Below are 144179 nucleotides of genomic sequence, written 5' to 3' on the forward strand. Positions count from 1 at the left end.
CAGCTTCTTTCTGTATCTGCTGCTGTTGAGTATTTGAAGAACATGTGTTGTCAGTTTGATGAAGACGTTTTCTTACTTTGTGTTTTCTTGAGTTGCAGTGGGTCGAGCTCTCTCTGCCAGCGTAAAATGCTGAGGTCAAACAAATGAAACTACAGAGTTACAACTTTTTATTGATATTGTTGTTCCAGGAAATTACATTTTATTAATGCATTTTGGTTCTGACCCTCCACATCATTTGAACCTGGTTCAGTTGATTCCTAATGTTTGTTATACCATGTTACTCCTGGAGGTACAAAGAACACTTTTAACAGTTTTATGTGTTTAGTGAAGCTTGAAACTGCCTCAACTGTCATTCATCAGTTATTATAATGAGCTAAATATTAACATAGCCTCAACAAAGTCCTCTCAGTCTCTGATAAACAAATATTTCTACTGTTATCTCATTGTAATAAAAGACATGACATGATTCAGTCAAGAGGTCACATTGCTGTGTGTCTTTATAATAATAGTTTTATAATCTTACAACCAATCACATCAACTTATTATGTGACATATGCTTACATTAGCTTAATTTTCAAACATTTAGCTACAAATCAACTATTTAGTTAAGAACATTTAAAACAAACAAACAAAAAAAAAAACAGACGAAAATGTTTCCAGGGGACCCCAAAAAGTGAGATGAAGACTCTGAATGAATGTGTCAGTGTTACTAATGTGTGTGTTGTCATATTAGTTGAAGTTGCAGTCAAGATGTTAGAGTGAAAAATTAAGAACAAACAAAGAAAAGAAAACTCTAAAAGTCATAAAGCTTTGAAGAAAAAGAGCGAAGGTAAGGTAAGAGAGAAGGTAAAAAGAACACTTTTAACAGTTGTATGTGTTTAGTGAAGCTTGAAACTGCACCGACTGTCATTCATCAGCTATTATAATGAGTTAAATATTAACCGCAGCCTCAACAATGTCCTCTCAGTCTCCAATAAACAAATATTTTTACTGTCATCTCACAGTAATAAAATACATCACATGATTCAGTCAAGAGGTCACATTGCTGTGTGTCTTAATAATAATAGTTCTTAGGACCAATCACAGCAACAAATTATGTGACATATGCTTTTGAGAAATGTTTTAAATGCTGTTAACTTTTCATCTTTTAAAGTTATTTCACTATCAACATCTTTTACGGCAGATGCAACAGCAGAATCTAAACCTCTCACTTCTCAGACAGCAGCCATTTTGTTGTAACATTTGGTTCAACTCCATGCTGCTCAGATAAAGTGTATGACTACTGTTACTCTTCTGTCTATCATTACATGAAGCCCCACCCAAATGATTTGATTGGCCCTGCAGATTGTTGTGATAAGTTAACCTAAATACCATTATAACTTTTGTAAGTTATTACACAAATAAACACGAACAACTTGTATTGAAAACATGTGCCTGATAAGTATAGTAAACTTGTGTAGTGTAGACCAAAAATGTGAAAGGGAAAAGTAATACAAAGAATATTAAGAAAGGCATAAACAGTCATTCATCAGTTATTATATTTGAAATAAAAATGAAACTCAGTTACTACAAATAAGTAAATGTGAATATATTTTAACACAGTGATCAACAACATATCAGTGATAAAGGAAGCTAAACAGACACAGGAAAGAGCTCCACCTAAAGAAAGTGATGAAACATCAAGGGAACGACTATTAAACATGTCAAAGTAGCAGCCATAATGTTTGACTGACAGCTGATCTCTGTGCAGAAACACCACAACAATGAACTCTCAGCAACAAACATGGAGAGAAAACAAGTTGATGAAGAGAAACACAGAATTTAACTCTCTGCTCCTGAAGTTACCTCTGTCTACTTCACTTTAATCAACTCAGCACTCGATCGAGAACCTATCCTAACTCCAGCATAGAGCGGCTGAGTGAATGTGGTCTGGACTCTGTGGAGGAGAGTCATGGTTTCAGAGACGCTGTAGAAGGACAGAATACCTGCTCTGTGATCCAGGTACACTCCTACTCTGGAGGAACAAGGACCTGAGATAGGAGTTTGGATGTTGTTGGACACAAATGTAGAACTGTTTAGGAAATAATATAATGTCCAGGATTTGTCATTATGTCCAAATCTACTTTCATTCCCTGCTCTGCTGATATTCTTGTATGTGACTGCTACACCAACTCCTCCTAATACTCCTCCTCCACTCCACTCCACCTCCCAGTAAGAACGTCCAGTCAGACTCTCTCTACTCAGGACCTGCAACCAATCAGTGAATCTGTCTGGATGATCAAAACAAGACTGTTGTTTTTTCACTAATCTTACTTTTCTGTTATCCCCAGACAGTACCAGATCTCTGTGTGCTGTGTTTGGATCCAGTGTGATTTTACATGAATACTTTAAGAATTCATCTCTGGTCTTTGGCTCTGGTCGTGGAGGTAAAACATCCACTTCAGTCACTGTCAGTGAGATGTTTCTCCTTGTCTCTCTCAGAGTGTCCTGTAGTTTCTTTCTGAGCTCTGTCACAGCTGGTTTCACGTCCTCAAAGTTCCTCAGAGGACGAATCTTGATGCTGGATGAGTGTGTAGGTTGACTGTGTCGTGGCAGTGAGGGGTAGTTGTGTAGAAACTGGTTGTGATCCTCTGTGTCTGAGAGCTGCTTCAGCTCAGCGTCTTCCCTCTTCAGCTTAGTGATCTCATGCTCCAGCTTCTCCTGAACCTCTTTGACACGACTCTCTTCAGTTCCCTGCTGGGATCTGACCTGCTGCTCCACATCAGAGCTTGTTTCCTGGATGAGACGGATCATCTCAGTGAAGATCTCCTGACTGTCCTCCACTGTTTTATCAGCAGAGTGAGCGATGGCCTTCAGCTGCTGTTGAAGCAGCGTCACATCTTTCTCTTTGTCCTGGATCATCTTCTGGATGTTATGTCGTCTAACCTCCACCTTTTTCTGTTTCTTAATCCTTTCTGCTGCAGCTGAGACTGTGTTGTGGCCTTTATGTTCATCCACAGAGCAGAGATGACAGATACTCTGCTGATCAGTACGACAGAACATCTTCATCACCTCACCATGATGAGAGCAGATGTTCTCCAGGAGCTCCTTGGAGGGATCCACCAGTTTGTGTTGTTTAAATGCAGGTGACTTATAGTGAGGTTGAAGGTGTTTCTCACAGTAAGATGCCAGACAGAATAAACAGGACTTGAAGGCTTTCACTTTTCTTCCAGTGCAGACATCACAGGCCACATCTTCAGGTCCAGCATAGCAGTGATCAGCAGGAGCAGCTTGGAGTCCAGTCTTCTTCAGCTGCTCCACTAAAACTGCTAACATGGTGTTTTTCACCAGGACAGGCCTCGTTGTGAAGAGTTGTCTGCAGTCAGGACATCTGTGGATTTTCTTCTTGTCCTCTTCATCAAAGTGGCCTTTAATACAGTTCATGCAGTAGCTGTGTCCACAGGGAATAGTCACCGGATCCTTCAGTAGATCCAGACAGATGGAACAAGAAAAGGTTTCTTGATCCAGCTCAACTCCTTTCTCCGCCATGTCAGCTCTCAGTGTCAGTGACTCCGTTAGTTCCTCTTTCTTAGAAATGAAACTAGTTTGAGCTCTGATCTAAACGTCATGTGTTTGTGCAGTGAGTCAGCTCTTACACTTCACCACATGTTGTGCAGATCTAAAGGGGAGGGAACCAGGAAATACGTGGACAGAGTGGAGCTGCTGTGTGTGAGAGCATGAAGTAGAATGAGGGTGTTCAGACTCCGGTCAGGAATTCTTCTTTGAGCCTGTGTTCAGAGATTGTGTTTCCAGTTTCCTCTTCTCTAATAATGTTATAATCTCGCATGGAAAATAATAATAAAAAAAAAATTAAATGCTTTAGTCAGAGAGTGCACTTATAGGCACATAATAATATATCCATGTTCATAAGTTTACAGAATTTGTAAAAATGTGTACCTTTCTTTAATAAAAACATGAGTGATCACTCAAAACTAATTTATTTTAAAATAAATGGGATTCAAACTAAACAAGGCATCTAACAAAGAAAGCACAATCATTAAGTAAAGCGTAACTAGAGAAAACCAACAAACTGAGATGGTCCCTGTTCAAACGTTTGCATACCCTCAGTTCTTAATACTGTGTATCTCCACCTTAAGCATCAATGACAGCTTGTAGTCTTTTGTGATAGTTGTGGATGAGGCCCTTTATTTTCTCAGATGGTAAAGCTATCCATTCATCTTGGCAAAAAGCTTCCAGGTCCTGTCAGTTCTGGGGCCGTCCTGCATGAAATGCATGTTTGAGATCTCCCCAACGTGGCTCAATGATACTGAGGTCAGGAGACTGATATCTGCTCCAGAACCTTCACTTTCTTCTGCTGTAGCCAGAGACAGGTCGACTTTAAGTTTTGGGTCACTGTCATGTTGGGAAGTCCAAGTGGAGCTTCTGGGCTGATGAGTTCAAATTGTCCTCCAGTGTTTTCTGTTAACATGCTCCAGCTCCATGCTTCTCAGTAGGCATGGTGTAGGCATTGTTCCCTCCTCTTTAAACTAACATTTCTTGTCTTGAACATAAAGTTCAATCTTAGTCTCATCACTCCAAATGATTTTGTTCCTTGAAGCTTTGAGGCCTGTCCAGGTGCTGTTTAACATATTGTTAGGGAGCTGTTTAGTGTCACTGGCGTAATAATGGCTTTCTTCTGGCAACTCGACCATGCAGTACAACAAACCACGCCACTTTTCTGTAGAGAAGCCTGTATGTCAGCTGAAGTTATTTGTGTTTTTTTTTTTTTCTTTGCATACCAAACTATTTTTCTGGCACTAGAAGCTGAAATCTTTGTTGGTCTACCTGACTGTGTCTTGGTATCAACAGAACCCCCTGACTTTACATGTCTTCATTAGAGTTTGAACACAATACTGACCGGCATTCTCTACTGTTTGGATGTCTTTTTATGTCCTTTTCCTGCTTTATAAGGTTCAACTACTCTCTCTCACACAGTCCGTTGACAGTTCTTTTGCTTTCCCCGTAGCTCAGAATCCACAAAGTCAGTGCAGCACTAGATGAAATGTTCAGGGAGTCTGTCAAGAGCCCAGAGAGTCAATGACATTTTATACACAGACACTAATTACATGCAAACAGGTGACAGGTGTGAACAGTTACCCTCAATAGTCACTGAAACCTGCTTGTGTCCATATTGTCAGGACAAAACTTTTGATTAGGGCCGACTGGATGGTTCGACTTGTCATTATGATTTAAAAAGAGCAAATACAACTGCATGATAAGAAATAAATTCACATGACCACTAAAAACTTATGAACACAACTGTGTACAGTATACATAATATCCCTTTAACTACCACAACATGATAAAAGCAATGGAAACTTTATTTGTTTGCATTTCTTATTCCCTTGGGTGAGTGACCACAGTCAATGACTGTTTTTTTTTTCAACACACCCTGTGGTTTTATATTGACCTTGATCAAACGTTTGAGATGTCACTTAAAGGAACAGTACGTCATTTTATACAAATACCACAAAAGTAGAAAAAAATCCAATACAAGAAATAAATAAAAGAAAGAAAGAAACAACAAAAACTAGATTGAATAGACTTTGTTTAAACAGTGAAACAATGAAACATTGAAACAACCTCAACACATCTCATCTGTGTGACTGTGCAACAACACAAATGCTTGTTTAACCATTAGATCCACATTAGCTCTGGTGATATGCTACAAAGCATTCCTGGTTTGTGTTCAAACACAGGACAACATTGCATTTCTGACATTTCCACATTGACACATACTCATCTCCATATGGCTTCAGACAATGGACTAGTCTCTATACTTGTTCTGCTAGATCTTAGTGCTGCATTTGACACTACTGATCATAATATTTTACTGCAGACTTCAAAGTGAGATCAAGATTAAAGGAACCGCATCAGACTGGTTTGAATCCTATCTGTCAGACAGATTCCAATTTGTCCATGTCAACAATGATTCTTCTACTTATGCAAAAATAAGTAATGGAGTTCCTAAGGGTTCTGTGCTAGGACCAATACTGTTCACATTATACATGTTTCCCTTAGGCAATATTTTTTGAAAACACGGCATAAACTGCCATTGCTATGCAGACGACACCCAGCTATATTTATCCATGAAACCAGATGAAACAAATCAGCTGGTTAAACTCCAAGCATGCCTTAAAAACATAAAGGCTTGGATGGCCTGTATTTTCCTACTCTTAAACTCAGACAAAACAGAAGTCATTGTATTTGGCTCTAAACATCGCAGAGATTCATTATTTAATCACGTGGTTTCTTTGTATGGCAAAACCTTGGTGTTATATTTGATGAGGATATGTCCTTTAATTCACACATAAAGCAAGTAACCAGGACTGCCTTCTTTCACCTGCATAGTAACGTCAAAATTAGGAACATCCTGTCTCAGAGTGATGCTGAAAAACTACTTCATGCTATTGTGTCTTCCAGGCTGGATTATTGTCATTCATTACCATCTGGTTGTCCAAATAGCTCTTTAAAAAGCCTCCAACTGATTCAAATTTCCTGACAAGAGTATTGTCAGGAATTAGCAAGAGAGATCATATTACTCCAGTTTTAGCTTCTCTTCACTGACTGCCTTTAAAAATCTAGAATAGAATTTAAAATCCTCCTCTGTACATACAAGGCCCTTAAAAGCCTCAATGTAACAGATCATTCAAACAGATCACTTTGATCTCAAAGTGCAGGCCTACGTGCGATTCCTAGAATTTCAAAAAGTAGAATGGGAGGTTGCGCTTTCAACTATCAGGATCTCCTGTAGAACCAGATCTCAGTTTGGGTTCAGGAGGCAGACACAATCTCTAAATATTGGGCATTGACATTTAGAGCTCAGAGAAGTTTACATAGTCATGGAAATAAAAGTCATCATGAGCAGTGATATCATTCACAGCTAAACAGACACAGGAAAGAGCACCACCTAAAGAAAGTGATGAAACATCAAGAGGACAACTATTAAACATGTCAAGGTAGCAGCCATAATGTTTGACTGACAGCTCATCTCTGTGCAGAAACACCACAACAATGAACTCAATAAAACACATGCACATAAAGAAAACACAATGCAAGCAGAACAGACAACAACAGAAATGTTTCCAATGGATCCCAAAAAGTGATAAGACTCAGAATAAATGTTTCAATAAATTTTTAATAATTACCGGCCTGTATCCAACTTACCATTTTTAAGTAAAATTTTAGAAAAACAGTTTTTTGACCAAGTAAATGATTTTTTAAAGACAAACAACATTTATGAGAGGCATCAGTCTGGTTTTAGGATGAACCACAGTACTGAGACAGCCCTTTTAAAGATTTTAAATGATATCAGGTTCAACTTGGATATACATAAACTCACAGTCTGGATACATGTTCCTCAGGAACCCATGTGATCAAGTGTGGGGTTCCCTAGGGGTCAATTTTAGGTCCAATTCTTTTTAATCTTTACATAATTCCCCTCGGGGATGTCATCAGGAGGCAAGACATCAGCTTTCATAGTTATGCTGACGATACACAACTGTACATTACCGTGTCTCCTGATGACACAGGGCCTATTGATGCCCTTTTTAACTGCATTTTAGATATAAAGTAATGGATGGCAGCGAATTTCCTTCAGCTCAGCCAGGACAAAACAGAGGTTTTAGTCATTGGTCCTGAAGGCCAGAGAGAGAAACTTTTAACAAAATTACAAGATTTTAAACCATCTCAAACTGTAAAAAACCTGGGTGTGATTTTGACTCTGAGCTGAGTTTTATCCCACATATCAAAAACATAACAAAGATTGTTTTTTTCCATCTTAAGAATATAGCCAGAGTCTGCCCATTTCTCTCTCAAGCCAGCACGGAGGTACTGATGCATGCTTTTATCTCTTGTCGTTTAGATTACTGTAATGCCCTGTTCTCTGGTTCTTCCAAAAAAAGTATCTCTAATCTCCAGCTAGAATTCAGCCGCACGAGTGCTGATGAGGACCAGAGGGCGGGAGCACATTACATCGGTTTTAAAATCGCTGCACTGGCTTCCCGTGCGCTTCAGGATTGATTTCAAGGTATTTTTTACTGGTTTTTAAGTGTCTTAACAGTCTTGGGCCCTCTTATTTATCTGACTTTCTTTTACCATATCAACCGTCACGGACCATGAGGTCTTCCGGCACTGGCCTTATAACCATACCAAAAGTTAGATCCAAAACACATGGGGAGGCGGCTTTTAGTTATTATTGCCCCTGATTGTGGAACAGCCTGCCGGAGAACCTCAGGGCCGCAGAGACTGTTGATGTTTTTAAAAAGAGGCTCAAGACCCACCTTTTCAATCAGACTTTTAATTGATTTCATTGATTTCCTTTGTTCCTTTTAATCAGACTTTTTATCATTTTTTCCTATTTCTATTTTAATTATATGCATTAACTACATGTTTTTATGTTACGAGCTGAAAGCATTTTATCTATGTATATTGTTCATTTTTATCCTATTTTACAGTTTTAGTTTTAGTCCCTCAGTTTTTAGCATTTTAGTTTTTAGCAGTTTTTATCAGACTTTTTATCTTTTTTTTTTAATTATATGCTTTAACTACATGTTTTAATTTTACGAGCTGAAAGCATTTTATCTATATTGTTCATTTTTATCCTATTTTACAGTTTTAGTTTTAGTCCCTCAGTTTTTAGCATTTTAGTTTTTAGCAGTTTTTATCAGACTTTTTATCTTTTTTTTTAATTATATGCTTTAACTACATGTTTTAATTTTACGAGCTGAAAGCATTTTATCTATATTGTTCATTTTTTTCCTATTTTACAGTTTTAGTCCCTCAGTTTTGAGCTCCAGTGTCTCCTCATGGGGGCCCACCACACTGGGAGTTGCTGCTGGTCTACTGACGGGGCTGCTGCCCTGTGGGCGGCTCTAGCCCTGGTGGCTGGAGGGGCTCTGCACCTTGGTGTGGGGCCTCCTGTCTGCCCGGGTCGGGGCTGTCTCTATGGCGGCGCTCCCTGTAGTCGTGGGCTGGAGGCCCTCTCGGTGTGGTCGGCCCTCAGATGTGACTTTCTCCTTGCTCCAGGTCTCGATGCCCGGCCATGTCTCTCTCTAGCGTGTACAGTGGGTGTGAGCCTGTGTGTGTGTTTGTGTGTGTGTGTGGGTGTGTGTGTGTCTCTCTGTGCTTTTACGGGGGTGGGAGGGCTGGGTTTTGTCCTTGCTGTTTTTAGCCTCTGTGAGGCACTTTGTATTGCTTTTAAAGTATGAAAAGTGCCATATCAATAAATTCTGATTTGATTTGATTTGATATTATTAATATGTGTGTGTTGTCAGATTAGATGAATTTACAGGGTAATAAATAGCAAAACAATTATAAGGACTAATGCAGTCAAGATGGGAACGTCAGCAACTGCAAAACTCCTAAAGCTTTGAAGAGCAAAAGCATACTAACAGGTTCATCACTGTTAGAACAAGCTTGCAGCTTGTTTTTGTATCTGCCGCTGTTGTGAGTATTTGAAGAACATGTGCTGTCAGATTGATGAAGACGTTTTCTTACTTTGTGTTTTCTTGAGTTGCAGTGGGTCGAGCTACTGTAAAATGCTGAGGTCAAACAAATGAAATTACAGTGAAATTACATTTTATTAACGCATTTTGGTTCTGACCCTCCAAAACTTAATGAATCATAAAACTGACTCAATAGTCATTCATCAGTTAATACATAAGAGATGAAAATTAACCTCAGTTACTACAAATATATGTGAATATATTTTAACGGAGTGATCAACAACATATCAGTGATAAAGGAAGGTCTGCTGATTCCGCTGCTATGAAGTGGAAGAGAAACAACAAGACACAAATACATCAATACAAATATTCAGCAGACATTTAGAGCTCAGAGAAGTTTACATTGTCATGGAAATAAAAGTCATCAAGAGCAGTGATATCCTCCACAGCTAAACAGACACAGGAAAGAGCTCCACCTAAAGAAAGTGATGAAACATCAAGAGAACAACTATTACAGCGGGATTGCTGTTTTTGTGAATGAGAGATGGTGCAACCCTGCTCATTTGACTGTGAAGGAGCGTGTCTGTACGCCGGACATTGAACTTTTAGCTGTGGGAATGCGTCCATATTATTTACCGAGGGAATTCACGTCTGTCATCTTTGTGGGAGTTTACATCCCTCCCTCAGCGGACAAGGCAGCAGCGAGTGACACCATCCACGCCACTGTTGCCAGGCAACAGTCCAAACACCCGGAGGCCCTCGTTGTCATTTCTGGGGATTTTAACCACATCACCTTGGACACTGTTTTACCCACTTTCCACCAGTTTGTTCATTGTGCGACCCGGGAAAATAGAACTCTGGACCTACTGTATGCTAATTCAAAGGATGCATACAGTGCCACTGCCCTGCCCCCACTGGGACGGTCTGATCACAACTTGGTGTTGTTAACACCTGAGTATGTCCCTGCAGCGAAGAGACAGCCTGTCTCCACGAGGACAGTTAGGAGGTGGAGTGAGGAGGCTAGCGACGCTCTGCAGGACTGCTTTGATACCACCAACTGGGACGTGCTCTGCCAGCCCCATGGGAATGACATTGACAGCATGACAGACTGCATCACGGACTATATTAACTTCTGTGAGGATACAGTAATCCCTACAAGGACTGTCCGCTGTTATCCTAACAACAAGCCCTGGATCACCAGCCAGCTGAAGGATCTGCTGAACAAGAAGAAGCAGGCCTTCAGATCTGGAGATAAGGACGAGTTGAAGAGGATACAGTGGCAACTCAAGGTCCAGCTGAAGGAGTGTAAGGACGCCTACAGGAGGAAGTTGGAGGTCAAGCTCCAGCAGAACAACACCCGGGACGTGTGGAGGGGCATGAAGCTGATCACTGGCTTCAACATCAAAGCCAAACAACAGGACGGTGGCCCAGACAGAGCCAACGAGCTTAATGTCTTCTTCAATAGATTCACCACTGGACCCCCTGCTGGCCCTCCACCCCCCACCACTCCAGTCTTTACACCCCCCCAGACGGCCAATCAACAACTCACCACTGATCCCTTCCTGCCTATCACCTCTGCTCTCCCCCCTACTCCCACCCCCACTGAGAAGACCAGCCCTATGACTGTGACGCCTGGCCAGGTGAGAAGACAGCTGGAGAGAGTCAAACAAGGCAAGACAGCAGGCCCCGATCGTGTCAACCCCCGGGTCCTGAGGACTTGTGCTTCACAGCTGTCTGGCATCCTGCACTTCATCTTCAACCTGAGTCTGAAGCTGGAAAGGATACCGGTGCTGTGGAAAACATCCTGCATAGTGCCGGTGCCCAAGAAGCCCATCCCATCTGGCCTCAACGACTTCAGACCGGTTGCACTGACGTCACATGTCATGAAGGTCCTGGAGAGACTCGTCCTGGCTCAGCTGAGACCCCTGGTGACCCCTGTCTTGGACCCTCTTCAGTTTGCGTATCAGCCTCATGTTGGTGTGGATGATGCTGTCATCTACCTGCTGCACCGTGCTCACTCTCACCTGGATGGTGGAAAGGGCTCTGTGAGGATCATGTTCTTTGATTTCTCCAGTGCTTTTAACACCATTCAGCCCTTTCTGATGAGTGAGAAGCTGCTCAGGATGGGTGTCAGCTCTTCCATTGTTTCCTGGATTACTGATTACTTGTCTGACAGGCCCCAGTTTGTGCGGCTGGGGGGCTCCCTGTCTGATACTGTTGTCAGTAATGTGGGGGCACCACAGGGGACTGTCCTGTCTCCATTTCTGTTCACTCTCTACACCTCTGATTTCCAGTACAGCTCTGGGTCCTGCCACCTGCAGAAGTTCTCTGATGACTCTGCAGTGGTTGGGTGTATTAGAGATGGACGGGAGGTGGAGTACAGGACACTGATCGCAGACTTTGTGGAGTGGTCCCAGACAAACCACCTACTCCTGAATGTGGACAAGACCAAGGAGCTGGTCATTGACTTCAGGAAGAAGAGGACACCAGTGGAGCCCATCTCCATCCAGGGTCTGGAGGTGGAAGTAGTGGACCATTATAAGTACCTGGGAGTCCACATGAACAGCAGACTGGACTGGAGGGACAACAGTGATGCTGTGTACAAGAAAGGACTGAGTAGACTCTACTTCCTGAGGAAGCTTAGGTCTTTTAACGTGTGCAGCAAGTTGCTGGAGATGTTCTACCAGTCTGTTGTTGAGAGTGCCCTGTACTTTGCTGTGGTTTGTTGGGGGAGCAGCACCAGCAAAAAGGACATAAGTAGGATCGACAAATTGATCCGAAAGGCTGGTCATGTGATTGGCAGTAAGTTGGAGACGTTTGTCTCAGTGAGGGACAGGAGGACACTGGACAAACTGCTCTCCATCATGGACAATCCGTCACATCCACTACACCAGACAATAGAGGGGCAGCGGAGCTCATTCTCCAACAGGCTGATCCAGCTCCGCTCCCACACTGAACGCTACAGGACTACTTTCATACCATTCTCTGTCCAGTTGTACAACAACTCACCTTTCTGTGACAGATAACTCATTGTTATTAATGTTAATGGATACTACTGCACCTTACACCTTACCCTGTATATATAATTTATATTTATATTCTTCCATTTCTTGTACATTTGTTCATATTCTAATATGATAATTTGTACATTTTGGCTTATACTATTTCTATTTTATGTTACTAGATCTTATTCTACTTATTTTTTATTTCTATTTTATTTAACTTAATCTTTTCTTTTTATCTGAGGTTCTTAAGAGTGTGTTTTTTATGACAACTAAGCTACTGTAACCAAGCAATTTCCCTTGTGGATCAATAAAGTTTATCTAAGTCTAAGTCTAAGTCTATTAAACATGTCAAGGTAGCAGCCATAATGTTTGACTGACAGCTGATCTCTGTGCAGAAACACCACAACAATGAACTCTCAGCAACAAACATGGAGAGAAAACAAGTTGATGAAGAGAAACACGGAAGTTAACTCTCTGCTCCTGAAGTTACCTCTGTCTACTTCACTTTAATCAACTTAGCACTGGATTCCCAAACATAAAGTCCAGCATAGAGTGGCTGAGTGAATGTGGTCTGGACTCTGTGGACGAGAGTCATTGTTTCAGAGACGCTGTAGAAAGACAGAATACCTGCTCTGTGATCCAGGTACACTCCTACTCTGGAGGAACGAGGACCTGAGTACAGAGCTTGGATGTTGTTGTTCACAAATGTAGAACTGTCTATGGAACAATATAATGCCCAAGATTTGTCATCATGCCCAAATCCACTTGCATTCCCTGATCTGTTGATATTCTTGTATGTGACTGCTACACCAACTCCTCCTCCACTCCTCTCCACCTCCCAGTAACAACGTCCAGTCAGACTCTCTCTACTCAGGACCTGACGACAATTAGTGAATCTCTCTGGATGATCAGGATAAGACTGTATTTTTTTCATCGACGTTACTTTTCTGCTCCTCTCAGACAGTACCAGACGTTTGTGCACTGTGTTTGGATCCAGTGTGATTTCCCATGAATACTTTAAGAATTCATCTCTGGTCTTTGGCTCAGGTTGTGGCAGTAAAACATCCACTTCAGTCACTGTCATATAGATGTTTGTCTTTGTCTCTCTCAGGATATCCTGTAGTTTATTTCTGAGCTCTGTCACAGCTGCTTTCACATCCTCAAAGTTCCTCAGAGGACAGATATTGATGCTGGATGAGTGTGTAGATAAACTGAGTGGTGGCAGTGAGAAGTAGTTTTGTAGAAACTGGTTGTGATCCTCTGTGTCTGAGAGCTGCTTCAGCTCAGCATCTTCTCTCTTCAGCTCAGTGATCTCCTGCTCCAGCTTCTCCTGAACCTCTTTGACACGACTCTCCTCAGTTTCCTGTTGTGATCTGACCTGCTGCTTCATATCAGAGCTTCTTTCCTGGATGAGACGGATCATCTCAGTGAAGATCTCCTGACTGTCCTTCACTGTTTTATCAGCAGAGTGAGCGATGGCCTTCAGCTCCTGTTGAAGCAGCTTCACATCTTTCTCTTTGCCCTGGATCATCTTCTGGATGTTTTTTCGTCTCACCTCCAACTTTCCCTGTCTCTCAGTCCTTTCTGCTTCAGCTGAGACTGTGTCGTGGCCTTTATGTTCCTCCACAGAGCAAAGATAACAGATACTCTGCTGATCAGTACGACAGAACATCTTCATCACCTCACCATGACGAGAGCAGATGTTCTCCTGGAGCTTCTTGGAGGGCTCTACCAACTTGTGTTTCTTTAATGGAGCTGCATCATAATGAGGTTGAAGGTGTTTCTCACAGTAAGATGCCAGACAGAATAAACAGGACTTGAAGGCTTTCACTTTTCTTCCAGTGCAGACATCACAGGCCACATCTTCAGGTCCAGCATAGCAGTGATCAGCAGGAGCAGCTTGGAGTCCAGTCTTCTTCAGCTGCTCCATTAAAACTGCTAACATGGTGTTTTTCACCAGGACAGGCCTCGATCTGAAGAGTTGTCTGCACTGAGGACATCTGTGGATTTTCTTCTTGTCCTCTTCATCAAAGTGTCTTTTAATACAGTTCATGCAGTAGCTGTGTCCACAGGGAATACTCACCGGATCCTTCATTAGATCCAGACAGATGGAACAAGAAAAGGTTTCTCGAACCAGCTCAACTCCTTTCTCTGCCATCCCTCCTCTCACTGTCAGTGACTGACAGCTTGTGTTCTTTGAAGACTTTACAGTTGAGCAATGTGTTTTTGTGGAGGAACTGTGAGGCGTCACCACACTCCTATTCTTGGAAGAGGAGGGACCTGAAAGAATCTGACTATTAAAACATAAAACAATAAAAAAAATCACCCTACAGACATAAAAACTGTACAAAGTACAAATCAGTAGAGAGTTAAAGCTCTAAACATTTTCCTTCTTACCATTTGGGCCAGTTTTATATCAAACATATAAAAGAAATCAGGAGCAGGATAACAATCCCTTTTGAACTATTTCTAAATATAACTGAATTGTAAAGTGTTTGCTGACATGATTACATATGAGTTCATTATTAACCTGAGTCCTCTCAGTCTCTGATAAACACGTTTCTGCTGTCGTCTCATTGTAATAAAAGTGATCACATGATTAAATCAGGAGGTCACACTGTACATTGCTGTGTGTCTTTACAATAATGGTTATGATAAGCCTGCAACTATTCGGAACAACAAATTAGGTAATATATGCTTCTTGAGAAATGCATTAAATGCTGTTAACTTTTCATCTTTCTAAGTTATTTCACTGCTATTTACATTGTTAGTGCAACAGCAGTTTGTTGCAACATTTTGTTCCTGACAGTAGTACAAACCTGACTTTAGATCTTTGCAAAACTAGAGAAGAGACTGAGATAATGTGAAACCTCAGCTCAGAAGGAAGGAATTTCTAGTGAATAGAAGGAGAGTAGTTTCCAAGTTAAAATCGGTTGTTTTCAAGACGCAAATTGTGTTTATTGCTGTGTAACTTGTTAAGCTGAATAAATTTGCTTCTTCACTTCTGAACCACACTGTTCCAGTGTCCTTTCTACAGGAGAGATTTAGAATCTCCAGACAATACAAGCTTAAAATTTCACAGGTCTTTTTTCCACAAATCTGCTTACTAAGCTAAATTTGGCGAGCCAGCCAGGAGGTGAAAGGGCAAAGGCCCAACAACAGCTTCAACTTCGGTAGAATCTGACTGAAACTGACTAAGGTAAGCAGAGCCTTTTTTTATCTACAAATTTGAATCTGAGTACAAGAATTCTGCCTAGGTGATGTGCTGGAATGACCATCTGTCCTACATTACCTACATTAAAAGTAATTGAGAAGTATCATCGCTAAATATGTACCAATGTGATTTGTAAGACTGAGTGCGTATGTTAAAACTGAGATTTATGCGGGTGTGTGTAATATTGTTGCATGCACCTTAGGGATGTTCAGCTGAATCTGTTTGAAATAGGTTCATAGTGGTTTTGACTTATTATATTTCAAAAAATCTTATGTCTGCACAACTTGGCTCATATTGGCCTGAAAGAGTTTAGGAGCTTAAATTGTTGAGCCACCATACAAAAAGTCAGCATTGTTTTTTTTCTTGTTGTTGTTGTTTTTGCATTATTAGGGCTATGTACATTTTTGAGATGTGCATTCCTACTCTAGATGTAGATTGTGAATCTGTGGTCTGGTTTTCCTTTCCAGCAAACTGGGCCCCACAACTTTTTGAGGGTTGGAATCTGTTAAGACTTTGTTTTGGAGTAAAGGTTACAGTTAGGTGAGGGTTACGGTAAGGGGCTAAGTAATGTATTATGTTAATGTAATGTCCTCACAAAGATAGAAACACATGTTGGTGTGTATGTGTGTGTGTGTGTTTTGCTCTTCCACCCGCGGTCTGCTGGTCCAGATGGCGGCCGACTCTTTGTGGTCAACAGAGGAGCATCACTGGCAGGAAGGAGGCGGTTGCCATGGTGAATGTGACGTCTAATTCACATTCAGTCAGTTTGACTCGAGTGTCTGATCTAAACTCGACTCTCACGTCCTTCTTCTGCCTCCACGTCCAGTTCATGATCATTTGCCGTTGATGCAGCCGGTCGATGGCGCCTGAACAGAGGGTTTTATTTAGCTGGGAATAAATGGCTTGATCCAGGCTCTCAAGCTGTGGGCTAATAATCGGAGCTCAGCTGTGATGCCACGGTCTCTCTGAGGATGCAAGTCAGCCAGTCGTGGCAGTGGCCCCATGGAGCCGGAGAATGGAGGAAATCTAAGGGATGTAAAGTTTGTCCTGAGAGTGGCGCCCATCATAAATTCATGTCTATGTTGAGATGGCAGCAGATCTCGTCAAAACATCTCAACCTTAATGAACTTCACAGGGAGGTCTGAAGTGAGGATTTAGAATCACTGCTAAAAACAAATTACCTTTCTTTTGACATTTGAGGCCGAAAATGTTTAATTTGATTAATCTCTTCCACCTCGTCTCTCCTTCCAATGTGTACTGTAAACACGTATATGGGGCATGGGCCATCCAGTCACTTATCTGTATCCGTCCATATTTAGCAGCCAGGAAGAGACACCTAAAATTGTACCACGCTGGCAAAGGGAGGAATGTTCAGCAAAGGTCAATGGTAGAAACTGAAATCTACAAATTACAAGAAAAACCCATAAAAAAATTAAAAAATGTAAAAAAAAAATAAAACATGTTGTTTGCACTGTTTCTTCAGAATCAGAATCACACTATTGATCAAGAGCATTACATCTTTAGTAATGTGAAGCTCCTTTTCATCACTAAAAATGTTTTGATGTACACACGTACAGTTGAAACCAGATGTTTACATACACTGTGTTAAAACTTTTTTCCTCACTGTTTGAACTTAAATCAGACTAAACCTCTCCCTTTTTAGGTCAGTTAGGATTACCAAAATTATTGCTATTTGCTAAATGCCACAATAATGAGAGAGACAATTTCTTAGAGAATTTTTTATTACTTTCTTGAAAGTCAGAAGTTTACATACATTTCCTTAGTATTTGGTAGCATTGCTTTTAAACTGTATGACTTGGGTCAAAGGTTTTGGGTATCCTTCTACAAGCTTCTCACAATAGTCTGCTGGAATTCTGGTCCATTCCTCCTGACAGAACTTGTGTAACTGAGTCAGGGTTGTAGGCCATCTCGCTCGCACACGCCTTTTCAGATCTGCCCACAAATTTTCTATGGGATAGAGATTGGGGCTTTGTGATGGCCTCTCCAAAACGTTGATTTTGTTCCTTAAGCCACTTTGTAACTACTTTGGCAGTATACTTAGGGTCATTGTCCATTTGGAAGACCCATTTGCATCCAAGCTTTAACTTCCTGGCTGATGTCTTGAGATGTTGCTTCAATATTTCCACATAATGTTCTTTCCTCATGATGCCGTCTATTTTATGAAGTGCACTAGTTCCTCCTGCTGCAAAGCAGCCCCACAACATGATGCTACCACCCCCATACTTCACAGTTGGGATGGTGTTCTCAGGCTTACAAGCTTCCCCCTTTTTCCTCCAAATGTAACGATGGTCATTATGGCCGAACAGTTCCACTTTAGTTTCATCAGATCACGGGACATGTCTCCAGAAATTAAGGTCTTTGTCCCTGTGTGCAATTGCAAACTGTAATCTGGCTTTTTTTATGTTGCTTTTGGAGTAATGGCTTCTTCCTCTCTGAGTGGCCTTTCAGTCCATACTCGGTACAGGACTCGTTTCACTGCGGAGAATGGCACTCTCTTACCAGCTTTAGCCATCATCTTGACAAGGTCTTTAGCTTTTGTTCTGGGGTTGATTCACACGTTTCAGACCAAAACACGTTCATCTCTGGGACATAGAACCCGTCTCCTTCCTGAGCGGTATGATGGCTGGACATTCCCATGGTGTCTATACTTGAGTATAATTGTTTGAACAGATGAACGTGGCACCTTCAAGCATCTGGAAATTGTATCCAAGGATGAATCAGAGTTGTGGAGCTCCACAGTTCTCTTCCTGATATCTTGGCTGACTTCTTTTGATTTTCCCATGATGTCAAACAAGGAAGCAGTGTGTTTGAGGTGTAGCCTTAAAATACATCCACAGGTGTGCCTCCAATTAACTCAGATGTTGTCTGTTAACCTATCAGAAGCTTCCAAAGCCATTACATCATCATCAGAGATTTCCTTCATTGTTTAAAGACATAGTAATCTTTGTGTATGTAAACTTCTGACTTTGAAGAAAGTAATAACAAATTCTCTAAGAAATTCTCTCTCATTATTGTGGCATTTAGCAAATAGAAATAATTTTGGTAATAACTAACTGACCTAAAACAGGAGAGGTTTAGTCTGATTTAATTTCAGACAGCGAGGAAAAAATGTTTGTGTCTTTTAAAAAGACTGTAAACTGGTGAAGAAGGTGGAGCATTTAGCAGCTAAAGGAGATGGTGACGACCAAAGTGGAGTTAAAGGGAGAGGGATGAATATGAATAATTATGTTTCTCCTTCTCTGTTACATTAGTGAATAAGGGACAATTTGACACAACTTTGACAAAATATAAACATACAATATAATTTATCTTCACTCTTAAAGGCCATGTACATCATGTTTAGTATTTGTTGGAAGATCCTAGCCTGGAGAAGTCAGACTCGGTTCTTATCTTATCTCCATCTGGATTTTATTGTGAGGCGTGTTTCAACTGATACAGGGAAATAAAATACCTCTGCATCAAACAGATAGTCCTTCGACCAATCTGAACTAATTTAACCCCGTGTATGACTACCGTCACTGTTCTGTCCATCACCACACAGCATGATCAGTCCTTCAACTTTCTGCATACATTTTGTGGGCGGGAGGAACTTGTTCTGGCTTCCAGGCCAGAAAGATCCAGGTTTGTCATAAAATAAGTTCTTACAAAATGTTTACATCATGTTACAATAATAAAATTGCAGATTAAGATTAAAAGAGTCCTTCTCTTCCACTGAACTCTAATTTGTTTTGTTGACTCATCCATCCACCCCAAACTCCTCCCATCAGTCTCAGTGACCTATATACTCTATAAATAATACATCAAAACAGTATTTGCAGATCCATCTATCTCATCACCACACCTCCACTGCCGACACCCTGACCTCTGATCTCTGTAAATAATTAATAAAAACAATGCTAGTTTGGTGCCTTTAAGATACAACGCCGGTTCTCTCATCTGATCATGAAACTACTGTTGTATAAAACTAATTTATATTTATATTAATTTTGCCTGAGACACTTTAATTCAGATCCAGAATGATGCAAACACAAACACAAATCAGTGACTCCAGACCAAGTCTCCACCACAAACCCTTTTCTCAGATTTTAATTTGTGTATTTTTCTGACTGGCTTCCTCTGAGCATCTCATTAAACTGGTTTCCACCTCCACCAGTCTGAACGTCTTCTGATGTTTCAGCTTCACCCTGAGCTGAGCTCAGATTGGCCAGAATGAATCACCTGTTTGAGTGTGCGGGCCTTTAAGCAGATCAGCGTCAGTGTTGGTTTGTTTTTTTGTTTTTGTTTTTATTGTCGTTCTCAGAAATACCACAGACCTGTCTTCATCTGCCAGCAAACACGCTCACGCATTCACTTACAGTACAGTCACACTGAAGCCTCGACGTGCCGTCATCACCATGGCAACCCCATTCTCCACATCTCTGCCTCTTCCCTGTTGCTTCCTCCTCCTCCTTCATGTCTAACAGAAAATCTATACGGGGGAGGGAAACGAGACCAACAATCAATTTCTCCTGAATGTGTTTGTGTTTGACCAGATGCTGCAGAGTCGTTCATTCTTGATTCTCTGATTTATTTTCCACTGGTGACGTCTCTGTCTTGGAGCATTTGGAGCTGCTTTGTGCGACAGTGAAGTGACAATAAATCAGACGTGTGACTTTCCCAGTCAGTGTGCTGTGGCTCCTTTAATCCACCTGTTTGCCTGCAGCGCTCTGTGGCTGTGCAGATAATAGGAGTAGCTTTAGCAACGTAGCATCAGCCGCCTGTGCACATCCATGAGTCACACACTGTTGTTCAAATACTCTAAATAATAGATTCACATTCATGCTGCTCTGCTGAATGTGAAGGCAGCTGATTGTAAATATTTGCAAAGGGTAAATTAAAGCTACAACGCGGGACATTCATTTAAATCCAAATAAAAATCTAATCAGCTGCAGGTTTGTTTGATTTTTCTATCATCTCTGTGTTTTCTAGGGTACCTGAGTTTATATTCTGAAGATCCTAATAGGTCAACAGAACACTGTGAAAAGAAATTCACTTCCCTCTTGAGTCATTAAGGACAAAAATTCTGCTATAAAAACTCAACTTTTTTCTGCATAAATCTCTTAAACCACTTCAGCACTTTGCAAAACTGCCAAAAATTTTAACCCTTTAAATGCCAGTTTGATTATCTAAAGTCACTGATGTTTCTTTATGAAAAAAACATAAAAAAAAATAATTTTATTTTCCATAAAACTAATGTTGGCAGTCTGGGACATTTATTTATTTATTTTTCAAATCAGTCTTGGATATGACCAAGATTATCTAAAATATTGACTTGATTGCATTATTATTTTTTGTAGCATCAGATTTAAAATTTTGTACAAAAGTGTCCCATTGACTTCCATTAAAACCACATTTTTAATATCTTTAGCCATGACACAATAAAATCATTAATTCCACAATGTTAGGGTTTCATTTTTGAGAATAATAGTCAAATTTGTCATTTTTAATAAAATCATCCATTTCCCCGTTAAAGGGCAGAAGCATAAAATGTTAATTCATTAGTTTTTGGGCTGTGTTACTGAGCTTAGCAGGGGATTTTAAGGCGTGTTCCTTGGTGTGTACACTGGTTCTCAGAAAGCAACATCGCTGGTTCTTGTGGTCTGAAGAAATGAAATAAGGTTTGATAAGACCAGATGTCAGTGGGGAAATGTGCAGCTTTTGCAGCAGCAGACAGTTTAAAGACACTAACATGAAACCTAAATGCACACTGGATGTTTTTACTACACACACATCTCCATTCTAACTCAGTTTTGTTGTGGTGTGGTCATTTATAATCTCTCCAGTTGTTCTCAGCTCAGCCCTAAAGTTCAGAAACGAGGTGGACGGTCACAGAGAATGGAATAACTCAGGATCCTGACCAGCTGTCTACTGCCACCAAGTGGATGCTCCTGCAAACTGCAAGATGCAAAAAAAACTCCACCTCCAGTCAGAGTCCAGCTCCCTCTGTATGCATGAACACAAAGAAAACAGTCCAAGTGTTTTTTCCTCACCCCACAAAGCATCTCTGTTGTCTCAGTAATAAACCAGGTGTGCTACCTTCTTAAAACACACCACTACTTTTTTTTTTTTCAGTAACATTTGGGATGACGTGAAATAAAGATTTAAACTGGGGAAGTCTTGATTGGAACTAAACCACTGAAAATACATTGCAAGCAGCATTTTGGGACCAGATTTAGGAGGTGAACCAGGTGTGCATTACTGCTTGTGTTGATCAGGAGGCACCGAAATCACATGATGAGATGAGAAGCAAAAAAAGGAGCTACATCCATGAAGAGAGTTGGAATAAAAACTCGTAGTGCTTTAAAGGCAAAGTGGGGAAAAAAGTACGGGAATGACAAGACTGACAAATATGACTCGTGCAAAAAGTCCAAAACCTTCTAAAAGAGGTAAATAATGTACACTTTAAGTCATAAAGTAGATTAAACACGTTGGTTCTGGTTTCAAAAAAAGGTCTAAAATGATTTATATTCCAGTAAAAGCTCTTTTTTGCCTTGTCACACAAAGAAACTCCAGACAGACAGACAGACAGGTGATGTCTCTAAAGGCAGAAAACCAGTCAAATGAAATGAGTTGGAATAAATACTGAAGCGGCTGACGAGCAAATAGAGACCAGGTGAGTGTTCCTGCTCCAGCACGGCCTCCTCCCACCTGGCTGGGAGGTTTTCTAGATTATTCTGACGATGGTTCGTTTTTTGACACTTAGAGTCAGTGGAGCCTCTTCCTGTGAGCGAGCAGACATTTGTTTTGTCTTTGCTCATATATCATGTTTCATATTGGTGGCGTGTCTGCAGCAGAGCAGGACGGATACAGACAATCAACCATGGGCTCGGCTCAGAGTCCAGATGGTCTGGATTCATCCCCAGCTCCTTGGCTTCATGCTTGTCTGACCATGTGATTCATCAAAACCTTTATCAGGATGAAGAAGAAGAGAAGAGAGTTCTTCTTCCTCTGGAGCAAGAACAAACCTGTCAGTATCAGCATGAAGTACATCAGACTGTGCCATGACAAACTCCTCCGACTTCTTTATTATTAGTTTACATTAAAAAAAAACACTTTCTAAGGCACTGACCTTGTCTTGATAAAATAGGGTCTTTGTTGGGGACTATTTTCTGTGGCGGATTAATGGATTCATCCACATTTGGGGATTAAGAGTAAAGTCACCCTAAAACTGCACTTCCTCTAATGTCCACTAGAGGACAGAGTTAGAGGACAGAGTCCATGGACCTCTGTGTTTAAATGTGAAATAAACACGTTGACAGACCAGTAAAAAACTGTTGTGCACAGTTAAGGGCATGGCCACTTCAGGCAGGTGGACGCTAGCTGTCTTTAGCCTCAGCTCCAGCTCTTTGACTCTGTTTGAGTTAAAGTGGACTCAGGCAAAGATGGAGACGACCAGAGACGAGAGTGCTGAGCTTCACAACTGCTTCTCAGTCTTCATCCTGCTGCAGTAACTGGTTTTATAACGAGGGAGGCTTTTACCTGACCTCACCTGACCTCATCTGTCTGATTTTTCTTGCAGAGAAAGATTATAGTCAACATGTCTAATGTTGAACACATTCCATTATCAGTCTGTGTCTCAGATCCACTCTGATCTTCAGGAGCTTTAAACGTTTCTTTCTAAATGTAAAGCTGACGGTCTGATGAATGTCATAAATAAATAAATAAATCAAAGCAGACACGTGGCTTGTATAAAAAATTAGACCCCTTTTTATTGTGTTCTCATATATAAAAGAAATACAAAAAAGAAACATCGACACCGGGTGAGGGTCAGAGCGGGACGGGGTTCCAGGGGTTTGGGCGAGGACGGGTCGGCGGCCGGGCGACGTAAAAAGGGGAAACGACGGGGAGGAGCATCAGACAGTCAGAGGGGACCGGACATCGACGGGACGAGGGAGGATGAAAACAGAACGCAGTGGCCCCGTCCAGATCCCTCCCTCCTTCCCTCCCTCCCTCCCCCACCGTCACCTCCTAGTTCAACAAACATTCATCCAAAGCAAGAGACGTTCAGGAGGCAGAAGTAATCTCACTGGTTGAGTTAAACCACAGCGGGAGGAGCCAGAGGGGGTTGGAGCAAACTGGTGACCCTGGAAAAGAAGTGGTGACTTCATTCATTCATACACGACATTCATGGTGTTGAAGGATCAGCTCCTGTCCCAGGTCGTCATCGTGACTCGTCCCAGACACTCCACCGTCTCCTGGTTTGTGGCTCAGAGACTCTCTGGAGGTTCCTGGTAAACAAAGCTTCTGTTTACATTCGGTGTAAATGCACTGCGTGTTTCCTGGAGGTCGAACAAACCGGCCGAGAGCTTCTTCCTTCCTCGTAAAACATTTACAAAATCAACATTTGAAAGCTGCATTTTTTATTTTTTTATATATATATTTATATATATCCATGGATACTTGTCTTCAGTCTTCTTCCTCAGCTTTGGGGGCGATGCACTCACATCTGAGAGCAAATAAAACGGGAACCACGCCATAAAACATTGCTTCATAGTTTTCTTTTCTTTTTTTTTCCTTCCCAAAATCTACAGTGGATCTCTTTGAGGCTTGAACATGATTCTCTGTGTTGCACGTTACTAAACGTAGACGCCCCTGTCGAGGCGAGGAGTCGACACTCAGAGTGTTGGATGAAGGAGAAACCAGCAGGTGAGAAGACCTGAGAAACTCTGATCTTACAGGACGTACAACGACGCGGTGCTCGACTGAGTTTTGGGCTCTGATCCACTCAGACTCAGCTGGACGACCAACATCCTTTAGGAAGGTGGTCATAATGTTTTGGCTCATCAGTGCATGTGCACCTGTGTAGATTCTGGTTATGACTGTAAGATAAACTCAGGCTACAGGAGTTCTGGGCCCCGAAGCGTGGTCCAGACTTAGCTCTGTACCGAGGTTTGGTCCAGATTACAGCTAACGGCTAACGTTAGCTAGCATGCTACCATGGACAGATGCTAAAACTGACTCAGCTCCAGTCCTGAATGAACCCAGTTAGCCTTGTGCTTTCATTTGTGTCGCTACAAAATTCTTTTCCTATAAATTCTACAGCTTCTTCCTCTTTTAGTTTGACTGACACACCGCCACCTAGTGGACCGGAGTATAGAGCGGCGGATTTTGTTTACATCTGACTCCCTTTGAGATCATGTGAGATGGTGCATTGAAAGCTCTCTGAAATTAAATCCAGAAGTGTGTGAGTTTAGAGAGAAGAAGCATATCTGAAGTTTGACCAGATTTTTAAAAGCTCCTGTAGTCTGAGTGTTTTCTTCTCTTTCACTCGTCTTCATCACCCACTCTTAGAAAAAAATAAGATGAAACCAAAACAACTGGACTGGTAGAGTTTACTGAAGACGTTTCATTCATGTCTTCATTTCTAAACGACCGGTGGGAAGAAGAAACGTGGATGAAACATCTTTAAGAAACCCTCCAAGTCCAGCTGCTCTTGTTTGAGCTCGTTGGATAAACCGTGACCTGGACGACTAAGAACCTTCACAGACATCCTCTCAGCCTGTTCAACCCTGACTCAGCTGTTATTAAAAGAGCTGGCACCTGCAACAAAATCATTTCCTGTCCGTTAACTTTCACAAGTTGCAAAAACAAAGGACAGATGAACACGTCAGAGCTCCAACATCTCCTTAAAACCAGACCTGGTAGTACCTCAGCCCTCCTCCATCTTATTCACACCATTATCCTCCTCTTGCTGTTAAGCCTGCCTACAAACTTCTCACTGATTGGTTGTTTTTTTTCATGAAACATGAAACCTGCTGACAAAAACAGAGATATGTGACATTTTAGTGAGCCAGCGCCGGCGCTTCCAGGAAGGAGAAGCTAAACTCCTGCAGAAGTTTAGTTGGAAAACGTTTAGCTTCACCGACGGAGGTTTAACTCAACCACTGGGACTGTTTCTGCCTCCGAGACATCGGCGCTGCTTCTTCAGGACAGCTCAGTCTTATCAGCTGCTTCAGCGTGATGGCCCCCTCCCACCTCGGAGCCGCCGGGCGCTAACAACGTCCTCCGGTTGTAGTGGTGGTGGCCCTTCATGATGCCCGAGTTGTTGTTCTCGTTGAGGATCTGCTTTTGCTTCTGCCGGTTGAGCGACTGCACCAGGCCGAGCACCACGGCGGCCAGCGAGTACTCGCCGGTGATCTTGCGCGGCTGCATGATGAGCGGGTTGGGCTGCACCCGGCCCAGCAGGAAGTGCGTTCGGATCTTGCCCTCCTGCTCGCTGATGCCCTTCACGTAGATCTCGCCGCGGTACTCGAAGGCGAAGCCGCGCTCCTTCAGGATCAGGTAGGTGTCCTCGGGCACCTGGATCTTCCCGCTCACACCGGTGCTGTCCATGCGGCTGGCCAGGTTCACCGTCTTCCCCCAGATGTCGTACTGCGGCTTCTTGGCGCCGATCACGCCTGCCACCACTGAGCCGTGAGCCATACCTGCCAAAGACACACAGGGGATCAGCTGTTGGGGCAGATGAAGGATGCTCCATCTTTATTTGTGAAGATATTTCATCTGCTCTAAAGTCTGTCACACTTGGAGCATGAAGACGAGACGGAGAATGAATCTAAAAATGATTCTCACATATATTCTGGTACAAGGTTTGGATTCTTGTTATGACATGTGAGTACTACACAGCCTTTACAGTCTGTGACGCCGTGACGTTACATTTCTGGGGTGGTGAAGGTCATAAATTAAGCTGGAGCAGTTGTGTAAATGTAAGAACTTAGACTACATGATGAGCCCTTACCGATCCTCAGCTCAAAGTTGTTGAAGGAGTGCTTGTTGATCTCCTGGATGCTCTCTTTGAGGGCGATGGCGAAGTCTGCCAGCGCACACAGGTGACGCCATTTATCTTCACACTGCTGTGGGAGTCAGAGCACAAGAGTCTGAGTCAGCTGACGTCAGGACCAGCGGGAGATGAAACTGACAGGTGTCACGTAAAGAAGCAGAGGCATCCTACTTTTACTGGAGCCTTTCCTAATGTCTTTCTAGATCTGTTGAGTATGTTTTATTTAGGATATGTGTAATTTCTTCCTTAAAGAAGCTGGATTCCGTCTATAACAGCTCCGTAACTGCTGGCCTCAGAGTCTCCCTGTCACCAACACCAGGTCAGAGTGAGACGGTTTGGTTTATTTAGCCTGATTAAACTTCTACATGACACAGTAGATAAGAGGATTTTAACAGTTAGTGAGCAGACAGCGATGACAGTGAAAGAAAAACAAAACAGAAAGCTGAAACAAGGAGAACTGGTTGTCCACCTGAAACTCACATTGCTAGGGTCTTTTAATGACCACATGACCACTAGCTGGAAAGCTAAGACGCGAGGAATAGCTACTATAAGCTGGGACACTAAGAGGCTAGGAAGAGCTACTATTAGCAGGGACGTTAGGATACCATAAAGAGCTTCATTTAGCTACAATTTTCTGGCAGGCTAAGAAGAGTTACTATTTGCTAGGAAGAGCTACTATGAGCAAGGAGGCTAGGAAGACCTACTAGTAGCCAGGAGGCTAGGAAGAACTACTATTAGCTGAGATGCTAGGAAGCTAGGGAGACGTACTATTAGCCTGGAGGCTAGGATGAGCCACTATTAGCTGGGAAGCTTGGAAGAGCTACTATTAGCAGGGGCGTTAGGATACCATACAGAGCTTCTATTAGCTGGGAGGCTAGGGAGCTAAGAAGGGCTACTATTTGCTGGCAGTCTAAGAAGAGTTACTATTAGCTGGGAGATTAGGATATTAGGAAGAGCTACTATTAGGTGGGATGGTAGGAAGCTATGAAGACCTACCAGCAGCCGGGAGGCTAGGAAGAACTACTATTAGCTAGGACGCTAGGAAGTAGGAAGAGCTGCTATTAGCAGAGAGGCAAACAGTTTCAACTTCTCTCCATGCTACCTGATATATTTAGTAAACCAAACCAAATTTGTGGCTATAGCAGCATTTACAGTTTCTAACCTACAAGCCTTACTTCTGTGTTTGATACAGATATTACCACGTTGCCTCACCTGTTTCTCAGGTGATAGACCAGAGACGGCCATGTAGGTGCTGCCTATCGTCTTGATCTTCTCGATGTCCTGAAAGCGGTCCTCACCCAGCAACTGTGAAAATACAGAAACAATGTGAACATGTTTTTTGGTTCCAATCTCTTTCCAGAGTTTATTTCTGAAAACATCCAGAACGAAACGAATCTAACATGGTGGTAACCTCATCTTCTGCCATCACTTTATGATCGTAATTAAAGTCCTGAGTTTTGTAAGACTGTTTTTTTTTTCCTCAATGATCGTGACACATTTTTTTAACAGTAGTAGTCGTGTATTAATGAACTCCTTTGTGTCTCTGATCTCGTCTGCTGCTGAAGTGAAGAACCGCTGCCTCTCTGGAGACGAGTTCCCTGATGGAGAACAGAGAGGTCTGCTTCCAGTTTTGAGGGGAAAGTGTTGGAAAGTTTGTGGAGAGGCCCGAGGCGGCAGAGAGCACAGCTTATTAAGACACTTTGACATTTTCTGTCAAAACAAAACTTTCAGTTCAGTTTCGGAGACTCGATCGGGACTTGAGTCTGTCCACGGGGAAATAAAGTGAACATGAGTGTTAGGGAAACCTCAGCATGAGACGTTCACTCCTTCAGAATCTGAAGAACTCAGAAATCAGTATTTCTGGTTGAATCTATTAAACTTTACAGCTCAGATATCTCTTCTACTTTAACTAAGCCAGCTTCAAAATCTCATTTTTTCTGAAGTTACTGTCATGCACCTTCGTTGGACAAGATGAATGATGTCTGATCTTTTTCCAGCACCTGCGTTCATCTCAGCAGTGCACTTCATCAAGTAATGTCCACACTTTGTGTAAATGAATGAGCCGGCCCTCGTGCCTGGTGTTCCTGTCTTTGCATTAATCAGTTCTAAAGAGACGTTCTAATCCAACATGGGAAGGCGGCGGCGTACGTGTTTAAAAGTTAGTCTGAAGTGGAAGAAGGCGGCTCACCTCGTCAAAGTCAGCAATGATTTCGTTGAGGAGCCTCAGACACTCGACGCCCTGGTTATTCATCTCAGTCTGGGAGTAGAAGTCTGCAAAGCCCGGGATGGAGGCGAACATCACGCCCACGGCGTCGTACGACTGAGAGTACAGCTCCTGTTGAGGACACGCAAGGTGTTTATGTGACTCGTTGTTTGTGAAATGCAAAATTAAGATTTAAGATTATACACAACCAGCCACAACATTATGACCACTGACAGGAGAAGTGAATAACATTGACCATCTTGTGACAAAAAAACATGAAGAACAGCACAAGGTGTTGACCTGGCCTCCAAATTCACTAGATCCCAAACTGATCTAGTATCTGTGGGATGATCCACAGAGGCCCCTCCCCTCAAAGGCCCCCCACTAACAACATCCACAGGACACCCTCAGAAGATCCATGTCCATTCTCTCCATTCTTTTTGTTTTTGAGGTTGAATACTAAAGTCGTCTGGACAGATGAAAGTGTAAACGTCTGTTCTGCCACATTCAGTTCAAGCCTCTTTCAAACTGTTTGATATTTGCTGCAGGAAAAATATAAGTTCTTGCATCTGAACTGTACTACACTGTCTCCACCACTGGAGGGCAATGTTGACACGTGACCAAGCAGCAGCGCAGCAGGCCAGTTGACATCCAGCAGCAGGTCTCCTCATGCTAATGTCACATGCAGTCATTCATTGAGTCACTACAGGAATATCTCCACCACCAAGTTCAACAGTTCAACTTAATAATTAAGGAGAAGTTGTTGTGTTTCGTTTTTCTTTGCTCGACTTCAAAGTGTAATTACTCAATACAGTAAAAAATAAAGACTTTACTGTGACATTCTTTACATTAAAGCCGGAATCCACCTGAGACACATGCAGACGACTGATTCTTTTATTTCTGAATGGACTTTTTTTTTTATATAAATACATTCTTCTCCTTGTGTCTATTCCCTGCAGGACTTGGATCAGTTTGCTTCACCGAGTCTGGTTTTCCTCTGCACAGATCCACGGCTACATTTGCAGGAGCATCACTTCAGCTCGACACTTAACCGACAGAAGAACAGGAGACTTCAGGTGAATGCTACTGACATGCTGCCGCAGAGTCTTTGAGCAAGGCACTGGAACCTTTGCAAAGACACAAGCTCAGCTTTCTGTCACCGATTTGACTGATTCCACAAATGATCCGAGCCAAACTGTCCTAATGGATGCATTTTTAATCGTGTCCTTTTTTAATTAGGAACAGGCACTCGAGCACGCTAATATCTGCTCTCCCCTCCTGACACATTCATAATTCATCAACCTTTGTTTGCGGCAGAAGATCGGAGGATTCGATAACGGAGGACAGGGACAGACTGAGACTACACGCCGGTTTGACTCCAGCTGTCGTCTCTGTTGACCAACACCGTTAGAAATAAAACACACGATGGACATTTAAACGCATTCATCTGTCACCTTAATTGTTGGCAGCCCATTAGAGATGTTCACTAAGTTCTCAGCCGTCCTTTAAACTTGACTTTATTAACAAATATATCTCATTAAATCTTTTTCGCTCTCCCTAGTTTTATCTACACCTCAACATCTGAATGGATTTGGACCAGAATTTGGTAAAGATCTGGATTGGTTGAGGGCGTCACAGTGGTAAAGATTTAAATGAATGCAGAGCAACTCCATCGAAGGGAAATTAAACTGAAGGAAACAAGCAGCAGAAGTAAGACAAACGAAAAGAGAAACTCTGTAAAGTTGGTCTGAGTCACCGCTGCAACCGAGAGACAAATCAATGTGTTCTCTGCTGCCGACTGACAACGTGTTATTAAAATCAAATCAAATGCACAACCAAAAAAAAAGAAAAAAGAGGGGGAGTCTCCAGCTCGACAAAGCTTTTCCGGCTGGATGAACCGCCCAACCAAGTCTCCCTGTAGAGTCTTTGAAAAGCAATTACGCTGAATTACTTTTCTTTGCAGGCTGGAAAAGAAAAAAAAGAAAAAAAAGGTCAAAGAGCGAGAGTGTAACGAACGTAGGGGACTAAATATGAAGCTGGTTTTATGTAGATCTACAGCTCTAAAAGATCTGCATGAAAATCCAGGTGTGAACACTGATCTGGTCTCTAGAGTCCAGGTTAAACAGGTCCAGGTGTGAACACTGAGCTGGTCTCTAGAGTCCAGGTTAAACAGGTTCAGGTGTGAACACTGATCTGGTCTCTAGAGTCCAGGTTAGAGTCCAGATGTGAACACTGATCTGGTCTCTAGAGCCCAGGTTAGAGTCCAGGTGTGAACACTGATCTGGTCTCTAGAGTCCAGGTTAGAGTCCAGGTGTGAACACTGATCTGGTCTCTAGAGCCCAGGTTAGAGTCCAGGTGTGAACACTGATCTGGTCTCTTGAGTCCAGGTTAGAGTCCAGGTGTGAACACTGATCTGGTGTCAGTCCACATGTGGAGGTGGTCTGGGACACATGTGACCTCCTTCCTTTGGTAGTGTGAACACACAATGAGTCCTGGGTCACATTAAAGACCACCTACTCAACAGGGCTGATCTGTGGAAGAGGAGTTTAACTCATTCATTCAACCACTATTAGAAATGATCACATGAATCAGTGATGTCTGTTCATTAGTAATGAGAGCCTTTTAAAAGATTCTGGTCTTGGAGCTGAGAACCAAACTAAACTAGAAACTAATCTGAACTGATGGTTCTGATCCAGCGGTAGGTAGAGATCCATTAGAGACAGCAGCTGGTACAATATTCTACTGACCACATGATGGCGCTGCTGATTTACAGACACACAAACTGAGATCAGATCTCAAGTGCTGGCTGGGGACGCATGTGGAGACACATTTATATTAAGACCAGGCGGAGGGGACAGGGACTTAGAGATGGACTCTTGTGATTGGATGTTAACGTGAGGGTCTGAACGGGGACCTCTGAAACATTGACACATCACTGGGTTTGTTGCAGACCTCGTTGTCCCGGTCCTTCTCCAGGAAGTGTCGGGCCACGTGGCTGGGCAGGATGTTCCTCAGCATGTTCTCGTTGTGTTCTCGCAGCTCTTTCATCTCGTTGATCTCCTCTTTGGCCTGGACCCGCCACAGAAAGTCCAGCCGTGCCGTGTACTCCAGCTGAAGACAGAAAAAAATAAAAATGTTTGACAATAAAAAGGAGAGAACAGCATACGTTCCTCTGTACCCTTTTCTATTTCAATTCATGATCCGTAACTCTACAAGTATACACTGTATGTTCGGTGTGATCATTACATTGAGTAATTCCATTGGGCTAATTGATAAATCGTCTATATAATAATAAGTTTGGATGTTTGCATTAAAGATTAAACTGAACTCTGTGATTCTACTGAGTCAGACGTCAACCAGAAAATCAACTTATCTGGTCGCCCAATACTTTCCAAACAAGTGACCTCTAGCTACTGTCCCGGCTCGTGGTTAAAGGAGGAGCTTGGGTTAGGACGGCTGGACAAACATCTACTACTAGTTGGTGTTGGTTTCTTCACATTATAACTAAAATCTTTCCCGAAATTATCAAAGCTGTTACACAAACGTGACCACACCTCAACAACAGAGAACACATGTCTATGAATAAACATGGCTTGCTGCAGGTATGAGGACGAATGAGGAGGAGGAGGAGGAGGAGGAGGAGGAGATCTTTGAGGAGCCAAATGAGAGCAACCGAGAAGCACTGTAGTTATTCAACATGTGAGATCTCTGTATTTCTTTTTCATGACGGCCTCACGTCCAGCCCTGAAGGAGCAGATAAGTTGAAAGCGTGAGAGTAGCTCTAAATAAATGATAAACAGCAAAGTTTTCTTGGAGAAATATTTTCTTCTCTGAAGTCCACAAGTCTTTGAACAAAGCTGGTTCTCATCCTGAGCCTGACGCACTACAGCCGAACAGCGTCTTCATTTTCTCCAAACTGTTGGTGCTACGAAGACGATCACTTCTCAAACTTTCTGGACAGGCCCAAGCTAAAGTTAATTACTTAATTTCTTAAAAACGAAACCAAAGCTCAGGCCATAATCTGTTGTTAATATCATTTAGATGATGGAAAAGCAGAGCCACAGTCCTGGAACAAGCGGCTAAATTAAAAAAAAAAAAAAAAATGAAATAATCCGTTAAAGCCCGGATCAATTATGTAACACAAAGAGAGGGCGATCAATCTGAGGCGTAGAAAAAAAAAAGAAAAGCATTCTAATAAGCAACACAAATTGCTTTTTTGAATGAACAATTAATGGAACAGTCATTTGAATACATTAGAGCCAAACAAAAGTCAGTACCATTTAGTTTGTACATGCAGAAGAAAGGAGGAGGAGGAAAAAAAAAAAACAGCCCCGATATTGAAAATTAATTTGGAGGCCAGGCAGATAAGCCTCAGAGGATTTGAGCGACTCTCTGCAGCGTTTGGCGGAAACAGTTTCGTGATTAATCGTGGTATCAATTAGTCACTTAATCACATGAGTGACTACAAAAACTTCAATCTCATTTTCTGTTTTTCTAATTAAGAATGGCTGCAGGGCCTGTTTGATGGCGGGATAATGAGACGGTGGCCGGTGAAAGAACGGGTGGCTCAGTCGTTTAACCCTCAGACACGTACAGGAAAAATACTCCTATGGGTGCTATGTGTTGAAGGGAGGGGAGGCCTCTGTGGATCATCAACCAGATACTTGATCAGTTTGGGATCTAGTGAATTTGGAGGCCAGGTCAACACCTTGTGCTGTTCTTCATGTTTTTTTTTTAGTTGTTCCTAAAGTGTTTATGTGTGTGTCTGTGTCAGGCTGCATCCTGCTGGGGATGGCTGCTGCCATCAAGGAGTGTCATTGCTATGGGGTGGGGGTGTCTGGTCTGGTCTAGGTGGGTGCTACATGTCTAAGTAACATCCACACCAATGAATGCCAGGTCCAGAAGTTTCCCAGCAGAACACTGAACTGTCACAAGATGGTTGATGTTATTCACTTCTCCTGGTCATAATGTTGCGGCTGATTGGTGTATATTTAGTTTAAGTCATGGATGGCGACCATCTTCTACAGTTTCTTTCATTAGGAACTGATTCTGCTCCTGCTAAGATCTCCTGGGCCAATCAGAACATTTTGGGGGCGGGGCTTAATGCAGCTTTAATGCTGTGGCTGATCGGTGTATATTAAAAATGCAGCGGTTAAACAGATGACCCATTTTCGACTCTGACCCCCTGAAGAGAAGTCGTTCGGATCCAATTAAACGACGCTCCAAACGATCGATTCGTTTAACTACTGCCACTTGATTAAATTGTTCGATCTCTTCTTGTGTCTCTGCAGCCGTTAGACAACGTCAGTGATGAATATACGCAGCCTTAAAATGATTCAACAGAAAACTGGCGTGTCAAAAAAGAAAACTAGAAAAAAATAAAATAAAAATAAAGCCTAATCATTTCAAAATAAGAGCCCTGTCTGCAGCTATGTAATGAAAAGCTTGGTAATGTAATTACTGCACTGACAGGAAGCAGCACTCATGAGCAACAAGCTCATCTGGCTTCAGTGATCCTTCGCCATTAGTTTATTATGTGAAAGGCCTCGGGCTTGGCTTCCTCTGCTGCTTCTGCAGACACAAAAATCTACTTCATACAGAAACTCAGTGGAGCTACCTCCTGGAAAGAGCTCGCTCTCACCTGGAGGGGGCTGGGAGAATCATGTTCTTTGATTTATCCAGTGATTTCAACACCATCCACCCTGTAATACTGAGGAGAGGACCACCACCTCACATCCTGGATAGTGGACTACCTGCAATGTTCTGCTGGGAAACAGCCACAACATTATGACCACTGACAGGAGAAGTAAATAACATCGACCATCTTGTGATAATTTAACGTTCTGCTGGGAAACTTCAAGTATCAAGTATCTGTGGGATGATCCACAGTGGCCCCTCCCCTCAAAGCCCCCCTCACTAACAACATTGTGTTGCCAGACACCACAGGACACCCTCAGAAGGCCCATGTCCATTCTCTGATGAGGAAGGTGGTCGTAATGTTATGGCCGATTGGTGTATACCCACTGTTGTATTTAATGCTCTATTTTTTACCTCCTCTGTGTACTCTCCTTTAAACTGTCTGCTGCTGCAACACTTCAAATCCCCCACAGTGGGATAAATAAAGGATCATCTTATCTCATTAATTAGAGCTCAATGCACAATAACAGAGTCAAAGTGAAGCATCTCCCTTCTCTAATATTATATTTTGTGCTCTTGTCGCTTCGACTTAATAAAAAGTAAACATGAATGTTTTTGCTGCAGAGACATCATAAAAACTCCATTGTGATGAAAAGAGGCTGTGAAGAAGAAGAAGAAGAAGAGTGGAGTAGTCGCCTCCATCTTTCTGCTCTAACAGGCTCTTGTCTGCACTAATTAATGTATAAACAGCTTCCGTGTTCACACATGTTCTTAACAATGAGCAGTGAGTTCTCATCGACAAAGAATCAAAAGGCCTTGTTCTACCAGAATCCAAAAGACGCTTCGTTGTTGTTTAAGTACAGTCGTATATTGGTTTGGTTGGGTTTCTGTTGGATCTTTGCTCCAGACAAACTCGATTACAGGTCACATTTTAAGTATTGAAAATGAAGTTTCACTATATTTTGGTCATGATTCAGAATAAAGTCAATGCAAACCTTAAAGTTATAAATTCTAATAATTCAGCTGTGGTGCTGCTAAAATAACGACCACTAGGGGCAGCAACAGAAAAAGTCACATTCCACTAATTGTTCGTCCAAAGCCAGGAAATTTTTTCATGGAAAGCGTTTTGGGAGGTTTTCGTCCCTTTCAACCACAGACTGTAAAAAAAAATGGACGCCATGACAGCTCCAAAGCTCCCCCTGGTGGCTGGCTGCAGTACAGGCCATATAAGCGCCGCCCCATCCATGTTAGTGAACGGGACTTGGGCCATGCTAAAACACTTCAAGGATGGTTTCTGTCAGTTTAGGTAGATCTTTGTATCTTCTAAGTTTTTTGACGCTATGATAACAGGAAGTGACATCACGATGACTGACAGTTGCCGTTGACAATCACTAAATGAGGTGTTCCTTTGTAACTGGTGGAAGTAGAGCAGAGCGCAGTGCTAACCAATCACAAATGAGTCTAGAGGAAGTGTTTCCTCTGAAGTGTATTACAGTAAATAACCGTGATATAAAGAGAGTTTTGCGGAAGAACGGTGCTGCAACGTAACGCCTGCTGTGAGCCTGAGAAATAAAACGTTTTTGCTGCACTTTAAAATAAATCCCGACCCCCCCGCCCCCCCCGCTGACACTCGCTCTTTCCCACTCGGCCTGATGCGTCTCACACAAGCAGCCTTTCAGAGCGGTGATGGTTACGCGCCTCACGCTGTGCGCCGTCATTGTCTCTGCTTTGCCAAACAAGCGCTCGAATTGACCCGGAGCAGAATCAATATGCCGTTGGATGACTTCAAATACGGCTGCTGTCTACTTTCATGAGGCCACAAAAGGCCTTCAATTACGGGCCGTCTCCGACCGACGGCCGGCTGCTGGGCGGCGCGATCAAAGGTTGCCATAGAGAGAGCATGAAAGCAGCGCAGATGGGGGGGCACCAGTTTCCTTCAGGCCGCCATCTTTATAAAAATGGCTTGTATAATGTATCAGATGTGTAAACAAAGTGGCTTGTTTCTGTTTTGTTTGGCGTCTGCAGAGCGATCAGGTCACATGCCGCACCGCAGCCTTCCTTCTGAAGGCTTCAAGACAAAAAAATAAAAAGGTTGATTTATTAAAACAGGCGTAGGGATCTGTGCCTTCTTCTAATCTTGAAGATCTGAAGAAGTGCCGATACAATGAGTGTGCCTGACATTTACTTTGAGGGCTATCACTCAACACACTCAGATATAAATCACATCAGGTATTTTTTCTGCTCAACGTCACAAAGTCCTTTGCCTTCAAATGTCACCGTGTTCAAGTTTAAGGCCCAGCTGCTATTTCATCTCTTCGTAGCCGACACTTGCAGGCTCTTGTTGCCTAGGTAACCCTCCCATATCCCAGCCCTAATTGTTTAAGCAGAACGTAACGCAGAGGTGGTTCTACAAAAGAACGGTTAAAGAAGAACACGATGAATGTTTAGGAACGGCCAAGTCAAAGTCCTGACCTTAATCCAATAGAAATGTTGTGGAAGGACCTGAAGCAAGCAGTTGATGTGAGGAAACCCACCAACATCTCAGAACTGAAGTGGTTCTGTTCTGAGGAATGGGCTAAAATTCCTCCAAGCTGCTGTAGACCACTGATCAGCAGTTACCAGAAACATTTAGTTACAGGGAGGTCACAGCAGATACTGGAAACAAGGAGACAATGATATGAACACATGCACCAGTATAATATTTCTATTTCATGTGTTTGATTGAGTTCTCTTTGTCTACTTACAAGACTTGTTTTGAGTCGCGACACTCAAGTCACCAGTTAACAAATGTTTCTGAGAGAGACTCATATTCACAAAAGCCGTTCTCAAAACATCAAGACTGAGATACAACTGGATACCGTCAGCAGCTCCTCGTCCAGCCCACTGATCTGTGATCAGCATTGTTTTCTCTCTGTGGTCTGGAACCGGCTAACGTCATTAAAAATAAACCAGGAATTAAATTCAGGTTCCTCGCTCTGTGTCATTTCAGTCGATTCGCCGCAGCAATATGCTCTTCTCCTGTTTGGAAAGAACAGCTTTTAAAGCTCTACGTGGGTCTGATGTTTGATTTATAAGACAACAGGAGGCTTTGTGGTCCCGTCCCACTCTTGCAGAAACTCTGTGGCCCTGACAGCAACAAAAGCAAATGGTCCACAGTCTCTCAGTCCTTGCTCTTTTTTGGACTTTCTGACTCAAGGTATCTGGTCATCTGTGTGGAGAAGAACCAGGTTTATTTAGAGCTGAACACAATGATCTGTGGACCAGCGAGACCTGGAACAGCGGTCACCATGCAGACTACTTCCTGGACCAGAGAGACCTGGACCAGCGGTCACCATGCAGACTACTTCCTGGACCAGAGAGACCTGGACCAGCGGTCACCATGGAGACTACTTCCTGGACCAGAGAGAGACCTGGACCAGTGGTCACCACGGAGACTACTTCCTGGACCAGAGAGAGACCTGGACCAGTGGAGTCACCATGGAGACTACTTCCTGGACCAGAGAGACCTGGACCAGTGGTCACCATGGAGACTACTTCCTGGACCAGAGAGACCTGGACCAGTGGTCACCATGGAGACTACTTCCTGGACCAGAGAGAACATAGACTGTATATAAATATGGACAAACTCTCCACTTCCTTGCGTTGGCCGAACTGACACTATTTTCCCGGGGATACGGGCGGCGGCATCTTCCGAGTTTGAAGCCAGAGTCTGATCAGTATAGTCACTTCCTGTTTCTGTAGCGTCAAATAACAAACTTGAAAGAAACTTATCCAAAAAATTGACACTTGAACATTCATCAACATTATATTAACCACCTAAGTGTCTTAGTTTGGCTCAAGTCCCGCCCACTAACATTGAGGGGGTGGAGCTTATGACCTATACTGCAGCCAGCCACCAGGGGGAGCTCTTCTTGCTTTGGCATCACGTCCATCTTTATACTGCCTATGGGAGAGACCTGGAAACTCCACATGTATGTATGTAGGCTACTTCCTGGTTCAGTTTTACTATTTTTTAAATAACGTTAGTAGAAAGAAAGTTAAGTCTAATGTTAACCTTATATTGTTTTGTTTTAGACTACAAAAATAAAAATAAAAATGTCTGGTTTTAAAAGCTTTAAAAGCTTTAAAATGCACAGACCCTTGTAGAGAGTCTTTAAGATATCTCATCCACGTCTACATACAAGGATATGAAAATACGGGCTAGATATAAAATGTATAAACATCAGATAGAGTACTTTCAGGTGTAAAATAAATGAATGAATAACTGTGATACAGTCCCATGTGTTATGTAGCAGACGGCTGCAGGTCGGGGCCACAGATCAAGTCAGTAACAGACAGACTGAGTGTCCTACTGAAGCACCACGGGTTAAAATGCTACAGATCTACATCCAGACACATCCGGCACGGCGCCACCTGAGTCCGACCAGTGACCGAAACCTAAAACCTCAGCGGGCGGAGCAGCTGCAGCTGTGCTCACAGCTGGTGGCTACATGCTGCCAGAGATCAGACGAAGCTCCTCTTTCTTTCCACGGGATCTGCAGCGTTAGCCTCAAAAACCAAAACACACACCGAAGGTGATCAGAGGGGAATCAAATCTGACAGCACGGCGACACAGAACGGTTCTAGAGCAGTGAGTGAAATAATAAAAAGCCACCTGATGGACTAACGTTTGAACACCTTCTGACCTGCAGCCGTCTGTTCGTCTTCTTTGGTTATTTCTACTTCAGGTTAGCGCTAATTAGACGGTCGCATAGCAACAAGAGTGATGCTAGGTTCCTGTGGAACTCCTGATCCCTCCATTATTATCTTCTAACAAGAACAATGCAGACTTGTCCCTTCTCTAAGTTGTGGTTTCTGTGGAACTTAAAGGTTCCTTTAAACAGCTGATATCAGAGAGAGCTGGATGATTAATGAATGAAGGGACTTGATCCGACACCCTGACGGCTTTTTACTCAACAGGTGAGGTGGTCTAGTTCTTACCTGCTGCCCGTGGTAGAACACAGCGAGGAGGAACATGGCCATCAGGAGCAAAGACGTCTCCTTGGTTCCCAGGAAGTTCCTGATGGAGCGAGAGAAGAAGAAGAAGAAGAAGAAGAAGAAGAAATGACTTCACTGACACTGAATAACGTGACTTTATGGTAGAAGTTCTTCTTCTGGAGGAGGGAACATGGAGGGGGGAGGTCTCTCTTACCCCGTCTCCCTTTCTCTCTCTCCCTGCCTCCCTCTTTCTCTCATCCTGTTTCTCTCTCTGTCACCCCATCTCTCCCTCTCTCTCTTCCTGTTGCAGTATTCTCGTACTTTTAAATTCACGTTCAAATTTAAAGATTCTAAAACAAAGCTTTATTTGTGCAGCTTATAAACTTAAGTTTCGGTTCTGGAAACGGTTCCTCGAACATGATCCAGCGACAGCTACTGTGCAGAGGAAATGAATCTTTCAGTGAGCTGAATTCTTCCTGGGACGACGAAGACATCACTGATTTGTCCTAAAACTCTGAATAAACTAATCATCTGGTGTTTAAAATGAATCAGAGCTCACGTTGAGGTATTTGTCCAGCCGGAGAAAAAGATTTAAAAAAGAGAATAAAAAAAGATTCATTAATGCAACTTGAACAAAAGAAGAAGAAGAAGTGAATTAATAACAGCTTCATCTGTTGCCGTGGACACGTCTGTAGTTGTTGATCTTTCCTCTCGTTTCCCAGAATGCCTCAGACATTAATCTGCTTCCCGTCAGCTCCCTGCGGAGATCCTCCGGATGGAAACCTCTACTCCGAGGGTTGTTCTTTATGTTACGCTTATTTTCGTACATTGTCGCTGTAAAAGTCACCGTGCTGTCAAACAGAAGATGAGCTTTCTCACATCTGCCACATCTGTGTCCAGAGAAGAAAGGTCAGCGTGGCTCCTCTGTGTGTTTACTGATGTACCTGCCTTCACCTTATCTACTGCACATGTTCATTTGAACCTCGTCCAGTCATGTTCATTAACATTAGAGATTAATCTGAGAGTCTGAGAGTCTGACACCACCCCCATACTCACTCTGTGTTGTGGTGGACGGTGTCGTAGCGAACAAACAGCGATGTGTAGAACGCTTCGGTGAGCAGCGAGTAGACGGCGATCATCACCAGCAGCACCGCCAGCTTCAGCACAGAGTTGAGCCGCAGGAACACGGCACACGTCACCATCGCCAGGACGCCGGTGAACACGAAGTACTGGAAAACAAAAACACGAAGAGACGGTCAACTGGTCTCATCTACTACTTTTATTCCTTCATATTCTTCCTATCTCTTTACTTCTGTCTTTCCTTCCTTCCTACATTTCTCCTTCCTTCCTTCCTTCCTTCCTTCCTTCTTTCTTTCCCTCCTTTCTTCCTTTCTTCCTTCGTCTTTGCATCCTTCCTTCCTTCCTTTCTTTCCTTCCTTCCTTCCTTCCATCCTTGCTTCTTTCTTTCCTTCCTTTCGCATTCCCTTCCCTCCTTTCTTCCTTCCCTTCTTCCTTCCTCTTTGCATCCTTCCTTCCTTCCATACTTGCTTCTTTCTTTTCTTCCTCCCCTTCCTCCTTCCTTCCTTCCTTCCTTCCTTGTTTCTTTCTTTCCTTCCTTTCTCATTTCCTTCCCTCCTTTCTTCCTTCCTTCCTTCCTCTTCTTTTCTTCCCATTTCTTCCTTTCTTCCTTCCCTTCATTCTTTCCTTCCTTCCTTCCATTCTTCCTTCCTTGTTTCTTTCTTTCCTTCCTCCCCTTCCTCCTTCCATCCTTTCTTCCTTCCTTCCTTCCTCTTCCTTCCTTCCCATTTCTTCCTTTCTTCCTTCCCTTCATTCCTTCCTTCCTTCCTTGCATCTGTCTTCCTTCCTTCTTTCCTTCCTTTCCTCCTTCCTTCTTTCCTTCCCTCCTTCCTTCCTTCCTTCCTATTTCTTCCTTTCCTCGTTCCCTTCCTTCCTTCCTTCCTTCCTTCCTTCCTTCTTTCCTTCCCTCCTTCCTTCCTTCTTTCCTTCCTTCCTTCTTTCCTTCCCTCCTCCTTCCTTCTTTCCTTCTTTCCTTCCCTCCTTCCTTCCTCTTCCTTCCTTCCTATTTCTTCCTTTCCTCGTTCCTTTCCTCCCTTCCCTCCTCCCTTCCTCTTCCTCCCGTCCTTCCTTCCTTCCTTCCTTCCTTCCCTCCTTAAATAAATCAGATCTTAACATGTGAGAGTCTTTCCATCTGGTTCCAACATCTGGATCATGTCTCCAAGTCAACCAGCAGCTGTTGATGGTTCTGATCCAGTGGTAGGTAGAGATCCATTAGAGACATCAGCTGCTACAATATTCTACTGACCACATGATGGCGCTGCTGATTTACAGACACACAAACTGAGATCAGATCTCAAGTGCTGGCTGGGGACGCATGTGGAGACACATTTATATTAAGACCAGGTGGAGACACAGGGACCTGTTGACACCTGGTCAGGTCTGATGTTAATTCGAGGTCTGAAGTGTATTTTATAGCCGTATTTGAGTGTTTCACTGTTTAATTTCCATAATGTTTGGTAACTAAAAATAAACTCTACATTCTACGTTCCCCGTAATGAAGCCCAGGAGCATCTTATTCCTCTTTGCCCGGTTAATTTGTTGACTTTCACAGCATCTTTACTAAATCATCTGGTTCCTGCAGACATTACACAACCATTATCAGCAGCTAAGCAGCAATAAACCAAGACTAGATGCTGACCTTTATGTGTAAAACACTAAATTAAACACCTGACAACACACAGCACCCGACACTTTTTCTTCCCCTAATCTTTTGTCCCAGTCTAGTTTTGTCCCGTCTTAAAAAAGGAAAACCAATCACTCTTCTAAAAACAGCTCTTATTTGCACACGCGAGCTTTCCCAACCCTCAGGAAAGAAGAAGTATGTTCTCGCAGCGTTACGTGACTCAACCCGAGCTCGCAGCTCTAAAGATGTGGCTCTCTTATTGAATCCATCAATCAGCTGCACATTGTGTGAGCAAAAGAACATAATGGATATTTCCTCTGCGCCGTTCTGACGGCTCCATCCGTCGCTGTTGTCTGAGGCGAGACCTCCCTCTGGGTGTGAGCAGATGTTGGGGATGTTTAATTCATCATGTTGTCGCGCGAGTGCAAAAAAACAGATGTAGACCCGACTGCAAGCTTCACTCAGACCCCTCGGAGAGCCAGTACCTCTGGGTAGAAGCAGATGTCGGGGATGGAGGTCGACTCGTTGTACGTCTGGTTCCTGAAGGTGCTGGACTTGTCGAAGTCGCACCACAGCTGTGGGAGACCAACAGGGAGGATTATAGTCGCTGTAGAGCAGGATCAGCTCATGTACACATTTTCATCAAGACTTTAATCTCTCGAGACGAAGGTCAGTTTCACGGCACGAAAACTGCAATTTATCTTTAAGTTCTAAAGATCTCCACGAAGGATTTTCTCTCAACCATTCAACAGGATGGGTTTACATAATTTAGCTGCTTTAGCTTTTTTCTTTTTGGGTTTGTATTCTTATAAATCTGCCTCCATGAACTCCATGAATGTGTTTAAACTGTAACAGCATTTTTCTGGCATTGCTCATCTGTAAAAACTCAAGTTTGATCTGGAGTCTCTCTGTTGGGAACCGACTATGCTCCTGCAAAAACTGTAGGTGGGGAGCCTCTAGTGGACATTAGAGGAAATGCACTCTCATTTTTTCAGCATCTACACCGATCAGGCATAACATTATGACCACCTTCCAAATATTGTGTAGGTCTCCCTTGTGGTGACTCATCAGAGAATGGACATGGGCCTTCTGAGGGTGTCCTGTGGTGTCTGGCAACAGGATGTTGTTAGTGGGGGAGGGGCCTTTGAGGGGAGGGGCCTCTGTGGATCATCCCACAGATACTTGATCAGTTTGGGATCTAGTGAATTTGGAGGCCAGGTCAACCCCTTGTGCTGTTTTTTTTTTAGTTGTTCCTAAAGTGTTTTTGTCACAACATGGTCAATGTTATTCGCTTCTCCTGTCAGTGGTCATAATGTTGTGGCTCATCAGTGTAGTTTAAGTCATGGATGACGACAACCTCAGTCAAAATTCATTCCAAAATGTATTCAGTGAAGTATTAGGAATCCAGGAAGTCAGACCTGCTTCTACAATTTTTTCATTGGGAACTGATTCTGTTCCTGCAAAGGTCTGCTGGGCCAATCAGATCATTTGGGGGGCGGGGCTTAATGTGGTGATGGGCAGGAGAGTAACAGTAGTCGTCTGAGAGCTGGGGACCTGGATTAGTTTACAACTAAATGTCTCTGATTGGTTTTATTTGTCTGTATCCGTTGAAACCTTCCACATAAAGAAGTTTTATTAGACTCGTTTTCAGCAGCCAACTCAGACGCCTCCTGAAAATAAAACAGCCCAAAATGAACTTGATGTCAGTCCTGTGCACATTTAAATTCAGGCCTTTCCTCTTTCAGGGTGAAGGTTGCTCTGTTTTACTTTGATTAACTTGTCCTAAAGCCTCGGGGTTGCTTAATGAGTTCCACTAGAAGCAATCAGAGACCCTGCAGCGCTGAAGGCTAATGAGCAGCTTGTTTCAGTTGCTATAGTTTTGATTTGTGTCTTTAAAGAACAGAGCTACACCGAGGTCGACGAAGGCGTCTTTAACAACTTTTTAAACGAAGTTCTAATAAAAGTTGCCGCAGCACGATCGTCATTAAAAGCCCGTAAAAGTTGACTCACTATGTTGATCATCGCCGCCAGGAAGTTGATGAGGATGGAGACGAAGATGATGACGTTTCTGGCCGCGTAGGTCTCGTTGATCCAGCAGCAGGCTTTCCTCAGGACCAGAGGCAGACACTTGTAGTCCTCCGCCGTCGTAACCAGGACCAGGCAGGAGTGGAGGACGATGAGGACAGAGAACTGGATCACCATGGTTACCATTCTGTGAAAAGAGAGGCGGTTGATATCAAGAGATCTGGAAATGACTCTGCAGCTAATCCTTAATCATGAAGAAGACCCCGTTGACGACTGGAGCTATTTACAGACAGAGGACATGGAGAGAAAACAAAGTCACACTTGTCTCAACTTTTTTAGTTTTGTTCATTTACTTCCAGATCAGTTTTGATTAGTAATTTTCTATGACTTCCAAAAAATTAATTTGTGCTTTTCTGCTTTGAACAAATTCTACTATAACTACATTTTTATGGACAGTGCATTTCTTTTCAAGTTTTCAAGGTTTTCAAGTTTGCTTTTAAAACCAGAAACGAAAACTGGAAATACTGTTTTTAATTTTTAAATCCATATTTTATTTTTATTTTCTAAAACAAAAAAAGAGGAACGGGATTTTAAAAAAATCAGCTGTATTCTCCTTGACTGAACCAGGAAGTAGTCTCAATGGTGACCACTGGTCCAGGAAGTAGTCTCCACGGTGACCACTGGTCCAGGTCTCTCTGGTCCAGAAAATAGACTCTACTGGTCCAGGTCTCTCTGGTCCAGGAAGTAGACTCTACTGGTCCAGGTTTCTCTGGTCCAGGTCTCTCTGGTCCATGGATCATTGTGTTCAGCTCTAAATAAACCTGGTTCTTCTCCAGATTCAGAGATAAATTCAGATGACCAGATACCTTGAGTCAGAAAGTCTAAAATTACATCTGCATATTGTCCCAGAGTCATGTCCATGCTCCGTTTAGACCAACAGGAAAGATCTGACATCAGTGATGGAAACTACTTCTTCTTCTGCAAAACTTTCTGCTTTTCTAAGAATCTAATAACCACTGGTTTCTCCTCTCACTTTCTAGTTTCACAGATTAAAGAACCAAAGGTGAATTGGCTTTTTTTATTTACCTTTTAAATTGAAATTCAAATCAACTCTTATTTATTTCTCTTTTTTTTTTTTATCTTCTACGACTCTAAAACCAGTACGTGGATCGTTTTCTTTTAATCCTGAGAAAAACATTAATGAAACATCCTGGTCATAGAAATTTGATCCGGGAGTGATTTAACAAAAATGAAAAATGAAAAATTTAATTTCAGATTTTACAAAACTACCAACATGACTTTAAGAAAAATGTTGTAGACCGTATACATGTATTTCATAACTAGAGATAGAAGGAATGTTTTGAAAGATCTTGCAAAATATGTCTTGTTTTTTATTTAATTTCTTTTTAGTGGAATGTCCCCTCTGAGGCTCCGTACTAAATATTGTTCAAGAAAAAAATAAAATACAACAAACAGTGTGTTGAGACTGATTAAATTCATAAATCATGGACGATAAAAGAGTTTAATTTGAGAGAACCACGTGAGACAAACACGATGAGACAATACTCACCGACATGTGTTTGATCGTGTGAAAATAAAAGAAAACAGTTTATTTGTGTTTTGTTCCACAGTGTTTTTAGAGACTGACTGAAGAAGAGAGTAGAAGGTAGAGGTGAGTCGCTCTCTTACCTGGCAGAAGGAAGCAGGCTTTGGATGGTCGTGATGAAGATGAGCACGATGAAGGCGCACACCAAGTTGGACTTGAAAACCTCGTCCCTCATCTGGGAGTACTGCACCGTGAGAGGAGGAGGAAGAAGAAGAAGAAGAAGACAGAGGAGGAGGAAGAGGAGGTGAGGTGAGGTGAGGGAAAATGCAAAACAAGTTTCCAGACAAACAGAGAAGAAGAGTATAAACGTTGAAAATGCTCCTCGGACACATGGACGCTCTGCCACAGACGCATGCAACGGTTCAACCACAAGCGTTAGAGAGAGACAGGAGCCGGGGGGTGGGAGGGGGGGTTAGCTGTGGGGTCCTGGGGAAGGTGCAAAGCTGCCAAGCACAACGCTAGCTGTTAGCTGCTAGCTGCTAGCTGTTAGCAGAGTCAGAGACACAAGTGGAGAGCGCTGCATCTAAAGGTGAGAACTGAGAAGCTAAGCTAAGGCTTCATATTGATCCTCCAGTATCAAAGCTAACAACTCCACCACGGCAAACGGCCTTTTGGGTCAATTATTTATTTTAAGTTATTATTTTATTTTCATTAACGTTGACCTGACAGCTGAGGTTAGACATTCAGATTTATCTATGCAGTATTATTTTTAGTCTGTTCTGGGTTTTTGTAACGTTTAACTTTTATTTTGAAAAGCCCCTGGTCTCCATGTCTTGCCGGTTTCCTGGTGTCTCTGGTTTTATTAAATGGTAAATGTCATACTTCCTGTCTTTATCTGTTTTTTTTTTCTTTTATTCCGTCACTTGTCACTGCTCTCACCTGTCTTTATTTTTGTCTGTCCTCCTCCTCCTCCTATTCCTTAGTGTTCACCTGTTTCTTGGTATCCCATCATGCATTGCATCTCTTTGCCTTTATCAAGTCGTCTTTGTTCCTACCTGAATTCTCAGATACTGTTTGCTCTGGTGTTTGCGTCCCTGTTGGATTTGGATTCAGTATGTTTTGGACTTTATTATTATTTTTATTATTAGCAGGTTGTTGTTGTTATAGTTTGATTTCTATCCCTAAACAATGAAACGTTTTGAGCTGCTAGCGCGGTGTTCGCCTAAAGCTCAAAACGTTTCAGCTAAGCTCATTGCCTCCTAGCTGCAGGTCTTTACTAAACACTGACCTTCTCACCAAACTGTAGGAAAGAATCTGCAATAAATCAAAGGATCAAATTTTGAATCAGATTTTAGTTAGAGAGTGTGCAGCCTTCTTTTCTTGGTCTCATATTGTTTATTGAGGGACCTGTCTGCTGTTTGGACGTGAGTCACCAGTCAGTCTGGACAGATGGACGGACGGACGGACGGCACTGACTCATCTTAAATCTTTCCACCCACATGACCCCCGCTGCCCCGTCCTTGCTCTGTCTCTTTCTCAAAGGGTGCTGGGAAATTAGCAAGAGGATGCTTCACGTTTGGTCACAACTTCGGCAAAAAAAATAAATAAATAAATAATTAAAAAGATGAGGGAGGCCAACAGCAAATCACTGCACATTTACTGAAGAGGGTCAAGAGGGGCAAACCCAAGAGAAACAAAACCAAAACGGGATTTAAGACCAAACACAAATGTGGAGAGGTGGCGGGAGAGGGGCCAATATGAGGATCAACTCAAAGGTCAAAGGTGAGTTTGTCCGTGGAACAAAAATAAGGAGAAACGGGAGTAAAAGCTACAGAAGAACACTGCATTCAAAAAAGAAAATACAGAATTTAGTTTAATATGGAAGCAACCTGTTTACAAGATGCTGCTGTAAAGAAACAACCTGGAGGAAAGTTTGTCTGGAGTCTCTCTGTTGGGAACTGATTCTGCTCCAATCAGATCATTTGGGGGCGGGGCTTAGAGTACCAGTAGTCAGTAGTTTTTCTCTTTATTGGTTGAATGACATAATGAAATCCAGATGACGAGATATTCTGATAAGAGCTGAGTCTGACTACACCAGACTAATAAATAAATGCGTTTTCTTGAAAGAAAATAAAGCTTATTAGTTTGACATTAACCCTCTGGAGTCGACGGACAAGGCGGTGCTTCAAAATCACATGACCAAGTTAAGACGACGTAGCAGCAAGACGCCGTCTCACAGAGTCTCCGTAGAGAAAGTGCTGACTTCAAACTGTAGACCGGTTTCTAAATTTTAAAAAATAGTGAGTTTTGAGATTTGAGGAGAGATTTGTGACGTCTAGACGTTAACTTATTGCGACGCCTGATAGTTTTGTAAATGGTTGTACAAAAAATGCCTGATGCACTTCCTTCAGTTTAAGTTGCAAATAACTTTTGCTAAATTTGTACAGGAGCTTTTGAAATTTACAGTTTAGATTTGCATTCAAAGTTATAAAAATGGTTGGTTAAACATGTTTTTCTAGGCTTTTCCTACTCAAATTTTATGTTTTTAGTTTGGTTTTAGGTCCAGTGTGTTAATACAGTATGTCAGAATGAAAAAATAACTGTAAAGTCACACATGTGAGGTTGTGCTGGAAAAGAATGACACGAAACAAGGCGAGGTAAACTGTTTTTAAGATGAAATATAAAGGTAAAAGCCAAAGTAGCCAAAATTATAGGCCAATTATTCTCTAGACCTCAGAGGGTTAAGGCATTAATTCAGGTGGGCGTCCTTGTGTTAGTATGAACTACGTGGTAGATTTTGTAATTTTTGTACAAACCAACACATTCAATTAAAATGTGCTCCTGTTTTTATTGGACTAATGAACTTGGTTCTAAATATTTCAGCAAAATTCGTGAAACATCCTAATTGTGTGATAAGTTATAATAATAAAGTTATAATTTTCATTTTTTTTCTTTAGTGAAAGCAGTGTTAATAAAAGAAAAAATAAAAAAAGTTGAACACGTCAACTTTTTTCCCCACAAGACTGTAAAAGGTCCACGGTGTGGACGGTTGGTCATGAGTAAACTGAAGGGGGTCGTTCATTCTCGGCCTCATCGAAGCAAAAAGTCAAACATGAGTCATGATTGAGTTGGTTTCAAATCTGACTACACCAGTAAGAAAATGGTCATTAAAAAAAACAATAATAATTAAAATAAAAACTATACAAAAAAAGGAGTTAGCATCTACTGTTAGAGATCTGGTTGTTTATTCATGCAAATCTGTACGGAGCCCAAAGTGTGCCACCAAAATAATTCTAAATCTAAATCTAATTAATTAATTATTAACTCATCATAAAGATAAATAAAGATTGCGACTGCATCTCTTTGTTTTTCTCTGGAGACGGATCGATTCACTCATTTAAAGATGTTTTAAACGCCGTATGCATAAATTAAATACCACTAATGCTAATTGCTAATTGCTAATTAACGACGATTTATCTTGTCTTTAAATTGAGAAATTAATGTTAACGACTAATGGAATAACAAATAAAAAATGTAAATCCAGAATTATTGTGGCACACTTTGGACTCCATACGCTGGGAGACCGAATAGAGGAAAATACTGAGCGAAAAGAAAACCCTTTGAGCGCTATATGCATTTTAAATTTTCTGCATTGCTTATTTATATTTATTTTCCCCCACACATTTTACAGCCTCTCATCATCAAAGCTCGTCTGACTCATGTAGATTTACGTATGTCTGCCTTTAGCTTACTCATGATAGGACAGGAAAAAAAGAAAAAAGAAAATCGTTGCTCATAGTTTTTGTCTTCTGAAAAAATCTTCGTCTAAGAATAGATATGAGGAGGGAGAGAAAAGAAAGAAAAAATAAGTAAATAAAAATCAAACATGTATCTGTCTAAAACCCCAGCTACCTTCTGTTCCAGGCTGGAGTCTTTAAACATCAGTGAGAAAGGCTTGATATGCTCTCTTCTCAACTTATCGCCACTCCGTAAGTCGATGGCGCTCTCTATTCGCTTGTTAATTTCCTCAGGACCAGAGTGGACATGCAAAGCTTGTGCGAGATGGTTTGGAAGCAGATTTATCGAATTTCTCGTTAGGGCAGCCAGAGTCTAGAGGGAAAGCACATGCACATAGAATGAACCTGCTTGTCCCCCGTTTGTTTCATTCAAGTTACAAATGAAAAAGAAGAAACAGACACACGGTTACGTTCATTACATACACCAAGTAAAAACTAAAAGAAAGGCAGAAATAAATGGAAAAGGGAAGACCAGACCAGACAGACAGACAGACAGACAGACAGACAGCTCGGAGCAAGTCATGCATCTCCCATTCACTCTCGCAGCGTGTTAATTTTTTTTTTTTTGCGCCGTCCGTGGTGACAAAAGCTGGTAATTGTGTGCACATCATGACAAAGCTGCAGTGATTGGAAGCAGAGGAGAAAGGACTGGGAATGAAAACGGATCGGTGATTAAAAAGCTTTAAACGGAGGACAGGAAACACAGGAGTTCAGTTTGGACAAATGAGGACAAAAACGCACAAAAATGAACCTTCAATGCGTCTCCCTCAGACAAACTGAGAACCTGGCAGGACCACTTCATTACTTCCTTCAACAAAGGCAAACTGAAGGACCCTGAGGAACGCTCTGTTTTAAGGAAGAGTGGTCCATCATGTATAATACATGCATGCATAATAACATCACTGAGGCATTTAGTGCAGACGATTTCCATGAAACTCACATTATACTTAGATCTGAAGGTCAGTCATCCAATTCTTTACTTTCTAAAGTCCCTGGAATTAATGTCTGCAACTATAACTGTTGAATAATAATAAAATAATTATAATAATGCCCTGTATTAATAATAATATCCCCTCTTAACGTAGTGAGGTCCAATGTGAAACTGGAAACTGGTGAAGCCCACTCTGAAATAGTCGACGACTTCAAATTCAACTAATTAAAATTTTGCTCCATGAACAGAATAAAAACCCAAAAACTTCAAGGTAACAGAATCTAATTTGCAAATCTTCCAATCTAGATAAAAAATAAATAAATACATGATGCATAGCTGTGTCTTCAGATAGCAGTGTCAGTCCTTTGAGCTGGACACCATTGATTTTAAGATTAAATTAGTGTTTACTTGTTTTGTGGAGGCTTTAGACTCAGGGACAAACATTACTCCTTAAAGCATTCTGGTGCTTTGTGTGCCCTTCATGAACCTCAATCTCCTCCCTAACGACGTTTAAAGCGCCACGGCGACACTGCACAATGTGTCCTTGTGCTTCTCAGACGTAGGAGACAACAATCTAATGTCCAAAACATAGTAAATATGTGTAGAGCTAAGACTTGCTAAGGTAACTGGAGACTACACTAAAGCATGGATCCAGCATCTGCACCTGAAGGACAAAGGACAGTCCTTCGAGGACAACAACGTCTACGTCTTAACCAGAGAAGACAGGTGGTTTCAAAGGGGGAGGTAAAGGAAGACATCACAGATCAAAATCTGGATCATGTCTCCAAGTCAACAACCAGCTGTTGATGGTTCTGATCCTTCCTTTCTTCCTTCCTTCCTTCCTTTCTTCCTTCCCTTCTTTCCTTCCTTCATTCCTTCCTTGTTTCTTTCTTTCCTTCCTTTCTCATTTCCTTCCCTCCCTTCTTCCTTTCTTCCTTCCTCTTTGCATCCTTCCTTCCTTCCTTCCTTGTTTCTTTCTTTCCTTCCTTTCTCATTTCCTTCCCTCCTTTCTTCCTTCCTCTTCCTTTCTTCCTATTTCTTCCTTTCCTCATTCCCTTCATTGCTTCCTTCCTTGCTTGCATCGTCTTCCTTCCTTCTTTCCCTCCTTCCCTCCTTCCTTCTTTCCTTCCTTCCTTCCTTCCTTCCTTCCTTGAAGGATCCATGATTTCTGGATCATGTCTCCAAGTCAACCAGCAGCTGTTGATGGTTCTGATCCAGCGGTAGGTAGAGATCCATTAGAGACAGCAGCTGCTACAATATTCTACTGACCACATGATGGCGCTGCTGATTTACAGACACACAAACTGAGATCAGATCTCAAGTGCTGGCTGGGGACGCATGTGGAGACACGTTTATATTAAGACCAGGTGGAGACACAGGGACTTAGAGATGGACAGATGTGATTGGATTGGTTGGATGTTACTGCCTCGCCTTGTCTTTTTATCTGTGTCCCCTCCCTCCCTTCTTGTCCCCGGATGTCTTCACCAAGTTACTCTGCCTTCTCCTTCTGTCTCTCCTCGTTCTTTTGTGGTTTCTGGTTTTCACTTGTTGGACAATCATTCATTGGATTGTGCTACTTATTGTGTATCCTGTGTCTTTCATTTCATCTGTGTCCTCCATTTTCCTACTACACCGTGACAGCGGGGTTAGGTTTATGAAGACATTTGGAGGGAAGACCAAAAAGAAGAGAATTACAGCCATCAATGCATGAAGTAATGAAGGCGCAGGCGATTAATGCAGCAGAGGTGGAAGTAAGCTGAACGTCGAGGATGACGCCAATGAAGACTTTGCCAGGGGAACATGATAACAGCCTAAACGTCTTCAAGGAAACTCAGACGAGTCCAGTTGTCTTTGTTTAAGCTTTGTTTTGTGTACATCATCTCCACAGGTTACTTCAACGGACGCTCTGAGTTGATTTTCATAATGTAACGCCTCCGAAGAGGAGCACTGGCGGTAAAAGTGATATAAAGGTCATACGTGAGGATCAGAGGTATTTTCTCAGAGCTACTGACATTAGCGCTCCACCATTACCGGTGAGTCAAAAGTAGCCATATGGCAAATTACCTTTTAGAGTGTCTGAGACCTATGAAGCCGGCAGCCATTATAGTAATTATTAGAGAGATGTGTGATGACGGAGACGTTGAGAGATTCAATAAATCTCTCACTGAGTCTGGTCAATTGAATGTCTCCCGTCATCTCGCTTAATTCAACACATTACCACGGGAAATCCATCACACTCTAATAGATCATTAAAAATTCATAAAGTACAGGTGTGAACGCACCCAGGACACATTTGACTGATCCAATCTCAGACCACATTAGGATTAAAGACTCCAGCTGCTCAACCGGGATGGTCTTTGCCTCGTTCGTTCAGAAGAAAAAATACACAAGCACTATAATAAGTGATGTCTGTTCATTAGTAATGAGAGCCTTTTAAAAGATTCTGGCCTTGGAGCTGAGAACAGAAAACACATCAGCATGTGGTTAATTATTGATGTGAAGTTATTTATTTCCTTTTATTACCAGAGATTACAGTATGTATGGAGCATAGACTGTATATAAATATGGACAATACATCTGCACTTCCTCTCATTGACCAAACTGATGGTATTTTCACACGTGTTGTCGTTTAATTAATACTACGCTCTGCTCTACGTCCACCAGATACAAGGAAAGGTTGGATTATACACTGAACTTATTTATTTATTTATTTTTACAACTCTCCCGGTCCCACTGGATGTTTGGCATGGCACGAGTGGTTGGCATGGCAACTGATGGCCGTCATTATGTCACATCCTGTTTCTATAGAGTCAAATAACTAAAAGGAAAATAATGCAAAAGAATTGACACTTGAACATTCATCAACATTATATTAAACCATCCTTGAAAACAAAATATATATTTCACATGTATTTTAGTTTGGTCCAAGTCCCGCCCACTAACATGGAGGAGGTGGAGCTAATGGCCTATACTGCAGCCAGACACCAGGGGGAGCTCTACTTGATTTGGCTTCACTTTAGAGGAGCAGTTCCACCGTCCATCTTTATACCGTCCATTGTATGGAAGGTTTCAGAGTTATAATCTGAGTTTTGTATATAGATGTAATATAATATGTATTAATAAGAACTTAACATGTGTCACATGACAGACACACAAACAGCGCTGTTCTTGGTTCAGAAACAGCATCTAGAAAGCCATTAGAGACACTCGCTATTTAAAGTACCCTACTACCCCCAAATGATGTTGGTATTTATTTACATACAGTAAAAACTGAGATCAGATCTCAAGTGGAGGCTGGGGACACATTTTAATACCAGGTGATTATAAATGATGGCGGTTTAGAGGGTTTGTCAGTCACAAATCACAGATTCTGAGCCTTGAGACAGGAAAGTGACACAGGAAATAAAATGATCTTAAATAACATCAGCTGCACCTAAAGTTTCTTGTGGAATTTTAAGCAGTAATAAAACATGGATCAACCATAAAACAACATTTACAATATTGAGAAATTAACAAGAATCAGACACAACAGAGCACTGAGACCTGAATGTGTTTTCAGCCATCTTTGTTAACAGCACGCAGTGAAGACGAGCGGACTCAGAATAAAAAAAAAAAACTCTCTTGCATATAAATGAAAACGCATGGCCTACGTGTCAAATGATTAACATATCTGTGGCGGCCGCACTAAATACGCCAGCTTCATTATAACGAGGACAATTGGACGGGCATCCACCACTTCAACTGAACGCGCTCCGAGGGTCAAGTTATGCCGATGACACGTGGACCTTATTATCAAATTGATTCAGAAGAAATCTCAAACTCGCAACCCGGCTCGACCCTGCCGGGAACAAATTCAGATGCACACGGTGGGTTCTGGTGGCAGATGTTGCTCTTAAGCACTAAGCAATGTGAGCTGACGCCACAAGGCTTCCAGCGTTAACGTCAACGCTCCTGAAAATACTAAACGCTCTGATACCATCTGATCTGAAACACTTATTGTAGGCCAGCCTTATTTATCTGTACTTTCCACTTATATTGGAAATCGATTCTGCTATGGATAAAGGAAGATAATGCCACTCCTCTATGGGAGCTTTGTTGCCATAGTGACCACAATTAACAGCAATTTATAGATATTTGCAATACAGGAAAACATCTTCGTTAATTTGACAGTGTTTGTTGGAAATGAAATGAAATTTAGTTCACGTGTTTTATTTTGAAGGTTTCTTCTGTTTTGCTTACTTCCTGTTTCTTGTTTTCTGTCTGATCGTTTCCTCCATCCTCATTGGTGAATTATTTTTATTGTACTCTTCTTGAATTACCCCGCCTCAGCTCTAGCAACTTTTTTGAATTAACACCCATCCTGGGCGATCTGATCACACCTGTCCATCTCTACGTTCCCGTGTTCACACCGGATATTTAAATTCAAATGTGTCTCCACATGCGTCCCCAGCCAGCACTTGAGATCTGATCTCAGTTTGTCTGTCTGTAAATAAGCAGGTCTCTACCTAGCGTTGTTTCAGAACCATGAACAGCTGTTTGTTGACTTGGGGAGAAGGTAAATGCGTCCAGGGTGTGTTCACACCTGGACTTTAAGCTGGATAGTTGAGATTGAACTGCCCTTTAATTACTTTTGAAGTTATTAATGTATGCAGCTTGTCAGTGGTGTGGAGATAAGTTTTTAATATTAACATCCTGATCTTATGATTTCTTTTTGCTTTTTATTAGCTTGTCAATTCAAATAATCTGAAGACACACACAGTTCATTTGCAGATTGAAGGCATTGATAATATTTAAACGTTTACAGCTCTATATTTATATTTGCTGGTGAAGTTTTTGCAGAACATGTTTTGTGAAATGCACGAAGACATTTTCTTTCTTTGCTTGTCTATTTGACACAAGTCCTTCCCTTCTTTCCAGAAGCTCCAAGTATTCAAACCCATTACATTCTGTGCTTTATACTGTCTTTTCCTCTGTAATTCAGCCTGACACCAGGATCTGCACTTCAAAATAAAAGCAAGCCTATGCACCGACACAGCAGGGTAAATAAAGAGACTCCATATCTGAAAGGTGAATCTAATACTTCAAAAGACGACTTTATAACCTCAATAAGACACCTGCCCTCAGCCTCCAGAGAGCAGAGCTGAGCACCCTGATGTTGTGATTGTTTTTGGCGTGCATGTCCCCGAGGGAGGATTACAACCTAAAGGGCACATGCTCGCATCTCTGGCATTTCTCTCCTTTATGCTGTGATGTATCCCGGAGCAGAGCGGGCTGTACGGGGGCAGTGGTATAGTAGTAGTACATATAGGAAACATATGAGTAACAGAACACATTGGTCTGTTGGAAATGCCAACATATGATGCCAGGAAAAGGGCAAGTGGAGGAAGGAGGAAGGACGGGGTGGGGGGGTTGGGGGGTTGGTTTGGGGCAGCGTGAACACTTGTCAGAGGATTTTTATTTATTTTTTTAACGTGCTGGATGTCTCACATGTCTGCTCGTGTGACAGATCAACGGATACTCCGAGGCAGAAAGTGTATTTCACTGCGGCGCGTCTTGTTTGGAAGCGGTGCTCTTCAAAGGATTGAAAGCAGGAGGTTATGTAAACCACAAACACACCAGCTCCGGGGCAAAAGAAGAAAGTGGAACAACGCTGGAGTATGGAGTGAAACGTCTTGACAGCTAGTGGGACAGGCTGGAGGAAACCTGAGAGATACTTAAGTAAGAAGATTGAAAGAGCTGCTGTAAACATTAAGAACAATATCAACCATGTGATCTGATCAACACTGGTTGGTATCCTAATAATCATCAGAGAATGGACATGGGTCTTCTAAGGGTGTCCTGTGGTGGGGCCTTTGAGGGGAGGGGCCTCTGTGGATCATCCCACAGATACTTGATCAGCTTGGGATCTAGTGAATTTGGAGGCCAGGTCAACACTTTGTGCTGTTCTTCATGTTTTTTTTTTAGTTGTTCCTAAAGTGTTTTTGTGGCTGCATCCTGCTGGGGATGGCTGCTGCCATCAAGGAGTGTCATTGCTATGGAGTGGGGTTGCCTCCCACTGTCCAAAGACACCCCGTCTCTCACCCAATGACAGCTGGGACAGGCTCCACCCAACCCGCGACCTTTCGCAGGACAAGCCGTTACAGAAAACTTTCTTTTCTGGTTTTAAACTTGAAATACCGAGTGCAGAGGAGTGAAGCGCCTGTCTCCAGCATTAACTGGATCTTCTGAGGCAACACTCGAGCTCCTTGCAGGTGAAAAGCACCGTGACCGTGCAGTGCATCATGGGAGCCATGCAGGTACACGGTGAAGCATGAAAGCGGTAAAGACAGATTCATTCAGCGGGTCCAGCAGAGACCTCAGAGACCTGGGAGAAGGATTTCAAAGCTTGTCATAGACAACGACCATCCACAGCCTGGGATCCAGCCAGGGGCTCAGACATGTACAGCTGGGAGATGACAGCGATAACGAACCTCGACTTATTCCTGTATTTAAGATCAAAACCTCCTTCACTGCAGTCAAATCAAAACAGTTTCCTGTATAACTAAATAACATGTCCACACTGAATATTTCTCTCTATTTCACTCCCTCCTAATATTCAGCTTTATCATGAAGCCAGTGATGCTGAAAGCTGAATCCAACCAACACGAGTGGAGGGCCGGGGGGTGGGGGGCGCTGGAGGACAGAACACCCACCCCCCCAGAGAGAGAGAGAAGTCGGGTTTAGAGCCTCACCAAGCGACGACATAAAAGACACTTCAAATCTCCTCAGAGGAGCCTTTGATGTGCAAAGAGACGCTCGGTGAATTGTCCTGACAGGATTTTCTTTTTAATTCGCCACAAACAAAGGAAGTGACACTTTAAATAAATAAATAAATAACATTCCTCTGAATTCAAATGTTGCATTTAACGCTATAAGCTGCACAGATGCTGGTACGCACGCACAAGAGGTAGCGCAGAGTTCACCGACGCCTCGTAGCTGCACCAAACGAAACCACGGGGGGAGCAGAGATACGCTTCACGGTGCACGAGGTTCATCAACAGACGGGACAATAAATGTCATTTTTATAAATTAACGGGGTTAATAATCAGGACGGTGTGACAAAAAAACAAACAAACAACCGCCTTTGTGCAGGATAAATTAATAACATCAAACATTTTGTGACAGTTCAGTGTTCTGCTGGGAAACTTCTGGACCTGGCATTCATTGGTGTGGATGTTACTTAGACATGTAGCACCCACCTAGACCAGACCAGGCACCCCCACCCCATAGCAATGACACTCCTTGATGGCAGCAGCCATCCCCAGCAGGATGCAGCCTGACACAGACACACACACAAAAACACTTTAGGAACAACTGAAATAAAAAAAGACGGTGACGTTTATCATCCTGCAGCGGTAGCAGCAGGTCGTAGGGAGTCAACAGTCGGTTGTTTTGTTCTGGTGGAAGAACTCCGAGTTCCAGGCAGGCGCCATGTTTTTGGTGCTGGGCGCTGGCCAGCAGTGCGGGACGCAACAGCTCGTCCCCTCAAATCAATCTCTGGATGCAAATGTGGTCTCAATATGCAGCTTGCCCCCCCCCCCCCTGAGCTGTTATGCATGATGGCATGTCTTTGATTGAGAATCTTCCACGTACAAGACTGTGACTCTGGACCAACGTTTTACTAGAAGAGAGTAAAGAAACCTGATCCTGGATCAGATCTGCTGCACACCACAGACATGGAAATAAAGCAGATATCCTCTTGGTGTTCATTTATTTTGATATACAGACACATGGAAGGATATTAATAGTTTTATTCTACAATAGGTCAGTAGAATATTGTAGCAGCTGCTGTCTCTAATGGATCTCTACCTACCGCTGGATCAGAACCATCAACAGCTGCTTGTTGACTTGGAGACATGATCCAGATGTTGGAACCAGATGGAAAGACTCTCACATGTTAAGATCTGATTTATTTAAGGAAGGAAGGAAGGGAGGAAGCAAGGATGGAAGGAAGAGGAAGGGAGGAAGGGAGGAAGGAAGGGAGGAAGGGAGGAAAGGAGGGAGGTAGGGGGGGAGCAAGGGAGGATGGGAGGAAGGGAGGAAGGGAGGGAAGAAGGAGGAAGGGAGGGAGGAAGGAAGGAAGGAAGGAAAAGAGAAAGGGAGGAAGGGAGGGAGGGAGGAAGGGAGGAAGGAAGGAAGGAAAAGAGAAAGGAAGGAAGGAAGGAAGGAAGGAAGGGAGGAAGGGAGGAAGGAAGGAAGGAAGGGAGGAAGGAAAAGAGAAAGGAAAGAAGGAAGGAAGAAAGGGAGGGAGGAAGGGAGGAAGGAAGGGAGGAAGGGAGGAAGGAAAAGAGAAAGGAAAGAAGGAAGGAAGAAAGGGAGGAAGGAAGGAAGGAAAAGAGAAAGGAAGGAAGGAAGGAAGGAAGGAAGGAAGGAAGGAAGAAAGAAAGGAAGGAAGGAAGGAAAAGAGAAAGGAAGGAAGGGAGGAAGGAAGGAAGGGAGGAAGGGAGGAAGGACGGAAGCAAGGAAAAGAGAAAGGGAGGAAGGAAGGGAGGGAGGAAGGGAGGAAGGAAAAGAGAAAGGAAAGAAGGAAGGGAGGAAGGAAGGAAGGAACCTAGGAAGGAGGAAGAAGTGAAGGATGGAAAGAAGTAACCTAGGAAGGAAGGAAGGAATCTAGGAGGGAAGGAAAAGAGAAAGGAAGGAAGGAAGGAAGGAATCTTCCATCCTCAGAGTAATGTCTCTCCTGAGTTGATTCTAGTTCAGATCAGTTTCTAGTTTAGTTTAGTTCTCAGCTCCAAGACCAGAATCTTTTAAAAGGCTCTCATTACTAATGAACAGACATCACTGATTCATGTGATCATTTCTACTAGTGGTTGAATGAAGGAGTTAAACTCCTCTTCCTCAGATCAGCCCTGTTGAGTAGGTGGTCTTTAATGTGACCCAGGACTCATTGTGTGTTCACACTACCAAAGGAAGGAGGTCACATGTGTCCCAGACCACCTCCACATGTGGACTGACACCAGATCAGTGTTCACACCTGGAACTGTTTAACCTGGACTCTAGAGACCAGATCAGTGTTCACATCTGGACTCTAACTTGGACTCTAGAGACCAGATCAGTGTTCACACCTGGACTCTAACCTGGACTCTAGAGACCAGATCAGTGTTCACACCTGGACTCTAACCTGGACTCTAGAGACCAGATCAGTGTTCACACCTGGACTCTAACCTGGACTCTAGAGACCAGATCAGTGTTCACACCTGGACTCTAACCTGGACTCTAGAGACCAGATCAGTGTTCACACCGTCGATTTGTGGAGACGGACAAATGGAGGAGACACGGGGAGGACGCTTGAACGGACCACGCAATCAGAAGCTCGTCAGTGGCACGTTACTACGGCAACACACTCTCTCCATCCGTCCCAAGGAAAACAAAGTAAAGACAAAACAAAGCAACAACCAACAGGCGAGACAACTGAGGAGATCCCATGCACTGCAATAAATAAAAAAACTAAAACAAAAAACTAGAAAAAGAAAAGAAAGCGCCGTCTTCAGAAACTATCCTGCAGTGAGTCTTATTTTTAAAACCTGATTATTCTACATTTTTCAATTGGTTTGACAAACTTTGAAGATATTCCCTCAAAGAAAACATTGGTTCTCATTCCTAAAATTTGCTTTGAGCTGCAGGACAGGTTTGCTGCAGACAGACGTTCTCTCACCGTGTGATTACAGAGCACATTGACCTGAACCACAGGCTGCGGCGGGCCGGGACTTACGTTCTGCTTCCCCACGATGTTGTCGAAGGGGAGCTCGGGGCTCCAGGAGGCCTCGTTGAAGGTGGCGCTGCTGGCCCGGCGGTCGGCCGAGCTGACCGCCTCCTTCATGATGTCCTCCGGCAGGGTGAGCAGGCTCTCCTCCGGCTGCTTGATCAGGTACGTCTCGATGTTGTGGCGTCGGAGGAAGTCGTTGCGGTCCTTCCCGTGACCCTCCTCCACCTCGTAGTCGCCGTTCAGACAGTCCAACGCAGCTTTGGAGATGTGGATCCTCCTGAAACACATTTTAGTTTATTATTATAACAACAGACGCCACAACAACCACAGTTCCTCTAACTGCCACTAGAGGCTGGCTCCAAAAGTGGATCAATCCCCGTAGATGTCTTCAGGAAACATATGGTTGGTTTATCCATTGTCATTGGACTGGAGTGGTCATTTCTTTAAATCCTGTGAGTGTGTCTCTCCAGACTCATTAAATTCTCAGAGAGCCGTCCTGTTCTGCATCAAAACACCTCTACAGACATTTAATCAGGTTTTCCTTGTAACTTCTCACCTCTCTGTTCTCAGAGTTGAAGGTTTCATATCAAATCGGAACCAGAATCGAACAGAATCCTCCCGAGGGAAGTTCACAAATATCCAGTTGAATCTCACAGAGACAGACTTTGCAGGTTTCCACCCATAAACCCAAAGCAGGTGATTTCAGAGACACGTTCAGCCAATCAGAGAGAGTGCAGGTGTGAAACCCTGTCAGGTCAGGGACTGGATGCAAAGGTCACGTCGACTGAGTTCCAGCACTTATTAGAAGGTGTTTGATGAGCGGGGGGGAGGCCGAACCACCGTGAGGTCTTCAGAATACTGAAGAGAAACTGCAGCTTGGTTTGTCCACAGTATGCAGCTGCAACTATTAAATCCTCTGAAGCCTGAACTATCAACTAATAGTCAAATATAGGTGGTCAAAGGACCTTTAAACAAAATGCAAACATAAATGATTCTTTTGATTTTAGAAAAAAAAATGTTCTGTAAAGTTTACTTTTAAAACCAGAAATCAAAACTGCAAAAACAACTGTTACTTGATTTTCATTTTTAAATCCAAAAACAAAAAGAAAACTAAAAAGAGGAAGATAATATTAGACTTAATTCTTTCTACTAAGGTGATATAATAAAATAAAAGGGCAACAAGTCAAAAAACAGCTGTATTCTTTGTGACTAAAGCAGGAAATAGTTTCCATGGTGACTCCACTGGTCCAGGTCTCTCTGGTCCAGGAAGTAGTCTCCATGGTGACCACTGGTCCAGGTCTCTCTGGTCCAGGAAGTAGTCTCCATGGTGACCACTGGTCCAGGTCTCTCTGGTCCAGGAAGCAGTCTCCATGGTGACCACTGGTCCAGGTCTCTCTGGTCCAGGAAGCAGTCTCCATGGTGACCACTGGTCCAGGTCTCTCTGGTCCAGGACTCACTGGTCCAGGTCTCTCTGGTCCATGGATCATTGTGTTCAGCTCTAAATAAACCTGGTTCTTCTCCAGATTCAGAGATTAATTCAGATGACCAGATACCTTGAGTCAGAAAGTCTAAAATTACATCTGAATATTGTTCCAGAGTCATGTCCATGCTCCGTTTAGACCAACAGAAAAGATCTGACATCAGTGATGGAAACTACTTCTTCTTCTTCTGCTTTTATTTGAATCTAATAACCACTGGTTTCTCCTTTACTTCTCTTTCTGGTTTTATAGATTAAAGGACCAAAGCTAAAACAACAGGATCCTTTTCATGTCCTTTAATTTTGGCCTTTTGGTTGAAACAAACAAAACAGCCTCTGAACATGGACTGAAAAAAGAAAATGTTTGTGTCTCTGAATTTATTCTCTGAATTGTTAAATTGTAGGTTATGATAGTCATTTCACTGTGTTGGCGAAAATTAAGGAAAAGATTACGAAGTGAACATCATCCTAAATTACGGAATTAATGAATGCATAATTTATGATGACAAATTAAAAACTGGAATAGTGGTATCATAAAATGCATTATGTGTATAGTTACACACATTAATATTAATATATTACACAGCTGTTTTTTATCCTTGCTCTGAGATTTATTTCATTTTTATTGATCTTTTTTAGATTTATGATTTATCCTCTTGTAGCTCATGTTTTGGATTGACATTAAAAACCTTGAAGCCCTGAAACCTACAATAACTACTGAGGTGAATGACCATACATACACCTGCTGTTTCACATTTCATCCACAACTTTTCAACTTTTACTATAACACAATGTATAGCATATGCAAGATTCTGGAAAATGGAAAGTGCGTGACAACGGCCACTTTGGAAATGGCTGCCAAAAGCTACTGGCAGTGCATGGATTACTCCACAATGAATACAACAGGTTTTTCGGAGTAAGTATTGATGATGTGGAGCACCCACATCTATCAGATGTGACATATTTGGCGTTGGGCTGTTAAAAGAAAACTAAAAGATACCCCTATATAATCTCTGTAGTTTCCTCACCCTGGGATGCCTCCAGACTCCAGCTTGTTGGCGATGTCGACGTCCCAGGACCAGACATCAAACTGCCACTTCCTGAGTCCCAGCACGCCGCACAGCACCGAGCCCGAGTGGATCCCGATGCGCATGTCGATGTCGTGTTTCGTGCGTGATCTCACGTATCTGGAAGAAAGAAAGAAAGAAAGAAAGAAAGAAAGAAAGAAAGAAAGAGGAACAAAAAATATATATTTATCTTCTGGTACGTTTTCAAATTTAACTATTTATTTAATGCTTCCTGTTGTTTGGCATTGAGTCTAAAAATACTCCAGGGTTGACTCATCGTCTGTGTGAATTAAATCTGCAAATAATTAAAACACATGAAATTAACCTTTGGTGAAGCTGAACACTGATAACAACGTTGTCCCATAAATCCACCAAGAAATGAACGCAACAAAACAGCTGCAGCCCATTCTCCGATCCTCGTTAATACATTTGTTTCTCATTTCATACTTTATTATCCCGGACGCAGTCAGAGCAGGAACGATAAAAAACAGGTCTGCGAGGAGCAGACGGGGGCTGTCACGCCCATTCCTGCCTCCCGGTCTCATTTCATGCTTCATAACAGCAGTGATGAATGTGAGGTGAAAGGCATGCTGGGAGTTTGTGACAGGTGCTTAAAGTCAGTGGACTGCTGAACGACACCTGGGGTGGAAATTAACTGGAGCTGACTGAGGTTAGTGGAGACCAGGAGGACGAGGAAGAGGATGATGATGATGATGATGATGATGATGTGAGACTTTGTTGACCATGATGGGGAGTTCATCTCCTCCTTATCAGAGGTCAGAGGTCAACAGCAGCACTTAAAGCAGCCACGTTGTTTTTCTTTCAGTATCAGGACTCTAAACATCTCACGTCTCTGATGGTAGAGATTTTATTTTGAATGAATTCAACTCTACTACGACTACTGTTACTCTCCTGTCCATCACTACATTAAGCTCCGCCCCCAAACAATCTGATTGGTCCGTAAGGTCTTTGCAGGAGCAGAATCAGTTCCCAACATTAGAAATAGAGACACTGTTAACCTAAACTGAAAACTAAGGCTGAAGTCTCACAGCTGCAGTTCCTCTATTGTCCACTAGAGGCTCTCTACCAACAATGAGTCAATGTCATAGACTGTATAGAAATATGGACAATACGTCTCCACTTCCTCTCATTGGCCAAACTTTCCCGGGGATACGGGCAACAGCATCTTGCAACTTTGAAGCCAGAGTCTTGGCAACTGGTGGTCGCAATTATGTCACATCCTGTTTATATAGCGTCAAATAACTAAAACTTAACTTGAACATTCATCAACATTATATTAACTGTCCAAAATAACAGAAACCATCCTTGACAAAATGATTTAACGTGTATTCTCGTGTTTTATTTCAGCCCAAGTCCCGCCCACTAACATTGAGGGGGCGGAGCTTATGACCTATACTGCAGCCAGACACCAGGGGGAGCTCTACTTGATTTGGCTTCACTTTAGAGGAGCAGCTCCACCGTCCATCTTTACACTGTCTATGGTCAATCACCATTGACGTCCATATTTACAGCCTGGTGCCAAAACCAACAGTTTTGGTTTCTGTAGCTAATGTCTCAATTCATTACAACTCTACACGGAGGATTTACTCATCTGTTCAGATTACATCAAGGCTTAAAATTATGCGGGGCTTAAGCTCCACTCACGCTCCTCCTCTTTGACCACTTTTGATTCAGCCACGAGTTCAGGCCAGAGACTCCACACTGAGCTCCAAAACTACTCTCCATGAATCTTCTAGGTATCCTCCTTGATTTTTATATACACAGTCGTGAAATGCTAGAGCTAACCATCTGTACATCAACAGGTCGGTTTCTCTCCAGCTTATTCTTAAAAAAGGTTTATCTGTCCTTAAGAAGACAGGTCAACCTTTCAACGGAGCATTTCCACCTTAACAGAAGCAACACTGTGGTCACGTTGTCACCCTACAGACCTAACAGTCACAGTATACGGCACAAATCTCACAGCTTATCCGTCACTAATCCCCTTGTTCTTCCTCTTAGCGTCCGCCGTCCTCTCCCGCTTCAGTGTCACGCTGAAAGCGATGCAATGGGGTCAAAATGCTGCAGCGACAACGTGAAAACTCTTCTCTCTGGGAAGAACCTGCAAACTGGCTACTTGTAGAACTTTATTTCTGCTGCACACGTCCTGCTTTGTAACTTCTAAACCACCCTGGGTGAAAGTATTAGTTGTCTCCTCTCAGGGATGCAGCAGGACGCCCTGATCTGGCTGAACCCTGTGACTGCATGAATTATTTGTTAGTGATATTCAGTAGGAACGCAGCTGGAGGCGACTTCTTACAAATGCAAATATTGCAGGGAGGCTTTTTAGAAGAGAAACAAGATAAAAGAAATGTGCAGATAACGGCCCAGTCGTCCGGTCCCTCCGGGGTAAGAGAGAGGCCGCTTTGTTCTTTGAGACTATTTCTCTAAAGTTGCAGTGATCCGACACATTTGCAGGAAAGAGGTTTAATTCATTAAACAAAGTCCGTGTTGTCCTGCGTCTGGTGATCAAGGGGCTGGTCGGTAAAGACCCTGAAAGCTGCACTTAAAGCCGTGTTGATGTAACGCTGTTCATTTAACTCATGTCTTTAAGTTCTGAGCTGAAAAAAAGTGATAAATGAGGAGGAGGAGGAGGAGGAGGAGGGGTGATATGATATGAATACTGGGAAATACAGAGGCTTTTTTAATTAAACAGAACTATTACTATAAAATGGTGATTAAACCACGGTACTACAATGTCAGCAGAAGTACTGGCACCACAAGCGTAAAGGATGGGTGGATTTTAGAACCAGTTTCTCTGCCAGGAATGAATGAATTCCAAAGAGGCTGTTTTTGATGGATCAAACTTTAATTTCCTCCTCTCTAAACGGCATAGATAAAATAAATGTTAAACTTCTGAACGAACAAGACGTGAGTTGAATCTGTCTGGAGTTTACATAAACTTTAAAACTACCCGTCAAGATGAGAGAAACTAAAACATTAGTGGTCTCAGTTTAAAATGGCTGCTGATATGAATGTAACTGATCTGAACTTGGAGATGTGAGTTCATTCATCAAATCTGATCTTGGTGCTCTTTACTTTTAGACCAGTGTAGATTTACAGTTATTTAAAGAGAGCCAGTCAAAACCCAGAAGAAACGAGCTAGCGAAGGTAGATTCAAAGTCAACGATTTACTATAGATTCAGTTTATTTGCTGATACTTTATTTAATTTCTATGTGCCTTATACCGTATAAACAGTTTTTAATATTTCCATTTATCGCTGGCGACTTGTCGGCCTCTATTGGTTTGGCTTTGTGTTTCTTTTTTTGCCTCAGGTGTGCAGAGTTGACCTGTTACTGGTCGTTATGATGGAGCTGGGCTGTCAGCTCACCTGCTTCTCATCATCCAATCAAGCTGAACCCTACTTAAGGACTTTCCACTCTCCCACCAGTTCTTCGCTTTACCCCCATGGTAGTAACACTACAACCAGCTATTGTTGCCTATTTCCTTCATGATTAACCTTCTTTTCTTTCTTTGCTCCAGGTGCAGCCTTTTTCTCCAGCCAGCTCCTCCTGATCTATTTGAAACTATACTCGAGTTTTGTTTTCATTAAGGTCCTGTCCTTGAGCCTGGGTTGCTCTGCGCTCTAGCTTTAAGTTTCAGGCTAAAGAGTCAGTCAGTAGTCGGTGATATTCTTCTTTTCTCAGATCAGACTCGTCTCCAGATATAAAAGTAACCTCAGACGTGGTACCTGATGGTTTTGATCATGCTGAGGCCCATCTCCACGCAGCAGTGGGCGTGGTCCTGCCTGGGCTCAGGTAGACCGGACACGCAGTAGTAACAGTCTCCCAGGATCTTTATTCGTAGACAGTGGTGCTCCTGCATCAGACCAGTCGACACAGACAGAGACAGAGAGGTAACACTCGAGTTAGACTTCTAACAGGAAACAGGAGTAATGAAATGTATCGGGTTATCTCTGCATTCATTTTCTGACCGGCCAAGCATGACCGTCTGAGATGCTGAACATCAGCCGAGTGACTGTGGAGTCAGATATTCACTCTTCGGACTGAATGAAATATTTATCCGGCTGCTGGAGCATCTTTATTCAGCTTTCAGCAGAAAAACGGAAGAAAACAACAACCAGCGAGCAGCAGAGTGTGGCCTCGCTGCCTTTCATATGAACATGTTGGTGCAGGTTTTATTTTTCAGCCATATCACAATCTGCCTCCGCGTGGAACACAGTCTGAATCAGAAACGATGCTTTGATTTGGAGCTGTATATCATTTATTTATTTATTTTGCTCCAGACCAATTAAAAACAATCAGTCTTTTTAAAAACAGTTTGGTAGAATCAATACCTGACAGCGCCAGGAGCTTACAGATTTCTTTTAACTTTAAATGAGTAGCTTTAATCAAACCCCAGGCTTTTAAAGGATCATTTTTGTCTCATGTGTTATTCTGACTCTGCAGAGTGGCACAAAATGGTTTTAATCAGGAATATTTTAAATGTTTTCATGTTTTTTGTTTTTGAAGTTTGACTGAAAGTAATCAGAAATAAGCAGGAATGGACACTTTGCTGGCTGCATTGATTTAAATAGAACTCTTGAGATTCTGGTTACAACATGGGAAGATGTGAACATAGGCAACTGGACTAGAACAATTATTTTGTGGAGAAAAGTTTGGTCTGGAGTCTAGGTCTAAGCCTAACCCTGCAAAGATCTGCTAGGCCAATCACATAATATGGGCGGGGCTTAATGTGGTGACGGACAGAACACGTCACCTGAGCACCGTGGCATTGAATTAGTTTAAAATGTCTCTGATTGGTTAGAGGACTGTCCAGTTGATGCAGAGGTATGTCTTTCCTCTGTTTTGGTTGAAACACGCCTCATAATGAAATGTTACCAGACTCTGATTCTGATCGAATCTGACTACGACAGGCTTCAAAGCAAAAGTAACGCTGTGGAAAGCAAGCAGAGTCTAAAGTGCAGTTTTCTCTTAATCCATGAAAACACGCCCCATAATGAAATCTAGATGGAGCCACAGCGGGCTAGTTGGTGTCTAGAAGGTAAGAGGCACGTCTACAGTTTATTGGGGCTCTAGGCAAAAAGTTTGCTTAATTTCCTCCTCTAGTGTTGTATATAAAACCACAGGTAAAGGCGCCATGTATAGGCTACGTCCGATTTCATATTTTCCTTGAATGAACCAGGAAGTTTCCAGGTCTCTCTGGTCCTTGGATCATTGTGTTCAGCTCTAAATAAACCTGGTTCTTCTCCAGATTCAGAGAGAAATTCAGATGACCAGATACATTGAGTCAGAAAGTCTATAATTACATCTGAATATTGTTCCAGAGTCATGTCCATGCTCTGTTTAGACCAACAGAAAAGATTTGAAATCACTGACTGATGGAAACTACTACTTCTTCTGCTTTAGTTCTCTGCTTTTTAAAATGAAAATCAAACTCTTATTAATTCCATTTTTTTTTTTTACAGTCTAAAACCTAAAGCGTATCACCATTGGACTCGAATGTAAATGAAGAGGTAATTTCAGTCAAACTTGAAAACAAACATTTAAAAAGGTTGATACATGCCGGTTATTTGCCACTTATCCTAAATCTCTGCTGCAGACACCCTAGATGTTTGACAGGGGACAGATCTAAACCCATAAATAATATTGACTGGACAGCTGGTATGACTTACATGTGCGAGGCGGTCGAAGCGTGCAAAGAGTTCGTTCAACATTCGCACCAGCTCCTGCGCTGACAGCGTCGTGGAGAGGTTAGTGAAGCCTTTGACATCTGCGAAAAGAATGCTGAATAAAATACGGAAATGTCACTTTAATAATATCCAGGTCAGCTGTGAAAAAGCACTTGTAACACAGATTTTACTTGTTGCATGTTTTACGAAGCATTGTCTCGATTAGTCAGTGGCAGCAGGAGAAAACCATCGGCCGCTCACCTGACATTCTCGTAGCGGTGGATGTAGATTCTGTGGAACTGATGCTGGAGGTGTTCGTCCTCTACATTTGTCATGTCGTTGATCATTTCCAAAACTACAAAACGTGGCAAGACTGATAACACCAGTCTCTCCTGCAGGGGTGGAAGAGAAACGTGATTAATGAACCTTTAAGCAGCAGGACTCACTTATCCAAGTAGTGTCAGATTTGGCCTGGTGGACGACAGGAAGGTTAAATCAAACATTTTAGCACGTCTGAAGGTTTCTCAGTCCTTGATGTTGAAGATGTTGAAGATGTAAGAGCAACTGGACTTGTAGGGTTTCCAGAAGATGTTTCATCCAAGTCTTCAGGTCTAAAAGACTTGTGGTGGGTTGGGGTTTAAATATGAAGGGTGGACAACGCCCACATCCACCAGTCTTTTAGACCTGAAGACTTGAATGAAACATCTTCTACAAACTCTACAAGTCGAGTTGCTCTTGTTTCAGCTTTGTTCTTTTTGGATCTATGTGATAAATACTGACTAGATCTTTGATTAGATCCTCTGCTACAATAAGCACAAAGTTACCACAATTAACAATAAAGAGTCTGAGAAGTGGAACAAATGAAATGTAAGACACCAGTCTGGATTCTTGTCCTGGTGTTGTGTCACTGTCCTGGATTTAAAACAAACATTTTATGACGACTGAAGGTTTATGGTTTATCAAAAAAACAAAAAAAAACAAAGCGGAAACAAGAGCAAATGGACGAGTAGAGTTTGTAGAAGATGTCTGAAGAACCTATTTGAAACGTCTTGAAGAAACTCTGATCATCTGATCCCACAGTTTGTTTCTCCTTTTTTAAAGAAGTTTTATAGAATTCAAAAATGTTTATGATAATAAAAACTGGAAGAATTAAGTGATGAACATTGACGACAAAGAGGAAATTAAACAGATGCACAAGTCAGAGAGTTAGCCCAGAAATACAGCATGTATGAACAAGATCCCGTATGAAATAATTTCAGTCTAAGCTCCTCGAGCAGGAGCCTCCAAATCCTCTAGGCCCACAAACACAACACAACACAACAACACAACACAACAACACAACACAACAACACAACACAACAACACAGTCTTGTAGTTTTTGTGCTGACGCAGTGCCACTTGGCAAAAGCAGAGACAGATTTGGAGTGGGAGCAAAGCAGCGTCCCTCTGTATTTTTATTTATTTTATTTATTTTGATTATTTTGGCCTCTGGGATGTTCACCAGCGCCAAGCAACCGCCTCCTTCAGATACTGAATACATTAGAAGCAACCAGAAACCATGACATCGGCATGTTCACGATCAGAAACCCTGCAGCATTTATTATTTTTTTTAAATGTCTAATAACTGGACAGAAACCAGACGAGACCAGTCTGTGCGTCCTAAAGCCTCTCTCGGAGTAAAGCTGACAGATTGGAGAGTCACATGACTTCTTTCTGCTCCTTCATATCAGGGGTCGGCTTTAATCCGTCTCTCTTCAGGACGCCGAGGTTTATTTTGACCCGCGTTCAACATCCTGCCGTCACAAATGCTCACATTCTCCAGCAGCTGTGCACGCTCCGGATTATTGGTGTGTTTGATTATTTAGTGTGTGAGGTGAAAGGCATGCTGGGAGTTTGTGACAGGTGCTAAACGACACCTGGGGGGGAAAGTAACTGGAACTGACTGAGGTTAGTGGAGGATGATGATTAGGATGATGATGATGATGATGATGATGATGATGATGTTAGACTTTGTTTCTTCCTGTCAAAGGTCAGAGATCAAAGACAACAGCAGCAGCAACTGTGCACACTATTGGATCAACCTCCAGCCAATCAGAGCAACGCGTTAACGGAGGCATCAACATTTGAGTCTGACTTCCAGGCTTTGTCACATTTTAGCCGAACAATCATTTATTCGATAATTCTCCAACAAAGAATAAACATTTTTGGCCTTTTGATGTGCAGACTGTAGCCTAGCCTAGCCTAGCCTAGCCTAGCGTAGCCTAGCTCAAAATTTGGATACAAAGAAATAAAAAATACCTCCGCATCAACTGGATAGTCCTCCAACCAATCAGAGGTGTGTATGACTACTGTTACTCTTCTGTCCATCACCACGTTAAGCCACACCCCCAAATGATCTGATTGGCCCAGCAGACTCTTTGCAGGAGCAGAATCAGTTCCCAACAGAGAGACTCTAGATAAACTTTACACAACAAAAAAGTATATGAAGGTGAATGAAGTTGATCTGGCTTTGAGGGTTAGCACCTGAAGCAAAAACTTTATTTCTATGGTGAATGGGTTTTACTTCATCTTTAAAGATATACACCGATCAGCCATAACATTATGAACATCATTTGTGTGTGTGTCTGTGTCAGGCTGCATCCTGCCATCAAGGAGTGTCATTGCTATGGGGTGGGGGTGTCTGGTCTGGTCTAGGTGGGTGCTACATGTCTAAGTAACATCCACACCAATGAATGCCAGGTCCAGAAGTTTCCCAGCAGAACACTGAACTGTCACAAGATGGTTTAAATGTTATTTACTTCTCCTGGCAGTGGTCATAATGTTGTGGCTGTATCGGTGTATTCTTAAAGTTCTGTAATTAGATTTTCTGGACAGGATGCAATAAAAGAATACTAAAAACAAAAGGTATATTTGTGTGCACTTCATGTGAATATGACTACTGCACAGTTTTCCATTAAAAAATAAAAAATGCAGCCTCATGTGTCCTCGGTGAAGCTGCATGACGCCGTCTGAGAGCTCTGGAGAGGCTCTTCAAACCTCGAGCACAAGTAGAGGCAGAGAGAGAGAGAGAGAGAGAGGGTGAGGACGGATAATAGCAACGAGACGGAGCGAGGCTGAATGAAGAAGCAGCTCGGCGGTGGTGGGACGTCACCTCCTTTCGTCTCAAGGACACAATCACGCCGAGAGAAAACAGTTTGAACTGCTTCAAAGCCACGTGTTACGCTGTGAGGCCTCCTTTAAATAATGCAGCATGTCGTTAAACAATGATGTTTACCACAAACCTCTGGTTAGTACGGCAGCAGACGTGAGCTCAAGTATTATATTTGCACATTTGTTTTGCCTCCGATGTGTAAAATAAAACCATTCTGCTCCATTTAAATATTCAACATTTAACAACTTCAGTGATTAGATAATTAAATTAAGCTATAAAACACAACTGTTACACTTCACATCTTTAATTAATACAATTAAGGCTGTTGAAGTTTAAGCGCCGTTAATTTTATTTATTTATTTTTTGAAAACGCATGACTAACGCGCATCACAGTGAGGTTGTAGCCTGGAAACCAGACCGACATCCAGACCATAAATAGTTTGTTACTTGGTGATGGACAGAAGAGTAACATGAATCTAGTTTAAAATGACTCTGATTGGTTGGAGGATGATCCAGCTGATGCAGAGGTGTTTTAGTTCTCTGTTTTGATTGAAACACGCCTCATGCTGAAATGTTACCAGACTCTGATTCTGATCGAGTCTGACTACGACAGGCTACAAAGCAGACGTAAGACTGTGGAAAGCAAGCAGAGTCTAAAGTGCAGTAGTCGTACGTGATTTTATCCTGTGGAGGGAAGTAATACGCCCTGTATCATCGAAAATCCCAAAAGAAGCAGAAGAAGAAAGCAATTCCCACCACAAGAGATGTTGATAAGCGTAATAAAAAAAAACACGTGATTAGTTTGTGTTAATAGCGCATTAGCTACAAAAATCCCAAGTTAAATATTTTGTTATTAAATTGCAAAAAGAAAACAGGAAGCAATCAAAGCTCCAGGAACACACTGGAAAGCAAGCAGAATCGCAAGTGCGGCCGTAATAAGTGATTTTACCCTCCAGAGGGCGGTAATATGCCCGAACATGGCAAGAGAAGCAGAAGAAGCAAAAACAAAACAAAAAACGAGCAGAATTAGACAAAGAAACAACCTGAGACAAAATTATCTACATACATTTGCTACATTTGCACTCACATGTTGATATGAGGATTAAAAACTTAATACTTTATTGTGTTACGGTCGTCATCAAAAGAATAATCTGTCCAAAAAGAGGTCTTTGTTTAGAAACTGACAATAATCTAAGTCATAGTAGATTAGATAGTAGTAAATAGTGAAAATAGTGTGTCGGAGGAGAGCAGGTGTTTGCGTTGTTGTGTTGTGTTGAGTTGAGTATGAAGGTCCAGACAGACAAACATGTCAGTGGAGCGTTGCTAATGCTTGGCAACCAAACGCTGCAGGGTCTGGTGCTCCACTGTGAGTCACTGCAACAAATGTGGATTTTTACAGTCGTCTTGGATCCAGACTGAGAATGTGAAGCTGTGAGGAGCTGACTGCTGTCAATCCACGTTTACTAATGAAACCTCACACTGCATCAGACAAAACACTGCAGCATCACTACTATCGTTTTTTATCTATAAGTTCCAGTAGAAGCTCCTGAATTTCTGGTGAGTGTTTATTTGAACATTTATTTCCAGTCAGGTTTCTTATCTATGCATGGATTAGACTATTCATTTCAACTCAATTGATGATGATGATGATGATGATACCATCGTGGCTATACCATCGTATCTATAACTATTTTCTTTTTATAGTCCAGACTGAATTCTGGGGTAGGTCTGGGTCTGTTTTTGGACGATTTGTGAAAGACGCCTAAAGTTTCCTTTGAGTCAAAGAAACATCTGAGTTTCATGAATCTACAAAAAATAAAATTTAAAGAGAAGATTGTTGAATGTTGACCTGTGGAGCAGAAGAACCATGCAGCCTGAACCTGGACCTGAACCTGGACCTGGACCTGAATGCTCATTTTACTGACGAGGACTAGAAGTGATGCCGTTCCATTTATGTTTTAAATAAAAGTGCCTATTAGTTCATTTGGTTTTGTGGCAATTTACTGACCACTTATTTTATTATTTATTTGAGAACAAAAACTAAATCCTGTTGAATATGTATTTTTTCCCCCAAGCAGGATCCTTTTTAAAACCTTTTAATTTTGTTTTTTGTAATTGTTCGTGTTCAGACGAAGACGGACTAAAAAACGAATTTATATCACCAATCCACACGTAATATAAACATAAATATTCATGAGATTTCTACTAATAAACAACCAGTTTTTAATTAAATTTATATTTTGCACAATGCAAAACAGGCCTAATGCAGATGAAATAAAAAATGCTGATGCACAACTTGTCAACATGATTTCATTATTAACACAGAACGTACATACGTATTTAAAGGTTGTTTAAAATAACCTTAAATTCAGTCTCCAGGCTGTGGAACGATCTGACCGAGGAAATCAGGCCAGCCGAGTGGGTGTGTCCTGGTTTAGACAGAGTTTTATTTGAATGTTTTCTTTTTATGAACGTTTCTTTAGAACTGCACGCCGGTTTCCTCCAGCTGAGGATCTTGTTTAAAGTCATTTTTGTCCTTCCTCTCCACGAGTTCCTGCAAAACGCTGCAGCTCATCTTTTATCTTCACCAGGATCTACTCTGAACTTTGAGGGGACATTCTTAGAAAACATCATGATTCTAAGAATTATCTTAAAATTTAGCCACTAGGAGCAACTCTTTGTGATAAGAATCTTTAGGAATACTAATCTCCTACAACCACATAAGCCCCATCGTCTAGTCGTCCCAGTAGAACAGATCCTGAAGAGGAGGGAGGATCGAGCTGTTGCATCTGCAGCTGTTAAACTCTATCTATCCCAAAGTCTTTCCTGGTTTTAATTAGTTTTAATTAAGAGTTTTTATCTGTACTTGGGTGTTTTATTGTTTTAATTATCTCCCAGTTTATGTGCCTGCTTCTAAATTCGTTAAAAACTGATTTGAAAAGTGCTTTCCAGGAAATCTTTAAAAAAGTCAACACATTTTTAATGAAACTGAATCTCCATCTGTGCTATATTGGTTTAGTTTGAATGATTTCAGAGCGATATGGGACAGTTAACGGCATTAACATCCAGCCGGCTCACTGACGACTGCTGTCTTCATTCATCGTCGTGTTCAAGGTTCACCAGGAAACACTTTGTTTAAAAGCTGAAATAAAAAGAGTTTGATCTGGAGCTGATCTACGCTCAAACATGGAGAAACCAAAAGGTTGGGTTTTTCTTTTAGCTTTAAACCATTAAATGTCTCATCACGGAGCTTAACGGCTTCTCTTTGGATAGTTTCACACCCCAGTGGGTTCGTCTCATCTAGTGGAACGCAGCTCATCGTCTTTAACATCGGTTTCATTACTCAGGACGGGACCCCCTCCCCCCCGCCCCATCACTAGTGCTTAATTCCACAGGACCTCATCTATCTAGGACAGGACGAGACAGTGGAGCTTAAACAGTTAAAATCTATCAGAATAAACAGGTGAACCATTTACCTACACTGATCAGCCACAACATTATGACAGGAGAAGTGAATAACATTTAAACCATCTTGTGACAGTTCAATGTTCTGCTGGGAAACTTCTGGACCTGGCATTCATTGGTGTGGATGTTACTTAGACATGTAGCACCCACCTAGACCAGACCAGACACCCCCACCCCATAGCAATGACACTCCTTGATGGCAGCAGCCATCCCCAGCAGGATGCAGCCTGACACAGACACACACACAAAAACAGTTTAGGAACAACTAAAAAAAAAACATGAAGAACAGCACAAGGTGTTGACCTGGCCTCCAAATTCACTAGATCCCAAACTGATCAAGTATCTGTGGGATGATCCACAGAGGCCCCTCCCCTCAAAGACCCCCCACTAACAACAGGACACCCTCAGAAGGCCCATGTCCATTCTCTGATGAGTCACCACAAGAGAGACCTGCACAATATTAGGAAGGTGGTCATAATGTTATGGCTGTACGAACACTTCCAGTCTCTATAAGCAGATATAACAGCCAAACATTGTATTTGGACTCTTTGATAGAAGTTTACAGCTGACAGGAAATTCATTTTCATTTGATCCATTAACATCTTGGCTTCAGATCACAACAACAACTAGAACGCGTTCCCTTGCCACTGTGGTCTCGAGAACACTCCCTGATTGGCCAACATTAGGGCGTCCAGCTCGGGGCGCCATTACCTCCACGTCCCGTAGCTTCTCACAGCCTTCCAGGAAACACGGCGGCCGCTAAAAAGCTTTTCTGTGGCTTCTAAACAGAGCCCTCTGTCTCACGGTGTGTAATAGCTGGACGGCTTGTGTTTGTGAACACTCTGACTCAGACCGTGTGTTGTCTTGTTTAGGACACGTGTGATCGATGCAGCGTCCGTGTTCTCCTCCTCCCGGAGGACTCGTTAGCCCGACAGCCGGTGCTGTTAGCAGGAGTCCATCAGCTGCTTTAGCCTCCTTCGTCGTAAACAGGAAGTCAGGAGACGTTTTATTTGCACATCTGCATCTCACTGTCTGTCTGTCTGCCTCTGGACCAGCGGAGCCCGAAGGTCACCTGGAGGTTACCGTCCAATATCTGTTTAATTTCACTGATCTAAAAACATGTTCCTGTTTAAATTAAAAGCCTGACGCAAGTGTGATTATCCTCCGCTGCAGACATGCTGCTGTTGTTAGATGATATTAGAGCTCACTCTTCACCACAAAGCGACCAATAAACCAGCCAAACGTCGCACTAAAACGAGTCAACTCCAACTAGAGATGTCCTGGTCAGTATCGGGGCCGATCCAGTCATTTTTAAAATGATCGGATCAGACTCAGGCTTCAGCCAAACGAGATCTTTTCTAGTTAATTTATTTTTGTTCTGACATGAACTGAAACCATGTCCCTGCAGCGTCAGAACATCTTCTTCTTCTTCTGTTTTAATGTTGTTTGGCTAGCATCAAAGCTGCCAAAAACACACAAGAAGAAGAGGAAGAAAAACAACAACAATAAAAATCATGTGACTGATCACGTCCGTTGGGAATAAACATTTCATTATTTAAGATCAGATCAGAGGTGGGATTGGCCGATACTGAATATTAAAAGATAAATATCGGATCAGAAGGGCAAAGAAAAACTCAAACGGAGAACGATTTAATTGGAGAAACAGATTCCTTCATCTACAGGTGAGTATCTGCTCAATAACAGACTCTAATCATGAGAGTTTGAGGGTTAGATAAAAACTCAACTCCCCAGAAGAGAACTGAAGACTTGGATCGGTATCAGGCTTCAGCTAAGTCTGATGTTTTATAGTTAGGTCTGACGTAAACCAAAACCATGTCCCTATAGCATCAAAACCTCTTCTTCTTCTGTTTTAATGTTGGTTGGCTAGTGTCAAAGCTTCTAAAAATCAAAGAAGAGGAAGGAGATGTCTCCTGTGTGGAAGTTCTTGATCAGTACCTAGTGTAATGTGGATGTGTGGTGAGGTGGTAGTAGTTGATCATGTAAACAGAATCCATGGAGTCCACTCAGTCAAAGGCTGCACCCAAACAACAACAACAAACACTGAACGTTTAAAAGAAGAGAAAAGTTTCCTGGAGACAGCGTCAAGGAGAAACATCTTCCAGAGAGGGTTAGGGAGTTTATGGCAGCGTTGGATGACCAGAACATTTCTGGAGTAGAGAACACAAGGTACCAGCTACCCTCTCCACACTACATTAACTTTGACAGAAAGATTTATTGGACTGAATCCAGTCCACTCTAGGAGAAGACAAGGAAGACAAGGACAGACTTTAGGAAGACACAGGAGACCAACTCTAGGAGAAGACAAGGAAGACAAGGACAGACTTTAGGAAGCTACAGGAGACCAACTCTAGGAGAAGACAAGGAAGACAAGGACAGACTTTAGGAAGACACAGGAGACCAGCTCTAGGAGAAGACAAGGAAGACAAGGACAGACTTTAGGAAGACACAGGAGACCAGCTCTAGGAGAAGACAAGGAAGACAAGGAAAGACTTTAGGAAGACACAGGAGACCAACTCTAGGAGAAGACAAGGAAGACAAGGACAGACTTTAGGAAGACACAGGAGACCAGCTCTAGGAGAAGACAAGGAAGACAAGGACAGACTTTAGGAAGCTACAGGAGACCAACTCTAGGAGAAGACAAGGAAGACAAGGCAACCTTCAGCCAATTCAGAATCCAGTTAACCTAACGTCTTTCAACTGTGGGAGAAAAAAAAACAAAAAAAACACAGAAGTTGTGATTAGTAATGTCCAGTCATGGACTCACCTGTCTCTGGTTCTCCGTCTCCAGTCTCAGTCGGGCTTCGATGCAGCGCCTCGTCTCCAGGAAGGCCTGGCGCTGGGCCCGGTCCGACAGGTAGCTGATGAATATCCCAGCGGTGTTCATGCACATGAACAACACGGCCTGAGCTGCCACCTGAAAACACACAGAGAGACGGGACAGAGACGTCAAGTAAAACACATCTGTTTATCTCCTGAGTGGGGATAGATGGAGGAGTAGATGAAAGAGGAGAAGAAGAGAAGAGGAGGAGGAGTTAGGGAAGGGGGGATGAATGAGAAAGAGGATGGGGAGAAGAAGGAGGAGGAGCAGAAGGAAGAAGAGGATTGTGAGAGGGAGAGGAGGAGGTAAAGGAGGAGATGAGTAGAAGATGGAAGGAGGAAGAGAGAAAAGAGGATGAGGAGAAGGAGATGAAGATGGGGAAGGAGGGAGAGTAGAAAAAGGAGAAGGAAAAAGGTGACAAGGGAAGAGATGATTAGGAGGAAAAGGATGAGATGAAGGAGAAGAAAAGGAAGGAAGAAGAGGAAGAAGAGGAGAAGAAGAAGAAGAAAGGTGGAGGAGATGAAGGAGGAGAAGAAGAGAATAGGAGGAAGAGGATGAAGAAGAAAAAGAAAAGAGGATTAGGACAGGAAGGAAGAGGAGGATGAGAGGGAAGAGGAGTATGGGGAGAATGAGGAAGAGGATGGAAGGAAGGAAGAGGAGGATGTAAAGGAGGAGGAGAGTAGAAGATGGAAGGAGGAAGGATTTCGGATGGATGGATGAGAAGCAGATGAAGATCAGGAGGAAGAGATGAAAGAGGAGAAGAGTGAGGAAGAAGACGACAAGAAAGCAGGGGAGGAAGAGGAGAAAATGAGAAGACGTTAACAACAAATTGTTCAAACATGTGGAGTCTGAACTAAAAAGACTCAGTGGAGTCATCTGCTGAGAGTCTGAGCTTCATGACCATGTGACGGGGTAACACAGTCATCCATTCATCAGTGACCTGGTTAACCTGGGACCAGTCATTCATTCATCAGTGACATGGGTAACCTGGGACCAGTCATCCATTCATCAGTGACCTGGTTAACCTGGGACCAGTCATCCATTCATCAGTGACATGGTTAACCTGGGACCAGTCATTCATTCATCAGTGACATGGGTAACCTGGGACCAGTCATCCATTCATCAGTGACCTGGTTAACCTGGGACCAGTCATCCATTCATCAGTGACCTGGGTAACCTGGGACCAGTCATTCATTCATCAGTGACATGGGTAACCTGGGACCAGTCATCCATTCATCAGTGACCTGGTTAACCTGGGACCAGTCATCCATTCATCAGTGACCTGGTTAACCTGGGACCATTCATTCATTCATCAGTGACATGGGTAACCTGGGACCAGTCATCCATTCATCAGTGACCTGGTTAACCTGGGACCATTCATTCATTCATCAGTGACCTGGTTAACCTGGGACCAGTCATCCATTCATCAGTGACCTGGTTAACCTGGGACCAGTCATCCATTCATCAGTGACCTGGTTAACCTGGGACCAGTCATCCATTCATCAGTGACCTGGTTAACCTGGGACCAGTCGTCCATTCATCAGTGACCTGGTTAACCTGGGACCAGTCATCCATTCATCAGTGACCTGGTTAACCTGGGACCATTCATTCATTCATCAGTGACCTGGTTAACCTGGGACCATTCATTCATTCATCAGTGACATGGTTAACCTGGGACCAGTCGTCCATTCATCAGTGACCTGGTTAACCTGGGACCATTCATTCATTCATCAGTGACCTGGTTAACCTGGGACCAGTCATCCATTCATCAGTGACCTGGTTAACCTGGGACCATTCATCCATTCATCAGTGACCTGGTTAACCTGGGACCATTCATTCATTCATCAGTGACCTGGTTAACCTGGGACCATTCATTCATTCATCAGTGACCTGGTTAACCTGGGACCAGTCATCCATTCATCAGTGACCTGGTTAACCTGGGACCAGTCGTCCATTCATCAGTGACATGGGTAACCTGGGACCAGTCGTCCATTCATCAGTGACATGGGTAACCTGGGACCAGTAATTCACTCATGAGAGACCTGGTTAACCTGGGACCAGTCATTCATTCATCAGTGACATGGTTAACCTGGGACCATTCATCCATTCATCAGTGACCTGGTTAACCTGGGACCATTCATCCATTCATCAGTGACCTGGTTAACCTGGGACCATTCATTCATTCATCAGTGACCTGGTTAACCTGGGACCATTCATTCATTCATCAGTGACCTGGTTAACCTGGGACCATTCATTCATTCATCAGTGACCTGGTTAACCTGGGACCAGTCATCCATTCATCAGTGACCTGGTTAACCTGGGACCAGTCGTCCATTCATCAGTGACATGGGTAACCTGGGACCAGTAATTCACTCATGAGAGACCTGGTTAACCTGGGACCAGTCATTCATTCATCAGTGACATGGTTAACCTGGGACCAGTCATCCATTCATCAGTGACCTGGTTAGTATAATGTATAAAGTCTAATGTTTCTGTTTCATGTGTTTGATCTTTGTCTACTTTCAGGGTCGTATTACTCTAAATCTACAGATGTTTGGAGTCATTATCAAGGATAGTTGATAAAAAAAATAAATAAATTAAATGATACCAAAGCCACAGAAATAAACTCCATATTGTTTGACTGAATCGTGGAAAAAACACCCAACTAATCTACAACAAAAGTGTCAAGGTGAGATTAAAAATGAATGTCTCTGGTGAGCGTGATGCCACCGACGGGACGAGTCAATGAGCCAAGACGTGAGCCAAGAACATCTGAAACCAGAGCAGCACAACAGTTACAGAGCCAAAAGAAAAACCAGGTCACGGATCAAACGAGTGAACGCTCAAACTGCACGGCTACGATTTACCACGTATGTCACAAAGGCCACTGTCCTGTACGACCTCGGGACGGCGTGTGATAAAATGCTTCCTGTCACAGCTATAAATAACTACTTTACTAAAGATAATCTAAATGTTTTTGCATATTTATTTAATGAAACCTGTGATGAAAAAAATGTAAGAATGAATACAACAGTGCAGAATAGTGAATGAAAAGATAAAACAGACCTCCAGAGTTTTATGAAGAGCACGTCTGTCCATTGTTTAAGCCAAGTGAAGGAAGTTTAAAGCATTAATAACTGATGTTTGGCCACTTGGGGGCAGCAGAGGGAACCCTTAAGTAATTTCGTATTTTTAATTTTTGTTTTCTTAAATTTCTGTTTAAACATCCTGGAGAAGAGAACACAATCATTTAGAGTTGGGTTACTGTGTTGGGATACACAAATAAAACTATCCATTAGAGACGGAAACAAACACAGGACCTCCTGGTGGTTACGGATATGAACGATTTGCCCGGGATTAAGATCAGAGATGATCCTCAGGTAAAACCCAAGTGAACTAGTCTTCAAAAGCAAAGCGGAGCAAAGCGATACAGCATTAAGGCAACCTGAGGGTATTAAAACCATGTTCACACGGGACCTCTAGTGTTTTATAATAATGTTGGAGGTCGCCTGTGATCTTAATCTTAATTGGGATGATAGTGGACATGAGGATGAAGAGGAGCCCTCATCAGCCACCATTTATCCAGGATCTTGGAGTGGAAAGGGTGACCGTCTTAGGGTCCACGTCACCGTAGACGTCACCTGGACACTGAACACCACACAGCTGGTTAAGAAGGCTCAACAGTGGCTTTAGTTCCTGAGGAGGATGAGGAAGTTTGGGATGTCACCTTAGATCCTCGGCAACTTCTACAGCTGCATGGTTCAGAGCATCTTGACCTGCTGCATCACTGTGTGGTATGGCAGCATTACGGAACATGTCTACCAGCGTAGGGTCCACTGGAGAGCTGCCTCCATCACCGAGGACCCCACCCACCCCAAATATGGACTGTAGGACTTCAAAACTGAAGAAGTCCTTCATCCCCACTCATAAACAGCTGACAGGACTTCATGTCACACAGTAAACATGTCTCTACACTGTGCACGCGACAATAAACTCTTTGAATCTTGAATCTAATCCCGTGAGAATCGTCCATGTCTGAATCGTCCGTAAAACTAATCCAGTGTGAGTCTGCATCTCTGTGTTAGGCTGCAGAGTGGAGACGTCTCTGACCCATTCACCCGTTCAGACGGATGAAATCATTAAATCAAGCATTAACGTGTTCATCAGTAAAGGTGGAGCTGATTTAAATACCGACAGGTCGCTGGTAATTTCTTCCCAGGGATCATTAGTCTCATCACATCATGTTTTTATTTAACTAAAGCTGTCACGGGGGGAGGGGGGAGGGTCATCTCTGAATCACATGACGTCCCCAGGTAAAACTAATCCCGTGAGAACAAGGCTTTACAGGAAAGATTTTCAGAGAGTGGAAGTATCAGTGTTTCCAGTGAGTCATAAAAACATGGCGGCCCTCCTTAATTCTCTGAGCGATGACTGCGTAAAAGCTGCAGGCTTTCATCATGCAGCAGCTCTGCACGATGAACCGTCAGAGCTGATGTAACTCTCTGCAACATCAGACGGGTTCTTCTTCTTCTTCTTCTTCTTCCTCCTCTTCCTCCTCCTCGTCTGAACGAGGGCCGGGTTTCCTCCTATCCCCGCCGGAGCTTTTACGTGACACATGTGTCAAAACAGTTCAACGCGGAGGGAAACCTGTCGCTTCACACCAGCTGAAGATGTCAAAATGAACCGTTTTCAATGGTTTCAGAAGAATAGCTCGGTGTTTATTTGTGGTGCTCTCGTGGGAGGGTGGGGGGAGAGGGGTGGGGTGGTAGGTGCGTATGGGGAGTAATTACCGACATAGACAAGTTTGAACAGGTCCTGAACATCTGCTACCCTCTACAGTATCTCTCTGTCTATATCAGGAAGACCACTGGGACGACAGAGAGTCTGCAGGAGGCTGATACGGTTCCATATCCATAAATCGTAATAATTTGAAACATTTACAGCGTTTAAATCGTCCCCAGGGCCTCAGACGTCCAGGGTCTGTTTGGGATTATGGGACTATGTGCCAGTAAGAATGCAATATCATTTCCTGGTCTTGACGTCCTGATAATCGTTGTATTCATTTGGTTTAGACCTGAATAAAAACAGACTTATGTGTTCACGGGAACAAACTTGAACCTCAGCCGAGATCTTCCGTATTCACTTCCATGTTTCTGTTGAGTTTCTGCTCTGAACCAAAACCTGATGCCGGCCTCAGACGACGAGGAAATCTCTTGAAATCCTACCTGATGTTGACATAAATCAAGAGCTCAGGTATTTTTCCGTCTAAGCCCAAACATGTTTGGGTTTTAATCGGGGCGGCTCCGATGAGTCTGACTGATCTGTGAACACGTCACATTACAAGATAATCTGAACTCGTACTGAACACCGAGCTGGGTAATAGGTCAAGCTTGTTCCATGCTCCGCGAGAAGTTTGTTCTCGCTCCTAGAGCTACGAGAACAAGAACAAAGTTCGTGGACTTCACTTCACAAGAAACTCAAGCGCAGGACTCTGGGGAAGTCCTCTTAGGCCCCTCCCACTGCATCATACGTCACACACACTAAGCATTGTGGGAGATGCAAGAGACGGACGACGAGAGGCACTTTTCTTGTTATTTTTGGACGTGGGCCAAACGTTTTGACGACCGCGTCCGTTAGATCACACCTTTCATTCATGCACCCACACACGGTATGAGGGTTAGGGTTAAGGTTACTCTGCTGATATTAGCATCTGGGAGCTAACAGAGTGGCCGCTAGCATTTCTGATTCTCCGCATTTCCACGCCCACTTCCGATTTCTGACCAATCACAGAACAGTTGCGGTTGATGTGTCGAGAACTCCACCTTTAATTTTGACTTTTCTCAAAAGGAGTCAGCATTAAGTAACTTGTCTGAACTGAGGGTTGTACACGATGTTTAAATGTCTCGTTAGCTTGCTGTAACTCAAAGTGATGCCTATTAAATAACCTTAAACCCGTTTTATTGGAAGTGTTTCCTTTCTCTCTTTCACTGGAGGTAGAATTGTGTCGCAGCGAATAAAAACCCCTGGACTGACAGACCGGTTGTCCTCCAGCGGTGAAGTGCTCCGCCACCGGTTTCTCCTTGGCAGTAAAATTGCTGCACTAAGAGCACATTTCAAGAGGGGGGGAGCGGGGGGGGGGGGGGGGGGGGGGGGGTGTAGAGCATGAAGAGGAGATTTTCTGATTTGCTGGTTGCTCTCGACAGCACGCGACGCTTTGTGGAGAGCAGGTTGACATTTCACAAGAGTGGGAGGGTTTCCCCAGCTGCTTGTATTCCTCTCCAGCCGTTAATGGAGAGGAGGAGATCACTCAGAATACCGTGAGCTCTCAGTTAATAGCAGTGGCGTACATTTATATTTTGTTTGACATTTTATGAGCATTTGCTGTCTTTGAATTACGTGAATGTGAACTGGAGTCTACTAGGTGCTTCTAGGGATGTCGAGATCAAGTTTCTTTTGTCCAACCTTTAATATTCAATATCGGACGATCTGAGTCCTGATCTGATGTTAAATGTCTTAGAGTTGGTCTCCTGTAGCTTCCTAAAGTCTTTCCTTGTCTTCCTTGTCTTCTCCTAGAGCCGACTAGATTCAGTCCAATAAATATTCCTGTCAAATCTTAGCAATGTGTCTCTTCCTCTTCTTCTTCTTCTTCTAGGTAACCACCATTAAAACAGACACTACATCCCTAATAATTTCCCTTATTAGATTTCTTCAAATGCTGCTTTACTTTTCTGCCAATTTCCTTCCAGAAAACAAAGTAGAAGCCTCACATCCAACACTGCCTGGCCCAAAAAAAAAAAAAAAAAAAAGTCTCCACCTGGATTTAACTAATCAAAAAGGTAGGATCCTCCTATTGGATAATTACTGCATGGGTGATTATCTTTCAGCTGGCAACAAATTATTTAAGCCCAACTGATGCAATGAGTAGCTTCTCTTTTCTTAAACAACCATGTCTAAAGACACATCCTGTGGTCGTGGAGAAGATGTTAGTCTGTTTGAGAAGGGTCAAATCATTGGCATGCATCAAGCAGAGAAAACATCTAGGGAGATTGTAGGAACTACTAAAACTGGGTTAAGAACTGTCCAACGCATTATTAAAAACTGGAAGGATAGTGGGGAACCATCGTCTTCCAGGAAGAAATGTGGTCGGAAAAAAATCCTGATTGATGGTGATCAGTGGTCACTTAAACGTTTGGTGAAATCAAATGGAAGAAAAACAACATTAGAACTCAGGGCTATGTTTAATAGTGAAAGTAAGAACATTTCCACACGTACAATGTGAAGGGAACTCAAGGGATTGGGACTGAACAGCTGTGTAGCCTTAAGAAAATCACTAATCAGTGAGGCTAACTGGGGAAAAATGCTTCAGTTTGCTAGGGAGCATAAAGATTGGACTCTGGAGCTATGGAAGAAGGTCATGTGGTCTGATGAGTCCAGATTTACCCTGTTCCAGAGTGATGGGGGCATCAGGGTAACAAGAGAGGCAGATGAAGTGATGCACCCATCATGCCTAGTGTCTACTGTACAAGCCTGTGGGGGCAGTGCTATGATCTGGGGTTGCTGCAGTTGCTCAGGTCTAGGTTCAGCAACATTATGTGTCCAAAGAATGAGGTCAGCTGACTACCTGAATATACTGAATGACCAGGTTATTCCATCAATGGATGGACATATACAGAGGACCAACTCTAGGATATTTAACATCAGGACTGGCACCCGGGTGCAAAAAAACTTGATCAGTACTAATCCCCAAAACTTTTTAAATATACTGGCAGACTCACTGCAGACTGCATCTTTAAATATCCAGGCACGCTGTAAGACAAAAACCCTCTGCCTCTCTGAATAATAATTCGTGTCTCGTAGGTTTTTCCTGATGGTAATTCTTCAAAGACAAAGACACACGAAAAGAGAAACTTCCCACCACACAAATCTGAAAACTGTCTTCCAGCGTCAGACTCTGCATACGCTTTCTGCACATGCTGGAACATTAAAGAGCAGTAACGTCGACCGAAACTCACTCCTGAGTGGCCTTCAAGGTTTTTATTTAGTTCTTCTGACGGTGTTATTAATTCAGTGGCGGCCGCCCGCCTCCGCTTCACATGCTGCTGCAGGAACAGGAAACCCTGCATCTCGCCGTAAAGAAAGGAGTGAATTTTTAAATTTGAATATGTGTAGGAGTATCAGAGGATTTTTCCTTTAAGCTACTAACCCCCCCCCCCCCCCCCCCAACACACACATCTCTCTCCGGGGGCTGCTCCCTGCATCTCCCTGTGCATTAAGGCGTGTTACTGTGTGTTATTGTCAATCTCTCCCAGGATCAGCGCTGATTCAATTTCTTAGTCGCCCCCTCGAGGCCTCCGCTGCTCCCACTGAGACAAAAACCCGAAACCCCAGAAGCTGCGGTGGCGGCGTTCGCTGCGGTGGCGGCGTTCGCGGCGGCGGTGGTGGAGGTAGCGGCATCCATGTTGTTTTGGAAAAGAGCAGTGCCGGTAAAGCAGTAAAGGGCATCAGCATGGAGACCGCCGGTGCACTCATTAAAAGGATAAATGCCAGTGATGTGGATGTTTTTAACAAGGCCTCATTAAGAGCAGTGGGCCGGGGAGAGAGAGCCCTGCTCCAAACAGCTACATGGAAAATAATCAGGCGGGGTTAATAATAGTAATATTAATCATTTTCAATTTGACTCAAACGAGAGCAGTGGCGTGGAAAATAAACTCACATTTGTAGTCGGTTACAAATCTGCCCCTTAACATTTACCAACACGTGGACGTTATTTACTACAGTTTGGTTGTGGTGTTATGGAGGCGTTCACATCTGGAGGGGCTGGTTGAGGTGGTTCAGGGTGTCTGGTGAGGATGCCTCCTTGAGGATTGCTCGGGAGAGGGGGGCAGAATTCAGTGGAGGGATTATAAGTCTCATCTGGCCTGAGGATCCCCCAGGAAGAACTGGAATGTGTTGCTAGGGAGAGGGTCGTCTGGAATTTACTGGATAGCTTGTTGTCACCCAACGTCAGATAAGCAGATGAAAGAACGGATGGAGGGATGGAGTTACGATGAGTCTGGTTTTTCAAATGACACCTGAACCACGTATGTACTCCAACAGGTTCAAGAACAACTTTCTGCAGAAGGTTTTAAGATCCTTCAACTTCCTCATGAATTATCAGAAAGTTCTGCTACAAAGATGGACGTCTGGAGTCGAACACTTGGCCCGTTGTCACCTTATGTGGCTGTGGATAAGGAAATGGATGGATACGTTTCTGAGAAAAACTCCAACAACATCCTTGGATCACTACCTTCAGTTTCAGTTAGAAGTTTCTTCTTTTCCATTGGAGTTGAGTATTTGGATATGACTAAAGCTTGACCAAAAGACGCCCAACCAAACCTTTGCCAAACCTTTTGCTTTCCGTCTTGTCCAGATTTTATTCCCTCACACTGTTCTCCAAGTTTTCCAAACCTTGTTTTCAACCAGCTGACCTGATGTTCTTTGAGTCTTCAAGGTTTTCTTGATTCAGAACGGATGCAGTTATCCTAAAAATTCACCAGTTTTCAAACGTAAGAGCAACAATGTTTTGAAAAGGACTTGATTCTACTTTTTTAGCTTTTGGAGGTTTCCTTCTTTTTCAGAAGTTTCTTCTTCATCATTATTTTGAATTTTGACATCTGGTTCCAAACTTCCTCTGACCAAAGAAACATGCTTGACTTGTTTCAGTCCCTTAGAAATAAACTCAATAAACTCTACAAGTCTAGTTGCCTTTCTTAATTTTTGGATAAACCATGACCTTGATGACTGAGAACCTTGACAGACATAAACTTCCCCTAGAGTTGGTCTTTGGATGTGACTTAAGCTTGACAAACCTTGGGCTTTCTGCCTGGTTCAGATTTTTTCTTGATTCTGATCTGTGTTCCAGTTTCTGGTGCAACAAAAAGAATTGTACATGTACTGTAGCTGCCTGTAGTCCAACTACATCTTTGGATCTTTAATTTACGTTTCCTCCTCCTTCATTACTTCATTTTCACCTTATACCAGTAACCACTGCTGATGACACAGTAACACGTCAAACTCTCTGCGCTTCGGTGAACTGATCAAACAAAAGCCATATCTCCGTGGAGGCCTGAATGCACCACGCCCTGACAACAGTCGTGTTCAGTTTTGTCCGGTTGTCAAATTACTCATCGCATGAATGATGATGATTACCAGCAGCTGATCCGTTCTGCTGCCACAAACAGTCGTCATTTTAACCGTTGACACCGTTGGCGGTCAGCGCTGACTAAAACTCACACATGCTGCCACTTGAATGTTTTGCATGTTGCTCTTATAAGAAGCAGAGATTAGTTTTTTCCCGTTTGCGCAACAAGTCGTTCATGTTCTAGAGTGAACTTCTTCCACACAGCAGACGTGTTCAGTGATTTTGATTCCTCTTCTTTGCCTTCGATATTTGGCAGCTTTGATGCCAGCCAACCGCCATGAAAACAGAAGAAGAAGAAGAATTTTTGCCTGGATAGAGACATCCATGATGAAAAAGTTTTATCATCTGAATGTCAACATGTTCAGGATAATCTCTCTCAGATCAAATGTTCCACTATTTCCCTTCTTGCTGATGCAAGTGTATAACACACAGATTTAGCACCACCTGATCAATAAAGATTAAACCCAACGCTGACTCCTAAAAGAAAAGCCCACAATACTAATCTAAGAATAACTTCAGTCCTCAACTCCAGTGGCTTCTTATCTTAAAGGGGGAACAAGACTGCGAAGATGAGCATGGGAACTTCAGAGCTCGTCACATGAGCAGGATAATTAGCGAGCGACACCCTTTAACTCAACAAAACGAGAGAGCCAGATCCTCCGTGAAGAGAAACAAACACCCGCCGAATATCAAAAGCTCAGAGCTATCAGCTATCAGCTCCCCCTCCTGCACAATGGCTGCACTTCTCATGTTGCACAGCTCCACATGTACCAGAGAAGAAGGAGTCACAGCGACCAGGCTCAAAAGTCGCCGGGCCACCTCGCTCGGTTTAAACCTGCGTTTAGTATCTGATGACAGCTGCACGGAAACATGCGAGAGCATCAGAGCGAAACCCTCCTGCCGCCAGCGCCAGCCTCTGCAGAAGACACTCTTCTGCCAAACGGAGGGATTTATTCTGTGGCTCGGAGCTGCAGGAGAGGACGGCGAATGATTAACTCGGCTTCACGCGCTCAGTTATCTGCCGACTGCTAGATGAGGATATTCCACAGTCAACCGTCAAAAGACATTAGATGTTAGCGTGACGCGGACGGCCTCTATTAATAATTCATCGCCGGGTGATGTTTGCAGACGGGCGGCGGTTCTTTGTATTCTGCTCAGTAAATATTCCACCAGTGCAAACATCTGGGGTCAGTGTTTGTTTCCTTTCGAGTGAACCTCATCAAACCGGATTAACCTGATCTAACCACCCTTGAACTCCTGACGATACAACCTTCACGCGGCGTTGGGTTTCAGGAGCGTGTCGTGTTAAACACAGATCCAATAACAGTCTTTTTAAACACATTTGCTTACTCTAAATCTGAATTATCTTTGGTTAAGAATAATTAAGGTTGTTTCCCAGCATGCAGCTGTGATGGAATGAATGACTTAACAGATAACAAAGGTGATAATGACAATTTGAATGGTAATTGAAAGAGTGCAGCTGGAAACATCTCATGGTGTATGCAAATAATTAAGTATTAATATACTCAAGAAAGTTCCCATACCGGGAACCATGCCTTTTTTGAACCTTTTTTGGATATACCATGACCTAGATGACTGAGAACCTTCACAGACAGACAGAGTTGAACCCGGGCCGCCTGGGTGAAAACCAGGAATCCTAACCGCTAGACCATATGGGACAAGACAACTGATCAGGTACTCAGGTTGGACCGACTCACCAGCTAGCGAAGAACATTGTTTATTAAAAAAAAAGCTCCCTACACAAACGTGTGGAAACAAAAGTGAGGAAAGTCCTCAAACAGACACCCAGACGTTTGAGAGATGCCAGTACCTCAAAACTACCAAAACCCCAAAATAGGAAGACAGTGGTTGCACACTTACTAAAATTTAAACTAGCTGAGTCACTGACTATCTGGACTGTAACAGTGGATTTAGTCTGTTGGATGGTTGGTTGGTTGGATGGATGGATGGATGGTTGGATGGTTGGTTGGATGGTTGGATGGTTGGATGGTTGGTTGGCTGTTTGGTGGTCGGAGCCAATGGTTTGTGAGAAAAGACTCAATGGCAGATGCTAATGGAAATGCTAATGGCAGATGCTAATGGATAGCATGGCAGCGTTGGTTTGTTTCTACACATACAGCCCTATATCCCCCTGCCGCCCCTCCAACAGCCACCCACGGACGCACCTGCACAGATTGCAGTTTGTTTTGCACTGTCACTTTAACTCCATTTGCACACTACCTCAATTCATTGCTGTTAAATTCTATGTTGATACTTTTATCGCCTATATTTATACATTTTTTTTATACCTGCTATTTTGTATAATACTTGGAAAGCTAATTTTATTCTATATTCTATATTTATACTTTTGTTTTTTTGTTTCTTTACTTATGGCTTGAATCGGGACCAGAGTAACCAATTTCGTTCCTTCCCATGTATCAACATGTGTCGTAATGACAATAAAGAATCCTTGAATCCTTGAATCCTTGAATAAAACTAAACTATTCTCAACACTATGAATAATAATTGATCAGACAGAATACAGTAAACAACATCCTTCCTAATTACACTGAATAAATCTGAACTTAGCAAAGAACAGCATCATTTGTTAAAAGTTATGGTCTGAAATGATTTCATGTTCAAATACGTCATCACGAGAAAAGGTTTACTGGTGGAAGTTATGATTATTACTTTGCGTTGAGGCAACCAAAGGATTCAACGACTACTCAGAAAATAATCGTTGCTGTCTCACCAGACAGAACCGAGATGTGATGAATGCACAGCTGTCAATCAAACAGCTGGACTGGCTTTATCAGAGTCACTATCTGTGAGAGCCGCATGCTTTGTGCGATGCTTAATTGTTATGAAAACACAATAAAACCTTAAATTAACAGCATTCGATGTGGTAAAGGTGGCGCCTGTCAGTGACAATAACAGCTGTCACTCAAAGTGTCCAGAAACGTTTCGGTCCAAGAGACGTGATGTGTTCTTTCCCGTGTCAACGTCAAGCTCTGCGTTCAGACACTTTTTTTGACTACTCCTTTGTAAACCTCGCATATCCGTGCTCCAAATATGAATCCCATGATATGTGACCTATATGAGACTCGTTGCCATGACGATTTCGATGTGATCCAGCGGAGACAATTGTCACGGTTTTGGAAGAGGAAACAGCTCATCTGGTGTTTGGAGAGATAAATCAAGCAGCGACTGGAGAGGAAGATGCCATTTTGTTTCTTAATGAGTTCATGTGCGACTTCTCCACAGAAATATACAGAATCACGACTACGAGCTTCACATTTCAGGTCTTAAAACTGCAGTACGTGATGTTTTCAAAGGATGCTGTATTTAAACAGAGGTCTAAACAAGATTTTTTTATATATTTCCCTTTCAAACTTTGCCGTCCCTTGCACACACAGGCACCAAAAAGCTAGGTCAGCTAACTAGCTTGTCACATCGAGAAAATAAATGACCTACATCTCGGTTTTACTCAAAGCTTTACTCATTTAGTCTGATTGCTGGTTGTTTGTCAAAGCCCGGGATTCGTTGTTGGGTCCTCATCTATTGCAGATGCTAATGGAAATGCTAATACCTAGCATGGCAGCACTGCTTTCCAACAGTTTGCTTCTGCACATGCAGTCCCACAAAACAAAACGACGTAGATTTTCATCAACATATTTTGCTTTCTTGTTGTCGTCGTGTTCTCATCTGTTGTAACTCCCTAGCACACATGCTAATGGCGATGCTAATGGATAGCATGTCAGATCAAGAAGACAAATTACCTAAACCTCTGACAGTTTTACTCAAACAGACATGTTACTGGTCGGAGCAACAACCAATGGACAAAGATTTGCGATATAAAATCTCACCGATTGTTCATAAGGAGAAAAAACAATCCCTCCACATCTAAAAGCTGTCACCAGGCTAGCTAGTTATTGCCATCTCATATCTCACACTCATCTATCCCAATTTCGGGAAACCTGGATAAAACTGGAACTGCTACAAACAATTATTTTAATGAAACGATTAATCTAGCGATTATTTTCTTGAGTTAGTAGCCCTGGAACTAAACCCTGTTTTGAGAAAGTTAAATATACTAGCTAGTGCACATGTATCGCCAAAACAATCAGGAAAGAAACTGAACTTATTCTTGCTGTAATGAAAAAGTACTTTTATTCAGAAACATATATGCACCATATGGGTCGAATAGATTTTAATCTGATTGGAGTTTGCCGCGGTTTTACGTCAGCTGTTTGATCTGTGCTAAGAAAACACATTAACAGATTTAATCAATGTTAATTATTAGCTACATGCATGCATGTTATTAAATGAGCAAATATTTGAATGGAGTTTGGTGGAGAAGGTATGGAAATGCTGATGTACACAAGGCCTGTCTTTGCAAACATACAGTAATTAGTAATCAGGCTACAAGTTACCATGTTATACACACATTACACACACATAACCAGTATCCCATGTATTCCATATGAACGTCATACACACATATGATTAGAAACAGGGAAAACTTATTTGTAATATTATCCTGTAAAACCACAAATTGTAGGAAGAGATATTTCTCCATTTCTTTGCTCCAGAAATGCCTTTTGTGGCGAACAACTTCTGAACTTCCCATGGCCACAAAATCTTTGTGGTGTAAAGTTGGTCTGGAGTCTCTCCGTTAGGAAGAAGTGACTGATTCTAAATAAGATTTTTTTATAATTTCCCAGTCAAGCTTTGCTGTGTCGTGCACACACATGCAGCAGAAAGCTAGATATGCTAGCTAGCTAGCTTGTCACATTGAGATGATGAGAAGAAGAAAATCTCTGACAAATTATTTTTCTTGTTCGTTTAACTCACTTAGTCTAACAGTTGGCTGGTGATCAGGGCCTCACCTGTACTCACTCTCTAGAGCAGATGCTAATGACAATGCTAATACCTAGCATGTTTCCAGCAGTTTATTTTGCACATTTAGACCCACAAAACAAAACCACATAGATTTCCATCAACGTAGTTTACTTGGCTTTCTGTGACAGTTTTACTCAAACAGGCTTGTTACTGGTTGGAAAAACAATCAATGGACAAAGATTTGCAAAATAAAAGAAGGCCAATCACATCGTTTGGGGGGGCGGGGCTTAATGTGGTGCTGGACAGGAGAGAAACAGTAGTCATACACGTCATAGTTTACAACTAAATGTCTCTGATTGGTTGGCGTCCCAGTGGAGCGCTAGCAGACGTCCATGCTGATAAAATTCAGCTAAATCAAGACGTCATCAGAGAGAATCCTGCTTATTAGTAATACACCTCTACACTAGAACATCTGAGCGGTCCGTGGGAGAACGCCAGGCCTACAGCGCCGTGTACGGATTAAACAGTTTAAAGAAAAACACTTCACCACGTGGGTGTGACAGCAGCTCGGCTGTCGCTGAATGTGTAAATTAGACTCACGACTAAGACGACAAGCAGAAGGACGCGTGAGCTGCAGCAGCTCATCTCGCAGAGGTGGCGATAAAAGCCGAGACGCTCGCCAATATGTTCTGAACGTGTTATCAGAAGCAACTGATGTTGTTGCTGAGACGAGATGCTCGAGTCAATTTAATGATCAGTCACAAATATGAAATAATTTAGTTTAAATGGTTAAAATGGACAAAAACATGAGTTACAGTTCAAATAACAAGTCAGCCCAGCAGAGAGGAGGAGGAGGAGGAGGAGGAGGAGGAGGAGGAGGAGGAGGAGATGGGTAAGGAGGAGCGGAGGGACGAGAAGATGGAAGATGAAAAGGAGGAGGAAGGGGAGAAGAAGAAGGAGGAGCTACAAGGAGAAGGAGGTAGAGATGAAGGAGGACGAAAAGAATGAATAAGGCAAGAGGAGATAACTGAGGAAGAGGAGGAGGAGAAGAAGATTAAGGAGGAGGAAGAAATAGAAAGAGGAGACAAAAGAGGACGAGGAGAAGAAGGAGGAGGAAGAAGAAATAGAAAGAGGAGGAGAAGAAAAGAAAGAAGAGGAGAAGAAGGAGGTGGAGGAAGAACAGAGCCAAGAGGAGAGAAAAGAGGATGGGGAGAAGGAGGAGGAGGAAGAGGGAGAGGAAGAGTAAGAGGAGAGGGAGGAGGAGGAGGGAGAGGGAGAGGAGGAGAAGAAGTAAGTGGGTAAGGAGGAGTGGAAGGACAAGAAGAAGGAAGATGAAAAGGAGGAGGAGGAAAATGACAAAGGAAGAAGAAGGAAGAAGAAGGTGAAGAGGAAGAGGAGGAAGAGACGAAGGAGAAGAAGTAGGACAAAAAGAATGAATAAGGAAAGGAGGAAAGAGGAGAGAAATGAGGATGAGGAGAAGGAGGAGGGGGAAGAGGGGGAGGATGAGAAGAAGGGGATGAAGGAGGAGGAAGAAATGGAAAGAGGAGGAGAAGAGAAGAAAGCAAAGGCAGGGGAGGAGGAGGAGGAGGAGGAGGAGGAGGGAAAAGAGGAAATAAAAGAGGATGAGGAGAAGGAGGAGCCAAGAAATGGAAAGAGGAGAAAAAGAGAAGAAAGCAGAAGAAGAAGAGAAGGAGGTGTCTTAAATCAAAGATGCTCTGACTGGATCATCAGCTGTTTCTTTCATCTGCTGCATTCAAATGAACAACATGTGTTTACTCCTAAAGAACCTCAGTCAGTCCAGCCTCAGACGACCCACAGTCTTCAACGGGAGTGGTTTTATAACCGCGACCTCTGACCTCTGACAAACCTCCTCTGCATCCAGCGGGAGAAGCGACGCTTGTGCTCTCGCCCCCGGTCGCGGCCTCGGGGCGAGCCTCCTCCTGACCATGTGATCCTGACATTTCCCCACGGCCCGGCCTGCAGCTCGCCACGCTTGTCTCTTTAATGTCACTTTATAGCTGCAACCCCCGTCCTGTGCTTTACCCTCCTCCTCTGAGCGGGACGTAGGGATCGGAGGCAGAAAGCAGAAAGCAGAAAGCAGAAAGCAGCGCATTGTGGTAAACAAGTGTGATGGAGTGCTGCCTGAATGCACTGAGAGCTCAGCTCGGCCTACATCCCTCTGGTGTGAACGGTCCTCTTCTGTTTGCTCTCACTGTAACTACAGATCTATAGATCTATAAATGAAGCTCATGGGACCGTCTCTCAGTCTTATTATGCTCTGGGCAAACCCCAACATGTGTCCGTTCACGTCATAAAATTCATGTGAAATGTGTAAAAAATTATTTCCCACAGTGACTGGATTGAAGCCCTGTTCATCTAACCTGGGGAGCTACAGTAATGTGTAATAATAATCTGAGTAAGTCATAATCACACTGAAAAAATATTCATTTTTTGAAGAGATTTGTTTGATTTGTAGCTTCTTTTCTGCCTCTTTTCACTCAATAATGATGAAGGCTGCATTATAAACCACAGTTCGGAGCATAGTCTGTATATAAATATGGACGACACGTCTCCACTTCCTCTCATTGGCCGAACTGACGCTATTTTCCCGGGGATATGGGCGGCGCCATCTTGTGAGTTTGGATCCAGAGTCTGATCAGTACGGTCTGAGGGCGGAGCCACGTGGACCGTGATATTGATGCCCCGCCCACACTTCCTCCAGACTCACTCACATTATCGTTTAATTATTATATTGTTTTTACAACTCTCATGGTTCCACGGGACCGCTTTAGGGAGCGGTTGGCATGGCAACTGGTGGTCGCCATTATGTCACATCCTGTTTCTATAACGTCAAATAACTAACTAAAACGAAACTTATCCAAAAATTTTTACACTTGAAAGTAAAAGGACAGAAACCATCCTTGAAAATAAATAATTTGACATGTATTGTAGTGTTTTAATTTGGCCCATGTCCCGCCCACTAACATGGAGGGGGTGGAGCTTATGACCTATACTGCAGCCAGCCACCAGGGGGAGCTCTACTTGCTTTGGCTTCACCATATTTTGACATCAGAGGACATTTTACACTTTCTGACAGATTTTGTTTAGTTTACAAATTCTAATTGATAATACATAAAAATATATCTTTAAAAATAAAAATATGATGTGATGAGACTATTGATCCCTGGGAAGAAATGACCAACGACCTGTCAGTATTTAAATCAGCCCCACCTTCACCGATGAACACATTAAGGCTTGATTTAATGATTTCATCCGGGTGAATGGGTGGCTTTAGAATATGAACCAGTCTCTAAAATCTAAATGACACACTTTGTATGTCCATATAAAATCTTAATACAGAATATGTATATGAAGGTAAATAAGGTCCTGGTATAGGGCTAGTGACGCTCTGAATCTATTCCAGTTGACTGCTTCCAGAGGTTTGCGATATCTCTACAACATTCTCCCTCTCGTTTCTCATCTTTCATTTTCTGCAGCTCTCCTCTGTCGTCATACTTTTTTAAATCCACTCATTTTTCAGTGCAGACGGTGAAAGATGAAAGATGTCGGAGCTTCTGTCATCCCTCATCCTCATCAACTAATCTTGTTGCAAGATCTCACTAAATGTCTTGCAAGAAATGTTTAAAGTACTTAAAAAAGGAATCTGAGCATTTTATGAATTGATTTAAATAAAAAAAAACCCTGTCTTGTTCTGATGATGTGATGATGAGGTCTGCATCTAGCAACGATTTTTACAACGGGTTAAAGTGTCGGCTGTTTTCTCAACAGGTTGATTGATTAGAAATAGAAAGAGCAGAGCAGTCAGCAGCCGAGATGATCCACGGTTTAGAGTCGACCTAGATGATGTTTTCTGCAGAGGGGGCAGCCATGTTTACGAGGAAAGACACGCCGAGGGTTATTCCCCCGAACTCTAAGGGCGACGGCGTCCTCGGGGGACGGAGGACACTGCAGCTTGAGCACAACAGCCTGAGGGAGGGAGGGTGGGAGGGAGGGAGGAGGAACAGTGTTTGATACTGTAGCCGCTAACGGTCCTAGGCCTGGGAACATGTGCTGTATGGTCCAATCTGTCCCGAGTCTGGCTAGCCTGGCTAGCTGGTGAACAAAGCTGGAGGAGACCAAAGCAAGAGCCACAAGGAGGGTGAATATTTAACTCAAGGGGCAAACACGACGGCTGGGGTGAGAACCTCGGGTGGCGTGGACTAATCTTAACTTTGAGGCCAATGGGAGCAGCTGTTACAGTTGATTCATTTCACCCCAGACATAAAGAAAATATCTATCACATCCTCTGTTAGTTTTAAGGCAAGAAAACACAAACATCCCAAATTATCCAGGCCTTAAAATAATCGTCACACGATCCAGCGTTCCTCTCTGCTCTCTGAGAGGTTGGTCTGCTTCTCCTCGCTGCAGCGCTTTCTAAAACCTAATGTTTTTTGGGGTTTTTTCCCCTGCTGCCAGGATCTTATCAGACGTGACAGATAGTCGTTGTTGTGTAATAGCAGGGTGTCAACCTGCACACGGCCCAGAAGCAAATTCACGACGAGGTTGGCGATTTCATTGGCAAGTGTCAAACTGCTCCGTTTGGACTCGACCTCGACTTCTGATCTACACGTTCTCTGATTCACAATAAACAACTATTCAAAGCCTGGGCTGTGTTTCAATGGACCGCTATCAGCTAATGTCACTATAAAAGGCGTCTGTATTATTTATCTTTACACCAGACCACAGCGATCCATCTTCTCTCTAATAAAACAACCAGCAGGTCGAAATTCTTTACTAAGATTTGCCAATTCTAGGAGCAGCTAATATTCATATATTTAACTAGCATCCAACCCTTAGGACTGAATAATGAAACGAACATGAAGTGATAACAACTGTGGTTCATCTAATGGCCACTAGAGGCCAACAGCTCCAATAGTGAGTCAATCTCAACAAATCTTCAGGTCCAACTTTACAGCAGAAATCAAGTTTCAAAAATTAGCACTGTTAAAACAAATGTTGAGTTAAGGCGTTATTAACTTTGAAACACCTAAATCTCAACAAGAACACCGTCTAAATTAGCTTGAAGCACCGTCTCCATCAGGTGGTGTATTTCAGCTGTGTGTGCAGTTCCTCTAACGACCACTAGAGGCTCCAACAACCAGTCAATCCCGGTAGTCGTCCATGTTGAATTTTCCCAGACTTTACAGCAGAAATATGAAGCAAATGTTCCTTAAACTGCAGTTTTATGTATGAGTCTAAAGTGACATCCATAAAAAGCAACCGCTGAAAACAATATAGTGTGTCTGTTTTCTTTACGAAAATGGCGACTGATGTGCTAACTACCTAGCTAGCTTGAACAGCAACCTCCAAGGTTGAAAAATGAAGCTATTACGAAAGCAGCAAAAAAAATGCAGTTCCTCTAATGTCCACTAGAGGCTGACTCTATGCCCATAGACGTCCATGTTAAAATGTCAACCTTTATAGTAGAAATATGAATATAATGTTCCTAAAACTACAGTTTTAGATACAAATCAATGGTGGCATCTACAAGATGCGACTTTTCATTTAAAAACAACTGTTTTCTTTACAAAAATGGCAACTGACATGCTAACTACCTGGCTAGCTCAAGCAGCAACCTACAAATTAAGCTAATGCGAGAATACAAAAAACTACAGTTCCTCTAATGTCCACTGGAGGCTGGCACAAGAATTGAGTCAATCACATAGACGTCCATGTTAACATGTCCAACTTTGAAAAGACAGGTGCGTGTCTTCACAGGGTGATAGCAGTCTTTAGCCTCAGCTCCACCTCTTTGACCATTTTTAAATATTCTAGTAGTCAACGCCAAGATGGCGACTGCACTGAGCTTCAAAACTGCTGTTAGGGAAACAGTCAGTGGTTACAAGAACCAATTAACGTGTGTAAAATGTTGTGAAATTTAGTCCTTAAGAATAAAATACTTGCTCCAAAGCTTCAGCCTGAGCTAATTCTTATGTCAGACCGGATCTAAAGAAGTTTAACATTTTATCAGTCAGAGCTGCTGCAGATGATTCAGGGTCCGCCGGTAAAATAAGTAGATGGATAAATCGATACGAGATGAGGTCGCTCTGGCAAACAACGGTTTCAGGAAACATCTAAAAGCTTTGATCTACGAGGTTTGTCCCCGGTGGTTATGGTACAACTAAGAGCCAATAAAAGGAAAGCAAACTCTTCTAAGACTTTAAATCTTGATAAAATGATTTTCTTTTTTCCAGTTTCAGTTTTTTTTTTTAATTCAACGAGGAATGTCTATAACTCAAACAACATTTTTTAAACAGCGTTGATTCATTTTGCTGAATACCTGCTGTTTTGTTTTTTTTCATTTTTTCCCACAATTCAAACAGATAACAGTAATCCAACAGTAATCTCGTTAAACGCTGGCCCGAGAGGAGAGCGGCGAGCGCTGGCGCCCGGCGCCCGGTGCTATGAATAGATTACCGCCGGGAGGTAATCCTGTCTGAAATCATCCTCAACGTTACCAATAAGCTGAAAATCACCCACACACTCTGAGCTTAAAAACCTCACTCAATATGTTCTCAGGTTTAAACAGGACGAAGCGAAGCCGAATATCAGAGGAGATCTTGATTTTATTATGTAGTTGATCTAAACATCTATTTAGACATTTAAAAAGTTCACTGGACCATAAACAAATAGTGATGAACTTCATAAACTGAATCAATACATTCATCTGAATTAGACGTAATGAAGTCTAATGTAAGAAAGAGACCATTCTGATCAGAAGGAGGAGGAGAGGAAGAAGAAGGGGGAGGAAGCGAAGAGGAAGGAGAAGAGGGAGGAGGGAGAGATGGAGATGAAGAAAAAGAAAGAAAGGAAAGAGGAGAAGAAGACGAAGAAGAAGAAGAGGAGAGGGAAAATAAGAAAGAGGAGGAAGAGGTGGAGGAACAGAGGAAAGAAGAGGAGAAGGATGAGGAAGAGGAAGAGGAAGAGATGAAGGAAGAGAAGGAAAGGGAGGAGGAGAAGAGGATGATGAAGAAGGAAGAGGAAAAGAATGAGGGTGTGAAGAAGGAGGAAGAGGAGAAGGAGGAGAATAAGGAGGAGGAAGAGGAGTCCATAAACACAACAGCTGATGTGAGACAGATAATCAATGCTCCTCGTCCTTTAACCTCCTAACTCGGCCTCCAGCCACAGATTCACTTAATTAACAAACGTAGAGGGAGGAGCAGAGAACAGAGGAGCTAATGATGAGGAGAAAAACCACCCAGACAGGAGGAGGAGGAGGAGGAGGAGGAGGAGGAGGAGGAGGAGGAGGAGACGCCATTCAATCAATCTGATCATTACCAGGAACACAACTCCTAACTCTGGCCTCCACAGTCTCTATGCATTGACCTGATGGACATGTTAGGTCCCTCAGGACCCGTCCAGACCTTCACACTGACATCTGGTCTCTAGAGTCCAGGTTAGAGTTCAGGTGTGAACACTGACACATGTGACCTCCTTCCTTTGGTAGTGTGAACACACAATGAGTCCTGGGTCACATTAAAGACCACCTACTCAACAGGGCTGATCTGAGGAAGAGGAGTTTAACTCATTCATTCAACCACTACCACAACCATTCTTCCTTTCTTTACTTCCTTCCTTCCTTCCTTCCTTCTCTAAAATAACTACCATCTTAAATAAATCAGATCTTAACATGTGAGAGTCTTTCCATCTTGCTCCAACATCTGGATCATGTCTCCAAGTCAACCAGCAGCTGTTGATGGTTCTGATCCAGCGGTAGGTAGAGATCCATTAGAGACAGCAGCTGGTACAATATTCTACTGACCACATGATGGCGCTGCTGATTTACAGACACACAAACTGAGGTCAGATCTCAAGTGCTGGCTGGGGACGCATGTGGAGACACATTTATATTAAGACCAGGTGGAGACACAGGGACTTAGAGATGGACAGGTGGAGATCAGATCCCCCACATTTGCAAGTAAAGGTTAAAAACTGTACATAGTTCTAAATGTTTTCTTTTATTTGGATAAAGTTTAGTTTTGAGAAGTAAAAAGAAACACAACTTCAGTGTGTCTCTGCTTCAGTTAATCCGTCACTAATGGTGAAGGTGAATGTGGATATAGGAGGAGAAAGCTGTGTCACCTTTCATTAGAGTCCAGGAACAAGACGTCTACTTTAAAACAGTCAAGAGTCGGTTTGGGACGATGTCGTTTTTGGTTTTTAGAAACACCCAGAGATACAGCACCAGTCAAACGCTTGAACACACCTTCTCATTTGGTGATTTTTTCTTTTTTTATTGTTATTACACCGATCAGGCATAACATTATGACCACATTCCTGGACATGGGCCTTCTGAGGGTGTCCTGTGGTGTCTGGTAACAGGATGTTGTTAGTGGGGGGCCTTTGAGGGGAGGGGCCTCTGTGGATCATCCCACAGATACTTGATCAGTTTGGGATCTAGTGAATTTGGAGGCCAGGTCAACACCTTGTGCTGTTCTTCATGTTTTTATTTTTAGTTGTTCCTAAAGTGTTTTTGTGTGTGTGTGTCTGTGTCAGGCTGCATCCTGCTGGGGATGGCTGCTGCCATCAAGGAGTGTCATTGCTATGGGGTGGGGGTGCCTGGTCTGGTCTAGGAGGGTGCTACATGTCTAAGTAACATCCACACCAATGAATGCCAGGTCCAGAAGTTTCCCAGCAGAACACTGAACTGTCACAAGATGGTCAATGTTATTTACTTCTCCTGTCAGTGGTCATAATGTTGTGGCTGATTGGTTTATATCTCAATCCACCTCAGATGTTCAGAGAAGGGGTTTATAATTTGACATAGATGTTTTGCTTTACTCCTCTTTTACTCGTCTTCCCAGTCCATCTGTCTTCTCTGGCTCAAATGTGGACATTCTTGTCCTCTAAAGAGTGTCCCTCGTCCTTCCGGTGTAAGTGGTCCAGCTACGCCTGAAGAAGCTACTGGGACGAGTCTTAAAGAGACTCTACAAGTCCAGTTGCTCTTGTTTTCAGCTTCTTTTATTGGACATACTATGACCTGGATTCACAGACACATTGTCGTGGACGTTTCCTTCAGGTAAACGTTTGGGGAACTCCTGAGACAGACTCAGAACACATCTTTTTAAAAATAGCTTACTCCATTTAACATCCGTGGTCTCTTGTCACATCACTGCTAGTTATTTCCTGAGTGATTCAACTGATACAGAGGAAAATAAATAGTTTGTCCTTTAATGCAACCAGCGTCTTCCCAAAACCGTCCAATTTTTATCCAGGAGTCCAGCAGACGTACTATGAGCAGTAATTGGGTTCTGTTAGCAGTCCAGTGAGAGGGACACAAAGAGGGAGACTTTCATTGACATAAAGGTCTGCATGATAATGGAGGAGGGAGGAGGAGCGAGGAGGAGGAGGAGGAGGAGAGGGCAAATACTGAGTCAGCGTTTGGCAAGAAAAAAACCCCAAAACAAATGACTTACAGGTGAGTGTGGAGGTCGGTCCACGCTGCTGAACAAACGCTGCATCACCATCCATATCTGGGTTTACTTTAAGCTCCAAACAAAAGAAATAAAAGAATAGCTCCCATGTTCCCTGACGGCGTTTATTTTTTTAGGAGTAACCGTGATGTGGAACGACACAAAGTATGATTCATCTGGTCCAGACTCTCCTCTGACACTTTAAGTCCACAAAAAGGTTTAAGAGCCCGAAGCAGAGAAAGAAAGAAAGAAAAAGAGAGAGAGAGGAGGAAATGAGCCGCTACAGGGGGTTGGTTTCTGGTTTTTATTTCTTTATTTTTGTCTCGCTTTTAGAGCCCGGACTGTAATTCCTCCAGACAGACCATTTGATTTGGTCCCACCGAGGCCGAGGCTGGAGGAACCAACAAGGTGACAAATGATGACCCCCCTCCACCTCCTCCACCTCCTCTCTAGTGGAGTCTGTAACTGAAAATGAGCTGCATCCAACATCAAAGCCTCGTTCAGTATAAACCGACCTGAGCCAAGTAGAAACTGCCTTTTAACGTATTAGACGCCACGATAGGTAGATTTCTATGACTGCAAGAAGAGGCTTGTGTCTTCTTCAACACTTTTACCAGTTTCATTTATAGAATAATAATGTAGGGACGTCCCAATCGATATCGGACAACTTTGACAGAAAGATTTATTGGGCTGAATCCAGTCGACTCTAGGAGAAGACAAGGAAATACTTTAGGAATCTATTTAGGATCGGATCAGGACTATTAAATGATCCCTATCGGATCAGGAGGCAAAGAAACATGGTCGGGACATCCCTATGATAAAGTAAAAAGGGTATTTCTTTTTATAACCGATCAACATCCTAACTACAAAGATGGCGCCACTGCAGACGCCACACTGAGCTTCAAAACTTCATCTCTGGGTTTGTTTTTAACAGAAGCGAGAAAATAAAAATGGGATGTGCTCAAAAACAACAAAAAAAAAAACAATGCATAGTGATAGAAATGAAAGCTCTGGTGAATTATTTGAGTTTATTTTGTGAAACAATGCTCCTTGATCAACAGAAAACTACATTTCTGACTAGAGTGCTAATGTTCAACAAATATTCAAGGCCTAAAAATAATTACCAAACGATTTGGAGGAAGCTTTTATGTTATTTCAAGATGTCTAAGTGGCATTTATTCAGTTTTAACTCATAATTACACCTTCTGATTTGTAAAACCCTAGCAAGGTGTTTATTTCAGTTACCTTGGCGTTAAAAGCTTTTGTGCGAGGTAATTTTTGGAAATGTCTGGGAGGTCGAAGCACAAATAAATATCACTGGAAAAAAAACTGCGCTGCCATTAAAAGCTCAAAAAGCTGCGACCCTGATCCTTCATTAAATATTAAGAGCGGCTGAGTGCAGTGTCTGGTAACGGCAAGATTGTCCGGGATCAACCGCATGAAACCGGCGAGCTGCAGGAGGAGGAGGGTGAAAGAGAGGTGAGGGAGGGTGGGGAGGAGGGGGGAGGCGAGGAGATAAAGGATGGAGTCACTGATTCGTCCCCCCTCTGCGCCTCCCCGTCTCGTCTCCCTCTTCCCTCAGAGATGGTTTTTCATCGAGCTGAGTCAGTCTGAAGAGGAAATGTCTGCGGTCAGAGCAGAACCGAGAGGAAAGCTGCAGACGAGGCCACGCTTTAAAGGTCACGACAGATTCAGATAACAGGAAGCGTGTCAGGACCAACATGGCCGCCCATCACCGCCATGGTGCTGGAAGACGACGAAGAAACTCTGCCTAGCAACAAAGAGCGAGTCAATAAATATCTTCAAGGGAAAATAAAGAAGCAGACGTTGTTGGTCGTTTTACAGAAACCTTGTCCCAAAAATCAAACCATTCACTTGTTGGTCGCTAGTGGACGGTCCAGGCTCTAGTTGACAAACCTCATGTTTCCAAACACCTGACGACCCAAGCTGCTAATAGTACAGTGGATCTGGCGGTAGGAACCAAAGTGGTGGGAAAATAAAATATGGGTTTATTTTGATTTACAATTTAAAAAGAAAAAAGTAAAAATGCTAAACCAGTAAATTCACCTTTGGTCCTTTAATCTATGAAACCAGTGGTTGTTACATTCATATTAAAGCAGAAGATTTTGTAGGTGAAGAAAAAGAAGAAGAAGAAGAACTACTTCCTGGACTAGAGAGACCTGGACCAGTGGTCACCATGGAGACTACTTCCTGGACCAGAGAGACCTGGACCAGTGGTCACCATGGAGACTACTTCCTGGACCAGAGAGACCTGGACCAGTTGAGTCACCATGGAGACTACTTCCTGGACCGGAAAGACCTGGACCAGTTGAATCACCATGGAGACTACTTCCTGGACCAGACAGACCTGGACCAGCAGAGTCAACATGGAGACTACTTCCTGGACCAGTGGAGTCACCATAGAGACTACTTCCTGGACCAGAGTCGCAAGATGGCGTCGCCCGTATCCCTTAAAATACCGTCAGTTTGGCCAGTGCACGGAAGTCCATATTTATATACAGTCTATGCTTGTGACGCGTTTTCCACCAGTCAGAATCTTCCTGTGAGGCACCACCGGCAACAGACAAACACACACAGCAACATGTAATTACTGTTTGTTTGTGTGTGAGTGTGGATGCAACCTGTGATTTGTTTCCAGATGCAGCAACGAGAGCAGCGTGTGGTACTTTTATGTGAAGCTTTTGGTTTTAAGTGGAAATTCTGGGCAAAACGGTTCATTTAACCGGGTAATCGAGGTCAGCCAGTGGCGCTGTTAAACAGCTCCCTCTCAAATTAAAACGGCTAAAATCAAAAATGGAAATGAAAAGCAGAGGAAGAACGGGGGCTAATGTCTGTGATGATGAGCCTTTGTGAAAAGCTGAAAAAAAAAAAAGCACAAAGGCTTCGTCTCTCAGGGAACGCTGGAGGCAAGAGATTGAGAATGCACGCGTGTAGCCTCCGTTTGAAATCCACCCTTGGCTCTTTTTTTTATTTTTTTTGTCCTATCTCGTCGGTGCAGCAGGCGCTCCAGGTAAGCTGAGTTTGACCTTGAAAGAGGAAGCTGCAGCGAGCTAATCGACTGCTCTTAGAAACACCCAATCACTTCCCTAACGCCTAAAACACACACACACTGCCCAGATCAAGCTAATGTGTTATTTACTGATGCCTCTGTTCGTTTAACGGCAACCGAGAAGGTTAAATGACTTCTGCACAAAAGGCGGGCGTCGATACGGCAGCGACGGGGGAAACCAGATGCAGGTCGGAGTCCTTTCAGACTGACATGGGGTCGGTATGAGCTCATTGTTTAGAGAGGTGGTGCTGGTGAGGAGGTTTTTAAAAGGAGAACGCAGCCGGTCAATAGCTCAGCCTTTGACGGGCCGGACACAAAGGATGCAGGGCCAACGAGGGGAGGGGGCCCCGGAGAGGCTCTAAAGAGACGGAGGTGGATCAATAAGAGTCTGACAGGAAGAGTCAGGAGTGAAAGAAAGCAATGAAGATGGAGAGAGAGAGGTGGGACAGTCTGAGGGTTTAGGCTACAGCACAGCGTTAGAGGTGGACGATTCCCAACAGTCAATGGAGGATGATTTATAACAGCAACACCTCTATCACTGGCACTGAACACATTTAAAGAAGAGAACCAGGGATGTGTGTGTGTCTCATGGTAATCAGAAGAAACCCGTCATTTATTAAAAGTCTGAAGCACACACACGACACACCAGAAATGGATCCAGAGCTCAGAAGGGACACAGTTCATGGCTGATAGTTGGAGCTGATGGCGACTAATCTAATCTAAAGGCTGATCATAATCTTTAGTTTAAAAAAGGTTAAATGAGCATGTGACTTGCTGTCCAGGATTTATTTGACTGCAAACGTGCTCAGTCAATTACAAACAGTGAAGGGCCGTTCATGAAGCCAACAGTCTATGTTAGAGGAAACTCAGCAGACACAGAGAGAACATTAGAACCAACAACCTTCATGCTGCGATGCTAACCACTGCTAAAGGATGCTAACACCCACTTAGAGCGGAACGTCACTGGAAATCTGTCTGGTTTTAGTTTTAGAGGAGGTTTATATGAGCAGAAGCGAACTGCTGGGAGGCAGCATTGTCATGCTAGCCATAAGCATCTCCATTAGCATCTCCATTAGCATCTGCTCTGTTGAGGTTTTTTCTCTAAAATAACAAATAAAGACACAACGGCGACTCCCAGACTCTGACGACCAACCAACCATTTAAATTAAATCTAAAGACGAAATTCACTGGAATATGTCTTTGTTAGAGGAAACTCAGCAGACACAGGGAGAACATGGAACCTCCACATAGAAACGGCAGCCGGCCAGCAGATTAGAACCAACAACCTTCATGCTGTGATGCTAACCATTGCTAAAGGATGCTAACAGCCACTTAGAGTGGAACGTCACTGGAAATCTACCTGGTTTAGTTTTAGAGGAGGTTTATATGAGCAGAAACAAACTGCTGGGAGGCAGCGTTGCCATGTAAGCCATTAGCATCACCATTAGCATCTGCTCTGTCCCAGACCCTGATCACCAACCAACCATCAGATAAATATTCAGTGGCTGAAGCTAAGTAAACGTGAAAACTACTACTTTTGGTATTTTAGCATTCTGGCAGTTTTGAGCTTCAGGTCGTACGACTGCGCTCGGCAGAATAAAAGCATTTACAGCGACAAACGTCAGGGTCTTTGTTTTAGAAAATATTGCAAAACGTATTCCATGTAAATCTACATATTTATATCTACATACAATACATGGGTCATATATAGTCTTAAATATATCGTTCGCAGATTAATTATTATTATATGATAAAATTGTCAAAAAAATTATATGATTTAACAAAAGGAGGAAATTTTTCAATTATCAAAATATTTATCAATCTATAATCCGGATTTTTTGGGTTATGTTTAAAAATTGACTACTTAATTAAAGCACATTAGCACAAAGCATTTCATTCAATAAACCTGTTTGTTTTTTTAAGTTGTGCTACGTTTCCGTCTCCAGTAAAACCAAACCCTCCCAGCGTGTTCACCCCGTCCTTAAGCCAACACATTTATTAAGAGCAGATTAGCACCCCTTGAGTTCAGGATGTTTAATTTCTCAGCGTGCCAAGTCTTCCTAACCCCAGGAGTTGCAGCATGAGCCGTCCTAATCCTGCGTCCATCCAGCTGCAGCCCAGCTCGCGTGTCATCGCAGCCAAACCGAGACAGAACGTGTCAGGCGCTGATCTCCGAGCGATTTCAGGTCAGCGCTAAAATAATCCGGCCCACCCGCAGACTTTCAGCTAGCTCATGCTTATAATAATGACACAAGCTAGGACTTATCACGGCATGAGCGGAAGCTAATTAATAGCCTTGTCTCTGAACTTCAGAAACACACCCACGTATCAGTGACTTTATCTTTAATTATCATAAAGACAGTAAATTAAAATGCTGTGATCAGTTTTATTCTTTTGTAATTAGAACTGCTTTAAAATTACTGATTAATCTGTTGATTATTTTTTAAATTTGGTGATTAATTATTTGGTCAATAAAAGCTCCAACATCAAGTGAAGCTCAGAAAACAAACACATTTTAGGAGAAACTTCACAGATGTTCTTCTCTCTAATCTCAAACGTGCACACACTACAGGATATTATTCAGATTATCCTGCCAGATGAGGGAGCATTGAACACATCACCTCATGTGATCTCACAGTTCAGACCTCACATTAATATTCTGACCTGGGCCATCCAGTCTGCAGCTAGCCAGCTGTACTTCGCTAGTCCCTGTGTCTCCACCTGGTCTTAATATAAACGTGTCTCCACATGCGTCCCCAGCCAGCACTTGAGATCTGATCTCAGTTTGTGTGTCTGTAAATCAGCAGCGCCATCATGTGGTCAGTAGAATATTGTAGCAGCTGCTGTCTCTAATGGATCTCTACCTACCGCTGGATCAGAACCATCAACAGCTGCTTGTTGACTCCTCATGCTAACCTCCTCCTCATGCTAACCTAGAAACAACAGGAAATGTAAAGCCTCACAGTCTGAACTTGTTGTTTTTCAGTCAAGCTTTATGGATTTGTTTCCGATCAGTGTCTCATCTCTGACTTCCATGAAGCCAAAGAAATCAACACGAAATAAGCGTCGTAGACGTGTTTGTCTACTGGATATCAAAGGTTCTGATGGCGAGTTGTAAAACACTGTTAGCGCCAGCATCGGATCACGCTAACGGGCGCCTCTTTAAAGCTCTCAACCTCTGACCTTTCCTCGCCGGTTTACAGTAGCTGCGAGCGAAGTGACACAGCACAAGGGGAAGCTGGGAAATCCCCCCAGAGCTACACAACAACAGCCACAGTGTGCAGCACATGTACACGGCCCCGCCGACGGGGTCAGCTGACGAGGCTCCGTTCATCCAAGCCTCGGATCAGGCGGCGCGAGAGTATGAGAGTATTTTAGGAGGTTCCTGTATGCCCCCGCCCCCGAGCGGCATGACTCTGAGATGTGTCAACACTGAAAATAAGTCATGACTCAAGAGGTTTTACTAAAGCGCCGCGGTCTAAACCGACAACACAGAGACGATCAGAACATATAGAGGGAACCAGGAACTAGCAGCACAGAATGGATTAGGTCAGAGAGAGGAAGCTCCAGATGTCATAAACTAAGATCAAACTGTACTTCTGCAGAACTTGAACACGTCTACAACACCGATAGAAGAGTCATGTTTACATTAAAGCAGGCGAACGTGCATTAAATCAGATGGACAATGGAGACAGTTTCTCTGTTTACGTTCCAGTCAAACCCCAAAACCAAACTTTCACATCAGGTTTTCCAGGAAGCTCCAGGTTTCCTGGACGTACGTCGTGTTGTTTGACTCCTGGTTTCTCTACAGCGTGAGGTGAAGCGTGAGCCACGGAGCGACGACGGACACGTCCACCGTTACAGTTCATCAGCATCGGCGACGAGGTTATTCCTCATTCATTCATTCATTCAACAAACTCATCTCCACGTAAAATATGTTATTAAGTAATGATTTACCCAGTCTGGACAGAAAAGAAAGAAAGAAAGAAAGAAAGACAAATGATAGAAGAAAGAGGAGAAGAAACAGAGAGAGAGAACTAAAGAAAGACAGAGACATAGAAAGGAATAATGTTAGATTGATAGACAGATAGAGATAGAAATAAAAAAAGAAAGACAGAAAGAAACTAAGAATAATTGATTGAAGATAAAAGACAAAATATTAACAGATAGAAAGAAATAAATAGAGAGATAGATTGACTAAAGACAGAAAGAAGAATATTGATGAAAGAAAGAAAGAAAGAACCAACGATGCTGGACAGATGGACAGACAGAATAAAGAGAAAAATAAGAAAAACTGTTGATAGAAGAAAGAAAAGAGATAATGTTAGATCAAGAAAAATATCAAGTTAGAAGAAAGACAGAAAGACATAGACAGATAGACAGATAGACAGATAGATAGACTAAAAGAGATATAGATAGATAGACAGATAGATAGAGAGATAGATAGATAGATAGAGAGATAGATAGATGACTACAGTTTCCTCCAGTAGGGGGAGCTGTGCTGCATATCAGAACCTCATTCATATCTACACAGTGTGTGTGTCTGTGTGTGTGTGTGTGTGTGGACTGATTGTGTCTATTACATCGTCGGGGCCTTTGTTCGGGGCCCACAACTGTTTGAGGGTCTCAACCTGTCAAGACTCAACAGGTAAAGGTCACAGTGAGGTCACGGTTAGGGTCAGAGTCTCGTCCTCACAAAGACAGAAAGACGAGTGTGTGTGTGTGTGTGTGTGAGTGGACAGCTCCTGGTGCTGAAACCCTGAGACGTCTGCTCTCTGTCCGTCCATGATGGACGGAGACACGGCAGAGACAACTACAGCCTGGTTAGGACACAGAAGGAGGAGAAGATGGAGATAGAGGAGGAGGAGGAGGAGGGGGATAAAGGAAGGTCAACATGGACGAGGAGGAGGGTGGGAAAGAGAAGAGGAATATGAAGACACGGGAGGAAGATGGAAACAGTGACAAGAGGAAGAGGAGGAGGTCGACACAGGAAGGAGGAAATGTTTAAGGGGTCAAACGGAGGAGAGAAGAAGAAGAAGTGAGGCAAAGATAGAAGAGAAGGAGGTGCAGAGAGGAAGAGAAGGAGAAAACCAGTGATGGGAAACTGTGATGAAGAGGAGACCAGTAAAGGAGAGGAAGAGTAGAGGGGAAGATGGAGTTAGGTGGAGAGAGGAAAGGAGAAGATAGGAGAGGAGAGGGGAGGATAGAGGGAGGTCAGAGTGGAAGGTGGAAAATAGAAGAAGAGAAAGATGGAGAAGAGGAAGAGGTTGATAGAAGGGAAGATGAAGAGAGAGACGGGGGAAGACAGAAGAGGAGGAGGAAGAGGAGGGCGGGGAAAGAGAAAAAGAGTAAATGGGGGAAGATGGAAAGAGTGATAGGATGAGGAGGAGGAGGAGGAGGAGGACTGGATTAGGAGATGGTGAAGGGAAATTAAAGAAGAAGAGGAGGAAGAGGATAAAGGGAGGTCAAAGTGGAAGAGGAGGGTAAGAATGAGAAGAACAAAATGGGGGGAAGATGGATAGAGTGAGAGGAGGAAGAGGAGGAGGTCGACACAGGAAGGGGGGAATGTTTGAGGGGTCAAACGGAGGAGAGAAGAAGAAGATGAAGAGGAGGGTGGGAAAGAGAAGAAGATAAAATGAGGGGGTGAGGCGGATTAGGAGATGGTGGAGGAACATTGAAGAAGAAGAAGAAGAAGAAAGATAAGAAAATGAGAGAGGAGGAGGAGGAGGATGGAGAGAATGAAGAAGACGAGGATAGAAGGTGGAAGACAAGGGGATGAAGAAATGTGGACTAAATAAGAGGAGAAGGATGGATGGATGGATGGACGGATGGATGGATGGACGGATGGACAGGTCAGTTCTTACCTGGTTGGTGGAGAGCTGTGCATTCTGGGAGATGAGCAGCTGGACCAGGAGGTGGAGCCCCGAGGTGAAGAGGCCGGCCAGGATGGCCCAGGTGAGCGGCAGCGGCAGCATGCTGTAGGTGGCGAACAGGGTGAAGAGGACGTAGCCCACCCCGTCCCCCAGCAGCCCGTAGCCCAGACCGGCCGCCAGGATCTGCGTGGCCATGGCCACCCAGGTGACCACGCCGCTGTACTGCAGGTAGCTGTGCGACGTGGTGTCCTTCCGCACCACCACTAAGGCACAAATGACGACCTCGATGCCCGTGAAGAAGCCCAGGAGCGTCCCTTTGATCAGGTCCATGGGGGAGGAGGCCAGGGTGAGGTGCAGCACCAGCAGGGTGAGCTTGGTCACCACGTCCAGGATGTTCATCACCACCACCGACTTGCGCCTCTGGCCCAGGAAGTAGCGCTGGTACAGCCGCTCCAGGTCGCGGGACTTGAAGGCGTTGCGCAGCGTGGGGAAGATGACGCCCCGGTACGTGTAGCCCCAGTTCAGGAAGAAGTCCGAGTTGCTCGGCGCGCAGTCGATCTGCAGGAAGCCCAGGTCGCTGCTGGCGCGCTCCGGGAACACTTTGGTGCCGCCGTTGTTGTGCCGGTCTCCCACCGACGTCCGGCCCGCCGACTGCTTCCGCGCGCCCTGGCTCGGGTCGTAGGGCTCGTCCGGGCCGAAGCCCTTCACCCCTCCTTCGCCTCCCCCGCCCTGCTCGTGGATGAACCGCTGCTCGGTGATGTGCCGCACCGCGTTCTGCCACAGCAGCCGTTTGGGTCGCGCGCTGCCGCTGCTGTTACTGTTGTTGCTGCTGCTCGGGGTCTTGTTGATGGTGTACAGCTCCTCGCTCGCGCTGGAGCACCGGACCTCGGACAGTTCCATCGCCGCCGCCGCCGCCGCCGCCGCTTGTTGCCGCTCGCGTTTTTTCTCCTCCTGTCCGTTAACGTGTTCGTGTTATCCCGCCCTTCCCGGTCGCGACTTAGCTCAGGGGTTTTGGGGAAACGACGTCCTCTCGTGCGCATCGAACCGGGGGCGCGTGCTTCTTCTCTCTCGGGTTGCGGCGAGCACGGCACGGGGTAAAGCGCGGTTGGAGGTCATTGTCACGCGAACGATCCCACTCAAGAAACAGCACGTAAATCCTCCTCGAGTGGAAAAGCATCTCCCTGATTAACCGCGTACCCTGCTCCTCCTCTTCATCATCATCATCATCATCATCATCACCGTGTCTCCGCGCTGAAAGGAAAAAGGAAATCACCTCGTGGCGTGTCCAGGCAGCAGCTCGAGCCACCGTGCTCCAACCGTCCGCACCATCAGGGTGGGATCCGGGTACAACGAGGCTGCGGGGTTCGGGGGTAAATGTAATCTCTAATTGAACCCCCCCACCCCCTCCTCCTGCCTGCCAAAACTGGCTCGTGCGTCGCAGGCACACCTGGACCTGTTTACTTTGCCATTCTCTTCCTATTTGCGCGTGCCGATGTGGAACAAACCAACAAAAATTAAAAAAATCACGTTAATTTTAATCTTTAAAAAAATAAATATAATAAAAGATAAAAATCCGGGAAGGTCAACAGCGACAGAATCCGGTGATAAAATCCGCGTCTCGAGCTGAAAAAGAAAAAAAAATAATCTCAATTGTCAACTTGTTGTTGCGCGTGAGGCTCCGCAGACAGGATCAGTGTCGAGGGCGCGAGCTCTTCAAACACGGATCGTCCCTCCTTCTCGTGCCTCTCCGTCCACACGAGAGGCTCGCGCTCGGATGCAACACCTGGCTAAGGGCGGAGGGAGGGGTGGGTGAGGGGGGGTGCTGTGCCGAACAAACGTCGTCCGTCAGTCTGTTTTCTCTTTGAGGAGACCGCGCGAGCTCTCCAACGGACTCGTCTCCATGGATGGTGTCCGGTAAATAATGTGGTGTGCGCGCGAGGTTGAGGTTGAGGCTCCTTCCTCCTCCTCCTCCCTCCTCCTCCTCCTCCAGTTCCTCCTCCTCCTCCTCCGGTGAGCCGTCTCTCCGTGTGAGACCTCCCGGTTTCCCTCCTTCGTTCTTCTTCTTCTTCTTCTTTGTCTCCTCCTCGGTGGTGCTCAGAGAGCGTGTAGCAGCCGCCGCGTGGAGTGGATTTACAGAGAGCGCGAGGCTGGTCAGCAGCGCGAGGCGCGTCAGCTAGGCTCCGGTTTGACGTCACAGTCACCCCTGTGTGTGTATGTGTGGTTTTTATTAAGTAGTGGGGGCCAGACGCTCATGGATCACTGTCGTTGTGGGGTCAGCTTGAACTTTTTGAGGGTTTTAAACACGTTAAGACTAAAGAGTAAGAGGTTTAGGGTAAAGGTGACATCTGGGGTCAGAGGTTAAGGGTCAGGGGCAGGGGGTTATATTAATGGAAGGTCCTCATAAAGATAGAAACACAAGTGGAAGGTCCTCATAAAGATAGAAACATAAACACAACACTCTTCTTCTTCTTCTTCTTCTTCTTCTTCTTCGTGTGTTGTTCTGGAGTCTCTCTGTTGGGAAGTGATTCTGCTCCTGCAAAGATCTGCTGGGCCAATCAGATCGTTTGGGGGGGGAGAGGGCGGGGCTTAATATGGTGATTGACGGAAGAGTAGTTGGAGTCAAATTTGTTGACGATAAAATGGCTGCCATCAGAGAATTAAGCTGTTTGTCGTAAAATAATTGAAAGTAAATAACTTAGGACGAAGGACGAACAGTTGACAGATGTTAAAGCATTTGTTGAGAATGCGGTAAATTGCTTAATGTGGTTGGTTGTAGGACTATCCTTAGTCAGGCTAAGAATAGCTAGCATCCACATCCCTTTACATTCCTCTAAAAAACACTCTCAGTCGTTCTTTTACAGCTCTGGCTGCTGCACCACAGCTCTGCAATGTTGGTAATCCTTAAATATGAGGTCGCCCCCCGGTGTGAATCACTCTGAGCGATAGCATCAACACGCCAACATAAAAAGGTAAATAATATTCTCTTGTGATAAGACGCCAGAATAATCCCGAGGCTTGCAGGCCCTTCGCGTCTTAATCACAAACAGTAAACGCCAAATTAACGACGAGATGGAGAACTTCCCCGGAGATGTTTTTACGATCGCCCGCCACAGATCTTCTGCTCACCGTCTTGCCAGGGGGGGACGCCGGTTAAAGCGGGATTAACTCAGATTAATTCAGAGCGTCATCTAAGTGCCCAAAATGTGGGAAGGATATTTGAGGAGGAAACGGGAACGCCATCATCCCCAAACCTCCCCACCCCCACCCCCGCCGCTGCCCATCCCGACCCCCTGCCGCGCTACAGTATCTTGTCCCACTTTTTCTCTTATCCGGGGGAAGCGGCGCCAAGGCCTGTCGGAGCTCCCTGGACTCAGATTAGATTGGGTAAATAATTCTCTCCTAAACCTTGAGGAGCTGCGAGGAGAGGTCCTCATGAGGAGGAGCAACCCCCACTTTGACTCACGCATGGCTCCAGGCGAGAGGAAAGTTGCCTCATTGCTATTCAGTCTATTTTTACCCTCCTTTCGTCTGCCGTGTCTCTACTGTAGCTTTCCTTTCTTTTCTTTTTTTTTTCCTGCTGATTCCCATGAAAGGAGAATTACTGAAATCCTTCCTCCAAACTGAATCTAAACCCGACGCCGTGGAGCAACACTAAGAGGCGGCCGTTATTCAACGCGACCTTAACGTGTCCTTATAAGTGGGACGCCAGGACTGATTGGGGAAAAATACTGAAAAGGCAAAAAGCTGCGGTTCCTTAAACGTTGGACCTCACTGAGCCTGGTGTGACCTTTGTAAATGACTCTTAAATAAAACAGAAACCTTGTGGTCAGATTTTAATTAAGCTTTTTCCTAATTAACGCTTCATTAGTTCACAAAATTAGTCATTTGCTGGTGAATCAAATATGACGATGGTTGAGGTTTTGATAAATGCAGGCACTCGATTACTTTTATACTTCTAGTATATTTTCTCTTACTACAACCAGAAGTGTACGTATCAGTCTCATTTAAGGACGTTTCTAATCCTTAAATGATTCTTCTAAAAGCTCAGGTTCAATGACAATCACATAGATACTAGAAAAGTGAGCTGAGAAACCGGGTAGCCATTTATATATGTCCTCTAAAAGACGAAAAAAAAGGAATTTGCTTTATTAGTACATTTACTTTAACTGCCCTGGTAGATATATGTTGTACCATCCCAACTTTAATCCTCATTAAAACAATGAAATGTGTTGTTCCCTTCATGAATGCTGAATGTTTTGTTTTTATTTTTGCTCTTACCACAATCAGCAGCGTAGATTTCATGTTCTTTTAAAAGGTCCAAAAACAAGTGGAACTGGGCCGCCAACAAAACAACAAACAGGACAATAACTTAAACCCAAACATCTTCTCCCAACAGTTACCTGATGCCTCCTCCAGTCCACTCACATATATAACATTAGCCCCGCCTTCCCAATTCAAAGTGGCCAATCAGGTTCATCCTCTAGAGTAGAGCAGAAACACTTCCTTAAAATGGTTCCAATGATTATTCATTTCATAGATCAACAGTCCATCATAAATAACCAACATTTAAAATAAACTGATTATTGGTGCATCTTGCACTATTTATCCTTTTCATATTTATTTATTTGTCACACGTTCACCGTCCAATCAAATTTAAGAACCCGCCTACTTCTGAGGCTCGCCTCCTCTTTCGGAACTAGCACAAGATGGCTGCCACTTTTACAACATAATATGTTTCAATGTGTTTGTTTATGTTCAGTTCTGCTTCTTTCCTCTCATACTGGGATTATAAATTAATGGCAGGAGACGAAACCAAAATGGTGAGTGATGACTGTTCACTTTACTTCACTTAAAGGCTGTTGTCATTGTTCTCATTAATGAGTCTCAGTTAAATCAAACAAAAGTGTTGAGTAACTAAATAAAGGCTTAATACAAAAAGAATCATATTTTAAATATGGTAAAACAAGATAGAATGGCTATTATTAGCTGGCAGGCTATGAAGAGCTACTATTAGCAGGGAAGCTAGGAAGCAACGAGGAGCTACTATTAGCTGGGAACCTAGGAAGAACTACTATTAGCTGAGAAGCAAGTAAGAACTACTTTCAGTTGGAAGCTAGGAAGAACTACGGTTAGCCAGAAAGCTAGGAAAAGACATTAGCTGGAAAGCTAGGAAGGACTACTGTTAGGTGGAGGCTAGGAAGAGCTAGTATTAGCTGGGAGGCTACAAAGGACTACGGTTAGCTGGGAAGCTAAGGAGAGCTACTGTTAGCTGGGAAGCTAGGAAGAATTACTGTTAGCAGGAAGCCATGGAGCTAGGAAGAACTACTGTTAGCAGGAAGCTAGGAAGAACTACTGTTAGCAGGAAGCTAGGAAGCTCTACTGAATCATACTGATCAGTTGCGCTACATTCATTCTTGATCATTATGTTGTTGTGGATTTGAATGTTCAGATGAGATGAAGTCAAGTCTTCTTGTGCTGCTCAGCCAATCAGAGTGATCTCTGAGAATAGAAACTAGTAGTAAATACAGTGAAACACAACAGAGCACTAAACACACCTCATGTTCTCTGTTGTTGATGTTGTTGTTTTTTTATTGTCATAACTCTCCTCGTATGAAACATCCCGTCCTGCTGTGGCCTCTGCACTCTCACACCCTAACAAGATTAATGCTCAGTTCAGCTCGCCAGGGCTCAATGACTCATGTCCTGGATCAGACACTTTAGATATATATATATATATATATATATATATATATATAGTGTGTATATGCCGAAGGACAAACATCATGTGAGAGTTTCTTTATCGGAACACTTGTCATCATCCACAAACCAGTGTGTGCGGCAGCTGCAGTAACGCCGTGGCGCTGAGTCATCCAGGTCACAGTATATTCCAAAAAATAGTTGAATAAATCCAATAAAATGATTAAACAGAATCCATGGAGTCCACTCAGGCAAAGGCTGCACCCAGACAACAACAACAAACGCTTAAAAGAAGAGAAAATTTTCCTGGGGACAGAGTCAAGGAGAAAAATCAGCAACTCTCTTCAAACAGTTAACTACAGCAGATTTAATTGCTTTACATTAACGTGATGGATGCAGTCATGGAAGTCATGTGCTGGTTTAAATGTCATATTTGCCCATTCAGAGTGAAACCCTTCATTTCCTCTCAGCAGTCACATTAAAGCCTGCATACATTATGTGTGTAGAGCGTCAGCCTGAGTGAAAACCTCCCGCTTCCCCTCAGAAATTAAGCTGTTTGCCATTTCGCGCAGACCTGCTCATTTTCAGGGTGTCAGCGCCCTGACGGCTCGGCAGGGTCACGCGTGACAGCTCATCAATTCAACGCCGGCCGTAATTTGAGGTTTCGGTGACGAGATGACAGGGAACGAGGGACGCCTTGCCCTCTCTTCATATGCACAGAGCTTAACGACGGTCGAGCATCAAGGACAAACGAGTCCTTTCCCCGAGCCATCACCTGTGTCAAGGCTGCAGTCTCACAGCTCGCTCCAGAGCAAAAATAGGCCTTACCTTGAATAATAGAAGGAGACACGGGAAGGTTTTTATTCCTGCAGGAGCTCTTATTCTCATCATTTGTCCCTGATGGAGGTTAGAAACTGTCACAAGCATGAAGTCGGACCCACTTTACTCTACTTCTCTTTGTGTTTTGTCCACTTAAGGGTTATTTCAACAGCATATTTGACTGCATCTCATATACAGACTCACCGTAGTCACATTTTCTAATTTAGGAAGCACTGAGTACAACCACAGTTGCAGGGTTGGTAGTAGAATTGCTATTTTATTTTACTTTTGTGAAGAAATCATGCAAAGTGTTCAATATTCAAATCTAAATTGAGCTTCAGAAAAAGCTGCTGAAAAATGTATAAAACCTCATAGCCCCAGTTTTATCAGATTTAGTACATTTTTAGCAATATCCCTAAGTAATCTCAGTAGGACTTGCGATTAATCGCATAAATCCAACAGTTTATGTGAGATTAATGCAAATTAATCACACTTTCTTAAAATATCTGTTTTAAATGTACTTGGTTCACATTGGCAGTGGAGGCAGATAACTTTTTTTGGTCAAGAGAAGCGTCACAACAAATGTTAAAATCTAATTTTATCTATGGAAAAAAATGTAGAAAAATTTACAAAACTATATAACTTTTGGTTTTAGGATTTACCTGAACATTTTTAGCAGATACCCAAAATTCTCCCATTAAGGCTTTCGATAGATTAAAATATTTAACGATTAATCCCCTAATTCCCCATGTTAATGCACAGTTATGCTAAGTAATCACAACATTTTTAAATATCTGTTTTAAATGTACATTGTATTACTCTTAATATCTGAGCAACTCAGTTCACATTGACAGTAAAAGCAGATAAGTTTCTTTTTGTCAAGAGACGCATCAAATCTAAATTTATCTTGAGAAAAAGCTGAAGAAAAATGTACAAAACTCCAAATCTTCTGGCTTAATCACATAATTCCCACAGTTACTGTGCGATTATTACAATGCAATGTTTTTGTCAAGAGAAGTGTCACAAATCTAATTTTATCAGAACAGATTTTATCGTTTTTAGCAGATTGCCAAAATTATCCCAGTATAGCTTTCAGTACATTCAAATATTTAATCTTGTTAGTCCCCTAGTTAATGCACGATTAATGCAAATTAATCACACTATTTTAAAATATCTGTTTTAAATATAGATTGTATTACTCTTAATATCTGAGCAACTCAGTTCACATTGACAGTAAATGCAGATAAGTTTCTTTTTGTCAAAAGAACCATCAAATCTAAATTTATCTTGAGAAAAAGCTGCAGAAAAATGTACAAAACTCCAAATGTCTTGGTTTTTTACACTTTTTAGCAAATTCCCAAAAATAATTAATTGTATTAAAATATTTGATCATGATTAATCGCATAATTCCCACAGTTAATTTACACTTTTTTTGCTGCATTTTTTAAATAATTTGCATTAATCAAGCGTTTGTGAGCCTGGAGCCCAAGTACCTGAGTAAAACCCGAGAATATTTGGTCATTTTCCGTGTTTCTAAGCTCTATTCGTTCCTAATAGTGTGAGCTTTTTATGGACATTTGAAATGAGAAATCTCTGGTTGTGAGATTAATGCAGGAGCAGAAGAAAATCATTGAAAGAAAGAGCAGCGCAGGGAGTGCATGAAGAATAATGATTAGTCTCATTTCAATCTGCCAGGGCCAATGTTTCATGTGATCCCTCTCTGCAGTTAAACAAATGCAAATAATAAAAAGGTTTTTTAAAAAAGGGGAAAAAACTGTGAGGAGGAGGACGTCCCCGACCCGATGAAGAGTAACACGGTAGTAGTGGAAAAATCCTCCCTGGAGTGAGATTCAGTGTTTTCCTTGTTGTAGTTGACAGCTCGGTTTGAATGTGTGAATCTGCAGCGGCGTGTGGTGGCGAAGACGGCCGACCATGAATAATGAACAACTGCTCCGAGATCAGATTTCTACTGCGATGATTCACTACTGGAATGAGTCAGCCGTGGATTCATCGGGTTATGTACGATTGATGAGCGCTCTAATGAAACCCAACGGTTAAATCACCTTGAAGAAAGTTTGAATCTGCACTTGAACCATTCAGAAAAAATGATGTTATGATGGATTATTTACTTCTGTGGGCGGTTCTTCTCCAGCCCTGATCAATCACTGTGATCAGGGATGAACTGTTACCATGGAGACCGGATAAAATGACGTGATCCTCAAAGCACTGATCACCAGAGAACTTTGTTGATGAAGAGGTTCTGATGAAGGAGAAGGAGGAACAGAAGTAGGAAGCAGAAGAGGATGACGATGACAAGAAAAAGGAGAAAGAGGATGAGAAGAAGTAAATGGAGGAGGAGGAGGAGGAGGAAAGAGAACACAATGGTGATGAAGAAGACAAACAAGGAGGAGGAGGAAGAGGAAAAGAATGAAGAGAACAAGGAGATGAGGATAAGAGAACAAAAACGAGGAAAAGAAAATGGAGAAAGAGGAGAATATGGAGAAGGAACAGGAAAAAGGAGAGCGAGGCGTATGAAGAGGAGGACAGAGACGAGAATAAAAAAAGAAGAAATTGGAGGAGGAGGAGAAGAAGAAAAGAGAACAAGGTGGAGATGAAAAAGACGAAAGAGGACAAGAAGGAAAAGGATGAAGAGAAGAAGGAAGAGAACAAGGAGATGAAGGAGACGGAGAATAAGGGGAACAAAGATGAGGACAAGAAAATGGAGGAGGAAGAGGAGGAGAATATGGAGGAGGAATAGGAAAAAGGAGAGAGAGAAGTATGAAGAGGAGGACGAAGAGAAGAATAAGGAGAAAGAGGAGAAGAAGAAGTTGGAGGATGAGGAGAAGCAGAAGGAACAGGAGGCAAAAGAGGACAAGAAGTAAAAGGAGAAGAAGTCGAAGAAAGCAAACAAGAAGATGAAGGAGACGGAGGATAAGGACGTGAAGAAGAAAATGGAGAAAGAGGAGGAGAAGAAGAAAGAGGGCAAGAGAGAAAGAAGGATGAAGAGGAGGACGGCAAGAATAAGGAGAAAATGGAGAAGGAGAAGAAGAAGAAAAGCAAACAAGATGAGGATGAAGAAGAAGAAGAAAGAGAACAAGGAGATGAAGAAGATGGAAGGTAAGGAGAACAAGGACGAGAAGAAGGTAATGGAGGAAGAAGAAAAGGAGGATGAAGAGGAGGAAGTGATGAAGGAGGAGAATATGGATCCTCCCTCCTTGATCTTTGGAACCAAATTGAGCACAAGTAAATTAAAACTCTTGGTGGTTTCAGATTAAACCTGGATTCACCTTATTAACTAGAGACGTCGTGTGTCTTTGTTAGACGTTTGAAACTCACTCTAATGTCTCCGCTGTCGTGAAGAATGCCTTGCTCAATGGTGTTTGAAATTGAGGGGAGGCCGTCATCATTTCCTTTCACACCGCTCCGGTTCTCGTAGGTAATTAACCGGCGGGTTTTGTGATTCCAGAAGAAGTCTCCGGAGACCTCGTCCTCGGTGGTGAAATGGACCAGAAACCAGCCTGCCACGGGAGTTAATAAGGTTATTACTCACGCCACTCAAACCGCGACGCAGCGTGAACAAACACAAATAACTAATGTGGAATAAAATCATTAGGTGTGTGGAGTGTGAAGCGTACGCTGGCTGCAGCGCTTTGACAAACGAGCTGGTAAATGACCTTCACAGCAGGAGAACGACGGTTAGTCATCAGAGGAACAGACTGGGACGGATCAGATGTAGACGGACGGTGGAAACAGCTGATCACCTGGAATAAACCCATCCTACATGGAAGGACATGAACCAACCTGGAATAAACCCATCCTACATGGAGGGAGATGAATCTGGAATAAATCCATCCTACATGGAGGGAGATGAATCTGGAATAAACCCATCCTACATGGAGGGAGATGAACCAACCTTGAATCCATGTGGACAGCAATGTTGGAGACGTGAGGACATCTTGGTCGTCTTCTAAGACTCTACACATTCAGGACTGGAGGAGGACATGGAGGAGGAGACACTTCCTCTTTCTGCTCCTCATCCTCCCTCTTCATCCCCATCTACTCTCTTCCTCCTACTCCTCCTCCTCCTTCTTGTTCTGTTCCTGTTCCTAATTTTTCTTTTTCTTCATCCTCCATATTCTCCTTCTTCATCAGTTCCTCCTCCTCCTTTTTCTTCTGCACATCCAAGTTCTTCTTTCCTTACTTCTTCTTCTCTGTCTTCTTCTCCTCCTCTTTTTTCTTCTTCTTATATTTCCAGTAGATGTGATGCTCCTCAGCAGAACCACTGTATCAATAATAATAATAATGTTGGACTTAAACATGTAAATGTGGTGGAAGCTCAGCCTCCTCTCTATTTGACTAACGGTTAATAATTACACTGATAAATTCTTCTCTCTCTGAATCTGGGTCAAACGCGACCCAACGGTAAAGACTCATAATCCTGACAGAGGAAGATTTGTAGGAGACCTTCAGATGATTGGATGAAGCAGCGAATTGACTGAAATGATGCAGAACGAGGAACCTGAATTTAATTCCTGGTTTATTTTAACAACGTTAGCTGGTTCCAGACCTCTGAGAGAAAACAATGCTGATCACAGATCTGTGGGTTATGGAGGGGAACAGTCGTCTTCAATCTGTCTGACTGTGGATTATTTGTGGGTTCCAAACTCTTTAGAGATGGTTCTGGAACCTTTTCCAGCCTGATGAGCAACAACAACTCTTTCTCTGAGCTCCTCAGAAAGCTCCTTTGTCCACAAACATGTGTTGTGAAGATCAGACTGAGACAAATCCCTGATTTATTGAAACTAAACCAGGAACTGAACCACACCTGAGTCTCATGACATTGATGGAAACACTTACTTTTACACCTGACATATATGTAATATTGGCTAACTTTTCCATAATAAACAAATACCAACACATAATATTCCAGGTCCATTTGTGTGACTGGGTTATTTTTGTCTACTTTCAGGAGTTGTGTGAAAATCTGCTGGTGTCCGAGAAGAAGACCGTCGCCTACATCGGGTGAGTACATCTACACAAGAACCAAAACTATGACATGTGACCTCATGAGGTCACTATTTGGAGAACATGATGCTGATGATGAGTCATGTATATACAGAAATGTAGAAAATTCTGTATACATGGCAAGAAACACAGTAGAACCATTGGATGTCAGGCGGGTTTAAATGCAGCTCCGGTTTATCTGACCGAGCAGAGGCAGGACATGTAGCCTGGAAGCCGGACCAAATTTCCTGTCTACAATTTTTTTGTGGAGGAAAGTTGCAAAGACGTTTTCCTCAGGAACAGGGAATTTAAATCCCTCCCTCCCTCTCTTTGTCTCTCTCCACTATTTTCCATCAGCTTTGGTAAAGTCTGCTCTCTAGACACCGATGATCCATTTGCTTTAATAAAACTCCAGAGAATGATACTTGGGCTGCAGTTAAGCTTCTTAGCAGAGATCCCTGTTCACAAGTATGACCTGAAACTGTGGAATACTGGAAGGAAAACGTGTCGACGGTGAGATTTAAAGTCGTAAACTAGACGTCATGCAACAGACCGGCTGGTTACTACGGTCCAACACTGAAGCTGTTCTTTGGATTCGTCACAGATCCAAGAACAAAACACTTAATAAAAGAATATTAATTTAATCACAATTTCAGGCTTTTTATCAGTATATCTTTTTAAGTTAACTCTGGATTGATGAACTGTCAGATTTTCATTCTTACCAACTATAAACCTGAAACTTTTGAAGGTTTAATGTTGTCTTTCATTATGAACAAAAAGTGAATATCAATAGTTTCACAAAGTGAGAAAAAAAAAAAGAATTAATTCTCCAACTGAAATGCTTTTAACATTCTATTACAATTACTCAAATATTTTTTGGTTCATTATTATAAAAAATATAATTTCCAGAATATTTCCAAAATTGTAATTTCATTTTTTTTTTTAATTAATTTATTTTTTACAAACTTTTTTTTTTTTTGACAATTTTTACCAACCGAATTCTCCAATTGAAAAGTTTTTATTTGACCGTTGACAAATATTTTTTCCTCCATCGTCTTCGTTAACTAAATGAATGCTGGTTGAAACTCTTCGTCGTCTCCATGATGAGCTGTTACCACAGGTTTGTTTCTCTGAATTACACTAAATGACAAACTGAGCTTCAGCAGCAGGAGCAAAGACTCTACACCTTCCCAGGTGTCCCATGTGATAAAGACAATCAGTGCCATGCATCAACCCAGGACACCTTCACTGCGTCTGCAGGGCCAGTGGGGCGTAACAAGGACACCAGAGCTATGGCGTCTTATTTTCATTTTATGTTTATTATGCAATAAATTCTCTTGTGGGAATTACTTTTGGAGGGACGGCAACGAGACACCCACTCTCCCAAGGTGGTGAAGACAACCGGACAACTTCTGCAGCCTTCAGATGTGGTCGTGTTCATTACGTACATGAGAGGAGTCCGTATGATGAGTGGTTATTCATGTTTAAATCAGCCTAAAGTCTTTTAAACATCCTCCGTGTAGCTGTAGATGTGTAGATTGCTGAACCTATCATTTAAAAAGCCTCTGGTAACAAACCTTTATTTTACATCCTCGCCAACAATCGGCTGTATCGTTGCATGTTGACGTCTGAGCAGAGGAAAATATGTCCCCGGTAATCCCCAGACATTACATAACCTGATAGAAAAGCCTCACTGCACAGAAATCCCCCTCACCACCACCACCAAATGATATAAGTTTATAATCCTCTGTACAAGATTAAAGAAGTTGTTGAGATTTTGTTGCGCTGTGGTGGATATCAGGGAGTCGCTGAGGCCTTGGCCAGCCCTGGAAGAAGTGATGGTGTTTGGAGCCGGCTGCAGAGAACCAACTGTGCTGGCATCACATCTGAGAGGCAGCCTGAGGGGATGAGTCATCCAGAGGACTTCCTTTCTGCTTTTTTTTTTTTCTTTCTCCGGCCTCCTCATTCCTCCAGTCCCTCGCCTAAAATCTGCTCCGCTCGGCTCATCATGTCTTTGACTGCCTGCTCTCGTTGTTTGACTTGGAATCGTCTGCGATCAGAGATCACAGGATCAATAACGTTCCTTCCTTACTGATTGACCTCTTGAGCTGAATGTGCAGGAAACCAATATTTAAATTGGCTAATTATGAATGTGATGTCCGGCGTTTGCTTCGTCTCTGCAGACAAACAGAAGACAGTTTGTCTTAATTTGTCTTTTTGTTTCCATGGCCGTGTGATTAAACATCGCTCTTAAACATCATAGTTTGATCTTTCGGTAACTCAGATGAATCGCCACATGTTTGTGCTGAAGAACATAATCACTTCCTCCAAAGAGCACGATGGGAACATCCAGCTCAGATGAGTTTGTCCTCGTTAAAACATCTTTGTGAAAAAGAAAGTCTCTCAAGAGGAAAACTGTTTTCTTAATGGATCACAGTGGAACCTGTTTAGTCATGTGTGATATTAACTTGTATTTCAGAAGATATTCTACACTCACTGGATGCTTTTCTGTTTCTGAGGAGACTGTTGACGGTGTTGACAGAGGTCGTCTCACCTGTTCGTCTCAGGTGTCCATCTGTGTTGCCTTCAAGGACAAAACCCCTCCACAGACGCTCAGGACTGATCCTTCAAACAGCACAGTGGTGACGTTACTCTGAGGATGGAAGCTTTAAGGGTTCAATCTGAGCTTTGTCTATAAAATAAATCAGATCTTAACATGTGAGAGTCTTTCCACCTTGTTCCTAAATCTGGATCATGTATCCAAGTCAACAAGCAGCTGTTGATGGTTCTGATCCAGCGGTAGGTAGAGATCCATTAGAGACAGCAGCTGCTACAATATTCTACTGACCACATGATGGCGCTGCTGATTTACAGACACACAAACTGAGATCAGATCTCAAGTGCTGGCTGGGGACGCATGTGGAGACACATTTATATTAAGACCAGATGGAGACACAGGGACGTAGAGATGGACAGGTGGGATCAGATGTTGATGCAAGGTCTGTACGGGACGTCTTGTTGGCTGATGAGTTCGGTGTCCAGGTAATTTGCGTTGCCCGTAAAGAGCAGCGACCCGTGGGAAACGGAGGTGAAGGTGGCGATGACCGACATCGTTTCACGGCTGCCTGGGAGCAGCCTTGTTTTAGAGATGAATCTGAATGCCTCATCTGCAACGAAGATGTGTCTGGACTGGATGTTTCTTTCGTCTCTCATTCTTCGTGTACTTAAGTGTCATTAAGTATTTTTATCTTTCTCTCTTTGTAGTTGACATAAGGTAAGGACATAGAGCCCAGGTAAACCAAACAGACGTCAAAGACAAAATACCTTTGCATCAACTGGACAGTCCTCCAACCTATCAGACATTGAGTTCTCTACATTTCTCAGATGACATGTAAGACTTCTGTCCATCACCATGTTAAGCCACGCCCCCAAACAATCTGATTGGCTGGGTAGATCTTTGCTGGAGCAGAATCAGTTCCCAACGGAGAGATTCCAGATAAACTTTCCACCGCTTAAAAAAGTTTTTGGAAGTCGGTCTTGCTTCCAGGCTAAGGAGAAGTATGTCATTTTTATTTCTGTGGCGGTGGCAGTAACACGCCGCCGTGCTCTACATGTATAATTCAGAGGACAGCAGCAGCAGCAGCCGTGGCCTTCACAGGCTCATACATGTTATCTGAATCGACTCTAATGTACAGCACTGACCTTCATCCTGCTGATAGGATCCATTCCTCTATCTGACTGTTACGTGTGTTCATCTACAGCTCAACAGATGTTCATCTCTACAAACCGATTGAGTATTAACTCCGGATTTTCTCACGCTAGTTCTCCTTTGAACCTCTTGTTTGGATCAACTGAAATAACGTAAATGAATCTGTAAAAACCTGTTGATATGTTTCTTTTTTTATCTTCTGCTGTCTGAACGCAGCAGCAGCTGTCAGGGTCCCAGGCTGGATGCTGTCAGGTTGATGCATGGAGTCACTGAGCGTTCACACACTGTTCCACATGTCCCGTGTCTGGATTGTCGCCAAAACACAGACGACACCGAGGCTTCTTCCCCCTCTGACCGTCCCAGCTGACAAAACACGTCTCCTTCCCGAAATGACATCAGTCTCCTGGACTGTCGCTGTGTTTCTGCAGCTTCCTGCCAAAATAAAAGACTCAGATACTGATGAAACATCTCAGGGTGAAAGTAGACTCCATCTTTTCTGCACTCAGTGTTGACAGCATGAATCCCTGCAGATTAAAGCTGCCAACCTCCCCGTTCCACCGTATGCAAACTGAAAGAAATGTTTGGTGGCGTTACCAAGTTGAACCAATCTCAACTTTACGGCGACGACCAATGGGAGCAACTCAGATACAGATGATTGAAACACCTTCCACGACTTTAGTTCCTACAGCCAAGCTGACCATGATGATAGTGGGTTTGGTGAACGCAGATCAAGCAGCGACGTTGTTGATGCATCTTCCTTTTCAAAGCAAAGATGGTACGACGAGCTATCGCCATCTGTTAACTAGAAACATGTTTTATGTTCCTCTTGAAAACATCTGGAGTAGCCAGATTCAAATTCTTATCTGAGTTTGGGTTTCATTATGTGTTGACGTGTTTCATTTGTAGAAGTTCTGGCTGACTTCCAGGCTAAAAAAGTCCAAGAACAAGGGATACTTGAGCGTTTTTCTAACATTTTATAGACAACATTATCAGTTTTTGTTCGTTGAGCATCGACACGACAGCTTGAAGCTACAGAATAAATCCTCTGATGACTTCAGGCCTTCAGGTGTTCATTATGGACGGAACCAGTTCCCAACGGAGGGACTCCAGACCAACGTTCTGCCACAATAATTGTGAGGAAGTAGCTTCCAGGCTTAATTTTGTCTCCAGGGCTTTAGAGCTCCTCCTGGTGTTGACTTTTGGTTGAGTTCAGCTTTGTGACGTTGAGCATCATCCCATTAGAAGATGATCAACTGTGACCATGAAGGGATGAACATCGTCAGTAAGTCAGCAGTAAAACTGACTAGTCGACTATTCGGTTCAACCCCTAACTCATACTAATACTGATTGGTTTTAAAGAAAATAAAGTGTTGAAGAAAACATTCCTCCCACTGTTACAGCAGCAGCCACTTTGTCTCTGTGAATTCATGCAGTCGATTCTGACCTAACATCTGAGGTGTTCTGCCGTTGGAGTCCATCCACCTCCAGCTTGCTTCATTCTCAGCTGCTGTTCCGCTCTGCACAGCTGTCAAGAGTTGAGTTAGCGAAGCACATCCCGTCAGCTCGGACCAGTCTGACCTGAAACGAGGAGTTTCTGTCGCCAGAATCATTGGAAACTCCAGAGACGGTTGTTGTGAAAATCCAGCAGATCAGCAGATTCATGAATAGTAAAAAGCAGCCCGTCTGCCACCAACGATCATCCTCCAGTCTAATGTTTGATGTGGACTGAAGCTCCTCAACTGTATTTGCTTTCTAGATATTGCTGCAGAAAAATTCTAGCATCAACAAAACGTCAGGCCGGACTCTGTAGACCACAAATAGAAAAGAACGAAAAGGTCACAGTTTTTCTCACACCCAGATTTCCTCTTGTGTCCTCGCATGTTGCCTTCAATGACTCCCCTGTGCTCACAGCAGTACGTCTAATTAGCAGATGTGAGATATGCAGGCTTTCATTTTCCCCGGGTGTTGCCTCTCAGGCTACAGAGACGCTACTGCACGTCTACTGCATCAAAATAAAACAAGTATATATTTGTTTATAACCCTCCTAAAATATAAAAGAACTGAACATAAATATCGAATGTTTTTTTACAAGATAGCAATACTTTCACACAGCCAATATCTAGCTTTCCTGCTTGTACCGATTAAATAAAATTATCCTGAAAACCAATAATTTACTATCTGTATGCAGCTGTAAATGCTCCATTAATAATAGTGTGCAATATCAAAGTCTAAGACCATTGACTGTAAATATAGATGGACGAATCTTCCACCATGTTTCTTTAAGAGCGGCGTTGAAGCTCAGCATGGACGTGTCTGCTCGTCTCCATCTTTGCCTGACTCCACCTAACTCCAAGCTAATTCACAAATTGTCAAAGAGCTGCAGCGACAGTGGAGATTAGGCTAAAGACAACTAGCTACCCAAGTCGGCCGCACCCTTAAGGCCGACTTTCTGCAATAAAAGTTTGTGTCTGGCTAGTTTTGTTTGGCTAGTTCACATTTTAACGGAATTAGCAAATTTTGTCAACAATTAGTTTGAATTCATCTTAACAATGCGGAAAACATGGATCACATGCATGTACACCATCATTTATTTGATATTTTTAACTAACCACAAATAGAACATTTTTGATGCTCATGTGTAGCCTAGCATAGCACGCCATTTGGATGAAAATGCATCTTCATCAACTAGATAGTCCTCCAACCAATCAGAGACATTTTAATTCAACTCCACGTCTCTCAAATGACGTGTACGACTAATGTTTATCTTCCGTCCATCTCCACATTAAGCCCCGCCCCCAAACGATCTGATTGGCCCAGCAGATCTTTGCAGGAGCAGAATTGGTTCCCAACGGGGAGACTCCAGAACATTAATACTACAAAAAGAAAATATGTAGGAAAAGGAAGCTGATCAGTTTTCCAGGCTAGTCGGGACTGACTCCCTTTTAGCACCAACTAGCATCTAGTGGCCATTTGAGGAACTGCAGTTTTCAGCACTTTTCTCATCCAGGAACCATAGCTGTTTAAAAGCTAAGGTTCCAGGATGAGAGTTTTGATGTCAGGTCAAGATTCTCTTTTATTATGTCATGTGACACATCTGTGATGTAAAAAAAAAAAAAAAAAAAAAACATTTTCCACATCTGTGTAAAAGCACGTGTCTGAGATCCAATAAATAAACCTAGAATAAACATGTGAGTCTGCCCGGTTTTATCTGTCTGTGGAGGAGGAGAAGCCAGCTAATGAGCAGCTATTTTCCACCCTCTCCAGGACAGGATGTCGTATTCGCGGTGACTACACACCAGACGGGTGACACACATCAAATCGACACAGACAGAAATGGACCATTAATGAGCCTTCGTAATGCAGACGGCACTTCTGATGTGTCGCTGGGCATGTTCGCTGTGTTTGTGTGTGAAACCCCGTGGGAGCAGCGAGTTGGAGGGGGGGTTGAACACCGACAGCAGTTTACAAAAGCAAAACAAGATCGAGAAGAAGAGCTGCCGTCTGATTTCACGCCACATCCCGGGCCTCCACCTCGAGTTGGAGCCGAGAAGCGTTTAATGCCATATTGTAGAGTCAGCTGTTCACAAAATAAACACATCCAAACACCTGCTCTGTCTGCTCTATTAAAAATAAGGTAGTTTTCTTCCATCGTTAATGTCGGGTTGGCCTCAGATTAATTGGTTTAGATTCTCTGGATAAACATGTTGCACACATTTATTAGTCATTGTCACTTTTTACTCGTTTTTATCTTTCATAGTTTTAGACTTGACAATGTTAATTATTGTGTTGACTCTTTTATATGTCGTCTTTAGATAAAATAGAACATTTATGAAACTGTAAACTAAAGTTCAATAAACACAGACGTTCAGAAGCAGTACGACTTCTGATAACTTGTCTTCTCGTTCATTCCAGGGGACAGGACTCAGAACTGCTGCTGTGGTTATTTAAGTACAAACATAACGAGGTGAAAGGTTTGTGTTTGGACTCGTACACAAGAAGGATTCATTCCAGGAACTACATTTATATACAACTTTAATTAAATGCTGAATGCCAATTTATTATCCACTCTACTGTCCAATGTTTAAATACTAAAATCTCAAAAGTCATGTCCTGTCCAGGGTGGACATGACTTGAAATCATCATTTTACTGCCCTCAAAATGACCCTCACATCGTGTTTTAATGTCAGCCCTAACTACAGTTCATAATCTTTCCATCTGCTTCTTCATTCCGGGTTAAATTTCAGCTAAGCGGCTGCAGTGACTTGATATTTTATGCAGCGTTGCAGCGATGAGGGGAGGGTAGAGCCAGCCATCCAGCCATCCAGCCAGCCAGCGCCGGTCGGTGTGTCGTCGACCCCGCTCTGTGATTAAGCTGACAGTTGGGACGTCGCCGAGCGCCAGAGCACTGCTATCAAAACTGTGAACTGGCTGCCATAATTAACGGCTTCGGCTGCACGAGGAACAATGTGCCAGAGCAGCTGAGAGGGAATCCGACTCACAGTCAGCGGCCTGGCGTCTGAGAAATAAACTGTGAGGACGGGTTCTTGGCTGGCTGCTGCTCTCCAGTAAATATAAAGTGGTCGCTGGTGATGATTTGTGGATGAGTCCATGCGGATAGAATGAGAATTTTATTTCGCAATAATGCAATAAAGGGAAAAACAAACTCATAATCAGACAGAATTTATGTGAGGATCGTTTCCTGTCGGAGCTCAGTCTAAGTCTGTGGGCGAAGCTGAACTAATATCAGCTTTGAGGGGAGGACTGATAGGAGACATGTCCAACGTCCACCAGATTCACCTCAGTGATGATGATGGCTTCTTGGAGCATTGGGTGAACCCAGACTGTTTGTTGGTGTTTTCTTTTCAAATAGAAGAAGGTCTAGCTCCTTCCACATACTGTCTTTCTTATCATCTACCGTCATTTTTATGCTGTGCTTGGAATCATTTGGAATGGGAAGTATGAACTATACAAGAGCGTTACCAAGGTGACCAGAGCCTGGAGACCAATATAAGTTCTTCTGGTCTGTTCTTGTGAATTGTCATCAATCTCTGCCCAATTACTCTTCCAGTTCTAAGTAGAATCAGATCAAGTGCAGTTCAGATACCTGGATGTGTTCTTGTCCTACCAGAGTCTGTATCAGACTTGAAGTCCAAACTACCAAGTACACAAGTCCAAAGTTTGTGAACTAAATATTTATGAACTTCTTCTACTTCTTCTTCTAATTTTTGTTGTTCTTCTGGTTCTTCTTCTTGGCCGTCCCTCTATCTGCGTTCTTGTCTGTTCTTATGAACAATCATCAGTCTCTGCCCATGTTCAGTTCCAACTCAAAGTATCCTCTGACCAAGTGCAGTCCAAAATATCTGGGAGTGACACCTGGAGGTAACTTGTGCGGACTTGGTACAGCCAGGTATCCCAGAATGTGTCATGGTTCTTTGGTTTTCCTTGTTGTTGTCTTGTGTTCCAAAGGTCTTGGTCTTTGTCATCATTGTGTACTGCTACTCCAAATTACAGAATGACCGCCCTCCAGAGTCTGTACTTCATAGTCAAGCTTGTCAAGTCTAAAGTTTGTGTACTTGGTAATTCACAGAACAGTCCATCTGTAATTGGAACAATGGTCCATCTGTACGTATTGTTGTCGACATATCAATGTCCATGTAAAGTCAGAGCTAATACCACAGATCTGAACAACTGAGCCTCCTCTGAATGAATCTCCTCTCACCGAGGTCAAACCTGTACCTGAACGTTATTCTGGTGGTGAACTGTTTTAGCTTCACTTCAACATTAAATCCTGGAGGAACGAAAGAAAACTTCTCATTCAGAGCTCGGCTGAAATCAGGGCAGCCGACCGTGTGCTGATGCAGCTTTAATCGTCAGTTTAATAAATTAAAAACGGGACGTGTCCGCCTCGCTGCCTTCATTTCCTATTAGTTTGGTTTCTATGCTGGGCCGTTTAATTTGATTAACTTACAAAGACAGAGTCTTTACTTTCCTCTAAAATGTCTCACAACACTTTGTTAACTCAGACTGCTGCTGGATAAAAACTACAAAAAAATAAAAACATGTCTGCTACTATCTAATGAAATAAGATGATTTCAGCCTGATTCATTTAAATGTATTTGATCAAATGTCAAAAAGGTATTTTTCAGATTACTTTCTAAACAGTTAAGCCATAAATGGTCAAAATCTTGAAATAAAATCTGAATCTGACAAAGTCAAAATTATGAGGTTGAAAATCTAAAAACACAAATTCAACATTTCACGCTGAAAATAACAATAAGTCAAGATAAAAAGTCCCAAATATTAAGAAATCATTTTGGATTTTTTTCTTCTAAAATCTTTTTTTTTTTTTCAGGACGCTGTGATTGACAAACTTTCAATTAATGAATTTTTATGTTAATTACTAGGTGGTATATTTCTGTTTTAGATTGCGTGTGTTTCATTTATACATTTTTATCATATTTTTTAATTTCTTAATCTTGTTTATTTCATTTTATTTATTTATTTTAATGTTTTTTTAATACTTTGCTTTGTTATTGTGTTTAACGTCTGGTATAGATTTACACTGATTTATGTGACTGGATGTTTTTTAAATGTTATTATAGTGTGTGTTTCTTGATATTTTAATATTTATGGAATATTTATGGAATTCTTTGCGAAAATACAATGATAATAAATATATATAATATATGGTTTCTTTAACTTTTAAAAATGATTAAGTAAATGAAATATATAAAAACAACTCATTTTAAACAACTGGGTGAAATTTATGAAATAAAACCACATTCAGATTAAATGAATAAATAATTATGAGCTAAAAAGTAAAATTAAAACTGCACATATTCTACTGTCCATTCATAACGTTGGTTTAATGCAACAAGATATGACCAGGTTTATTTATTGTTAAAGTAGTACAGTGTTCACTGCTATAGATCAGACTGGTTGTCATCTCTTTGCTCTGACACAAGTAAAATACTCTCATCTGGAGCATTAAATATGTTAAATACATGCATACTTTTTTCTATAAATGACATCAAGGTTGATAGAATTCAGAGACTGTTGTCACTGTGTTGACTCTGTGAATCTGAGGTACGGATGATATTTTGGTTCTGACCAGGAAGCTGGGTCACTGGCTGTCTAGACGACCGGCTCTGGTCCTGTGGACAGAAATAGATGCTGACCTGCTACATCTCTGTTCAGATAACCGCTTCAGGGATTTAACTCGCTCACTCTGCGTTATCAAAGCACATTACGTCCGCTATGAAACCTGAGTCGGTTTCATGTTTTTAGTTTCACCTCACAGCAACATGCATCTGCAGCATCGGCCGGCATCTCCTTCACATAACTTTATCAAACCACTAAACTAGCCTTTTGAACTGTACCTGACGCAATCTGGATGTTTCAACCAATACAGTGAAAACTGGAGGCTCCAAAAGCGAGTCAACTCCCGGGAGCCTCCATGTCCAAGTTAATGTCCAGGTTAAGCTAATAGCATACTTACAAACTGCTAGCTGCCTTTAGCCTTAGCTAAACCGCTTTGGCCATTGTTGAATTAGCTGGGAGTTAAAGTGGAGTCAAGGACTGCCAAGATGGCGTCGGCCAGAGACGCCACACTGAGCTTCAAAACTCTTTCCCTTATCGTAGTCATGGAGGGTTTGTCCATCTTTATGTTCAATCAACAGGTGAAGTCTGTCACTCACAAGGCTTTATTTATTTTTATTATCTATTTTTGCCGGTTATAATTTTATACAGCTCCTGTAAACTATGTGACAAACCCCAAACAGTAAACCCGAGTCATTTATTCTGATTGATGCATTAGCAGAAGTGATCCTGTAATTCTGTTTCACACTCCAGTTAGTTTTCAGGCCTCCTCCACGTCCTCCACCTTCTACTTAGCCAGAATAAACCCACCCTCATCACCTTCACTATCCTACCTCCTGTACACCTCTGTATACAGGTCATCATGAAGCAAAATATACAAAATAAGAGTGGCATAAGATCACTTAACCTGAGATGAAGAATAAAAGCACAGAAAATGAAGGCAAAGCATCGTTAGAATAAAAACTTAAAATAAACTAAATAAAATATAAGTAAGACTTGTAAAACTCAAGGAATCATTCAGCTTTTATTATAACAAAATAGATTTTTACGGTCTATACATCAATACTATATATATATATATATATATATATATATATATATATATATATATATGTGCATATACAATCAGAATTTGTCTTACAGAGTCAAAATTATTAGGTTGAAAATCTAAAAAGTAATTTTCAAATTCAACATTTAACAATAAAAATAACAATCATTTGAGATAAAATGTCAGAATTTTGAAAAATCATTTCCTCTAAAAGTTCATCATTCATAACGTCCTAGAATCCCAGTCGTCCTAGGACGTATGAATGATGAACTTTTAGAGGAAAATTCATTAATGACAAACTTTTCATTAATGAATTTTTACGTCTACGTCATAACATGTATAGACACATCAGTACACATATGTTATGACTGCAGGACTTTTTAAAACACGCGTTTTACAGCATTTGTGAAGTCCAAGCGTCTTCCCAGCGTTAAATGCTAACCCTGCTGCATGCTAATGGTTAGCAGACATGATACTGTGGTTGGGGGAAAATGGAGAAAGAACCAAACGCCCTGCACCGAATGGTTTGGGAAGAAAATATACGTTACTGTACCGGCTGAAACCTTTGAGGCTTTTGTGATGCCTTAGTACGAGTGATATATGTGTCTGTGAAGGTTTTCAGTCGTCCAGGTCATCATATCCCCAAAAAAGCTGAAAACAAGAACACCTGGAGTTGTTGAGTTTCTCCAGTTTAATTGTCTTCAGGTTTTTACATTTTACTTTCTACTCAACAGTAATGTGTAGGTAAGTGTGGCAAAATTCATGTTTATGTACGACAGGATAAAACACTTTTAATAGAGCTCTATGGAAACCCCAGCATTGGTGTAGCTGTGAGTTTATGGCGGATGACGTTGTCTGGCCTTACTGAACATGTGTAGTATTATCAGTACCAGGATTAGCAGACTTACTGTGTTGTATTTATCATCTGAAGTTCTGCAAACAGGAGAGAGATGAAGAAAAGCCACCTGCATCAAACTGAATAATGAATCCCAGTCGACTCTGAGCTTATTCAATCGTGGAGCGCTGCTCTTTCTGGATTGATCTGGCAGAGATGACTCACTCTCGGTTAACATGTTTGGATAAAAACATCAGAGACCGACAAGACGGAGGCAGAGGAGTCTGTTTGGTTGGATTCATTTGATAGAAAAATAGGGTTTCCCGCCCGGCCGTTTGCTGACGCAGCTCAAAAGTTGAGGTCGTATTTTCCGAGCTGACGGGTGACAGAAAGGTCGACGTCAGCCGGGACGTCTCTGGTCCCACGAAAAATGAACAAACTTTGATGAACAGGATGCGCAGAGAGAAGAAAAAGAAGGACGCGGAGCTGGCGGCCGTTTATCAGCCGAAGCGGAGCGCTGATATTTCCCGCCGAGTGTCGGCTCGTCCTGCATCGATCGGCCGCCGGATCCTGCAGGGAAATTCACGTCTGTGAGAAATAGCTCCGGTAAAATTTAAATGTCTGTCACATCTGAAAAATGAGCTCTCAGAGACTCTCTGTCCGGTTGTCTGTGCAGTGTTTCCTGCCCTAAATCTTTCTCAGGGTCATTTGCTTTCTTTATTTTGTAGAAATGTTTGTTTAATGTTTGTCTTAAGACAGGAACCTGAAGAATATTTGCTCCTTTTAAATCCACAGTTATAAAAATATACAGAATATAATTCTTTTAAAGACAGAACCAGGAGTTATTTTTGTGTGTGCATTAGCTCCCTGTGCAGTGAGTCATTGACAGGAGGTTAAATAAAATGGCCGTGACCTTTCACTTCTGAATTACACCGGGCAGGAAGCTAGCGCGTTGGCAGAACAAGATGTTTTCCTGACTCCTGACTGCTGCTCTCCATCTGCCTCCTCGACACCATCTTTCTCTATCAAACTGAAGGTACACCTCAGTGTATGTATAAAACATGCATCGTGGTTAAATTGATGATATTTTTTCCTTTTTCTGGGGAACATTCAGATTTCATCCGAGGGGTCAAACATCAGAGATCAGAGTCGCTTCGATGCCGAAGGACACGTCGGCATCTGTCGGCACAGACTTCAGAGCCACCACATGCAGTTATAATCACCAGAGAGGAAAGAAAACCTCCTCACGGTCTTTACTCATGTCTCCTAATTAATCTGAGAAGCATAACCAAAAAATAAAAAAACAAAAAAACAGGGAAGTCTGTTGACTCGTTAGGCCCTGATTGACTCACTAGACTCTTCATCAGGATTTGTAAGCAGCCTCAGAAGAATGATGAGCTCTATGGCTCGGTAATAGACTGAGAAGCTGAAATAGAGCTAATTAAGAGGAGGGCTGCAAAAGAGACACCATTAGGAAGTGGTTGTTAAGGGCGGAAGCTGAAGGAGCCGAGCAAATGTTCGGACGGACACAGGGCGATGCTTTTGGTTCAAACTGGAGGACAGAAGTGTCTGAGGCAGGATGAGTAATGAAGGAAACTTTAATTAAATCTGTCTGTGAAGATTCATCCAGGTCTTAGGTAGATCTAAATAAAACAAGCTGGAACAAAAGCAACTGGACTCACAGGGTTTCATTCAAGTAGCTTCTTAAGTTGTAAAGGACCATCCATGTCAGTCATCCTCAGATGTTCATATTTAAACCTCAACTCCCCCTCCAGTATTTATTGCTGTTTCAGTATCAAAACTTCTTGTTTCAGCTTGTTTGTTTTTGGACTGGGAGACGATGACGTCAAGAAACTCATTCTGGGATAATATGGTTCATCAGCTTTAAACTCAAGTGCTGCTGTCATTAAAGTTAAAGGAGGCAAACGACTACTGAGACACTGCTGAACATTTTTTATTTAAAAAAAGTGGAGGCTGGTGTGATGGGCAGCGAGCCGGGGCGAGGTGGTGGTCTTTAGGTTTTCTATAGTCGGGCCCCGATTGAGTCTTAGGAGGACTCAAAGTTTGTAAGCTGGAACCTCAGAGCCGACATGTCACGTTAAGGGGTTGGTGCAGGGTCAGCGTGGACCAGTTCTGATAGAGGTCCGATAAAGACTTGGTAAGTGGTGCCTGGATGGAGGCAGATGAACGGGATGGACATTTGATTTTAAAAGAATTGGCCTCCACAGACTCCCGACTTTAACAGAAACACATTTGAGTAGATTGTGGTTTTGGTCCATGTCACTGGGACGGTGAGGTCACATTTTTGTGGAGGTGTATGTCAGACTACAATGTAGAGTACAGAGCTATGACATATGGTTTAGTTGCTCTCAACACAACAGAAGCTGAAATTAGTCAATGTTCTGTTTTGGGTTTGTGTGGGAGAATGGATTCCAGTAAAAATCTGCTAATTCTGGATGCAGTTAGTCAAGAAAGAGAAACAAAGCAAAACCCAACAAAGAAAGCTGAAACATCTCCTGGATGAGCCCTGAACCGAGGCTCTTCCTTAACGTCCTTTATCTGCAGGGATCGTTTCTCCTTCTTAAAAACATGTGATCTGTTAATGGATGTCTGAGCTTTTTGCCTCCCGGAGGCTGTGAAGGCATTAAGGACCAGATGACGGGACACGGCGCTCGGCTCAACACCCAACAACGACACCTTCGGCTCCTCGCATGAGCCATCGATCACGCAATCAATGAAACATTATCCTCGGGGTGACGCCAGCTCATCGGGGAGGCGCGTATACATCGACGGGCACAATAACAACTCATTACCAGACCATCTGACACTCGGCATCGGACCGCCGAGAAAAGACCCGGGGGACGACCGGGGGCTGGAGCCGTGATTGATGCACGCAGAAGGAAGAAGGGCCCGATGAAGACGAGGGAGGAAGGAGAGGGTTAGTCCTCCAGTGACCTGGGGCTCTGTTTCAAATGTCACTTGTTTAATTAGAGACGCAAAAAACAACGCAGCGAGAGGAGGAAGAGGATGAAGATCTAATCAGAACAGCTGCTTCGTACGACCTGCTGTCTGCAGAACACGCTACAACATTTGGTTTTGCCATCAGGCTGCTCGTCACGATTGTGTGTTTGTTTCTTTTTCTTTTTTTTCTAGCCTCCTTCACGGCTAATTAAACATCTCAGGCAATTATTGTTCGTTTGAGGTCTTCCTCTCCATCTTCATCAGTGATCTGTCGACAGGGCAGGAAAGATGTTGGACATGGAGACAACTTTGCTGGATGAAAAAAAGACGGAATCAATGTGGGACGGCAACGTTTTGGTTCAGATCGGAGATCGTATATGAAGGAATGAATGACGTGTCCACACCTTCCTGCTATGAGGCCAAAGTGAAGCCAAAAATCTGGGGATATGGGCTTCAGCATCTTGCACGTTCGGTGGTGGAACCACGGTATCGCTGGTCATCAACGGACATAGCCCGGCTGCCCGAATCTTGACACGCTTTGCCGCTGCTTGTACCACTAACTTTAATTTAATTTGCTGATGTACAGAGAGACCAGAGAAAACACAAGCGAAGTAAACAAACACTCACAACACCAGAAAATCCACAAACTTGTTGCAAGATGCATAAATGACGACAGAAATGTTTCCATGGGAACCCAAAAACCTCAGCGAACCTCCTGGGACGTTCTTGTTCTGCAAAGCTTCACGACTTTTGAAGTCGTTGACATTTGCTCCTCATCAGTGGTGTTGAAATCAATTTTCTTCTGTTTGTTTAACACCCTTGATAAGTGTCTTTTTTTTGGAATATTTCCGTTGTTGTTTGTGCTTGTTTTTTTATTTGCTGGTGTTGTGAAGTAGAAGGAGTATATTGTCCAATATGTTAGTGTCCAGTCCTGAATGTGTAGAGTCTTAGAAGAAGACCAAGATGTCTCCATGTCTCTGTCCACATTGGTTCCATCTTGGTTCATCTTGTTTTTCTACCTCCATGTCTGTCCCTCCTGGAAACTCCTCATCTGATGTTTAGTTATTAGGAGATGATTAGTAAAGGTTACCATGGTTACCACCACCACACCTGTATGAGCTGATCTCTATGCCAGTGTTACATGTCATATGTCCGGTATTAAAAGATTTGTTAAGTTTCAGACGTTTCAGACCCACCACCACCATCACCACTCAAAGGACTCTAAATGAGACAGCGGCAGCATCCATGTCCGCTGTTGGTAGCTCTAAATCAGCAAAAAGAAAAAGTCTGTCACCACAGGGGGGGCGGGGGTTAAAGTCCTGCCTCTCAAGACGGCCGGACTGAATCACAACGAGCAGAAGTTCAAACGTGAACGTCTCGAGGGCTTTGCAGATGATTCATGATGTAATTAACCAGATCAGAACAGATGCCTTTCACATGTTTCATGAGTCCAAAACACAAAACTGATGCTATGAAGACTAAAGTGTCACTTCATGCACATCCATCCAAGCAGAAATCACAGCGTAATGACTGTATGAGGAACAGGCTTCAGGCTGCCCTCCTTCAGTCTGTGCCTCCTTGCTGACAACGATGGAGCCGTGCTGAATATTAAAAGTGGAGGACACCTTTTGCTGCTGGATAATTAAACAAAAACAATCAGAGAAGAGCGGGAAGCTTTGCTATTAATGGAAGGATTTGGAGGCTTTTAAGTGAATTGCAGCATCACGAGGTCATGAGGAGCAGGAAGGGCTTCGGTTTGCTCCAGTGGTCTTCACCGGCCACAAATCAGCTCAGGGCTAAAAACAAACAACGTGAGTGAGGAGGTGTTTCAATCAGGAGAGACTCAAATGTTAAAGATTAATTAAAATTAAAGTTGAAGAAAGTGTGACAAGGTTATGTTGACCCAACACTGACAAGTTGGCCTGACAGCTGTGACACGGCTGGCTCAGAGACGGATCAATCTAATTGGTGTAAACTGAGGGAACGGTGGCGCCTCGGTCACAGAGTCAATAACCTTAGTTTAGGTTGTGGGAGGTGGGTTTGGTGAAGGTCAACGGTGTCAGAGTTCTCCATCTGAGCTGCTTGAGGAAACGACTTCACACCTTTACGTTGACTGATGATTGTTGAGCTGTGGGGAGAAATCACTGCCTTTAAATGAGGGTGTTTTCAGTAAACTCGATGTGTTTGCTGACGTTTTCAGAAAAGATGGAAGTCAATGGTTCATATGTTAGAATTTAGTCGTATAGAAGCCTGGAAGCCAGACTAACATCTTTGTCTTTTTGTGGAAAGTTGTTCTGGAGTCTCTCTGTTGGGAACTGATTCTGCTCCAGCAAAGATCTGCTCAGATCATTTGGGGGGCAGGGCTTAATGTGGTGATGGACACATCCAGAATAAAGAAACCCAGATTAAGAGTTTTCTCATCCTTAGAACTAAAAAGGGTCCAAAAGATTTATTTTTATAAATTAAATGAAATAGCCAAAGCTTCAGCGTCCTGGTAGTGTCTGAAAGTTGGACTGTTTTCTCCTCCAACTCGTAACTGACGGTGCAGACAGGAAGACCATCTCGTCTTCATTTCCAGCAAATATATAGAAAATGCCAACCTTCCTTTGGTTAGAGCCAGAGATCCTCTAACAGTCTGTAAACCTCTCTTATCGTTGTCGTGACAGACGTAACGGCCGCCTCACAAAATTCCAAGGAACTAAATGATCTCTAATGACTTCTATAATGACCGAAGCTGAATGTATTTCAAACTGCGCTGCTTCTCGGGCGTCTGCAGCCGCCCATATCTTTAATTCCTTGACGTTTCCTGGAGAGCCGATTTATTGTCTCCCGTAATTAAAACAACCGCCATCACATGCTGCAGCGCCGTAAACACTGCCGGGAGTTTGACGAATGTGAAACCAGAACGAAGCCTTAAAACAAAACACAGGCGTCTGTAAATCTCCTGAACGGCGTTTACCGACGGCGGACGGCGATTTGCATCGATGACCGTGTATGAAAGCGAGCATAAAACACACGAAGGCGTATTTACTGGTACTGGTTCGTCAGCCGCAACGTTAATCTCATTCCGCAGAGCGTACATGATTTTAATCTCACTTCGCAGATACCATGTGTGTCTTTAATCCGTCTTTAATACTCGAGCCGGATGGAAAGAGGCCTACAGTAGCCAGGATCAAATTTTCCTAAAGCCCCGGATTTCATGTGAGTTTGGTCGGTAACGTGAAGCAGAGATGGAAATCTGTGCTGCATCCTTTACTGCAGAAGTATCGCAAGCAGAGAATCAGAAAAAAAAATCCTTCTCAATATAAAAGATGGTCTATTAGCTGCAGACTTACTTATTAATTAATTAAAGGGTGACATGGCGTCCGGCTCACATGATGTTAAGGTATTTTAGAAGGCATGGCTTTAGTCTGAAACATGGAGCAACAGAAAACGTTGCCAGCAACATTATCACTGAGACAATCTGTCCTGGTTTTCAGATTTGAATATTTTCTGTGACCTTGTTTGGTTTTTCCTCGTTTCCTGTTTTTATTTTGTAAAGCTCTTCCTTGATGTTTCTTGTCTTGTTTTACTTTCTGTATTTTTCCGCCCTTTGATTGGTTGATTGGTTTTATCCTTGTGGACTCCTCCCTCCTGTGGATTTACCCTGTTCCTCGTGCTTCCCCGTTTTCTTGTTTTCTTGTCCAGATTTTGTCTTTTTTTTTCTTGGATTTGTGTTTCTGGATGCCCTGACCACCCTGCAGCGCTTCTTGTTCCAGATTTAGTAAGTTTTCATTAAACTTAAACTTAAACTTGTTTCCTGCTCTGCCTCCCCTTGTACCTCACCATTCAACATAACAGAGTCACTAAAACACTCTGTGAAGTCGGACATTGACTGTAAATACAACACGGCAACATGATTGGCGCCTTAAAAAGTTGAAGCTAGCTCAACTAGCCTGTCACATAGCAGCACATACGTGTCGGACTTACTTCATATCACGGCTTGCATTAAAAAACAAAAATGTGTTGTAGCTCGTTGCTCTCTCTATGCCAGTGTGAACGCACAATTGGTGTCACTTGGCCGAGACACCAACGACTTCTTGTTGGATGCCGACCAACCAACCATAGCTTGTTTTTCAGAAACTATCACAAACGACTGGAGACAAGAGATTAAACCAATAATGGTTCTGAAGGTACAGACGCATCAAACCAACAACAATAAAGACCAACTTGTCTGCGTTTGGACCATAAAGTTGCACTTGAGCATGTCTGTGAAGGTCCTCAGTCATCCAGGTCAGGGTGTGACCTGAAGAAGCTACTCAGATGAGTGGCGTCCAGTTGCTTTCCACAGTTTTTGGATATGTATTCTCATGCTGCATATTTCTACAAAGATTTCTGTTTTATTTGCATATTTATTTTAGAAATATCTTCAGAAGTAACTGGAGATTCCTATAACTGTTCAGGTAGAGGTTTTGGAGTGTGGAAAGTTTTCTACGTATGCCCAGTGGTCAAATCAGAGATCATTCTGGCACTAGAGGTTTTTCTTTCTGTCCTCATATTGTGAGATTCTCTGAAACATTCAGTCCATGTATCTATAGGTTCTCTACTAGATGTCTTTGGGGAGGTTCTGGCAGATCTGCAGAAAAGGCCAAAAGAGACTAAAATCTTCCAAACACTGCGATCCCGTCATCAGAGAGGATTTGCAGAGGACGGATGCTGTTTAAACACAAGTTGGTTTTTTTTAATGCATACACCAAGTATTCAGTTATTTGCTCCAGATGCCCTTCTTTCCCTTTTATTTCCACGCAGCCTGTCGCCTTCATCTGTTTGACAATCGGCCACCTGCTCGCTTGCACCGGCACAGTTTGACTCCAACCAGGACAAAATGTATGTGGACAGATTCGCAAAGAGCTCGCGGTTCAGCGGAGACGACGGGAAGGCGGCCAACAACACCGGGTTCATACCACAGCTTTTATATCACTGACGGCAGCGAGGGGCTATTTTTAAAGCGTTTGCTGCCCTGTCGCACACGCCTGACACAAAAAGAGACACAGCGGGGACTGAACTTGTGACCTCAGGGCTGCAGGTCTGTCTATCCATCAGCTGGAAACAACAACAGTTAATGAGCCTAAACGATATTGATTCTTACTTCTGCTGCTCCATCGGTCAGTCAGGAGCAGATCAATCTGAGTTCTTTCTTCTTCTTCTTCTTCTGCTGCTGCTGATTGCTCATGATTATCAGATAACGAAGGACTTGTGGCAGGAAGACATCTGAACAGAAAAACAGATCAAACAACCGTCTTCACTTTTAGTTTTCTGTGCATCCTCGTTTTTTTGTTTTTTTTTTTACCTCTCCTTAAAAACGTAACTTTGCTCAGTCATTTTCCTCTACAGATGTAGGTTTCACTCTTCTGGAATTATTTTTGCTAAGTCACTGGCCAGGAGGTTAGTTAATAAACAAATTTTTGAATATTTTCTGCAACCAGTATCTCAAATATGTCAGTTTTGCTTTGGTTTTATTTCATTCTAATGGAAGTATTTTCCAATTCCAGATGGGGTCATGTCATTGACAATCTCGCAAGTGGAAATTTTCTGTAAGGTCAGAGTTCACAAGTGGTGACGTGTTTGCTTTAATAAGTGTGTTGCTTTCTAGACTTTCTACCATCTTTATGCAACTTAAGATTCAAACAACGGACAGAGAAAGTTGTCTTCTTTTCTCTGCAACGTTGTTAAAGTAAGGAAACGTGCAACCTGTTTGTCATAAATGTTCTCCCACCGGGTTGAACAATTTTACCCTCG

The 144179-nt window shown here is 42.9% G+C and overlaps 3 protein-coding genes across 3 annotated transcripts; all 3 read right to left on the reverse strand.

The window, feature by feature from the left end:
- Positions 1–1596: 1596 nt before the first annotated feature.
- Positions 1597–3794, reverse strand: LOC311489382 (tripartite motif-containing protein 16-like). Its single transcript, XM_084546448.1, has one exon. The coding sequence runs from the start codon at positions 3526–3528 to the stop codon at positions 1852–1854; it is 1677 nt and encodes a 558-aa protein (XP_084402574.1). The 5' UTR covers positions 3529–3794; the 3' UTR covers positions 1597–1851.
- Positions 3795–12812: 9018 nt separating this feature from the next.
- Positions 12813–14743, reverse strand: LOC311489386 (tripartite motif-containing protein 16-like). Its single transcript, XM_084546457.1, has one exon. The coding sequence runs from the start codon at positions 14646–14648 to the stop codon at positions 12987–12989; it is 1662 nt and encodes a 553-aa protein (XP_084402583.1). The 5' UTR covers positions 14649–14743; the 3' UTR covers positions 12813–12986.
- Positions 14744–25688: 10945 nt separating this feature from the next.
- On the reverse strand, positions 25689–112145 carry adcy8 (adenylate cyclase 8 (brain); the record flags this gene model as incomplete). Its single annotated transcript, XM_084546560.1, has 18 exons — positions 111222–112145; positions 77739–77888; positions 68599–68729; positions 68341–68452; positions 66397–66524; positions 62609–62767; positions 60110–60380; positions 49543–49740; positions 45774–45874; positions 44070–44271; positions 42545–42634; positions 40415–40587; positions 39362–39440; positions 31697–31855; positions 28730–28876; positions 27754–27846; positions 26500–26614; positions 25689–26188 (listed from the first exon to the last, which is right to left on the reverse strand). The coding sequence occupies exons 1-18, from the start codon at positions 112128–112130 to the stop codon at positions 25689–25691; spliced, it is 3717 nt and encodes a 1238-aa protein (XP_084402686.1). The 5' UTR covers positions 112131–112145.
- Between the last annotated feature and the right edge of the window lie 32034 nt (positions 112146–144179).

This window comes from Chelon labrosus (assembly GCF_963514085.1).
Source record: "Chelon labrosus genome assembly, chromosome: 6".
Taxonomy (NCBI): Eukaryota; Metazoa; Chordata; class Actinopteri; order Mugiliformes; family Mugilidae; genus Chelon; species Chelon labrosus.

Excerpts from the sequence above, each read along its gene's own strand:
- LOC311489386 (XM_084546457.1), bottom strand. The coding sequence starts at position 14,648 with ATGGCAGAGAAAGGAGTTGAGCTGGTTCGAGAAACCTTTTCTTGTTCC.
- LOC311489382 (XM_084546448.1), bottom strand. The coding sequence starts at position 3,528 with ATGGCGGAGAAAGGAGTTGAGCTGGATCAAGAAACCTTTTCTTGTTCC.